The sequence below is a fragment of the Rhineura floridana genome, chromosome 10 (genome assembly GCF_030035675.1).
Source record: "Rhineura floridana isolate rRhiFlo1 chromosome 10, rRhiFlo1.hap2, whole genome shotgun sequence".
In the NCBI taxonomy this organism is placed as follows: Eukaryota; Metazoa; Chordata; class Lepidosauria; order Squamata; family Rhineuridae; genus Rhineura; species Rhineura floridana.
Window position 1 is genome coordinate 40033973 of NC_084489.1, and position 144179 is coordinate 40178151.

Consider the following 144179-nt stretch of genomic DNA (forward strand, 5'->3'; position numbering starts at 1 on the left):
TTAAAAGCAGTGGGCAAAAAAGATCGGACAGCAGGAATGGCTAGCTTTTGTCCCTCCACGTGTCGCTGGACTACAACTCCCATCATCCCTGTCCATTGGCCATGATGGCTAATACTGATGAAAGTCTGACTCCAACATTGGAGGACCACGTTAGTCACCATTGTGTGTGCTCTTTATTTAACACACACACACCCTAACTCAGAGCAGCCGGCATTCATCTGAACTTAAGCGCGGTTGTGCTCCATTTATTCGCAACGTAGACAAGCTGCACATTTTCCCCCCTTTAACATCCAGATCCCAAATTAAGCAGAAACCTGAGTACAGTAAATCCACCGTTTTCCTATGTCTGTGAAAGCAGGCGGGGCTACGCTCTTTCCCAGCCAGTCACAAATTAACCGAGCTGGGCCAGGGGTCGAGGACAAAAAAGAGAACTAGCAAAGGGCGTGGCCCCAGCAGCAGTGGGCGTTGCGGCCTGGAGTGACAGACAGACGCAAACAATGGGTTACAGTCCAGCTGCGCGGAAGGCGCCGTGAGAACGTCGGGTTCGCGAGAGTAGGCGCGTAGCCAACCCTGCCGGAGTTGTGTGAGTAACGGGAGATATAAATATCCTTCTGGGTGGAAGTCTGCAGAGCTGCCCCTTCGCATCCTTTCTTGGTCTCGTGAGCTGTGTCTCGCCTGTCCTCCCTTAACCTCTCCTTTTTCGGGTCCATGTACACCCTCAGTGGTACAGAGAGCTTTATTCTTACAGCACTTTTGACATTCGAAATCATTGCCAAACAAAACAAGGAAGACAAAGGGGAATGGTCACATGGCTGTGTCCCCTCTCGCTCCTTTATAATGTGCCCCCAAATCCGTTTCTCGCGCGCGCCTGCCTTTCTCCAGAGCCAAAGCGCCGGCTGTCGCGTTGTAAGAACGTAAGATCCCTGCTGCGTAAGAGCATGGCTCAGGCCGCAATTAAGTCATGTTTACTCAGAAGGTAAGTGGGGCTAAGATTGTAGCCTCAGCCCGTCTACTCCAGCATGCGGTTTCCCACAGTGGCTAGCCAGATGTCACCTCTTCAGGAAGCCGCAAGCAGGGATGAAGGCAGCAGGTCTCTCCAGCTGTTTGCTGTCCATCAACTGAAATGCAGAGGTACACTGCCTCTGAACCGGAAAGTTCAATTGAGTAATATTGTCCAATATATTGTTGTTGGTACATGTATATCCTGGCTGTTTTCTGTCTTGGAACCCCAAAGTGGCATACATGCTGTTCCCAAGCAATCACCCATCCAGAAACTGACCTACCCATACTGGTTTAGCTTCATCATGGTGGTGGCCTTGTATGCCTTCATACCATATGACAATAGCCAATGACAGACCTGCTTTGGGCCTTTCCATCATCCTCCAGTGGCCATCATTTCTTTATTTGGTAACAGATTCCAAACAATTATTATAATTATTGATTGAATTTATATCCTATTCTACCTCCCAAAGAAGCCCAATTATCAGTTGTCCAAATAGCTACTTTCGTTTGGATTTCCTGGATCTTTTGTGGATTAATATCATTGTGTGCTCTCTCTCTCCCCCCCCCAATTCAAATATTGAAAGAGGAAGGGAAAAAATCTATTGATTTTCTCTCCACCATACCTAATTCTATAAAGTTATGTCATGTCACGCCTAAACTAAATTACAAGCTTAAGTTTAAACAAGGTTAAAACTAGTTGTCTGTCCCCTACACACAGTATATAATATATCCCATAATGAGTTGCTTCCCCTTTTTCTCTCGCACACACTCATAAAATAGAATCGCTGTAAGAAACTTCACACACTTCCCTCTCCCAATCCACATGTTATGTACTAGTTATACTTTTGTGTGTGTTTTGTTTATACGCAGCCACACAAACTTTTCGGGCATGGTTTGTAGGCACTTGACTTTGGACTCTTTCCCACGCATAACCCTATACGTATGCGTAGCAGTGATGTAACAATTTTGGGGTGTGTGTGTAAATCTTGCATTTCTTTGAAGAAGCTCAAGGTGGTATACACAGTTCTATTTATTTAAATATTTGTAAGTTACCTTTCTGGACCAAGTCTTTTCACTTTTCAGTCTACATTTTTGCTTTACAACAACCCTGTGAGGTAGCTTAGTCTGAGAGATAGTGGCTAGCCCAAAGTCACCCAGTGAGTTTTATAGTTGAGTGAGGTTTCGAATGAAGATTTCATGACACTTACACAACAATACACTCTTTTCTGCTTGTTGTTTCCATCATCGTCTGCCATCCCATCATTTGGGTTGGATGGAACAGTTTATAGTTTATTGTAAATGTAACTGCAATAAGTATCTGTATGTTTCAAATACTCATTGTCACATTGTGATCACATGGGTCAGTTTGAACAGTTTGGTTGGCATTACTGGGACCAGTGTGTTTTATTATCCTATCCTATCCCAACTCCACAAGGTAGTGTTGTATCCTCCAGTACAATCCTCTTGTATTACTTAAAAGTAAGTCCCACTGAACTGAATGTAGCTTATTCCCAGGTAAATGGGAGGATTGTAGTCTTAATCTGTTGTATTTTTTCCTAGTTGCGCAAATTATTTTAAATGCATGTCTGTAAATTTTGGAACCAGTTCATACATTTCTTTTTGAGGCAGTACAGTTCATGTGATGTCTTGACTAGTTTATTTTCCCTTTTGAAAATAAGGAACACTTTTTGTGAAAAATAAACTGCTAAGAGCACCAGTGTGAAAATCATCTGTGTAAAAAAAACACAAAAAACCCTCAGTTGTTTCATTAAGGGCTACTGCTTTTTTACTTAAAAAAATATTATTATTTATTAAATTTTTATACCGCCCCACTAGCATAGCTCTCTGGGCGGTGAACAACAAATCAATACAAGTATATACAATAAAATCCAATAGAACATACAGCAAAGTACAGAGAATGAAAGATCTAAGAACAATTACAGCACACTTTAAAACTAAATTAAGTTAGATTAAAAGCCCTAGAAAAGAGGAAGGTTTTAACCTGGCGCCGAAAAGACAGCAGCGTCGGCGCCAGGCGCACCTCATTACTTAAAAAAGAACCCAAAAACTTCTGATGAAAAGTTGGAGGGAATTTTGCACAAATGGTGTGAGGCCATTGCACAAGAATATTGCAACTTTAAAATACATATGTGAATTGATCCTTGGAAGAACTTATCCAGCATGTTGCACTGCATTTCAGAATAAGGAGGTTGGCTGGCACACAGTTTACTGTGCTTGAATCTAAAAGGTATAATTTTAATGCAAAAATATCGGTACAACCCAGCCAAGGCGAACACTTTGGTTTAGGAGGAAATTTGCCTCCTGTTCATTTCTGTCATTGAAATAAGTGAGATGAAAAATATCTGACTTGAGTTGGTTTGTGCTTTGGAAGGCCTATGGCTCCATGACAGAGCACAACGCCCCCAGGTTCAATCCCTGGCATCTCCAATTTAAAAAACCGGAGAGCAAGTGAAGCGAAATACTCTCTGCTTGAGACCTTGGCCTGGCACATCAGAGTAGACCATACTAACCTAGATGGACAAATATAGTCTGCCCTGGGATAAGGTGGTGTGTCTGTTTAGATGTTTAATGTAAATTAGCATATATGTATATATTTTAGGAGAAGACAATATTTGTAAGTGAAAGTTGTATTTTCAGCCTTTCTTTGTTTGTTTAGTGCATGTTGGAATGATGTCAAAAGCCAAATGATTGTTGAGGGTGTGGCTGACTTTAACAACTTTCACTATAATTCCCACTCAGAAATATTCTAGTGCAGCAGCTTGCATTTTCATTCTTGCACACAAGGGTTACTCCACAAAACAGATGGTTGGCACTGGCAGCTTTGGCAGTGCTGATTAGACATTTGGGTGCGGGTGTATTTGGAATTAGTCTCCCGCCCAAAACAGATGATTAGAGTAGAGAGTGCCAACCATCTGGTGTAAAAAGTATCCTCCATTCCACAAGAGGTCTGTGTGCAGAGCCCCTAGCATAGATGCTGGATTCCCCCTCCCCTCTTACCACGGTCTTGTGTATACAGGCCCTGTTCTAGAAAGGCTATCCCTCTGCTGGTCTATATGTATTCCTGAATGAAGGTGATAGTGTTCACTTACATGTTATCTGAAGCTTTTGTTTTTAAAATGATTGAATTAGGTTCTAAACATGGCTTGGACAGTAAATCTTATGTGCTATCGTTATGTAAAGAATAACTGGTTCACACCTCATTGAAATTCAGAGGAGTACTGTGTTTTGGTTTACTGCAATTTAATTAACATTAATTTAATTACTGTTTGGCTAATAACATGCTTTTTAATAAATCTCATCTGTCAGAGCCGTACTTCAGGAACAAGCCTTGTTTTGTCATTAGTTTGTAGTTAGTATGCTGCAGTGGTTCAGTTAACTTTACAAAAGTTATTAGTCTAGCAAAATAAAAATAAAGGTCAATAGCCAGTCCACTGATGTATATGTGATTTCTGGAGGGGGATCTATAATCTCCAGCTTTAGAAAACACTAGTTAACAAACTAGTTCTGGGTATTACAAAACTTTTTTTAAAAGAGAAGGGGCTGAAAATAAAATTTGTGATTTTTTAAAAGTATTTTGATTTAACTTCAAAGGAATATATAGAAAATCATGACCGCAGTTTGAGAGGGAGCCTTTTATTGCTTGTTCCTCTTCAGCTGATCAGTTGCAGAACAAAATTGGTTTTTGCCTGAACTGTCACTGTAGAAGTGTCTGTAGTTCAGTGACAAGGCACATGCAAAATGTCCCAAGTTCAGTCCTTGGTATCTTCAAGTACACCTGGGATGGACTGTAGTCTGGAACCATGGAGAACCACTGCCAGTCAACAATAGACAGTACTGAGCTAGATGGATCAGTCATTTGACTTAGTGTAAGACGTCTTCCTACGTACAACAAAACTACCTAGGACTTTGTAGATGAACTTCTGTATCTCTAATTTGAGACAGTTTGCTGGAACTTGGGCCAGAGCTTGTTTTTACTGTCAGGGCTCAGCCCAAGAATATGTGAAGTACTGATTCCTGAACATTTCTAAAAGTGCCTTTTTAACCCATTGAGTAAGGGTTGGAAGTCCGTCAGACCCCCCAAGGAAGCTGTAAACAAACACAGTTCTTAGGCTATATTCTCAAGGCAGTTGAAGCTTTTGCAGCAAATGTATACAGCTAATTAAGTAGACTTCACAGTATAGTCAATTCAAAAATCTTTGATTTAAAAAATGCTACTCTCAATTAATTGGGCAGCAGACACTTTTCCTTTTTTTAAAGCTACTTAGCAACCAATCAGTCCTTTATTCCACACACAAGACGGAATGTCTGTTCTGAGATAGTGCCTATCTGACACATGCATGTGTCATCTAAAAATGATTTTTCTTCAGAACCAGGATTTTGAGCATAAACACACTTAATTGTTTAATCAACTGAAATGTATCTGATTAATTAGATATTTCTTTAAATCTTTTATCAGCTCTTCTAATAAGAGTTCACTCCACACCTTCCCCTATGACTCAGGGTAAGAAAAAAAGGTAAACAGAAGGAGATAAGAGCTCCTTTGAAAGGCCACAATCACCTTGAAGAGCACAGACAAACAGTCAGCCATCTCTGAAGCCATGTTCTTGGAGGTCAAATAAGATGTGATGGAAGTAGCCACAGAAGTCTGTTGCACCTATTTGAGGCCTGGTCTTAGACTCCGTGAAAACACCACACATTAAAGCAGATCAAAAGCACATTATTTTCCCAAAAGAATCCTGGGAACTGTAGTTTGTTGTGGGTGCTGGGAATTGTAGTGCTGTCAGAAATAAACTACAGTTCCTTTCAATCTGCTTTAAATGTGTGGTGTGTACTAATAGGTCTTTTCAGGTCTGTGCCAAATGGAACTTTCCAAAAGTCTAGGTGTGAGTTGTCTTCATGGTTCTCCAGGAAAAAAGAGGAATGAAACCAATATTGCCAAACAAGATCAAAGCTCCAAAGAATTCTGGGAGTCATAGTATGACACAACAGAGACCTGTCTTGAGCTGTAGCTGCTGCTGAAATTGAGAGAAGACAGAAGAGTCAAATGGGTCCATCATGTAGTGATTAATCCAGTGCTGCTGTCTGGCACTAGAATTGGGGTGGGGGAGAATTCTCATGAACTTTATGCCCTTGGCTTCATTTATATAATGATGTGTACCTCCCATTCACATGTTAAGCAGGAGGAGCTGTTTCTAACATTGAAAGTTGCATGGGTGAGGGAGGCTTCCCTGTGGGCTATTGCCTCAGGCACTTTCCTTCCAGCATAAATTATTTATGATATTGGAGCTGGTCTGGCAGATTAATGCCTGGGCAATGGACTGCAGGGGTGAGGGAGGGGTCAGTTCCACGTATACCTCTCAGTAACGGGAGACAAGCAGCACAGGGCAGATACCTTATTCAAAAAACATAGCTGCTGCCAGTAGTTAGACCTCAGTGAGATAACTATTGTCTGAGCAATACCACCTTGGACTGAAAGTGGGGGTTCACATGAAAAATGCTCTTCCATACACCAAAATTGTCTTGATGTCGGGGAGCAAGGCGAGCTATTTATGTGTAAGAAAGTTTATGCTTGTAGGAGAATTCGGTCATGTCAAACACATGCACACCCCAAACTAGTGTCAAGTGGTCCAGCCCAGGCATAGGTTTACCATTTCAGAACTAGGTTTGAGTTTTTTTTCTCTATTTACTGGGTGCAAAAATGATACAAACAGTAGAACTTTTTTGCAAAATAAAGGAGGAGATTTCTAGGCTTTTAAGAAGGAATTGACTGGTAAGACATCAATCAATACTTAACTGAGTACATTAAATATATGTTTTACTTTTACAGATGCTGCAAATCAGGGACTTTGACTCATTTACAGAGTGCCTGGGAGCAGTTTCTCGTAGCCAGTGTCACCCAGCAACATGTTGATGGCAAACCTGATATACTGTACGTACTGTAATCTCCTTATCCTTTTGATAGTATCTACAGGGGAAACTCCCAAGCACTTTATATCTGATGTCATTTCTAGTATAAGAAAAAACAAAAATAATTGGATGGCATTTCTTGCACCCTGAGTAAAATACAAAAATGCATTTTTTGCTACCCTCTCTAATATTTTGCTTGCTTATTATTACTGACCCCTCTAGGATGCACGTCTTAATGTGGTGATGGGGTTTGAGAGTGTTGAAGAAGCTGAGAGCAATGCCATCAGGTGTCTAGACTCCTAGCAGGGGCACCCAAGGTGGAATGGTCAAAGCTGAGACGCCAGACTAAGATGCATCCAGACTCAGAGGAAGGCAATGGCAAACCACCTCTGAATACCTCTTACCACAAAAACCCTATGAACAGAGTATCCAAAATGCAACACAAGATAGTGCTGGAAGATGAGACCCGCAAGTCAGAAGGCATTCACCAAGCTACTGGGGAAGAACAAAGGACAAGTATGAGTAGCGCTGTGACTAATGATGCAGCTAGGTCAAAGCCGAAAGGAAGCCCAGAGGGTGATGCACTCAGATGCGAAAGGAGAGTTCAGAGTTGTATGATGCACACAATAGGAACATGGAATGTGAGAAGCATGAACCAAGAAAAGTTAGAAATTGTCAAACAAGAAGTGGAACGTATCAACATTACAATACTTGGCGTGAGTGAATTAAAATGGATGGGAATGGGACATTTTCAATCGGCAACTACAAAATATTTTATGCAGGAAATGAGAAATTTAGAAGAAACGGGGTTGCTTTAATAGTGAGAAGTGATGTAGCAAAAGCAATTAGGAGCTACAATGCAAGGTCTGAGTGAGTGATATCAATGAGATTAAATGGGAAACCTATTAACATAACCATCATCCAAGTCTATGCTCCAATGGCAAACGCTGAAGAAGAGGAATTGGAGAGAATTTACACAGAAGTACAGGAAGAAATTGATCACACACCAAAGAAAGATGTGCTGATAATCATGGGGGACTAGAATGCAAAAGTAGGGGACAGAGAAGAACTAGGAATTGTAGGGAAATGGGGCTTAGGAGATAGAAATGAAGCAGGAGAAAGACTTACTGAATTCTGTGAAGCCAATAATTTGTTTCTTGCAAACACATTTTTTGAGCAACGGAAAAGACGACTGTACATGTGGACATCACCAAATGGTCAATGTAGGCAGGGCCGGTTCTAAAGGGTGCCAGGTTGGGCACTGGCCCGAGGGCCCCGAAGCTACAGGAGCCCCTGAGGGCGCCTCCGCTCCCCTTCCGCAATCCCCCCCCCACGCCCCCCACTTACCTGTCAGCCGGCTTTTTAGCATTGCCCCTAATGAAGATGGCGGCTGCAGCTTCCCTAAGGTACTGAAGCCGCTTCCGCCATCTTAGTTGATGGCAGAGATGTGTGCGCGTAGCATGCACGTGTGCCATCAACAAAGATGGTGGCGGAGGCTTCATTCCCCTTAGGGAAACCAGGGCCGCCATCTTCATTAAGGGCAATGGTAAAGACTAGACAGGTTGGGGGGTGAGTGGGGGGGCACGCGTGTATGCATGTGTGTGTGTATGCATGTGCGCGTGTATGCACGTGCGCGCACACCAACCCACCCACCAGGGGGCAAGGGCAAGCTGATGCCCAAGGGCCCCCGCATGCCTGGAGCTGGCCCTGAATATAGGAATCAAATTGATTATCTAATTGGTAACAGAAGATGGAGAAGTTCCATATTTTCTGCAAAAACAAGACCAGGAGCAGACTGTGGTACAGATCATGAACTGGTTGTATTGAAAATCAGAGTAAAGCTAAAGAAGAACAACAAAGCAATCATAATGCCAAAATACAATTTAAATAACATCGCAGAAGAATATAAAGATCAATAAGGAACAGGTTTGAGGCTTTAAACTTAGTTGACAGAGAACTAAAAGAACTATGGAGTGAAGTCAGAGACATTATCAGGGAAGAATACAAAAAGACAATACCTCGTTAAAAAGAGAGAAGGACCTCAATGGATGACTGACGAAACTCTTAAAATGGTTAAAGAGAGAAGGAAAGCAAAAAGCAAGAGGAGGTAGAAACACGGTCAGAACCCTAAATGCAACAACACAGCGACTAGTACATAGGGACAAAGAGCGCTATTAAAATAGTTACTGTATAGAAATAGAAGAGGACAACAAACAGGGTAGAACAAGAGCCCTATTCCAAAAGATTAGAAAAATGAAAGGCAAATTTAAACCAAGAGTAGGGATGTTGAATAATCAACAGGGGTACATACTGACTGACTGTGATGAAATAAAAGGAAGATGGAAGCAATACACTGAAGAACTCTGTAAAAGAGATGCCTGGATGACAGATTCATTCACAGGGGAACCGTATGATAAAGACCCAGAAATTTTAGAATGTGAGGTGAAAGCTGCTCTTAAAATACTTGGAAGAAACAAATCACCAGGAACAGATGGCATACCAATAGAGTTGCTACAAGCTACTGAGACTGAATCTGTCCAAATTTTGACAAAAATTTGTCAAGAAATATGGAAAACTAAACAGTGGCCCACAGGCTGGAAGTGTTCAATATACATCCCAATTCCAAAGAAAGGGGATCCCAGGGAATGCAGTAATTATATTGCCTTAATATCCCATGCAAGTAAAGTAATGCTCAACATTCTACAACAAAGGCTCTTACCATATATGGAGCGAGAAATGCCAGATGTCCAAGCTGGATTTAGAAAGGGAAGAGGCACCAGAGATCATATTGCAAATATAAGTTGGACAATGGAATGGACCAAGGAATTTCAGATTAAAATCTGCCTGTGCTTTATAGATTACAGCAAAACCTTTCACTGTGTAGATCATGAAAAACTATGTACTGTGGACGAGAGGCTACTGTAAGGACAGAATATGGAGAAACCAATTGGTTCCCCATCGGAAAGAGTGTGAGACAGGGGTGTACCTTATCACCCTATTTGTTTAATCTATACACAGAACATATCATACGGAAAGCGGGATTGGACCAAGATGGAGGTGTGAACATATCAATAATTTAAGATATGCCGATGATACCATACTACTAGCAGAAACCAGTAATGATTTGAAAGGAATACTGATGAAAGTTAAAGAGGAAAGCACAAAAGTAGGACTACAGCTGATGAACATCAAGAAGACTAAAGTATCGACAACAGAAGAGTTATGTAATTTTAAAGTTGACAATGAGGACATTGAACTTGTCAAGGATTATCAATATCTTGGCACAGTCATTAACCAAAATGGAGACAATAGTCAAGAAATCAGAAGAAGGCTAGGACTGGGAAGGGCAGCTATGAGAGAATTGGAAAAGGTCCTCAAATGCAAAGATGTATCACTGGACACTAAAGTCAGGATCATTCAGACCATGGTATTCCCGATCTCTATGGAAGGATGTGAAAGTTGGAAAGTAAAAAAGGCAGATAAGGGAAAAATCCACTCATCTGAAATGTGGTGTTGGAGGAGAGCTTTGCACATACCATGGGCCGCAGAAAAGACAAATAATTGGGTGTTAGAACAAATTAAACCAGAACTATCACTAGAAGCTAATGTGATGAAACTGAGGTTATCATACTTTGGACACATAATGAGAAGACAGGATTCATTAGAAAAGACCATAATGCTGGGAAAAACAAAATGGAGTAGAAAAAGAGGAAGACCAAACAAGAGATGGATTGATTCCATAAAGGAAGCCACAGACCTGAACTTGCAGAATCTGAACAGGGTGGTTCATGACAGATGCTATTGGAGGTCACTGATTCATAGGGTCACCATAAGTTGTAATTGACTTGAAGGCACGGAACAACAACATTATTACTGAACATAAAGGAGTGGAATTAAAGCTGGACCACTAGTCTGTCTAAGAGGTTTGCTACTTGCATTTGACTGTTTTTGTATTACAGAGACATGTGCCTTGTCTTTGGCAGAATGTTTACCACCCTCGGAAAAATTAATTATTAGCTCCAGTTTAAGGTTTGAATGTTGCCTGTTTTAATACTGTTATACTAATGCATACTGTCTTGTGGCTTAGTTAGTTCTGTATTTTGTTATATGTTCCAGTCAGTGTATGGTTGTATAAAAACAGTAGGTTCTCAATTAAACTTGAGTTGTGCACCATAAATTATAACTGGCAGATACATTAATGTGTGTTTACTTAAGAGACAACAAAATTCAGACTACTTTGCATTGTAGTATTATCTAAGCTATCACTTTCAGAACTGTATTTGCAAATGCTTTGCAGATGTTGGTGGTTTTGGTATCTCTGTTCTTTCTACTGAATTTTGCAAAATGTTTACCACATGGTCTTGCTTGTTGTGTGCTCTGTCATATGTGCAGCCCTTACTGAATCTAAGGAGTGCATCTTGAGTGAAAGTTCGTACTTGGTACTGGCTCCCAAGCATGCATCCCCTATTGGATATAAGAAGCGTCCATGGCTGAAATTGCCACTTTGCCTTTCAAATATGTTTAAGCAGGGGTTCCTTTTCTAGTCAGCATGTATTTTAAAGTAAAAGGCAGGAATTTACACGTGCACATATTTTTGTTAGTTTATTATGACCATTTATAGTCTGCCAGTCACCTGAAGATCCCAGGAAGGGAAATACATAAACATTTGAAAAGAAATAGCAATATAAAACTAAACAAACCCAATGCATGCCAATAAAATTTACAATACAATCGCAGTAAAACCACAGGCGGCAGCAGTAAAACATATGTCCTCACTAATGCAGTATGTCAAATACATCTTTGTTTTGTACTTTGATACTGGCAATGGAGATACAAAACATCACCTAGAGAAGCAACACTTTTCCTTGGTATCTTTATTTACTTTCTCATGTATTGCAGTATACCAGCATCCTGTTCCAAATGAATTTTCCCCAGGAAATTGCCTACCTAGATCTTCAGCAATTTTGTTTCATATCTTAATTTTGTTCCCTCAGGTATTTAAAAAAACAAAACCCAGGATGTTTGCAAAAGCAACGAAGAATTTTGTGAGAGAGATTGACTGTGGAGGAGACTTGATCCCTGTACCCCGCCTAAATAACTTAGACAAATTACAATTCCTAAACTTAATAACAAAAAAGAAGAAAACCTGGTGCTGGCAGAAGCCAAAGTACCATCTCTTGTCAGTCACGTTGAATGATGTGCTTGCTAAAGGTGAACCCATAAAACCAGGTAAAATTAGTTACATGTTGTTTCAGAAGATAAGAGTGCAAACTGCAACCATTAAATGAAAAATATTTCAAATCAGACTGTTGCAGATTTGCTTGCTTTATTTTTTAAAGAACTTTGAAATATTCAACACTTTTCAGAAAGCCAGATGCTGCCATGTTAATGGATTTTAACATGTCATTTTAATGTGTATATGATACTAGTTTTATGGAACTGATGTTATGCAGCACTTATTTTGAGTGGCTGTTGTACTTTCCTGTATTTCAGATACTTTCTTCAAGTTGGTAACTTTCAGAGGAGTAAATCTGTTTCAGCACAAACAAAATTTATGTATTTGTATATAAAAATGCTGATTTACTGCTAACTCATATAGTAAACCTCTAAGTGGTGTACAGAAAACACAAAATTATAAGAAAACTATAAAAGCAAAAACATGATAAGGGACTGGCTGGTCACATAAACTGAAAAGGCCTGTTGGCAGAAAAAGTCATCAAAATATGTCTTTAAAATAAGAAGTGAGGGTGCTTGATTAATTTCCATCGAAAGAGCATTCTACATTGTTGAACCGGCCATGCTAAATCTCAGTTTCTTCTAGGCAGCATTCCTCAAGCTCAGTGGTTCTCAATCTTTTTTGGTTCGCGGCGCACTGTAAAACATATAAATTTTTAATGGCACACTTCGTGTACAAAATTAAAAATATATTAATATATTTTAAACTATGAATAAAAATAACTTAATAATAATATGCTTTCATAATATTTGAGGCACACCTAGCCACCTCTTGTGGCGCACCAGTGTGCCATGGCGCACCGTTTGAGAATCACTGCTCTAGCTGATCTCAGTGATTGAGCTGGGATATAAGGCCTCAGCTGGTCTTGAAGGTATCCCAGCACCAAGTTGTTAATGGCTTTGTACATTAATACAAGGATCTTGAACCTCATTTGCTAGCATATAGGCAGTCAGTGCAGATGCTTTAATAATGGTTTTACATGTTATTGGCCATTGGCTCCCATTAGCATTCTGGATGTTGTATTCTGAGAATGCTGGATAGCACAAAGCAGTGAAGCAGTGTACATTGTTCCCAGAAGATTTGGTCGTATGCATAAGAAATGTCAATGTGCAACAATAACTGCTAGCATGTATTATGGTGTGCAAGCTCTTGCTTGAGTGGAGGAGTGACAGGTGGGTCTCAGGATCCAAATCAAGATACTTCTCAAAATAAAGACTTAGACATGGTTCTAGAGGGGGAAAAGCAGTGCAGTCAAAAAACCATGAACTTCATGAGATACAATCTGTGTTAATTTAATTAATACTTAAATGTTTGCAAAACAAGCACAGTGATCATTCACAGCAGCAGTAACTGGTGATAATACAATCCTTGTAGCACTACAAAGCTTATTAGCAAATGTAGTGTGACAGGAAACCATTGTCCTATTCATGTTTAAACAGATAGAGCTCATCAAAAAGTTCTTTTAAAAAAAGATAGAGCTCATCAAGAAATAAGATTCAATCAACTTAGAAAAAGCAAAGAATCTTATGGCACCTCAGAGGCTATCAAATTATGGCTGGAATCACATTTCTTGAGAAGTTCTGAAATGAAGCAGAAGAAAGACTTATTGAATTCTGTGAAGCCAATTTGTTTCTTGTGAACACATTTTTCGAGCAACCAAAAAGAAGACTGTACACGTAGACATCACCAAATGGTCAATATAGGAATCAAATTGATTATATAATTGGTAGCAGAAGATGGAGAAGTTCCATATTTTCTGCAAAAACAAGACCAGGAGCAGACTGCGGTACAGATCATGAACTGGTCGTATCAAAATCAGAGCAAAGCTAAAGAAGAACAACAAAGCAATCATAATGCCAAAATACAATTTAAATAACATCGCAGAAGAATATAAAGATCAAATAAGGAACAGGTTTGAGGCTTTAAACTTAGTTGACAGAGAACCAAAAGAACTATGGAGTGAAGTCAGAGACATTATCAGGGAAGAATGCAAAAAGACAATACCTCTGGTTAAAAAGAGAGAAAGACCTCAATGGATGACTAACGAAACTCTTAGAATGGTTAAAGAGAGAAGGAAAGCAAAAGCAAGAGGAGATAGAAACACGGTCAGAACCCTAAATGCAACAATACAGCGACTAGTACGTAGGGACAAAGAGCGCTATTAAAATCGTTATTGTATAGAAATAGAAGAGGACAACAAAAAGGGAAGAACAAGTGCCCTATTCCAAAAGATTAGAAAAATGAAAGGGAAATTGAATAATCAACAGGAGAACAACTGACTGACTGTGATGAAATAAAAGGAAGATGGAAGCAATACACTGAAGAACTCTGTAAAAGAGATGCAATTGACAGATTCATTCACGGGGGAACCGTACGATGAAGAACCAGAAATTTTAGAATGTGAGGTGAAAGCTGCTCTTAAAATACTTGGAAGAAACAAATCACCAGGAACAGATGGCATACCAGTAGAGTTGCTACAAGCTACTGAGACTGAATCTGTCCAAATTTTGGCAAAAATTTGTCAAGACATATGGAAAACTAAACAATGGCCTACAGGCTAGAAGTGTTCAGTGTATATCCCAATTCCAAAGAAAGGGGATCCCAAAAAACTATGGAATGCTTTAAAAGAAATGGGGGTACCTCAGCACCTGATTGTCCTGATGTGCAACCTATACTCTGGACAAGAGGCTACTGTAAGGACAGAATATGGAGAAACCGATTGGTTCCCAATCAGAAAGGATGTGAGACAGGGATGTATTTTATAACCCTATTTGTTTAATCTATACGCAGAACATATACGAAATGCAGGATTCGACCAAGATGAAGGAGGTGTGAAAATTGGAGGGAGAAATATCAATCATTTAAGATATGCAGACAATACCATACTACTAGCAGAAACCAGTAATGATTTGAAAGGAATGCTGATGAAAGTTAAAGAGGAAAGCACAAAAGCAGGACTACAGCTGAACATCAAAAAGACTAAAGTAATGACAACAGAAGAGTTATGTAACTTTAAAGTTGACAATGACGACATTGAACTTGTCAAGGATTATCAGTACCTCGGCACAGTCATTAACCAAAATGGAGACAATAGTCAAGAAATCAGAAGAAGGCTAGGACTAAAGAGGGCAGCTATGAGAGAATTGGAAAAGGTCCTCAAATGCAAAGATGTATCACTGAACACTAAAGTCAGGATCATTCAGACCATGGTATTCCCGATCTCTATGGAAGGATGGGAAAGTTGGACAGTGAAAAAAGCGGATAAGAGAAAAATCAACTCATTTAAAATGTGGTGTTGGAGGAGAGCTTTGCGGATACCATGGGCCGCGGAAAAGACAAATAATTGGGTGTTAGAACAAATTAAACCAGAACTATCACTAGAAGCTAAAATGATTAAACTGAGGTTATCATACTTTGGACACATAATGAGAAGACAGGATTCACTAGAAAAGACCATAATGCTGGGAAAAACAGAATGGAGTAGAAAAAGAGGAAGGACAAACAAGAGATGAGTTGATTCCATAAAGGAAGCCACTGACCTGAACTTACAAGATCTGAACAGGGTGGTTCATGACAGATGCTATTTGAGGTCGCTGATTCATAGGGCTGCCATAAGTCGTAATCGCCTTGAGGACACATAACAACTCATTATTTGTTAGTCTTTAAGATGCCACAAGACTATTTGTTTTTTTCTGAGTTGATAATGTACTCCACTCCATGTGGAATCTGGTTGGCACTCCCTCTAGCCGCCTTTTATACCCTAGGAAACATCCCATAAGCTGGGATCCAAAAGGGCCATGTCCAGTCTGTCAAATGTGCACGGGGGCTTTCTAGAAGCAAATCCCCCAAGTTTGGATTACTGTTCAGAGCACCTCTCCATGGCATGTGAAGGGTTAGTCCTGTAAACTGGTTTGCAACCATTGTCTTTGCACCCATGAGCCCAGAAGTGGGCCTTTCTGTGCATACCCACTCTTCGTAGATACACACACACGCACACACACATCCCAAAGGAAAACTAACTAAGCTTTATGTCTCAGTCACCTGCACCAGTGTCTTTGCTTTCAGTGCTGGTGGAACATGCTTGCAATGCTGGTCTGACGTTATTGGAGTGGTGTGCTGATTCCCTCCCAAGCATATGTTTTTGTACTAAGGTTTGGAATAGGTCATTTAATTTCTAGGCCAAACAATATAAATTGTATGTGTTTATTCTGTCTGCTTGGTTACTAGCCTTAATGAAAAAAATGTGAGCTTCAGAATGGATGCATTTTAAAGCACAGGGTTTGCAAACTGTACTCAGAGTGCCCAGAAGCCACATCCATTCTGTTTTTGAAAATATCTGTCCCAGAGAAATGGGTGATATAGTGCCTCCTCCTGTTTATAATTTGAGAGCTTTAGTCCACTGGTGTAGATGCGAACCAAAATATGGCTACTTCTGTAGGCAGGTGATTGCTCTGTATATGCAATGACAAGAGAGAGAGAGAGAGAGAGAGAGAGAGAGAGAGAGAGATGTCCCTGATGCAATTCTGTGTGTCAATGGGTGATCAAGGATTTCAACCCATTGTCAAAACTAGAGAATTACACGCTGAGAGAGAATGCCATTATGGCTATTATACAGTCTCCACCTCACCTTGCACACACAGAGAGGATGCAACCCCTTCAATGTGTTTATAAAATTTAGTGGCATATTGGTTGAGGCTGCCTTTCCCTTTATTGACAGGATCTTAAGAGCTCACAAATACAGGGGCTGGATGGAGCAATTTGAGCAAAGGATTTTAGATTAACAGTTGGTTTAATCTGAATTTAATGGATCACTCCTCTTCTTTCAGTTTTAAAAATGATTCCTGGTTGTGCTTTCTGTCTAAAGTTTTGAAGTCTAAGTTGCTTCTGTATTTTTGCCTGTTTTTCAAGTTGTTGTAGAGTCTGATTTTGTGAAGTATGAAGGAAAGTTTGAAGACTATGTCGGGGGAAGCATTGCAACTTCATTTGGCAAGATTAATTTAGGAGCTGGAGGAAGAGGCATTGTGGAAAGCCATTCATCTTTTGGTAATCTAAAGAAGCAAGAAGCTGACTTGCAGAAGCTTATGAAGGATATTGAGGGAAGGTAAGTATTTAGCTTGGTGTCTTTGTGAAGATTTTTTTTTAAAAAGCAGAATTTCTTGAAAAGTTTGGGAAATGCACAATTTGGAATGCATTTAATATTAAGACAGTGTAGCCTGACGCTGCACTTTATATAAAATTATTTCTGAAGCTAAGTACTTCCTTAAAAATTAATCTTCATATAATAACTGTGGACTTGTTATAACAAGGAGCAGGAGCTTGCGGCCAAGGCCAGCAGCCTGGAGTATGGCAGTGGCCTCAGTGTCAGGGCAGGGATACCGGGTGGCAGGTTTCTGCAGGGTGGCGGCAGCAGCCCACTCGGCAGCTATGTGGACAGGCTGGACCCCACTGTGGTCTACGGACGCCTAGGTGGGGGGGGCCCTCTGCGGCCCAGCCTGCGCCCATTGCTCATCAAGCAGGAACCCCATGAGGATGACAAGGTGGTGGCGCTGGCCGCCCTCTACCCACCGCCCTGGGGTGGCCAACTGCAGCCACCTGCAATATCAGGTGGCGCACTGCTCCTAGACGATGGTGCACCTGCAGCCCAGCAGGCAGCCCATGCTGCTGCCCATGCCAGCCCTCAGCCCGCATGCAGTTGCCACCCATCACCACCTCCATCAGCAGCACCACCACCAGCTCCATGCTGGGGCTGCACCGTCATCAGGCAAGAGCAAGAAGGCTCTGGACATTGCATTGTTTGTATGGTATTTTATGTTTTATTGTATATTTTATTGTATATTTTGTATGTTACTTTGATATTTTATATGAATTGCTATCTACCTTAGTGTTTATTCATAAAAACAAGCTTTAATTTTTTTTTTATGATGATGTAAGCGGTTGGGTTTTTTTATGATGATGTAAGCAGTTCCCAGGTCCCTTCTTTGTTGCGAGACTCTGGGGGGTGAGCTGTGTTTGTGTCCTGGTTGAGAGCCCCCTGAGTGGGTGTGTATATTAGAAGCAGAAGGGACTGATATGGGGTTTATTTAATAGCAATCTGTATTGGTGCTACACTTGTATATGTCTGCATATGTGTATGTCCTCCTTGTATATGTCCTTGTATATGTTCATATTATGGGGGATGCTCCTGGATCCGCCATTGGAGCTCAGATTGCCTCTGTGGCAGCAAAGTGCCTTCTGACTGGCTAGTGACCCAACTACATCCTTATAAGGATGGGGATAACTTAACTTTGGTTGTCTATGTTCTAGTAACCTTGCATTTAGACTACTGTAATATGTGAGGCTGCCTTTGAAGAAGTTTCAGAAACTTCAGCTGGTACAGAATTCAGTGACCAGACTAGTAACTGGGACCAGGAAGTCTAAACATATAATAGCACCAGTGCTGACCCTGTCTGCACTGGCTTCCAGGTGGTTTTCAGACCAAATTCAGAGTGCTGGATCTAACCTATAAAGTCTTATATGACTCGGGACCCCACTACCTTATGGAGTGTTTGTTCCTAAATTTTAATAATGTTTATTGTATTGTTGATTGTATTTTAATATTATTTTGTTATTCATTGTATTTTTATACTATTTTATGTTCACCGCCCAGAGAGCTATCGCTAGTCGGGCGGTATATAAATTTAATAAATAAATAAATAAATAAATAAATAAATGAACCTGCCTGGACTCGGAAGCCATTTTTAAGAGTACCACCTCCAAGGGAGGTGTAGAAGGTGGCTGTATGAGAAAGGGCCTCTCCTGCAGTGGTTCCCCATCTTTGGGGCTCTCCCTAGGAAGACGGGCCTCACTCCACATCTTAACAGCTTTTCGGCTGCAGGCTAAAACTTGTTTTAATACACCCGGGATATTTGAATGTTCATATCTGCATTTCCACTCACTCACTGGATGGTTTTTAGCTGCTTGCTGTTTTGTGGCAATCACTTGTGATAATTTTATGGCAGGAAATGCAAATTTATATGTGTGTGTGGGATTTTTAGTGTGATCATCTTTATATTTTTTTAATATTTGTTTGTTTACTATGTAAGTACCCTTGAGACCTTCAAGTATAAGGTAAAACATAAATAAATTTATTATAATAATGATAACAACATACCTATGGATCTCTGCCATGCTGTAAGTAACCACTGAACTGGATGGTTGTGGTGGGGAGGTTTGTGTGAATCCTCCCTAAGTATGTGGCTTTTAAATTGCTTTTTGTTGAGGAAGATACAGAATGAAGTACTGTCACAGGCTGGGAAGCTGTTCAGCCAAACTGTGAATCTTTGTAGTAGGGATTGTGTTTTCTAAGCGTGCCTGGAATTAATCCACTGGAAAGCTGAATTTTGAATTGGATTAACAGGTGAACCTAACATGGGACTTTGCTTGGTGGAATGTGACAGAGTATTAGATAGGTGATCTCTAGTCTAGTTAGTGCTGAGAAGTCTATGTGTCTGGACATAGCTCCCTTCTGAGGGATAAAGCGTGGCAGTTTACAACTGCAGCCAGTGTTTTGGAGAGAGGAAATGTGGTGACTGTTTAATCCTCTAGTACCCTCAGGAAAGCCAAGAGACAAGAGTTGGAGTTCCACGCCTTTTACGACGTCATAACTATATTCCATGGGGATTTTACACCAACATAATCCCTCCCCCACCCCCACTTTGTATATACTTGTGCTAGTCCTGATCCAACACACGTAGCAACCTAATACTACTTATGCAATGGAATGGTGGTAGAATGACTGCATGAATTAGCCTTGGTGTTGATTAATTGTATAGACTTATCTACTGATATATATTAAGTGAAGTAGAGAGGGGACAGTGAGGGTGCATACTACAGATTCTACATAGTATTTATATAATCTTTAAAAGAAAGCTAAAATGACAATGCATTTGGAATCCTGTGCAGAGAATGCTTTTTTGTAATCACACAGAGGAGACTAGTAGGTGGCAACAGAAAAGTAAGTGGGGAAAGGATTAAGCACTCCTTCTTGCCTCTGACATGCATACACATACTGCTGTTTTCCCACTTCAAATACAACCTCCTTTTTTTGGAAAGCCACCTGGGTTTTGTTACACATGCTTGCACGTAACCCATAATCCAGACATTGAGTCTCTTTTAAACAGTGGAACAAAATTACTCAACTGTAGAAAAGAAAGAATGTCATCTTAATTGTCTAGCCATCTTCTTAGATTTGCCTGCTAATTGATAAGATGCATTTTCTAGGCACCGTAGTAGCTAGTTTGCAAAAGTATGTTGTAATTGACCTTATTAGCTAACAGTGTGCCATTAACAAGTTTCTTTGACAATAATTAATCCTGTCTGGCAATTAATAATTAAGTCTACAATCTTCTTTTTAGAAAGATTCTTTTTTCATTCTCTTGACACAGTAGGACACGATCACACAATCATTAACACCATTCTGTACTCAGTTGGATTGCCTGCTCCCATGCAGACGTGCCTGGTTGTTAAGATATTCAGGGGAGATCCCGTGGCGGATGTCCCCTCTATCTCAGATGAGATGGTTGGCTAGCCGGCATAGGGTCATTTCTGTAGTGATACCCTGGCGGTGGAATTCAGTTCTCAGACTGATTTGCAAGACACTAATAAATTAGCAAGGAGTATCTACTTGGAAAGCTAGGGTGACATCTATTCTGTTTGTACCTAGTGTATTAAGTCTTGGGATTTGCCACTGAAGAATTAATACTTTATCAGCCCCTTACAGAACACTGCTCTGCATATAGTTTGTAAAGATCTGCTTTTCTTGGTAGCAAATTTTTACTTGTTTCATTCTCCTTTCTTCAGAACAATTAATCTACACAATACATTGCTGCAACAAATGCTTGAAAGAAAGCATGAAGTTCTTTGTGTTCTGACAAAAAGAATAGTGACAACTCAGAAATGTTTAATATCAGAACATATTCAGACAGAAGAAAAAATGGCAAGTATGGTGGGGATAAGTACAAAAATTATAAAGGTAAGAACCAAAAAGACAGAATGCTATTCTTTACAAATATGTATCTTCCCAAAATAACCATGACCTGCTCCATTTAATATTTAAGAGGAGCTGTGTTTGTTGTTGTAGCCCCCTCCAGCTTTCCTAATGCTGAACAGTCCTCTGCAAGTATGCAGCAATTCCTCTTTGATCCCCTTTGCATGCTGAGGTATTGCTCTCTGGGATCTTATCCTATGCAAGCTCAGTGGATGTGACTGAGTTTTGCAAGAATACAGCCCCTTCGATATAGCATGTAACCTTTCATGTAACAGTGTCAGCTTGGGGGCCTTTGAGCAAGATACCTTCAATAGGCTGCCCTCTCTGGTCCCATATCCTTCTGGCCACTATCACTGGTGCTTGCCTTCTCCCTCTGGGCCCAGTCTGTATGACCATCCAGAGGGAGAGGGCAAGGCAAGTGGAGAATATTGCTCCATCTTCTCAATGCTTGCAGGCTTGGGAAGGGCAGGCAGCGGCAGAAAGGAAGAGGAGCAGCAGGGCCAGGAAGCTCTGGAGGTCAGCAGTGGGCCTCTTGCAGGTTTATTCAGGCCTTGGCAGGTGCCCAATGATGCCGACCCCTGGCGCTGACTTTGCTCCAGGGTATAAAGGCTGCTCTTTGAAAACAGTGTGCTCTGTACAATTTGAGGGATGCTTGTCATGATGTTTTTTCTAATTATATTCTTAAGACAGTCCAAAAAATGTGCAGCATCTTATTATTATTAAAATATTCTGAAAGTTGTAAGCTCTCTTTTTCACTTCTCAAATCAGTTTTGAGGTGCTTTGCCAGACCCATGTCTTGAACACACACTATATGTAAAGCACTACTGAACTGAACTGAAGGCCCATGGAGCAAATTAAAAGCTCACAAGCGGTGTTATGGAGATAGCCATGCACTACCATGCCTCCGTTACCTGGTAATTGGAAAGTTCTGTACTGCCTGGGTTGCTGGAGGGTCAATTAGTAGCTGTTGAAACAAGGTTACATTCTATATTCCCATCATTCCCATTGGTAGACCTGTCCTCCATGATTTGTCTAATTCTAATAATATTTTTTAAAAGCCACCTAAGCTATTAGCCACAGCCAAGGCCAACCTTGTGGGGGGAAAATATATGTTCTGCACCCTGTGATGAAAATGTTTCCTTTTATTTGGCCTGAAGCTAAATGCATGCATTACAGAGATGTTAGTTCCTGGTGGTTTCCCCACATGCAGTATTGGACTAGGGAAATATAATGTAAGAAACTACCTTGAATTCTGTAGTCCAGTATTCTTCAACCTTAGGTCCCAAGATGTTGTTGGACTACAATGCCCATCATCCCCAGCGAGCTCAGCCAATTGTCAGGGATGATGGGAGTTGTAATCCAACAGCATCTGGGTACCCACAGTTGAAGAACACTGCTGTAGTCCAAAACATTGGAAAGACTGACCAAATGTTGCAGCAAACCATAGTTAATGGTTTAGTGTGAATGTGGAGATTGGTCCTGCTTTGCCCTTCTCTCTAGCAAGCAAGAGCCACAAGCTATGATCTCTGGCTTAGTGTTGCTTCCAAACTGGGGATTGGTAAGCGAAGAGCACACCTTGGCTTAACATCATGGTTGGTTTAGAGTGAAGCAAACTACAATACTTGGTTCAGACATAACACGAACCAGAGATCGTGGTTTGTTGCTCCCACTAGCTAGAGGTTTAGCATGGCATGGGAATGCTGCCTGGCTATTCTTGCTTCATTAACTTGTGTTAACGGGCTTAGAAATGATTGAGAGAGTCATTTATTTTTTGTAGTACTACATAACTAAGTATGTTGTTTATCTTGACATTCATTTTGTGTGCAAGTTACTGCTGTCTTGAATTAAACCAGGGTAAATTAAAGAGCAGATGAATATCTCTCTCAGGTATCAGTGAGTGAAAATGGGAATGTGATAAAGGATTCTAATGTGATCTTGGAGATCCCTGCTCCTGCAGCTATTGCTTATGGTGTAATAGAACTGTATATAAAGCGTGACGGTCAATTTGGTAAGTAATGTGCCCATTTTCTTCCCTGAGCAGCATTTCAAAGCGCTGTTAGCCGAGGAACAATGTCTTTTTGCCAGGATTAAAACATGATACAATCAATCAAGTTGTTCACTGTCTGATAAGTTTTGAATAAAGTTGGGGGGGAATTAAGGGGTTTTGCAAGTGTACACAGCTGCTTAAAGCTGTTTTTGCTTTTGCTGAATTTGAAAATGCACTTTGGCATTTAAAGGTGATTCTGTCAGCAGCATGTTGTCTTGGGTGTGTGTTACAAAAGCATCTCTTTATTATCATAAATGAGCAAATCTATTAGTGACACAAGAGCCTTACTCCCCAGCAGATCCATCTGTCAAGAGTCCATCTTATTCTTTTGCTAATTTGTTCAACAGCTATAATCCATTATTGCTTATACACCATCTGTTTTTACACTGGAGTTCCTTTGAGTCCTCGGTTCAACAGTTCCCCTTCCGCTGAATCTCTAAAGTACTTCATAAGCGCTCTAGGGTTTTGTGGGAGGAGGTTGGTAGTGTTTCTTTAGGAAGGTTTAGCACAAAAACTGCCACAAGGAAACAACTTCCGCTATGTTTGCTGTTGCCCCCACCTTCTGAGTTTGTGTAACTCCCTGCACCCTCCACCCCATCCCCCACCATGTGACTTCAAGTTTCATTGAATCTGAGGATTCAGTGAAAGAGTTCTTGAAAAGGAAATTCATAGATGGGGAAAGATATTGTCTGTTTGCATCTACCTGTGAGGGTTACCTAACTTAAAGGCAAAGGGTGAAATGGCTAGTGAGAGGAAGCAAAGGTTGCTTCATTGTGCCTCTACAGAGTTAGCAACCTGTAAGCCTCCTGATTGAGATTAAAACTCTTACACGTCTGTGCTGATATGGGAATAAGTTTTGAAGGACTTGATGGCTGAATTAGCCCATGGCTGCCAAGGATCCAGTATGCACTGATTACAAATATAATCTGTCAGTGCCTTTCCCCATTTGTGATTTTTTTCTGCTTGTGCATCCTTGGCAATGCAACAGTATCATATTGGTTTGCCTGGAACTCATTTGAAGGAAAGACATATAAATGTTCAGAGTCAGCCATTCAGAATGACATTGGCAAAAGCCAAGGAAAAGATACAGCTGAGGAGCAAGTTACATACAAAGCCTTCAAGCAGCTCACTTGGTTTCACGTTTATGGATGGTAGTGTACATGGAGAAGGTTCAGCTGGTCTTGTCTTATGAATCACAGGAGTTTTGTTTGACTGATATAAGATAGAGGAGCAGATATTGTTGCCCATAGTTGTCAATATACCATGATACATTCCCACACATCAACTTTTAAAATTATGGACATAATTTGATAGAGTGCTTGTCCATATTCCTAGATATAAGATGACAAATTACATATTATGTGCATTAATCTTAATGCATATAACATTAAGTTTTCCAGCCTCTGCCTTCTCCCTATTAGAATGCTTTGTTTGATTTTGGGCATGTACACACTGCTTGATAATGTGCATTTAGCACTTGCTGCAAGCACCTTTTTGGGGTGCTGTACACATGATGTCATCCCCATGTCACCCCTGTCCCACCCTATTTGTTGATCTAAAGTGCATTCTGCTGGAACTGTTATAATATGTTTTGTGCTGAGAATGCGTTTTTCAAGTGCTTGCTGCATGCGTGTGCACACAGAGAGTGCTTTTTCAGATCACCTCCTATTGGGGCAGACCTACTGACATTGCAGGGCTGTGCCACTCCCCCTCAATGTGTTTAACTTGTCTGTGAATGAAATAGGCAGCAGTTCAGTAACTTGGCCACCTACATATACTGATATATACAGTGCCTTGCAAAAGTAATCAGGCCCCTGACCAAAGTTCTCGTATTACTGAATTACAAATGGTACGTTGTAATTTCATTCTGTATGATACCTTATTTTGAAACGCCGAAACTCAAAATCAATTATTATAAAGTGACATTGGTTTTATGTTGGGGAATGTTTGTAAGAAACATAAAAAACTGAAACATGTTGCTTGCATAAGTATTCAACCCCTGTGCTGTGGAAGCTCCCAGTTTACACAGATGAAAGAAATTGCCCTATCGAGTACACAGTTACCATTGGCCTCCACCTGTGAACCATTAAAGTTGCTGTCACATTGTCAGGATAAACCCCCCACTATTGAAGGATCATTGGTCAGGCTGTGGATCTGAAAGGAAATGAAGACCAAAGAGCATTCTACAGAAGTGAGAGATAATGTAATACAAATTCATAGATTAGGAAAAGGGTACAAAATAATATCCAAGTATTTGGATATTCCAGTGAGCACAGCTGGATCAATAATCAGGAAGTGGAAGCTGTATCACACCACCCAGGCACTGCCAAGAAAAGGCCGTCCCTCAAAACTCAGCGCTTGAACAAGAAGGAGGCTTGTGGGAGAAGCCACAGAGAGGCAAATAATCACTTTGAAGGAGCTACAGAGTTCAGTGGCTGGGAGTGAAGTAATGGAGCCCCAGTCAACCATATCAAGAGCTCTGCATAACACTGGCCTGTATGGGAGGGTGGCAAGAAAGAAGCCATTACTCAAAAAGTATCATCTGAAAGCATGTCTGGATTTTGCCATAAAGCAAGAGAGTACCCCAGCTGCAATGTCGAAAAAGGTTTTGTGGTCAGATGAGACCAAGATAGAGCTTTTTGGCCAAAACTCTAAGGACTATGTGTGACCTAAACCTAACACTGCCCATGCCTCAAGACACACCATCCCTACAGTGAAGTATGGTGGTGATAGCATCGTGCTGTGGGGATGCTTCTCATCAGCAGGGACTGGGCATCTTGTTAAAATTGAAGGAAGAACAGATGGAGCGAAATACAGGGAAATACTGCAAGAGAACATGCTTCAGTCCACTAAAAAACTGAACTTGAGAGGAAATTCACTTTTCAGCAGGACAACGATCCGAAGCACAAGGCAAAATTACAAGGCACTGTATGTATACCTGTATATCAGTATATATCAACACACCAGTTTTTAGCCCCTCTTTTTTGAGACAGCGGAAAAGAAATTTAAAAATGTCTGAGGAAACACTGATTGAAGAAAGGAGAGTATATATATGTATATAGCCCTAGATAATAAGTGCAACATGCTCGGGTTCATTAACTTCTGTCCTTGTTTGTTTTTGCCCTTCCCTATTTTATATTTGGTTATCTTATCTCTTAGGCCTCATAAAAGATGAATGTTTCTGTTATCTCAGTTTAGCCCTCTGTGTTGCTTTGATGGGGGTGATGGTGGGTGGGAAGCTAGTGGGGCCTCTTGCACAATGGCCCACAAATGGAGTGTGTCGCCAAGCCAATGATGTTTCTCCCAATACCCAGGTGGTCAGCCACAGTAGCTAGTGACAACATGTTTAGGTGTTTAGGAGGAGTCTTAGTAAGGAGGGACGTCGGTGATGCTACCCCAATTTCAGTGATCATGGGTAGAGGGAGGTGTAGCCATGGGGAGGTGGTGAGCTACCACAGAAGTCGAAGGCAAGGTTATCTACACCTTGTTCCTTGCTCTTGCTCCTCCCTTGGATGGGTTCCTCGTTGCTCATCTGCTGTACCTCCTGGCCTGGTTGTGTTGTTGTTTAACACCAGATCAGTACACAATAAGACCACACTCATCCATGATTTGATTGTGGATGAAGGTGCTGATTTGGTGTGCATGACCAGGACTTGGGTGGGTGAGCTGGGAGGAGTTGATCTGACCCAGCTTTGCCCACCTGGCTACTCGTGCAACACCAGCATAGGCTGCAGGGATGGCGGGAGGAGTTGCTGTGTTTATAGAACTTCCATGTCTGTCATCGGGAAACTATGACAAACCACTCTGTCTTGGAGCTGGCTGTGAGGGCCTGCACCTGGTGTTGGGCCAAGGAGACAGGAAACTAGGGTTGCTGCTGGTGTACCGTCCACCTTGCTGCCCAGCAGCTTCTTTGACTGAGCTAGTGGCCATCTTGGCTGTGGTATTGCAGGAGCCCAGAACGATAGTCCTGGCAGATTTCAATGTCCATGCTGAGGCTGCCTCTAGTTTTCCGACTTGGGACTTCATGGCACACCCTTGACTTGGTTTTTGCTCCAGATGGAGGAAGGGATGATCTGGAGATAGAGGGGGTGGATGTCACCCCATTGTCATGGTCAGATCACTTCCTGGTGAAGTTTAGATTTACAGTTCTGATCCTCCCCTGCAAGGATGGTGGACAGATTAAGATGGTCTGCCCCTGAAGACTAATGGAATCCATAGGATTCCTGAATGCCCTGGGGGAGTTCCCAGTAGATAGAGCAAGTGACCCTGTTGAAGCCCTTGCCATGCTGTGGAGCAACAAGATGCATCGGGCTCTTGATATGGTTGCTCCTGAGCGCGCGCTCTGGCATTGTAGAGCCTGGTTTGCACCTTGGTACTCCAGTGAGCTACAGGCAATGAAATAGGCTGGGTGATGGCTAGAGTGCAAGTGGCAAAAGACGTCCTGTGAGGCTGATCAGGCATGAGTAAAACATTATAACCATGCCTATTGTGTGGCGGTGAGGGCAGCAAAGAAGGCCTACTTCTCTGCCACTATAGTATCCTCAAGTAGCCATCCAGTGAAGCGTTTCCGTATTGTCAGAAGTCTGTTGACATCAGCTCTGGAAAACAGAGTATTAGACCCTCTGGAGGCCCACTGTGAATTGTTTGCAAGGCACTTTGAGGGTAAAGTTGCTCGCCTCTGTAGGAGTCTTGATGCCCCATCCACATCTAGTGTAGTCCCCACTGACTACAGTCAGTGTCCAGTGCAATGTCTGCTGCAACTTCTTGGGATCAATTTCAGTTGATGCGGCCTGATAACTCAGACAAGGTGCTTGTGACGATTCAGCCAGCAATGTGTCCTCTCGACCCTTGCACTTCTTGGCTTATTAAAGTTTGCCGAGAGGGTTTGACTGAGTGGATCCAAGGCACACATCGTTGCAATAAGGAGTGGTTCTAGCTGCCCTGAAAGAGGCAGTGATCCAACTGCTCCTGAAAAAGTCCACCCTGGACCCACTGGTTTGTGACAACTACTGCCCAGTCACAAAACCCCACTTTTTAGGGAAAGTGATTGAGAGGGTTGTGGTGCAGCAATCACAAGTACTCTTGGGTGAAACAGATTATCTTGATCCATTCCAGTCTGGTTTCAGACCTGGTTATAGGATTGAATCGGCCTTTGTTGCCTTGATGGATGACCTTTATCGGAAGAAGGACAGAGGGAGTGCGACCCTGTTATTCTTACTTGATCTCTCAGTGGCTTTTGATACTATTGACCATGGTATCCTCCTGGGCCGACTTGGTGAAATGGGTATCGGAGGCACTGTTTTACAGTGGTTCCAATCCTACCTCCAGGGTCATTTTCAGAGAATAGCATTGGGAGATTGTCTTTTGGCCCCCTGGCAGTTGTGCTGTGAATGCTGCAGGGTACTATCTTGTCCCCCATGCTGTTTAACATATATATGAAGCCCTTGGGAGCAGTCATCAGGTCATGTGGCGTGAGATGTCAGCTGTATGCTAATGATACCCAGCTCTATTTCTCTGTAACATCTGGATCTGGAGAGGCCGTGCAAGCCCTGGATTGGTGCCTTGACTCTGGTGGGCTGGATGAGGGCCAATAAACTGAGTCTGAATCTGAGTAAGACGGAGGTGCTGTTCGTTGGTGGCTTCCAAGTTCGGATAATTGGTCAGTTGCCTGCTTTGGATGGGGTTGTTACCTAATGGGCTGAGTTCAAGATTTTAGTTTTGGTGTACAAAGTGTTACACAGCTTGGGACTAGGATACCTGAAAGATCGTCTTACCCTTTATATACCCTGATAATTTTGCTCTGTAGGTGAGGGCTTCTGCAGATACCATTTTATTTTATCAGGAGGTCCGTTCTGCACATCATAGGAAACAGACCTTTCGTGTAGTGTCATCTACCCTTTGGAATTCTCTCTTAAATATTAGACAGGCGCCATCTCTGTTACCTTTTTGGCAGCTACTGAAGACCTTCCTCTTTCAACAAGCCTTTTAAGTAGAGACCTTATACCAGTCTGCTTCTGTGTTGGAATTGCTTTTTAAGATGTTTTTAAAGCATTCTTTAAAAAAAGATGTTTTTAAAGTTGTTTTAAGACTTTTGTTTTTATGATGTTTTAGAGTGTTTTAGTGTGTTTGTTTGCCTCCCTGGTCTCCTCCTGGGAGGAAGAGCATACAAAGAAACAAACAAAACATGTCTGTTTGGGAAAACAAATGTTGCAAAGGAAGCTGTTTCTGCTATTTGGGGAGAATGTCCTATAGCAGAAAGGCATTCCTGATCTCTTTCCTTGGTATCCAAGATCTTGAGTCAAAAATAACTGATGTCAGACCGGGCTCAAACAAGTTTCATTGACTTGTGCAGTAATGTTTTATGACAGCAAATCGCAAGGGATTATCGCATTTGTCATGCTTTATCGATTTTCATTATTCAGCAGTTTATCTTCCTATTTTATTACCAAAAAATCAATTGTAGATTAACTCTTTCTGTACCATGATATATCAACGCCATGCTGCTGTTTTAATACTCTATCCACTTTTTAAAAAATTTCACAATAATTTTGCCTTTATAGTCCTGCTAGTTAGATACCCTCCAAATGGCTAGAATGTGTATGAAGACTGTCTCAGCTCACTTTTGGTTGACTGCTCACATCCTGCATGTTTTGCATCCACACTGAGCGTCTAATTTCATGGTCGCTCATGTTTGCTAGCAAGGCAGTCCTGTAGCCAGCCCAAAAGTTCGGGGGTGGGGGGGAAATTAAGTCATAAATTGAATTATTTATTTTTGTAAAAAAAAAAAAAAAGTGGGGCAGAAAAATGTTAGGGGTAGTGAGCTCCCTTAGCGCTCCCCAGCCCCGGCTTAACCAGCCTATAGCAAGGAAGCCATGCTTATACTCATGTGCATTTTGCTTAATTCCCAGTGTACTTTCTGGGGATACTTCTGCCTCTCAGTATTGGTAGCACAGGACCTATGTTCCCTGAGTGCTCTATAACTTTTACAAACCAAGGTCCATATGACTTATGGCCTTATCAGCATGAAATGTACAGTGCCTTCTTGCCAGTGAGAACTAGGGAGTTGTAATCATGTCCTGGACTCCTCCTCAGAGGAAGGGTGGGATATGAATAAGCAAATAAATAGGTTTTAGGAAGAGTGTGGAAGAGGGTGATCTAATGGCTGCTGCTGTCACAAAAGTACTGAACCTTGCGATGCTGTGGTTTACCCCTCTTGATGTGTTTTGGGAGGATAGGCCCTTTGGAAGGCTTTCTGTCAGTTGAAGGCCACAGGTCCAAAGGCAACTTGTTTCTTACTGCTTCCTCTCTGCCTTCTGAAGGTACCTCTTTCTCTCGCCTGGACTCATGCAAGAGTTCAGAAGGCAAATTCAGACAGATTTACTAACTCGGAACATTATTAGATAAGATTGCTCTGGGGACAGAAGTTAATTGAACGGTGCTGTCAATACGTTCTCTTTCTGGTGTTCACACACAACTCTTAGCTTTAACAGAGGCAACAGAAGTGCCCCGGGCAGAGCCCCATTGCTCTTGGGAAAGCTTTCATTTGAATGACTCTTTTTCTCCTGCTGTGTAGCTGGCCTAGGTCTGTAAGGGTTTTTAATATGCTAACAGCTCCATGAACAATGGTTTTCTTCATTCTCATTCTGTAGGACACAGGCTTGTGTGGCTACAACCATTTATCTTGTTGGAAATGCTTCTTTCCTGATGTTCTGTTTGTGCTTCCCTTTTATAGACGCCCTCAATTCAGTGAGAATGGATATGCATGTGGAACAGTTATATTTATATTCTGAACATTGGCTGTGAACTTGGCAGCTAACATTTCTCCTTCCATCTCACATTTATTCTTAAATGATCTGTTGTTCTCTCAATGTAGGTTTTGTTAACAGTTTTGCAAGAGTGTATAAGGAGACTGAAATACCTTCTTTTTCTCATAGATTGAGCATTGCGGAAATTGCAAACACTAGCATTGTTATGCTAGCTCTAATGAGAATTTGTTTTCTATGCAATTACCATGGATCAATTACCTTGGGGGGTGGGCTCTCCCTTGCTTGAACTCTTCAAGCAGAAGCTAGAAAGCGATCTGTTGGGGGTGCTTCTGCTATATAGATTTCCAGCGGGTTGGTCACAATAGCCTACAACCGCCCCCTCCAACTCTTTCTTTCTGTGATAAAGACAAAGCATCTAATCTTCTTTGTTTTTCCTTCTGCAAAACGAGCACTACAACCTGACTGCTGTTAGCGTTTTCTAAAAGAATGTAAAGCCTATAGATTGAATTGAAGATGGTACTAAACAGCCCTCCCCCCAATTTCTTTTCTTTCACAAACATGCTTCTGTAGATCACTGAGATCACACTCTGCCCTGAATGGGTGGGTCATTTAGCAGCTGTCTCTTCACGATTCTTCAAGAGTTCTATGAAAAGTCAGGACAAACCCCCTTGACTCCCAAGTCCTTTCCAAGCTGGGCTGTATATGTGGCCTCATGTCCACAAGGGGGAGTGGTGGAGCCAGAGCCAAATCATAACTAGTTTGATCCTTGTAAAAGGGAAATCGCTACATATTTCTAGATGGGCAGACACAGGCTGTTACACAGAGCAAATTTAACACGAAAGTGTGTAGTGAAACAGCCCATCCATCCTGGGGAAATTGTACTTATCTGTACAAGCCTCACAATAGTTAGGATTTGATTCTAGTACCTTTACATAGAGATGAGACAAAAAAGGGGTATAAATCCTGAATCACTGGAACCAGTCCCCTTGGTGGCAGTGGACAATAACTTGGGATTCACCTGGATAGTGTGATTCTATGAACAAATGTGTATTTCCATGAATGGACAACAGAGTAAATGGATAATTAGCTCTGATCATTTCACATATCTTGTGAGTCTTGTGGTGAGATTGGGTATTTACCATAACATTACACGGAATGTTATGTTATGCTTGGACCCAATTTTCATTTGTATCTTTGGGAAACAGTAAACTGAAAATACGTTTTCGCTAGCTTGCTAGTTAGCCTCAATTTTATAGCCTTCCTTTTCAATCAGTAAAATACACTCCAGGTGGCTTATACTGATTAAATATTGAGCAGTAATTTGTTTGGAAGAGCCAGTGTGGCGTAGAGGTTAGAGTGTTGGACTACGACCTGGGAGACCAGGGTTCTAATCCCTACACAGCCATGAAGCTCACTGGGCGACCTTGGGCCAGTCACTACCTCTCAGCCTCAGAGGAAGGCAATGGTAAACCCCCTCTGAATACCACTTACCTTAAAAACCCTATTCATAGGGTTGCCATAAATTGGGATTGACTTGAAGGCAGTCCATTTCCATTTCAGTTTGTTTGGATCAGTCGCCACATTTATTTCTCTAAATGTTCATGTGCACAGCAAAAAGTTAAATGTGTGTTGTTTTTGGCAGGCTAACATGTAATCAAAAGGCATCTGTAAGTATTTTTGGTTCTGGAGGATTTTTTTCTGGATAACTTAATCAAAACCCTTCTAATTGACAGAATTCTGCCTGCTTCACGAGCAACAGGGTGGTTTTGAAAGAGAGAACACAGAAGGGTCATCTTACCATGCTTCAGCTTTCAGAGATGCTATCTTCCCCCATCTTCTGGATGCTGTGGATAACGAGAAGCTGTCTGGCCCTGAAAGCCCTGTCCCCAGTGGTGTTTCATTAAGCATTTTGAGCAAAGGTAGGGCTGAGGGGAAAGTGTTAAATATAGAAGAAAATATGGTTCATAATAATAACCAAATTAGAAATTAACCTGTTCTCAGTTTAAATGTGTATTTTGAAAAGCCTTAGAAATCAGGGTACACAAAGATTGAGGTGTGTGTGTGTGGTCATAGCCTACCAACCTGATTGGTGTAGCATGGAGAGGTGGGTTTAAAACTCCTCTCTCAATCTGTATTGCCAGCTCTTGAACCTCAGAGTTACAACCCTCTACATTTAGAGGTGAGAAGGTTCTGCTGTTGCCTGAACAGCAGACTTCACAGACAGCTCTCAACCTGAGAAAAACAGTGTTGTGTAGTTTAGTGTTAAATGGTAGGAGAAACACGGGCATCACCTGCTGGTCCATAAGATTCTCATTTGGAGGGGAGCTGTTTATATTTTCCCCTTCTTTGTCCACCTCCAAGTCACTGTATTTGATTACATCCATATTTCTGAAGTGTCTGCCTACATACACGGTTTCTCAAGGTGTGACTGCTTTTACAAGCCATGCTATTGACCTCCTGGAAAACTGTGAAGGTGTATGAAGGTTCCCAATATCAAAATGTGGTTCTTTGGAATGTGTACTTTCTCTTCTGCATGGAAGATACATTGTTCCTTGTCGTGAACTTAATTATGAACTATTTTAGTTATAGTGTGTCCCTGCCAAACTGTTCTAAATGAATAATGTTTTAGAAAGCATGCATGGAAAGCAATTCTTGAGAGCATTTGTTAAACAGCATGGAAATATTTTCTTAATTAAATTCCCCAGCAGATGCTTACTTAGCATCTTGATCTACAGAATTTTATTTTTTCAGTGAGCACCTCCTTATTATGAGAAACCGTGTGAGAGATAACAGAAGGTGTGTATGAGGGTCAAATTAAGAGACTGATAGAAACATACTCACTGTTCTGCCAGTTCCAATGCATCTCTGCCTCTCTTCTGAAAACAGGGGCCCACAATGCTTGTAAAACCCTGCCCTTTTGTCTTGAAAAACCTGGTGGGAGCAACCAGAGTGCATTTAAAAAAAAAAAAAAGCTTCACAGAGATTTCACAGCTGATCAGCAGATCAACCCATTCCCCTTCCAGGTGTGGTAAAATGTTGGGAGTTGTAGTTCAACAACTTCTGGAGGGTCACAGATTTCCCAGCCCTGCTTTAAATAAAGTGCTTCACAAATAAATAACTTGAGTCATCATTAACATTGATTAATTATCTTTTGACTTTTTTTTGTCCCTTCAAATATCTGTCAGTATGGTTTCTAACAGTTTGTGCTTGCTTAACATGTCCCTTTTTTGTCTCTGAAAGATGCCTTGCAATTAAGCACCTATTTCCAGCCTTTTATGAAGTTATCGGAGGGAAAGCAGAGAGCTTTATACCACATACTCTGTGAGCTTCTGCTTCATGAAGAAATGGTGACTCAGCTGGAGGATGTGGTAATCTATCTATTTTTCTTTCTTGCTTTCCTTTTAAATACACAAACTTTCTATTTTTTTTATAAGCCAGGAAAACTGCTTTTGAGTTTTTGAAGACCTGGTGTGTGTGTTTATTTTAATTATTATTTATTTATTTATTAAGTTTATATTCTGCCTTCCTCCCAGTAGGAGTGTCTAGTTCCATAATTAGCATCCTATTAACACTGTGTCTGTTCTTTTTTGTTTATAGCTGGACAGAGTATGTACAGAAGACAACCCAGAATTCCTAGTAATGATGGAGTTAAAGCGACCAGAACAACAAAATATAGAGAATTTCTTACAGCTTGTTGGAATTCATTTACAGAACAAACAGTTGATGCAGAAAGACCCGCTTTGCAACAAGGAGCTCTTGCTAGCTGCTCACATTCTCCTCAGTGCTGCAGCAGGTACAGTAAGGAAAAGGGAATTAGCAGCTTTCTCACCGAGATCTGCCTTTACACATAGCTTGTTTGGTTCTGGAAATATAACTTGACCCCAATTTCCATTGAGTGCAGGCTTTTTAATTCATATTTACCAGGTGATTAATATTCTCACTGTGTGTCAAGCTCCCTTGCAGATACTGGCAGAAAAACACATAAAAGGTACAGGGTTTCCTACAATGCTGGAGTGGAAATGTGGTCTTTAAAAAAAAATGTGACAAGAAGTTAGGTCATTGAACTACCAAAGGAAAAGGATGATGGTTAGAAATGTCAAGCAGATGCCACTTCCTTCATTGAAGTTTGTCTCAAATCATTAGTAGAAAGCTACTTAGAAACTCGGGTCTCTTTTCATTATAAGAAGAAACAAAGTTCTCATTGTGCAGAATGAAATTTCCCCAGAGGTTCCTGGAGGGCAGTCTTCACACTTGGGATGGCTCCTCCCTCTGACTGTACAGGGCCTACTTCTGAAGACCTCACCCAGATGGGAGAGGCCATCCCACTCTCCAGACTGACCTTGCCTTTTGCTGAGAATGGTCAGGTGTGGCTGAGCTACTTAACAGAATACAGAAATGACCCGGGCCGTGGACACGATCGCTCCTGCGCGCCCTATCCCATGCAGAGCTCATGCAGCCCCGTGGTATACCCCGGAGCTGAGAGCGATGAAGCAAGAGAGGAGAAGGCTTGAGTGCAGATGGAGGCGTACTCCTGATGGATGCAATTATGCCTTGGTAAGTGCCTCCACTAAGTTGTATACAGAAACGGTGAGGGCAGCGAAAAAGCGATACTTCGCTGCCACCATTAAATCATCTCTCAACCGTCCAGCGGAGCTCTTTAAAATTGTCCGAGGGCTTTTACATTCTAGTCCTCAGGATATTATAGAACCTTCAGAAACCCGCTGTAACGAGTTCACTGGGCACTTCCAAGATAAAATCTCATGCATCTGCCGGGACTTAGACTCCAGTATTATGGCAGTTAAACCTAATGAGGTATCCGGAGCACGGTCTTGTCCTCATTTATTGGATGAGTTTCAGTTGGTACAGCTTGAGGACGTTGACAAGGTGCTTGGACTGGTGCGTGCAACCACCTCTGTACTGGATCCTTGCCCCTCTTGGCTAGTGAAAGCTGGCAGGGTTGGAACAGCCGGCTGGACCAGGGAAGTGATAAATGCCTCCTTGAGAGATGGAGTGGTCCCTAGTTGCTTAAAAGAGGCAGTAGTGAGACCACTCCTGAAGAAACCTTCCCTGGACCCAGATAATTTGAACAACTATAGACCGGTAGCGAATGTTCCATTCCTGGGCAAGGTCTTAGAACGGGTGGTCACCAGCCAGCTCCAGGTGCTCTTGGATGAAACCGATTATCTAGATCCGTTTCAATCCGGTTTTAGGCCCGGTTTTGGCACTGAAACAGCCTTGGTCGCCCTGTACGATGACCTATGTCGGGAGAGGGACAGAGGGAGTGTTACTCTGTTGATTCTCCTTGATCTCTCAGCTGCTTTTGATACCATCGACCATGGTATCCTTCTGGGGAGACTCACGGAGTTGGGAGTTGGAGGTACTGCTTGGCAGTGGCTCCGCTCCTACTTGGTGGACCGTCTCCAGAGGGTAGGGCTTGGGGAGCATTGCTCGACACCCTGGACTCTCCATTGTGGAGTCCCGCAGGGATCGGTCCTGTCCCCTATGCTTTTTAACACCTACATGAAGCCGCTGGGTGCGGTCATCAGGAGCTTTGGAGTGCGTTGTCACCAGTATGCTGGCTAGTGCAAAACGCAGCAGCTAGACTGTTGACAAGGACTAGGCGGTCCGCACATATAACACCTGTTCTGGCTCGTTTGCACTGGCTACCTATCTGTTTCCGGTCCAAATTCAAAGTGCTGGTTTTGACTTATAAAGCCTTACACGGTGCGGGACCACAATACCTAGTGGAACACCTCTCCCGATATGAACCTACCCGTTCACTACGTTCAACATCTAAGGCCCTCCTCCGAGTTCCGACTCACAGAGAAGCTCGGAGGGTCGTAACAAGATCTAGGGCCTTTTCGGTGGTTGCCCCCGAATTATGGAACAGTCTCTTTGATGAGGTGCACCTGGCGCCTACACTTTTATCTTTTCAGCACCAGGTTAAAACCTTTTTATTCTCCCAGGCATTTTAATTCTATCTTTTAGCTTTTAATGTATATCAGGTCGTTTAATTGTTTAATACGTATGCTTGTACTGTTTTTGTGATTCTGTTGTATTTTATCCTATGTTGTGCACTGCCCTGAGAGCCTTCGGGCTGTGGCGGTATAGAAATCAAATAAAATAAAATAAATAAAAATAAATAATGCGGCAAGGTCAGGCCCCATGGCTCTGCAGGCAGCCGTAGCCTGTATCGGTCCCCCCCCCCCCCCTTAGGGTCAGCAGGGACTATCACAACTGGTGGCATAGCGTCCAGCAGGGCTACCACACTTCAGGAAGGCAGCTCTTCCAAAGAACAGGCACCCTCTGGAGCCAGTGACCAGGAAGGGGGATGCTCATCCAACCACTCTTCCAGATCAGAACCAAGCGCCAGATGTGCATTTAGGAGGTAGGTGAAAATTATTCCTCTGTTCCCAGCCCCAGGAGAGGAGGAGTTCCCCAAGTTCTTTCAATGGATTGAGAGGATTGTAATGCAGGAAGATAACGATCCTTCAGGCCCATCTAAGACTCCTACATCCTCTCCGCCCATAAAGGGACAGGGAACGGAAAAGGAATGGAAAAAGGAGAAAAGAGAAAGCAGGTCCAGAAATCCCGTCACAAGAAGAGGAGGTGCACTAGGTCCCCACACTCTCCTCCACATCATCTCCAGAGTCATCCCTCTCACACTCGTCCTCTTCCCAGTTATCCCCCAAATCCGGCAGGGGTTGTTACACAAGGCGCAACAGAGGGAGGAGGGCAAGCTCCCCGAGGAAGATCTGGAGACTCCACCCCATAAAGGGAGGCTTATCCAGTCTTAAATTTTTTCCAGCACTATTATCTAAAGCCAGGCAAATCCTGGAACTTCCAGAAGAACAGGCTAAGGGAAATGAAAGGAGTCAAGACAGCCTTTCCAGACAGAAGGCGGTCACACTTCCCTTCCTTGACTCTTTTCATGACTTATGGAAGTCAGAATGGGCTCCCAACAAGCACAAACCCATGCACAAGGTTGTCAAACAAGCACTGCTACTCCCCGCAATGGGTGATGGAACAGTTGAGGACTCTGGCAGTGAATTTCTCCGTGGCTGCAGTATCCTTCTCTGCAGCTATTTCAGGGGAAGGGGGAGGGATGCCTGTAACAAGCATGTGGAAACGGCACCATGCGGGGATTTTGAGGCAGTCGGCAGCTTTCAGGGCCTCGACAGCAACCTCGGTCATGGTATGGGCCAGTATGCCGAGGGCACAAAAATGCCAACAGAGATGACATACTGAAGCCTGTCAAGGATGGTCTGACAAAGCTCCCCATTGCCACTGCCTTCCAGGTGGATGTAGCTTGGGTCACCATGCATTTAATGCCAGAGCAATGGCAGCTAGCATGGTAGCACAACACAGTGTCTGGTTACCCAGTTGGGACGTTGATCGTGGTTCTCAAAACTGTCTGGCTAGCTATCCATTTGGTGGAAGCAAGCTACCAGGGGAACTCCTGGAAAAGGTGCTGGTTGAGACATGGGACAAACAGAAGGTGCTTCTGGGTGCAAAGGATGAATACCAGGAAAAACAAGATTCAGTCCTTTTGGACCTCAAAACCCTACCAGTGGCGATGTTTTTCAGGGAGCTACGCGCCACACTAGAGTAGGCCTGACAGATCAGAGGGGTCACAGCCCATATCTTCCTATTCTTCCAACTTCTAGAAGGGATCCAAAAAGAGACAGTCCGTATGAAGCCAGGGCCCTGGCTCCACAGGGAGCCATGGGGTCAGACTCATGCAGTTTGCAAATGAATGGACACAAACTACAACAGACAAGTGGATCTGCGAAACTGTTTCCTCTGGATACTCCTTGGAGTTGTCCAGGCAGCCAAGAAAGAAATGCATAGCTACTCTATGATCCAAGAGGCCGGACATACACCGGCCATTCTGCAAGGCCATTGGTCACTTCCTGGCCATTCGAGCCATGGAACCAGCCCAGTCTGGCACTAGAAGTGTAGGATGTATTCCATTTTCTTTCTGGTCTTGAAGATGAATGGGGATATCTGAGCCATTCTTGACCTCAAATGGCTGAACAGGATAGCTTACAAACAGTTCAAGGAGATCCTGAAGTCAGTCTTGCAGGCCATCACCTGGGACAACTGGATGGCATCCATAGACGTTTTGGAGGCCTACCTCCGCATACAGGAAGCACAGAAACATATTTATTTTGCTTCAGTCACCAGCATAATCAATACAGGGTCCTTCTGTTCAGCCTCACCTCTGCTCCCAGGGTCTTTCCCAAGGTCCTAGTGGCCTTGGTCGCTCATCTGAGGACCTTGGGAAATACAGGTGCACTCATACCTCATTTACATCATTGTCTGTGTGCCACTGAAAGAACAGAGCAGGAGGGTTGTGGAAACCACTCTATTATACCTGTGGCAGCATGGTTTCATTAAGAATCTTGAGAAGAGTGCCCTGGAACCCACACATTTGGGTGTGTGGATAGATTCACAGCAGTATTAAGTAGTGTTCTGGGTTGTAAAGGTGATTTTTCATTAGCACATCCTTTGTTCCGGCGCTTCAATCAAGAGGATAGGTCAGCAGAATCCCCCAGTTGTACACCATTTCCCCACATGAAATATGAATCTGTTGCCTGCACTTATGGGACTACTGTTTGAATGTTGGGCCACATGTGAATGGTAATTTCTCAAGACTGTATTCCTGGTAGCCATTACTTTGGCCTGTTGTGTCTGAGATTGGGGCCTTGTCTTCAGACAGCTAACTAGGCATTTTTTTTCCAGGATAAGGTGGTCCTTTGCCCAGACCTGTTATTTGTCCCCAATATTAACTCATTAATTCACAGGTCCCAAGAGGTGGTCCTTCCATTTTTTTGCCCAAATCTTTTCTATGGAAAAGTCATGCACACACTGGACACCTGTAAGGCATTCTGTTTTTATCTTCATAGAACTTCTACCTTCTGGAAGTTGGAGGCCCTACAAAATGGACTCTTGGGTGTCTACTGATTTGGATGAAAGGTGCTGAAAAGAGTAGTTAATGAATGACAGTCTGTCTGGAATCCTGCTCTGGAAGCACATGCTTTGCATGCGGAAGGGCCTACGGCCAATCTTGGACATTGCCAGTTTAAAACTGCTAACAGGCCTGGGAAGATCTCTCTCTGTCTGTCTCTCTGCAAAAGACTTTGGCTAGTTGTCGAATTGTCTGCAGTCCTGGGCTAGATTGGATCAATAGTCTAATTTTGTATAAAGTCATTGTCTTCCCTGGACAACATTAACTTCCTCCTCTTCTAGTTCTTTCTCTACTGGACTCAAACATGCCATTGTTTCATCCATTCTCAAAACACTGTATCTTGAACCACCCTGCCCCTCTAACTAAACTTTGATTTTTTTCTCCCCTTCTATCATTTATTTGTCTTTGAATGCCAGTGTTAAGGGACCAGGGGGCCACTTTCATTTACAGCAATTTTGCTTTTTCCCATGGTAGAAGTGAATGGCAGACAGTCTGAATATGGTAGCATTTTGAGTGCAAAATCCAGTTGCGTGGTTCAGAAAGCCAGGTTTTGCTACATTTTGTGAAATTGATAGAAGATAAATTTGGGGGGCAATGTTCCTTTCCACTAGAAAACCTCTTAAGCTGTGGCTGGTTTCTTAAGAATAGCAATTTTTTTTAAAGGGCCTTTGAAGATTCTCTTCCCTCCCCTTCTACATATGAGTTACATCAAGGTTTCCAAATATGCTTGCTTCACTGATAAGTAAAAATTATATATTTTATACTTCTGAAAGTTTTAGTTTGCCTCTTTACTTTTTACAGAACTGTCAGATTATGCACTTGTCCTGCTGTGTGCCTGCTGTGAACTCCAGGTTGTCCCTGCTCTGTGTTGCTTGGTAAGTCCTGAAATCACAAGCCTGCAAGGTGATGCGAGCAGCATGATTCTGTCGCCACTTCCATTGTCCACAGCCAGCAAAGCCAGTGCTCAAGGATGATGAGAACTGTAGCCCTCCCCGTGCCAGGCAAATACGGTGCTTCTTCCCTCTGCTCCATTTTATCCTCACAACCACCCTAGGATAGGCAGAGAGATACTGCCTAACAAGGTCTCTAGTTAGTTTCAGGCCTGAATGGGGATCCGCACTTGGGCATCCCTAGTATTAGTTTAGCACTAACCACTACACCATATGGGTATTCTAAATATTTTAAGTTCACCCTCACTACTGAAAGGGTTCACATAAAACTTCGTTGTAAATACCCCTAATCTTTCTTTGTGTCTCTGAACAGCCTAATATGACCTCAACGGATGGCATATTAACACTTGCAGATCCAGCACTGGCTCTGCTTGCTGACACACCAAGGTTTCAGATCGTGCAAAGGCTGTTCGCTTTATCAAACATTAACCTTGAAATGAAAGAGTCTTCCATAAAAGCTGTGACCATGAAGAAACCCAGTTTTTCCCCAATCATTCTCTATATAGCATTATATGGACTTTGTGCATTAGGCCGTAAAACAGCTCAGGCCTGAAGTAGTGGCCTGGATGGTTTAATAGCAGAACCAACTGCACCATTTAATGTCTGTCATAATAGAGATGAACCTGGCTGATTTGGATCAGTGAAACTGAAACATGAGCAAATTGGCTGTGTCACTGGAGCATGGGGAAAGTTGAAACAGAATGGAGAAATAAAAATATTAAAAAGCTATGCAACAGTGCGCTCTCTCTCACACACACAGTATGTATGTATGTTTGGGTCCTTAGATATTGGTGGTCTCTCCAAAAACATTTATTCCCTCTATAAGCAGCCTTTATTTTGATTGCTTTGTGTTTATATACACCAGTTTTACTATCCAGAGGACCTTTGTGAAAACACAGTACACTGGAGAAGAGATTGTAGCTCAGAGCTAGTGTATGTGCTTTCACTGGAAAAGGTCCTTGGTTTAATCTGACATCTTTAAGTAGGGTGAGTGGAGATTTCTGCCTGAACCCTAGAGAGCTTCCACCAGTCACTGTTGATCTAAATGGGCCAGTGGGCTGACTTAGTATGACAGCATGCTATATTCCTCTTGATCATCTGTGTTGCACCCCATCATCTGTAACAGCTACTGTGGTACCCTCCAGATATTGTTGGACTCAACTGTCAGTCACCAATGGGAATTGTAGTCCAATACCATTTGGAGGGCATCACATTAGGTGTCTTGTCTGTGAGAAAATGAAAAAGTACATGCTGGCAAGTTAAATGCTTATGAATTTTTCTCAAAAGGATTGAGCTAGCCCACTGATAAGAACTTCTCCTTTTGGGAAGAAGGACAAGATAGAAATTTAATAAATATTAACACTAACTTACCTCAAAGAAGCATTGTGTGTGCTCTTAGCATTATGAGGGGCGTTTCTCACATCTCAAAACTATGGAGACTGTCAGTATGTACCATTGTTACACGCTAATGGCTTACAGCAATTCTCTTCTAGCAGTTAGCTGGTGAGCTGTAACAAAACCTCTGACCCCAACAACAAAATATATGGGCATAGGCCTCACCCACCACTGGCATATGGCCCCTGGAAGGTTTCCCAGGTTGAAAAAAGCTCCCCAGTCCTTGATATAGTACTATTTGAAGTGTTTTATTTATAACCTACAAGGGCTAAAGTTGCCACTGTACAACATCTCTGACTTCAAGGGCTGTAAGAGAAATGAGGCCCAGGCTGGTTATTGCCTAGCTTGCTGCCTCTGATGTGCCCCAAAGAAAGTTGTATGACTTCATGGGACAACACAGCAAAGCCCAGTAGGGATGGAAAGATCTGCCAATTTCGGTTATCTCTGTTTCTCATGTTTCCAATCTTAAATTTAGTTCTCTATATTTCTGCAGCGATTTGTAGGGTTTTTAAAAAAAAAAAAAAATTCTTAAGAAAATTCTCCAGCATTTTAGTGTAAATTTCTGTTAATAAGCACTTTTTGTTGGCAGTTTTGACTAATGAGCTTACATTTTTGTAAGCAATTTCTTGTCATATAATGCATTTTTGTATGTTTTTTCACATATATTTGTTTTTATGCACTTTCCCTACACTGCATTTTTGTAAATTTTGCTGTGCAAATAAGAAGTGCAAATTTCAAAGGATGGCTGTTTTTTTTATATTGTTTCAAAAAGTACAAATTCGATTCAGCTTGAAATGTGAACTGAACGGAGTTATTTGCTCATCCCTAAAGCTGAGCAACTGCTTTAGGCCCTGCCACTTCTTTTTGATGTGCTGAGAGCTGTTAATCTATTTTGGAGTTAGGAATTGAGATTTTACCATTCTTTGTTTGGGGGGGGGGGGAGAAGCCCTCTCCCGTTCTTCAGGTTTGTGCCACCACCAGCTAGTGCTTCTACAGCCCCCTTTTTTCATAATGGGCTTACTATTCTGCATTCCTTTACCCTATCTGGCTAGCACTGCTGCTTCTGTACTTGGTGTGGAGAGCTACATGCAGTCCTCTGGACTCTTTCCCAGACCATACCCCTCCGCAGCCCCTGATCTGCATCCTTGAGGTTTTTTTTGCCTGGATGGAGGGCACAAAGTGGGTTTGTGTATGTAGAAACCTGACTGTTATGTAGCTGAAATGTAGCCATCTGGATTAAGACAACAGGTACTTCTTTCTACTGGCATCAGCAACCATTTCATCAGACTATAGGGAAGATAGTACCTTAGGACACTGGTTGGCTGTATTAAAAAATAGCAACTTTTGGCTGTTTTCATTCTTGATATTCACTGCAAGATCCCTCTTAGCATTAGTGCCTGAGCTTGTCCCCACACTCCACTCCCTCCCCCGTTCATAGGTTTTATCTTGTGTCTCGGTCCCTGCCTTCAGACTCGCAATCCATCTTTTCATTGATATTTGTAAGCTACTCTGCGAGCTCAAGTTTTCAGCTGACTAGCAGGATAAAAACACTAACGACAACCTATTGCAATAGCCACTTTTGTCCCTAGAAGGTTGCCCATGAGAAAATGTGGTCAGCACATTGAAAAGGGTTCCCCCAAGCCTTAAGGGTTTTTCTTGGGCCAATCTGGATCATTGCGGACATTCCATGATTCATATGAACAGTAGCATTGTTGTTGCTGTTATGTGCCTTCAAGTCGACTACGACTTATGGCGACCCTATGAATCAGCGATCTCCAACAGCATCTGTCGTGAACCACCCTGTTCAGATCTTGTAAGTTCAGGCCTGTGGCTTCCTTTGTGGAATCAATTCATCTCATTTGGCCTTCCTCTTTTTCTGCTCTCTTGTTTTTCCCAGCATTATTGTCTTTTCTAGTGAATCAGGTCTTTTTATTATGTGTCCAACATATGATAACCTCAGTTTCATCATTTTTGCTTCTAATGGTAGCTGTGGTTTAATTTGTTCTAATACCCAATTATTTGTCTTTTTCGCAGTCCATGGAATCTGCAAAGCTCTCCTCCAACACCACAGCTGATTTTTCTCTTACCCACTTTTTTCACTGTCCAACTTTCATATCCATACATATATTTTGGCTGTGCGTACATCTTGGTTCTTCCGCCTCGGCTTCTTTGAGAACTTCCCTGTTAGTTTCATTTTTGAGGGGTCTGTTTACCCTTCCCTTCTCCCTGTGGGAGCTGCCGGACACTAAGATCAAGAGGAGATGTAGCCTTTGATCTTGCAAACGGACTATCACCCACATTGGCTTTTAGTGGGAAGACTTATATCAGGAGCTTCTATTTGAAATTACATCTTTCGTCCTATACAGGCGAGAAGCCCTATTAGTGAAATCTAGTTGCCTCTACCTTATTGTTTAGTCTTTATTGTTTAGCTTTGATGTTTTGATGTTCTGATGCTCTTGCTTTTGATGCTCTGATGTTTTATATGTTTTTGCTTTGTACATCGCTCAGTATTCCAACCAGATGGGCGACTAATAAATCGAATAAATAAATAAAATAGAGATCAGGAATACCATGGTCTGAATGATCCTGCCTTTAGTGTTCAGTGATACATCTTTGCATTTGAGGACCTTTTCTAGTTCTCTCACAGCTGCCCTCCTCAGTCCTAGCCTTCTTCTGATTTCTGGACTATTGTCCCCATATTGGCTAATGACTGTGCCAAGGTATTGATAATCTTTGACAAGTTCAATGTCCTCATTGTCAACTTTAAAGTTGCATAAATCTTCTGTTGACATTAGTCTTTTTGACGTTCAGGTGTAGTCCTGCTTTTGTGCTTCCCTCTTTAACTTTCATCAGCATTCATTTCAAATTATTACTGGTTTCTGCTAGTAGTATGGTATCGTCTGCATATCTTAAATTATCGCTATTTCTCCCTCCAATTTTCACACCTCCTTCATCTTAGTCCGATCCCGCTTTCTGTATGATATGTTCTGTGTATAATTAAATAAATAGGGTGATAAAATACACCCGTCTTACACCCTTTCCGATGGGGAACCAATCGGTTTCGCCATACTCTGTCCTTACAGTAGCCTCTTGTCCACAGTATAGGTTGTACATCGGGACAATCAGATGCTGTGGCACCCTCGTTTGTTTTACAGCATTCCATAGTTTTTCATGATCTACACAGTAAAAGGCTTTGCTGTAATCTATAATGCACAGGGTGATTTTCTTACGAAATTCCTTGCTCCGTTCCATTATCCAACATATGTTTGCGATATGATCTCTAGTGCCTCTTTTTCTAAATCCAGCTTGGACATCTGTCATTTCTCGCTCTATATACAGTAAGAGACTTTGTTGTAGAATCTTGAGCATTAGTTGTATGAGATATTAAGGCAACAGTTCGATAATTACTGCATTCCCTGGGATCCCCTTTCTTTGGAATTGGGATGTATATGGAATACTTCCAGTCCGTAGGCCATTGTTTCGTTTTCCATAATTATTGACAGATTTTTGTCAAAATTTGGACAGATTCAGTCTCAGTAGATTGTAGCAACTATTGGTATGTCATCTGTTCCTGCTGATTTGTTTCTTCGAAGTATTTTAAGAGCAGCTTTCACCTCACATTCTAAAATTTCTGGGTCTTCATCATACAGTTCCCCCGTGAATGAATCTGTCATCCTGGCATCCCTTTTATAGAATTCTTCAGTGTATTGCTTCCATCTTCCTTTTATTTTATCTCGGTCAGTCAGTGTGTTCCCGTTGATTATTCAACATCCCTACCCTTGGTTTAAATTTGCCTTTCATTTTTCTAATCTTTTGGAATAGGGCTCTTGTTCTACCCTGTTAGTTGTCCTTTTCTATTTCTATACAGTAACTATTGTAATAGTTCTTTGTCCCTACGTACTAGTCGCTGTATTGTTGCATTTAAGGTTCTGACCATGCTTCTATCTCCTTTTGCTTTTGCTTTCCTTCTCTCTTTAACCATTTTAAGAGTTTCTTCAATCATCCATTGAGGTCTTTCTCTCTTTTTAACTAGAGGTATTGTTTTTTTACATTCTTCCCTGGTAATGTCTGACTTCATTCCATAGTTCTTCTGGTTCTCTGTCAACTAAAGCCTCAAACCTGTTCCTTATTTGATCTTTACATTCTTCTGCGATGTTATTTAAATTGTATTTTGGCGTTATGATTGCTGTGTTGTTCTTCTTTAGCTTTACTCTAATTTTTGATACGACCAGTTCGTGATCTGTACGGCAGTCTGCTCCTGGTCTTGTTTCTGCAGAAAATATGGAACTTCTCCATCTTCTGCTACCAATTATATAATCAATTTGATTCCTATATTGACCATTTGGTGATGTCCACGCATACAGTCGTCTTTTCGGTTGCTCGATAAATGTGTTTGCGAGAAGCAAATTATTGGCTTCACAAAATTCAGTAAGTCTTTCTCCTGCTTCATTTCTCCTAAGCCCCATTTCCCCACGATTCCTAGTTTTTCTGTTCCCTACTTTTGCATTCGTCTTCCATGATTATCAGCACATCTTGTTTTGGTATGTGGTCAATTTCTTCCTGTACTTCTGCGTAAAAACTCTCCAGTTCTTCTTCTTCAGCATTTGCTGTTGGAGCATAGACTTGGATGATGGTTATGTTAACAGGTTTCTCATTTAATCTCATTGATATCACTCACTCAGACCTTGCATTGTAGCTCCTAATCGCTTTTGCTACATCACTTCTCACTATTAAAACAATCCCATTTCTTCTTAATTTGTTATTTCTTGCATAAAATATTTTGTAGTTGCTACAAAAATATTTTGATTGAAAATGCCCCATTCCCATCCATTTTAATTCACTAACGTCAAGTATTGTAATGTTGATTTCTTGCTTGACAATTTCTAACTTTCCCTGGTTCATGCTTCTCACATTCTATGTTCCTATTGTGTGCGTCATGCAACTCCGGACTCTCCTTTCGCATCTATGTGCATCAGCCTTTGGGCTTCCTTTTGGCTTTGACCCAGCTGCATCATTAGTCACAATGCTACTCGTACTTGTCCTTTGTTCTTCCCCAGTAGCTCGGTGAATGCCTTCTGACCTGGGGGTCTCATCTTCCAGCACTATCTCATGTTGCATTTTGGATACTCCGTTCATAGGGTTTTCGTGGTAAGAGATATTCAGAGATGGTTTACCATTGCCTTCCTCTGAGTTTGAATGCACCTTAGTGTGGTATCTCAGTTTTGACCATGAAGCGTTGGGTGCCTCTGCTAGGAGTCTAGCCTCTTGGTCTAGACTCCTGACGGCATTGCTCTCAGCTTCTTCAACACACTCAAACCCCCTCACCACGTGAAGATGTGCATCCTAGAGGGGGACAGTAGTGTTACCATCACAATAAAACTACACTGGGATAGCTTGTAAAGTCCATTTGCATTTACGTTTATTGGCTTATAGTGGGCAAAACCCGGCAGTTGCTAAAGCTTTTTCTCATATTTTCACCTTTAATTGGGGCAACTACATTTTAAAAACATTTTGTAATAACAAATAATTTGCTTAATTTGATAGTACATTTGTGTATTTACATTTGTAATACTTGCAGTGAAACTTTCAGCACTTGCATACAAACTGTTTAGCTGCCAACTTTTTTCATTTTCCCATTATGGCAACTACAGGCTTGTATCTTCTGAGTGCTTCCTAAAGTAGGTATAGACAACTTTTATGGAAAAAAGTAGGTTGTTTTTAACTGTTGTAACCCACCAGGAGATCTTAAAATGAAGGGTGGTTAATAAATTTAATAATATTAATCCCTCCATTGAAGCCTAACAGAACTATTAAAAAGCAGGCTTCCTCTAGTGTTCCAGTAAAAGACACAAGTCACCTTCCTCTAGAGGATAGGAATGGTGCATATTTCAGAAGAGAGCCAGGGCTCCTTTAGTAGTAATCTGCAAGGGACTACATGCCAGGAGACAGAGCAGAAGCCAGCAGTGACCGGTGACACTCCCTTTTCCTGTCTCCTCCCTACCTTCTGAAGCAACAAGGGTCTGAGGAAGAGATTTTTTTCCCCAGAGGCTTGAAGTCAGGACATGTTTCAGAAGTCCTATGTTAAAAGCAGGGTTGGATATACAGTGTTTTAATAAATAAGAGGGAAATAGTTCTTATGGCTAGTATATTCAGATCTACTACACTTCTGCTCCGTTACAGCTGTCTTTCCATTTGCAAATTCCTTCATGTTTACTCTTCTTTGCAATATACAGTCTCTTCTAGCTCTAGAACTTGGTGGTAACTTTTGTTTCACCCTTCCACTGCTGTTGCCCCCATTCTCTGAGAAAATCCATTATTCAGAGTATGACTTAACATTCCTTCACGGGCTAGGATTGACTTATGAGAGACAAATTTTTCCAATATTAAATTTATTTCATATATACAAAAATACTTTGTTAAGAGTTAACAGGATTTCACAGCTTTGTACATTTCAACAATTATACAGAACAACATATGACTTAAGTGTGAAAACATTCTGGGGAGATTTTTTTTTAAAGGTTTAGTCAAGTAGCACTTAACCTTGTTCTACGCAACTACTTTAGCAGTTACTCAATAATTGCATGGTCCTTCATTAGAATATTCTAAACTGATCACTGTAGCATATAAGGTTTTTCTGAGATTAGCCATGCAGAAGGGACATTTTAGATTTCATACCAGCTGAAGTCCTCTTCAGCTGTTATAGCAATAAGAGGCAACGTGAGTGGATCCGTGGGACTGTGCATTTAGTTCTACCTACTGAAGCCAGGCAATTCCTTCCAGACCCTTGCATAATTAAATTTCTGCAACAGGGAGGGAGACTTGTTTTATCCATTGAACCTCCCATTGAGATTGAAAATGCTGATCTTCCAGAGTTCTCAATCATGTAACAAACCTCTATGCATGTAAAAGTGTCTCCACCACAGAGGTTTACTTTCATCACATACAGCACTGTTGTCTCTTAAGGCAATAACACCTGAAGTGGACTCTGGTCTGAGCTTTAATCAAAGGATGCACAAATAAAGCATATCAACATTAGTGTACATATAGAAAGCAAATAGGTGAGATGTTTAATAGAAATCTAAAAGGTTTAAGCAACTAAAATGATGAATTGTATAACCTTGACAGAATATACGATTTTGTAATCTCTCCAATAATGGTTTTGCCATCTATCTTTAAAATACACAGTAGCGTAGGACTTATAATGCATGTCAGTGGCAGCTGATATACCACTTAGCTTGAATACTGATGCCCATACAAAGGTTTGTTTCCCTGATCAGTGCACTGCCTATTCAGTAAAGCCTAACTTTTTAGTAGTATGTCAGAATGGAAGTTTTAGGTCAGCCTTGATCAGATATTTCTCATCATTAAACTGCAAGAAGCAACAGTTAGAAACTAATTCCTGGAAGACTGATCATGGTTCTCTGCCACAGTGCTACCAAAACAACAATTCCAACTTATTCCTAAATTTCACTCATAAGAGTAGATAGACTGTACTATAAGAAGCTTACAAAATGTTCTGCAACGTAAACTCATAAGAGGCAAAGCCCTTTTGTTAGATGTTTTAATACCAAATAAGTCTTATAACAGGAGTTGCTAGATGATAACTTCATTGTGGCCTGCTGTTTTGTCTTCTTCATAGGTGCTATTTACTGAATCTTTAGAATGACAAACTTCTTTTAGCTGCTATAGTTATACTGGAATCACTGATTTATAATTTAAGATAATCCAAACTAGTTTACAGCAAAGACAAAATCTACACATTTAAATACAATATGGTAGGAGTGGAGTGGGGTGGAGAGAAAAATACCCCTAGGCCCTGTTTGGACAGAGCTTCTGAAATAATTCAAGGGATTCTCATTTCCTTTCACTGTTTCCATAAACAATTGAGACATTTCCCCAAACCCAGTCAGGCCATGGGAAAACAACTTCTTTATAACCTATGTAAGGCTGTACTTTGCTCTGAAAATACTCAAGATCCCAAATCCAGGAGGTTTCTGCTATATCACTACATCAAGTAAGGCTGCAATCCAATACACACTTACCTAAGAGTAATTCCCAGTGAACCAAATGGGGCTTATTTCTGAGCAGGCATGTATTGGATTGCAACCTAATTCTTTTTTGCCTTTAGGTATGTGTCTTCAGAGAGAGCCAGTGTGGTGTAGTGGTTAAGGTGATGGACTACAACCTGGGAGACCAGGGTTTGAATCCCCACATGGCCATGAAGATCACTGGGTGACCTTGGGCTAGTCACTGCCTCTTACCCTCAGAGAAAGACAATGGCAAACCCCCTCTGAATACCGCTTACCATGAAAACACTATTCATAGGGTCGCCATAAGTCGAGATAGACTTGATGGCAGTCCATTTATATGTGTCTTCAGATTCCTGTCTAGTATCATTCAGAGGGCGTAATAAACAACTGAACTACCTAGTTGCTACCCAACTTTGTGCACATTTGGGTATTTGTAGAACTGAACAAGACCTTCTTTCTCCCAGACTGAGACCTTCCACTAGAGTTCTCAAAAGCTGCTGTTACCATCTCAAAGATTCTACAGCCTATATTAAATACTGAAGCTGACACAATTTCTTCTGAATCTGTCAGTAATAGGTAGCAGAAAACAACACAACATTGAATCGTTGCCCACAACTACCTCATGTTCATTTGAGATTTCTACTCTATTCATTGCACTCAAAGTGTTAAGTTTTCTGTGAAGTCTTAAGGGCTAGATTAAAAAAAAAGTTGTCAGGAGGTTCAAGCCTTGAGATCCTGTGACCATATGGCAAAATTTAGCAACCTTCTCTTAGATTATCTCCTAGATTAAATTGCTTCAGTTTATTTTAAGAGTATTTACTGTTATTTTTTAAAAAATCACTATAACTTTAGCAAAGTTATTAACACAAGGCAAATAGTGTTTCACACTTTTAAGCAAAGGGATCAATGCTTTTGACATGCATTCCTGGTAAATCCACAGGTCATGTGTGGAATTAGTGTGATGGCATGGAGAAGTGTTCCTAAGGCATAATCACATGATCTCAAGCAAAAAGGGAAACTGCTGCCTACCAGCCTCCAGTCTCAATTTTCCCTGCCTGTGTCCTGCTCAGACTCTTGCTAATTTCACCCTGTAAATTTTTTATATCGCTACCTTATACTTTGTGATAAAGTAGATATATCCTACTCATTAGGTAAATGGACTGGTCCATTACCCTATTACATTGTATCTACAAATTGCTTGCGAGAAAATTGAAACACAATAGCAGCTCTGTTCTTCCAAAGATCAAGTAATTGGATACATACAAATCAACTGTATATAAAGAGTAGGTCTTAATCAGCCCCCTTCATATAGTCTACAATCCTCAGCATTTTGGTATAAATCAGTATTTCAAGTGAAAATTTGCAAGCAAAATTCCAATATTATCATTCTAAGCCTATGTACAAGTATCAAACTCTACATCACTGCATAGTACCCAAAGAATTAAAAATATGACATTTTAAAAAAAAATACCTCAGACATTTAAGTTGGCTATGATCTATTAACCACTTTTAGAAGATTGCCAGTTTTTTATCCCATGATAAAAGTTAACTCCAAAGGCATTGAGCACATCTATCTTTGATAGTGGAAATTTCAATTATGGGCTTTTAAAGATTTCTTCCTCCCAAGTTCTTTTCTACCAGACTTTTCCATTATTGTGAAACATTTTCACCAATATTTCTAATATTTCTGCTGTGTGTCTTTAACACTGTGTCCAGTAGAGGCAGTCACATAAGCCAATATTATTTTTATTATATAGGTACACATGAACAGCTGATCGTGTATATTTCAGTACACAAGACAAATAATTGCATACCTTAAAAATAGCAAGCAACTGTACTTTGGTAGAAGTGACATGTGGCTTTGTTGGGCAATTAAAATATATGGTGCAACCATATACATATCTAATCAGACGTCTTACTGAGTTCATTGGTGCCTACTCCCATGTAAGTGGGTATAGGATTGCAGTGCAGCTTAAGTACGTTTTTTTCTGTCCATACATGGTATACTGGCTTCTCATCCCATGTGCTTACTTAAGTGCACGCAAACTCACAAACCTCCATAAAGGAAAATACATGTGAAGTCATTCCCATTCTTCTCACTTCATTAGTGAAAAGGAGGGAACCATACTTAATTTTTTTTGAACTTGAGCCCCTAAAAGTGCTCATTCCCAGTATATTTTGGATTCACCACTCACAAGAAGCTGCTTTATAGCAAGTCACACAAATGGCCCATCTACCTCTGACTGGCAGCGGCTCTCCAAGACTTCTGGCACAAATCTTTTCCTACACTTTTCCTGGAGATGCCAGTGATTGAACCTGGTACATTTTGCATGCAAAGCTGGTGCTCTACCACTGAGCTAAAGCCCCTCCCTTAATCCAGTTCTCGCCTTATGACACTGTCCTCAGCTATCTCCGCCTCTTCCCTTCCCACCAAACATATCATAACAAGGGTGGGAATGCATGAGTACAACATTTCAAATGCTGCATGGTCAACATTCTAACGTACACAAGCAGCAAAAATTGAATTAGTGGCACTATGGTGTGGAAAGTAAAATCACTTTTTGATTAATTCGGGAGGAGCTAGCTCAACCCTCCTTTGACATCACAGTTCAAAAAGTCAGTTCTTCTGCCAACTAGTGAAAAGGCATTTTATATTAAACACAGTTATTCCTAGATCCAATGACAATGATGCTAATGGTTTTAAACACGTGTTAACTTTAATACCATGAATGAATTCAAAGAATCAATAGCTGGTTTGGCCATTGCTGCTGCTAATGCTGCAATTCAATCAGTTCTTTGAAATCTCCAGAGCAGCAGCATGAAAATTGCATGTCTAGAGAGCTCTCTCTAGATGTGCTTCCCAGCTTTAATGAGCTCTTCAGGCAGCAGTTAAGACAGAACTAGTGTTTCCTATTCTTTCTGTCTACCGTCCCCCGGCAACACTATCTGGAGCCTGTGGAACGTATAACCAACATCACATTCCGATTAATTATTCATGAAACTCTGACCTATTTGCTATTAGCTCCTCTTACCAAACACCATCCACTGTGCTACAAGCAAAACAGGACCCCAAGAGGATATAGAACAGATTATGTGACTATTCAGTCTTAGGATTCTTTCTCTCAAAGAGAGCTCAGTTGAAATCTGAGGAAGAGAGGAGCCCCAGTCCAGGATACCTAGATTCAACTTGAGCCTTCCTCCCATGCTGGCCCAAAAGCAGCAGCACCAAACCTGGAATGCTCCCCAGTTGAGCACCAGAAAGCAAAGGAATGGGAGTTAACATCTGAAATTAGGGTTCACTAACATCTTGCACTCAAATTTCTGTTCAATTCAAACAATTTTATCCAATAATAGTAATCATTACTTTGTACCTCATCCCCTAATCCTACAATGGCATCGAAATGGCAGACACATTTTTAAAGCATCATTCTGGGTACCATACATGAAAATAACCTTTCCACAGTTTCAGTGGAATACATTTTTCAAACATTTAGCCTATCTATAGATTTAATGTAACAGAAGCTCTTAAAAATACATTATATTGTTAAAAGCTAAAATCTAAGTACCAACAGCAATTAAAACAAATATATGCAAGAATTTGCATTACATTTACAAAATATACTGAAGTATTAAAAAATACCTTAACGTTTTTAATCTATAATACCTTTTTGATGTCTCATCATTTCTCTGTATAAAGTAAAAACCACCCAAACCCTGTTTTCTTGTGCAGAATCAAAAAATAAAAACAAAACCACCATTTTAAGAACTTATTTGCACTGTCTCAGCCTTTTTCAAGATTCTCCTTTGTTGGCATCCTGTGTATGAAACTTTGGTGTTGAAAATAAATTCTGAAGCCAATACTTGCCCTCACATGGAAAAATAAATGAAATGGGCTGTTGACCAACCAATTCAGGCACCTAGCATGTTAGTGATGAAAGGGTGTATTTACAATAGTAAGCATAATATAAAATATGGTCACCAAACTAGTCTGTCTTAGTGACAATCTGCATTTATATTCATTAAACAGAATATACATCAGCAATAGTATTAAAGTGTTCAGTGGATATGAACCTAAGTTAGTAGACAAATTATTTTGTCTAAAGGGACAAGAAATTATGAACACAGTAAAAAAAATCATGATTGTAAAACATAAATAAACCCACTTATAAATATAACATTGACTTTTAGCATTTGACAGTAACTTCAGTTACACAAGCTATTTGGTGAATAAAGCAGTTTAACACAACATGAAGCTCAGAAGTCCCATCACATCATTTCATAACACACATAATCACTTCGAATAATCTGGTGTAAAATAAAAGCCCATCACAGAATAATATACAAATACAGAGCAAGATCATCATAAACAGGTTCTGTTCTTTTAAGTAATGATTTTTCACAAGTGAGAACAAACATCTTACATGCGGAGCCTCACTGTAAGGTTGTGAATTATAAGGCTCTCTCAGGCTATTTCACCATGATCCCAAACACAATGAATTACATTACATAACTCAGACAGTAATACTTGTTCTAATGGGTTGAAATGTTGGCTCATCAAGAGCAGGCTCTTAGGGAAAGTTCAAGGTATTGCTTTCACTTTCAGTAAAAAGATAACATTTACAGGAAAGTCTACAGTACATCTGTCTAAGACAAGACAACTGCAAAAATGTGTCAGTAACATGGCTCAGTGCTGGTTGCTTCTTAAGTATTTAAAATTCTGATCAAGTCAAGAAGAGATACATGTTTATTAGGATAAGGATTAGTGTTTTCTTCTAACTACGAAAGAATGACTAGATGAAACACTTGATTTAAACAGTTTTACAAAAAACTTTTTTCAAGTATTTTTTCCTTATCACAGTGAAAATGTAAGACCAAATGTATAAGTGAATGACTGGAAAGTTCATTAGATGAGTAAAGGCAAAGTTGTAAATCAAAACATTCGTAAAAAAATGCTTCAACGCATTTCCTTCATGTGGTATGAATAGAAAGATTTGTAAAAAGTTAGAAAAATTAAAATAAATTACATATTTAAGTACACTTTCCCTTCAACATCTTGTATAAAAACTTGGAATAGTATACCATTATCTAAATATACACAGAATAAAATGTATCAGGTGCTGTTAGCATCTGGCACTTCTGTACAATGTTTTCTTGGTATAACATTTATTGTTTGCAGACAGCTTAGTTTGGTGCTTAAATCCATCTTCAAAAAGAACTGTCAGTATACCCAACTAATTGGAACCCACTGTGATTCTGTCCTCAGTTTCTCTGTAGCTGTTTGCAGCTTTTCAAAGGCTTTGTCTAGATTGTCATTCACAATGATCAGATCAAAATAGTGGCTGTAAGCTCGCTGGATCCGTGCACTCTCATCAACTGTTTTCTTTAGATCAGTGTCCTGTTAAAAGATTTAAACGCAATTAAAACCATGATAGAAAAAGCAAAGGAAACGATAAATGCTGGATTTTTGCCTTCAGTTAAGGTTTAACTGACAGTCAGATCTTAAACAGAATTTACTCAGAAGACTTTCCTAATGAGCTAGGTAGGGATTGCAAAATGAGGTAGGGACAGAAATGCAGTATCTGAAAGAGTGCAAATTTTATTAAATGCATCAAAGATGTTCCTTACTAGGTTAAGGGCCATATCTGCCAAACTAATCTTATCTCATTTTTTGATCGGGTAACCTCCCTTGTAGACTGTGGGAATGCTGTGGACATAATATACCTCAACTTCAGCAAAGCTTTTGACAAAGTGCCCCATGATATTCTGATTAGCAAGCTAGCTAAATGTGGGCTGGATGGAACAACTATCAGGTGGATCCACAGTTGGCTCCAGAACCGTACTCAAAGAGTGCTTATTAATGGCTCCTCCTCAAACTGGGCAGAAGTAACAAGTGGGGTACCATAGGGCTTGGTCCTGGGCCCAGTGCTCTTTAACATTTTTATTAATGACTTGGATAAGGAGGTACAGAGCATGCTTATCAAATTTGCAGATGATACAAAATTGGGTGGGCATAGCTAATGCCATGGAAGACAGAAACAAAATTCAAAGGGACCTTGATAGGCTGGAGCATTGGGCTGTAAACAACAGAATGAAATTCAACAGGGATAAATGCAAAGTTCTACACTTAGGAAAAAGAAACCAAGTGCACAGTTATAAGATGGGGGATACTTGGCTCAGCAATATGACATGTGAGAAGGATCTTGGAATTGTCATTGATCACAAGCTGAATATGAGCCAACAGTGTGATGTGGCTGCAAAAAAGGCAAATGCTATCTTAGGCTCCATTAACAGAAGTATAATTTCCAAATCGCGTGAAGTATTAGTTCCTCTCTATTCAGCACTGGTTAGGCCTCATCTTGAATACTGCATCCAGTTCTGGTCTCCGCACTTCAAGAAGGATGCTGACAAACTGGAACAGGTTGAGAGGAGGGCAACAAGGATGATCAGGGGACTGGAAACAAAGCCCTATGAGGAGAGACTGAAAGAACTGGGCATGTTTAGCCTGGAGAAGAGAAGACTGAGGGGAGATATGATAGCACTCTTCAAGTACATGAAAGGTGGTCACATGGAAGAGGGCCGGGATCTCTTCTTGATCATCCCAGAGTGCAGGACACAGACTAATGGGCTCAAGCTGCAGGAAGCCAGATCTCGACTGGACATCAGGAAAAACTTTCTAACTGTTAGAGCCATGCGACAATGGAATCAATTACCTAGAGAGGTAGTGGGCTCTCCGACACTGGAGGCATTCTTGGCAGCTGGACAGCCATCTGTCGGGAATGCTTTGATTTGGATTCCTGCATTGAGCAGGGGGTTGGACTTGATGGCCTTATAGGCCCCTTCCAACTCTACTATGATTCTATGATCTTCATGATGCCGGGAATGTCTATGATCACATATAAACATTCCAAAAATAACATTTACACACAAACAACTAGAGCTCTGAGTCAACAAGCCTTGAAATATTTCTTTTAGGTAGCAGAATTGCCTCCAGATTAGATTACAGCAATGCACACTGTATCTGGCACTACATTTGAAAACTTTCCAGAAACGTTCATTAGTAACATAGCAGCTGCATTTTATGCTAACTGGGACAGGCAATATGGACCATATCCCACCAATTCTTAAACTACAAAAGCTGCCAGTCTGTTTCCAGAAACATTTCAAAGTGATGGTCATTTTCTGTAAAGCTCTCAAAAGCTTGGGACCACGTTCTGTCACACAAATCTGCTGTTACTCAGGGGTCATCATCCAAGGCCCTCCTCCATTTGAGGTTAGTTGAGTGGTGATCAGGAAGATGACCTTTTAGGTCATTGTGCCCCATTTGTGGAATAGGTTTCCCAGAGAGGGTTTCCTGGTAAAGATCTTTATGCTATTTCAGCACCAAGGAAATGTCTTTTCATTTGCTTGGCTATTTTTAGCATGTAAGTCACTTTGATTATTATTTTAGTTTATGGGTTTTAATTGCTCCTCCTGCTGTGTTTTTTTTTTGTACTGTTTCATCTACTTCATTTATTGTTTTAATGCCTGTCACCCCATGTGAAAGGATGGCACGAAAGGAGATCCCAGAAAAACCCAGGTATCTTCTTACGATCAATTGGTAACAGAATGCATCTTTAAGATCACATCCCTTCACAGAAACAAAGTGTATGCGCACCTTTCAATTAAACAACCACATTTCTTGGAAATGTCATTTTAATTAAAATGGCTGTTTCCCAGGTTACTTGCTGCATTAACCATATCCATACATTTTAAAAATATATTAGAGATTTTTAAAAAGCATCATCAGCATCACTTAGGAAAGCCACCAGCCTACCCAGAACTTCTAGAAGACTGAAGACAGTTATAAGGGGTAAAATATAATAATACCACCTACAGCAGTGTGTGAAAAATTTAGAAAAAGTGCAAGTATAAAAACCCAGGAAAGGTACGGAAAACAGTGACTGAAGGTGGTTACTTACTGTACCCATGTTAGTGTGATGAAATGGGTCAGGTTTTCTACATATTTTTAAAAGTCAGATTAGTCTTACTGTTAGAAGTTTGGTTGTAATTCCCGCATCCACCACAGCTTTGTGCATGGCACGCAGTGTCTCAAGTTCTGGAGCAGCAATGAACACTACATAGGGCATAAACTCTGATGTCCGCAATATTTTAAGTGCCTAGAGAAAAAGTATTAGATTAATTAGAAACCAGCATTAGTACAAACAATTTCATACACTAAAAGTAGAACATCTTGATAGGATGGCAGTGCACAAAAGTGCTCTCTTACTAATATATATTTCCTCCCATTTCAAATACTTAAATTCTTGCACTACTCAAGTAGCAAATAATAAGAAGTTATATAACATAACTGAGTGTTATGCATTCCTTTACTTAGTTCTGTAATTTTGGTCAAGGGTTGCAGCCCTAAAATCTCTTTTATCTCCACTTCTAACGAGAAGGATTTTTGCTATGCATTGGCACCTGCAATTCAGATATTCTCTTCACTATTCAATTAATGGGACCATAGTCTATCCGTAATGTAGAGGCTCTTACCATTAATTTGCCTTCATAAGGTCACCTATACAATCTTTTCCCTTGTTGCTTCTATCTGGCTATGGTATTACTCCAGCATACCTGTGGATTCACATCCAAGATGCATGTTCTTCCAGTCTGAACCACTTCAAGGATGGAATCTATTTTGGTGCCATAAAGATTTCCTTCATATTCCCCATGTTCTAAGTATCTTCCAGCTTTAATATCTGCCTCCATTTCAGCTCGTGACACAAATCTGTATGCTTGCCCATCTTTTTCATCGTCCCTTGGCTTCCGTGATGTAACTAGACAAGTTTGATAAACACGTAACACATAAAAAAGACTGGCATTGTATGCAATCACAAGTCATAAGGCTTGGACTCAAAATGTGCCCTGCATGAGTGGAATGGCATTTCATATAATGATGGGTTCCTTAACTTCCACCAATTTGTATTGCAGTACATCCCACACTGTTCTGGAGTGTCTCCCAACCCTCAGGAGTAGACTTTCAGGGGCTATAATGGGCTGCAGCAGGAAGGTGTATATTAGCACACTCAATGATATTAAAAGTACCTTACCTGTAGAAGTTAGCCTCCAAGCTAGAATTTACTGGGTTTTTTATACATATCTGCAGCATTTTCTTCACATGGATTAGCTACATTCCTGTCCTTTGGGTCATTTAGAAGGTTCAGAGCAACACCATTTAAGGGAACAGGTCATCACTGGAATCTAAAAGTTATTGTACTTTGCCAATCCTACTCTTATCCTACACCTATATTTTTTGCCATCAATCCCTTCTTCATACCACTACAAAAAGAGTGGAAACTGTTCTCAGAAACCAGCGTGTGAACAGGAATTGAGATAGATTGTTTTGAAGTTTGGGAACAAGACAAAGATAACAGGAGGGGCAGCAAATCCGTGGTAGTGCTGCTGTGAAAACAAATTAAATGATATAAAATCTCAAGTTGAGGTTTCTAAACCCAACAGTGAATACTATTACATCACATCATTCTCAAGTTTTGATACACCAAAAACCCGAAAAGCATTTTTTTCCTGAATAGGCGCATCAAATATGTCAGAAGATAATTGTAAACTGGAACTGCAGAAATTCTTACATAATATACTGCTCTGTGTTTAATCAGCAGTAAATCATACTTCAATGGGGCTTACTGTTCCCAAGCAAGCGTGTTTTGGTATGGAGCTGCCCATGTGTTTGCTGGCCCTCTTTACTGCTAAACAGACAAAAACCACACATACACACCCTCCTCAAACATTAGAAAAATGTTTAATTACGAAGTATCAGGCAAGCTTATTTCTGGTGTTTTCACCTGCACTTACTCTAGCTTTCTTCTTGCACCACAATATACAACCCAAACTTCACATTATCAGAGCAAAGGGAGGGGAAGATCAGAATCAAGGGAAGAAGTACATGCAACTTACATGGTACTGTGGTTCCAAACTTCGCAGGATTCAGCACAATAAATCTGTTTTTCAAACTTCGCCGCCCCACTCCCTGGGCTCCTATTAACACTAATGTTTTTCTTTGAAATGGAGGCATTTTGGCTACTTCCTCATATATCTGAATTTCATGGCGATCAAATTCTAGGCACATCAACATAACATAGTAAGACCAAGACAATGCAAACATTATACACAATTGCAACATTGTGCAGTACCTTGCTATATTTATAGGATACAGAATATTCCTCTGTGACAGAACTTCCCTGAGGAAGCTAACATTTTTGCTAGGCTTTTGGGAGTATGCAGATGTTCTCTATATGCACATGTTGAATCATGACATCCATACATTCAATGTCTGTGTGAAGGAGTGAACCCCTTTCACACTAATTGGGAACAACAATGACTCAATGGTTCCTGACAGCATGGAGAAGCCTATGTACACAGGACCCTTTGCTCACTAGTGCTGAATGCACATGGGAGAGCAGAGCCAGGGGATACAGCACTGGTCCATCCTCATGTTTCATACAAATAGGAGGAGATGCCTACACACTGCAGTAGTAAGCAATATGGACACATTAATTTGGTGTTTTATGATTTTTGTTATTGGTTTTCTAACTACACTCTTATTGTTCTGTATTCTATTACTGTATAGAAGTCATCTTGGAATAGTCATCATAAAAGGCAGCAATAAATGCTTTAAATTAAAGAATTACATACAATATTCCACATTTTTATTAGAACACATGGTAGATTTAAGAAAAGGTGGATTTCATCTGGAGTAATTTCTTGGATTGGTATATTGAAAAATATAAATTAAGACAAAATACAAGTAAGGCACAATTCAAAGTATTTCTGCTGAACTGTTCTGTTGTGATGCAGCATTTAATGATAAAAAAGCATATACCTGCATTTCTAGTTGTGAGATACATCATCTTTTTCTTCTTTTTACTACTTAATGTTCCACAAAAAGGACCTGAAATAAATTAAAAAATCTTAAATATTCCATGGCAATTCATCAATATTGATTCAGAATGAAGTCTTCATTTATGCTACAAAAGATTGGAATAATCTTTAAAAGGCAAAAGCTGTATCATACTTAACTGAATTTGGTTTATGCAGCTGAAGACAAAGAATAATGTAACCTTATGTTTATAAAGTCATGGATAATAAAGTATTATTAGATATGTTTCTTAAGCCAAAAGCCAAAAACAATCTACTTCAGAATTTGTTTTTCAGTTAATATTGCTTATTTACCAGCAGGTGGCAGAAAGACCTCAACTTTGTAAGGGAGTTAATGTTTTAGTTCTTACTTTTTTATCTTGGGTCAAGTACTTGGTAATTGCTAACACTATTGAAACCATGGATGTACTTCCATTATTCATACTTTCATGATCTTGCAAATGCAGATGCAATGGAGAGAACTATGTAGCTGAATCCCTTACCTGAACTGTCCCAGTCCCGTCTAACAAATGCTTTCCTCTTCTCCTCCAAGAACTGGCTAGGAATAAGTCCTGCACTTCCTCCTTCCTTGACATGGCTAGCCTGGAAACAAATTAAATGTTTTGGCACCAACCCATAGTAAAGAAAAACCCTAAATGTAGCCAAAGCTTTATTTAACATGTTCCAGTCTGGTTACATCAGCATGTTTGGATTTAAAGCACTACCACAAACTACTATTAGACAAATATTGGAACATTTAAATCAGTGTGTTAGAATAGTTGGTGATTTGTTATCCCCACCCCCAAACAACTACAACTCACTCTTCAGTGGCATCCCCAAAGTGTAGTTTTGCTGGTCTGTTATCAGTTAAATGCTTAAACATTCGTTTCATAGGCTTATTTCTAGTATGATAGATGCATAAGTTGACTCAAGAGGTTCATAAACAGTTTCACAAATGTTATAGCCAGACAGGGCCATTGCCAGAAGGCGGCCAGGTTGGGCCCTGGCCGAGGGCCCCTAGGTACCAAGAGGCCCCTGAAGGACCCCTCTCTAGGGTGGGTGGCAGTAGCAGTAGCTTCTGTGGTGCAGATTGCGGGAGAGAGTTCCGAGGCACCCCCTCACTGCCGTGCAGACCCGCAAAGGCCACCTGCAACATGCTCTGCCTACCTCTCAAAGTAAATGCTGGTCGCCAGGGTGGCACCAGACATGCCGGGGCCCATTGCACTGCGGGCACAAGTCTGCCATCAACCAAGATGGCGGCCAAGGTTTACCTGAGGGCGTGATGCTACCACTACCCACCCACCCTAAGGAGGGGCCCTTCAGGGAGAGATAGGTGGGACTGGTGTGCAGGCGGTGCTGGGGCTCAAGGCAGGCTGGGGCGCAAGGGCCCCACCATGCCTGATGCCGGCTCTATAGCCAAATATATATTTAGTTTGAGTTCTACATAGATAAGAATTCTGATCACTGCATAAATCCTTCAACTGAGAAGAATTCCAAAATACATCCTCCTCAAGAACTGCATTTGTGGTTATTTTGCAAACTAAAATGCCATCCCAACACAACAAAAGAAGAGCTCTACTGAATCAGACCAATGGTCCATCTAGTTCAGCATCCTGCTTTTCACAAGAGATGCATCTGGAAGCCCACAAGCAAGAAATGAAGACAATGAAGAACTTGTAGACATTCAAGGAAGCTGAATGTTGGAGGATTCAGGACAGACAAAAGGAAGTACTTCTTTACTCAGCGCATAGTTAAACTATGGAATTTGCTCCCACAAGATGCAGTAATGGCCACCAGCTTGGATGGCTTTAAAAGAAGATTAGACAAATTCATGGAGGACAGGGCTATCAATGGCTACTAGCCGTGATGGCTGTGCTCTGCCACCCTAGTCAGAGGCAGCATGCTTCTGAAAACCAGTTGCCGGAAGCCTCAGGAGGGGAGAGTGTTCTTGCACTCGGGTCCTGCTTGCGGGCTTCCCCCAGGCACCTGGTTGGCCACTGTGAGAACAGGATGCTGGACTAGATGGGCCACTGGCCTGATCCAGCAGGCTCTTCTTATGTTCTAATAGCCTGCTGCTGTCATGTTCAGCAGCTGGTATTCACATGCATACATATTCTCTTGTTAAATCCATCTGACCTAGAGACCATCACCAGAATTAATTAAATTCACTCTTACGACATAGCTAAGTACTGTATGAAGTACCTCTTATTTTGTCTGCCCTGTATCTCCTTTCAGTCAGCTTTACTGAATTACTTTTGAGTTCTACTATTATAGGAGAGGAGAAAACTGACTATTTTCTCCACCTTATACATAATTTTACCTTGATTATGTCCTTCCTTACCTTTTCTCTAAACTAAAAAAGCACCAAATGATGTAGTTTTTCCTTGCAGGAAAAGTGCATCAGATCCATGTTCATTCTGATTGCTTTTCCCCATACCTTTTCCAGGTCTATGGGCTCCTTTTTCACGTCAGACCTCAATGTATATATTTGAAGTTAGAATTTTCTACATCATGTGCCTTACCCACAAAGCACAGAGCCCTGCAGAACCAAGCGGTGCTGAAACTGCCTTGGTCATCCTGGTTGATGGCATGTGTTGAGAGAGAGATGGGGGAGTGTAACCCTACTCATTCTTGGTATCTCTGTGGCTTTTGATCATAGAATAGTAGAGATGAAAGGGGCCTATAAGCCCATCAAGCCCAACCCCCTGCTCAATGCAGGAATCCAACTTGTAGCATACCCGACAAATGGATGTCCAGCTGCCTCTTGAGTGCCTCCAGTGCCAGAGAGCCCATCACCTCCTTAGGTAATTGGTTACACTATCATACTGTTCTAACAGTTGGGACGTTTTTCCTGATGTTCAGCTGAAATCTGGCTTCCTGTAACTTGAGCCCATTATTCCGCGTCCTGTATTCTGGGATGATTGAGAAGAGATCCTGGCTCTCTTCTGTGTGATAACCTTTCAAGTACTTGAAGAGTGCTATCGTATCTCCCCTCAGTCTTCTATTCTCATGGCTAAACATGGCCAGCTCTTTCAGTCTCATAGAGCTTTGCTTCGAGTCCCGATTACCCTTGCAGCTCTCCTCTGAACCTGTTTGACTTTGTCTGCATCCTTCTTAAAGTGTGGTGTCCAGAACTGGATGCAGTGCTCAAGATGAGACCTAACCAGTGCTGAATAGAGGGGAACTAGTATTTCACACAATTTGGAAACTATACTTCTGTTAATGCAGGCTAAAATAGCATTTGCCTCTTTTGCAGCCACATCGCACTGTTGGCTCATATTCAGCTTGAGATAAGCAACAATTCCAAGACCCTTCTCAGATGTCGTATTGCTGAGCCAAGTATCCCCCAACTTATAACTGTGCATTTGATTTCTTCTTCCTAGCACTTATCCCTGTTAAAATTTCATTCTGTTGTTTTCAGCCCAATGCTTCAGCTATTAAGATCAGTTTGAATTTTGTTTCTGTCTTCCAGAGTATTAGCTATCCCTCCCAATTTTGTATCATCTGCAAATCTGATAAGCATTCCCTGCACCTCCTCATCCACGTTATTAATAAAAATGTTGAAGAACACTGGGCCCAGGACCGAGCCCTGTGGTACCCCTCCAGTCTGAGAAGGAACAATTGATAAGTGCTCTTGGAGTACGATTCTGTAGCCAACTGTAGAATCATCTGATAGTTGTTCCATCCAGCCCACATTCAACTAGTTTGCTAATCAGAATATCATGGGGCACTTTGTCAAAAGCAGTTTACCAGGGAAGTTACCCAATCAAATAACGAGATAAGATAAACCTGGCAGGACTTGGTCTTGATAAATCCATGTTGGCTTCTAGTAATCACTGCATTGTTTCAAGGTGCTTACAGATTGACCGCTTTATCATCTGCTCAGAATTTTCCCAGGCATTGATGTCAGACTGACTGGTCTGTAGTTTCCAGGTTTCTCCTTTTTGAAGATTGGGACAACATTAGCCCTCCCCTTGTCATCCGGCACTTTACTCATCCTTCATGATTTCGCAAAGATAATAGGCAATGGTTCAGAGAGTTCTTCAGCCAATTCCTTCATTATTCTAGGATGCAGTTTATCCCTGATGCCAACCCTGCAATTCTGTGCTGCTTGTTTGCACTTTTTGTTTGTGGCCTGGCTTTCCTTCGACTTCCTATGTGTCCTTTAATTTTCAGGTCATCTCTAAGCTTTTTGTGGAGACACATTGGCTTCTTCTGCTATCTTCCACCTTTTTTCCTTGTTGGGATTGTTTGCAATTGTGCCTTTAGAATTTCCAAACTCCCACCCATCCCGGACTCCTCTTCTCATTAAGGTTGCCTGCCATGGGACCTTACTTATCATTGTTCTGCGTTTATTAAAATCGTCTTTGACCACAGTATCCTTTTTGGAGAGGCTCAGGGAGATTGGGATTGGGGGCACTGTGGTTCAGTGGTTCTGCTCCTATCTCCAGGGACTTTTCCAGAAAGTAGTTATGGGAGGCTTCTATTCAATCCATGGGAGCTTTCCCATGGAGTTCCATCTTGTCCCCCCTGCTGTTCAACATTTATATGAAGCCGCTGGGCATGGTCATCAGGGGTTTTGGAGTGAAGTGTCACCAATATGTGAGCTCTATCTCTACTCCATCTGAACTGTGAGAGGAGGTGGAGGTGCTAGTCTGGTTTCTGCAGGTAGTGATGGGCTGGATGTGAGCCAGCAAACTGAAACTGAATCCTGAAAAGACAAAGCTGTTACACATTCCATGTCAGGTGATGGGAAGGTGGCTTTTCTGGATGGGGTTGCACTCTCCTGGAAGGAGCAGGTTTGTAGCTTAGGGGTATTCCTAGATCCAACACTGCCACTGGAAGCTCAGGTGGCCTCAGCGGCTAGGACTGCCTATTTCCAGCTACAGCTGATTCACTAGCTACAGCCCCTTTTGGACAGAGATGACTTGGCAATAGTACTCCATGCTCTGTTAACTTCCAGACTGGATTACTGCAATGCTCTTTATGTAGGGCTGCCCCTGAAGATGACTGGGAAACTTCAACTGGTCCAACATGCAGCAGCCAGATTACTAGCTGGAGTTCTTTTTAGAACTCATATAATCCACATTCTAAAATAGTTGCATTGGTTAACAGTTAACTTCCAGGCCCAATTCAAGGTGCTCATGGGAAAGTTTAAAGCCCTAAATGTCTGAGGCCCAAAATATCTCAGAGACAGTTTCCTTCCCCTCTTGGGTGTTAAGATATGCAGAGGTGCCTTCTTGGTAGTTCTGCCACCCTCAGAAGCTTGGGGGATGGTGGCCTGGGAGAGGGTTTTCTTTGTGGCAGCCCCTAAATTGTGGAATTCCCTCCCTTGTACAGTTTTTGGCAAATGCTAAAGATGCATCTCTTTACCCTGGACTTTGGCACTTAAGAGGTATGTCTTCAGGACCCACTCTATTTGGGAATGTAATGTGTTTTAAAGATTTCTAATAACGTATTTTAAATTTCTGTAACCTACCCTGGGACCTTCTAGTGAAGGGTGGGTGATGATGATAAGACAGAGTCAAGCAGTAATTGTCCCAAATCCCAATCTAGAATCATTTGTTCAGGTAGAAATTGAACCACTGTAGCACCCTTTAATTCCTACCCCAGACAGCCTATGCAAAAGGATATCATGATCAGCACTTGTTAAAAGCCAGTGAGAGGTTAAGGAGAATAAATAGATTCTGTTTTTCTCCCACCATGAAAAAACCAAAGCAGTCTCAAACAGCCTGAACCTTGAGTGAAATGGATCTAGAAATCATGTCTTAGCTATGTGCCTGGAGTTGTATAGCAACCACTCATCTGAATATCCTGCCCAAAAAGAGAATATTAGCAACCATCCAACAATTAACAACTTCTGGATCCAGAGTAGGTTTCTTCAAAACAATCAAAATGCTTTGACTCTTAAGGAAGCATTTATCATCTTAGACACAGCTGGTCGATCCCTTGCTGTTTGATATGACCTAAGAGTGTCAAGTGTTGGGCACAAAGTGGGTCATAATTGTCTACGCACCTTGCCCACGTTCCTCAAGCCTCAAAACTTTGAAAGCCAACCAACACCACAGAAACAGATCAAGCTCTGATCGCTTCCACAGATTGGCATGATTCAAACTGTTGCATCCAATACACAGCAGATGCATGTAATTTTATTTTAAATCCTCTGTGACTTGCTTGCAAAGCACTTTCGAGGATAAAATCACTTGCATCTGCTGCTTATTAGATGCAACAATTTGAACCACTATATAGGCAAAATTGTAGGAGGCTTATTCATGTGAATAGCACTGTGCAGATGCAATGGTGTCAGAAAAGAGCTGTTTATTTGCTGACATCACAGCCATAGAGTATAATGAACCAATTAGTATTTGATCAGATTCATTGCAAGTCTTCCATCCCTTTCACTTCATAAATGCTCCTACTTGCTGCCTCAGACTAATCGAGTAGAAAAAGGGTACTTAGGAACAATTATGTCAACTGGCTCTGCATTCCACAAAGAGACCAAAGTATGGGCAGAAGCACCAAATATGCCAACTAGAAACTCTTGAAGGGTTCTCTAGAATCCTGTAGAATCCTTCAGTCTCCTTTGGTTTTTACCATGCAAAATAATTTGGTGTCATTTCCTACCGCAGTGTTCACCTCTAACTCCAGATCACTTATGAACAAATTAAAAAGCATCAGCCCCAACACTGATCCTGGGAGGGCCCACTTTTTATCTTTCCACTGTAAAAACTACTTATTCATTTCTACTCTGTTTCCCGTTTTTAACAAGTTATGAATCTATTATTCCATAAGTGATGAAGTTTACATATAAGTGATGAAGTCCACAATTACTCAGGAGCCATTGATGAAGGACTAAATCAAAGATATTTTGGAAGCCATATACACAGTATCTACCTGAACACCCCTATCAACATATTTGACACTAAGAATTCTTAAATTTTAGTGGATGACTTTGCAAAAAACCATTTTGATTCTTCTTTAGCGAGATTTGTTTTCATGTATGCTTGACAAAATTCTATTTAATACTTTCTACCAATTTACTCATAACAGAAGCAACACAGAGAACGACCACTTTCTCTAATTTCAGTAGACTGTGCTCTAAGATCATAAGCTTGATTTTTGTAACCCAGATGTAAAATTTCAAGATAGTAGGTTTCATCCTTTTTCCTTATACTAGTGGCATAATTTGCAATCCAATTCAAATTCAGAAACTTCTGTATGTTGCCAGAACACCATCAATAATGTCAAAAAATGGAAATTACTGTATTCCAAGAAGCTTGAATAAAACCACAATATTCCAATGAAATTAATTTTCTTGGTATATTCTGGTGTGTGTGTGCGTGAAGTGAGGAGAAATAAAGCTAAGGGGCATATATTACTAAGCTATATACAAAAAAGGAGCATAATTCTATAGCAAGTGTCTCCTCCACCTCCATTTCTCCTGAAACAGAGGGCTGATATTCCCTCACATAGCAGGATCCCCAATCATGCTCTGGAGAGAAAGCTAGAACAAAGCTGGAATGTACTGAGCAGAATGCTAGGAAGGTAGGTATAGATGTGCCTAAATAAGGAATTTAACCATTTGAACCTGTAGAAATGGAATGTTTTGTATCACTGGAAACAAAGTTCTGTGACTATATAATCCATGGATCCTTTTTTATTCATGAAGATCCACAAAATCTGCCAACGCCACTAGCCTAAAGTTCTATAATAAATATACCACCTCACACATTTGTTCTCCACTAGGTTTTCTATAAAATGTTAGTCCTACATTCTGATTGAATATAGCAGCCTCAGGTAACCTGGGACCAGCAACGATAAACTGTGGACAAACTTATAGCATTCTTGTATCTTTCATTCTGTTATTTCTCTTGATTTAAAAGTTCACTACAACCATTTGGAATGGACGGACTAACAATTTGATCTAGTATGTCAATCAGAGTTTTATGTAACAGTTCTGAATACAGTAGGGCCTCACTTTTCGGCGTTCCGCTAATACGGCGCCGCCAGCAGGGCGATCAGCTGTAATGTGTGGAGCTCCAGCTGACAGCGATCAGCTATAGCGCACCAGCTCCCTGCGCTACAGCTGATCGCTGTCAGCTGGAGCGCGGTGGCTGGAGCTTTCCACGCTACAGCTGATCGCTGTCAGCTGGACAGCAGCAGCTGAAATACAGTAGGGTCCCATTTTCCGGTGGTTTTCGCTTTTTGGCGGGGGCCTGGAATGTAACTTGCTGTATGAGTGGGGCCCTACTGTACTCAGGGATGTCCATGAAAAATAGCTGCCTACAACTGAAGTTTGAGAACAATCCCTTATTACACCAAAACACAGGCAGATAAATTTTTAAAAGTGTTGCAATGTATATTTTAATAGAAAGACTCTGCACGATGAGAAAACATGCAATAAATAAAGCTTAGAAACTTAGGAACTGTCAGGTCAATGCAGCTTCTGAAAATGTCTACAGCAGGTTACATTAATTAAATTTATCATTTTCTAACCTGCCACCAGTTTGGGTCTTCCCGATTCACAATTTGAAGAATTTCTCCTTTAGAAAACTTGAGCCCTGCTTCTTTGCATGGAATCAGGTTGTCATTATATGGATTATAATCAAAGTGACACTTCACAAATACCTGAAACAAGTAATAAAAAGGTAAGATACAAGGATTGCAATAGTCTAACAAATGCTTAGCAAGTTTAAAAGATGCTTACAGATTGACTTGAGTAATATACAGACAATGGAATTTTTTAAAAGACAATTAAGTTTCTAGCAAATATAAAAGCAGTGAACACAAATTACTTGCATTGGGCTGGTTTTCATGTCATGCTAAGCCAAACCATGGCTTAGCTCAAATAAGCGAATGTGCGGGCTCAGACAGGAGGTTGCAGCCACTTGGTCCTCCCTGATCATATTGTTGCTTTGCTCTGCTGAGCTAAGCCAACGTTTGGCCTAGCGTGTTGTCTGAACCCAGGCTTGTGATTTAGCTCTCTCCAGACAAACCACAAACTATACAACATAGGGCAAACCTTGGTTACAGCTCATGATTTGTCCAGGGAGAGCTGAACCACAAGCTCAGGTTCAAACACCCTAAGCCAAACCATGGGCATAGCCCAGCAAAGCACAGCAGCAGAACAATGAGCAAAGCAACTGCAATTTCCCCTCTGAGACAACTACACATTTGTTCAATTATTCTAAGCTATGGTATGGCTTACCCAATGTGTGAACAAAGGCATTAAAAGTTCAGCAGTGGTATATGAGTACTATCACAATGTTTAAAATTTATTTCCAAATATTCAGATGCCTATTTTCTGGAGATGGGAGTAATGGTTAATTTTTTAATTAAGACAATACCAGGACTGAGACTTGCATGGGAGTCCATGCTCCTTCCATGGAAAGAAACCTGCTCCCTAGTTCTAAGTGGGGAAGGAAAGGCTGCAGCTGATCCATGGTATGAGGAAATGTACTCTTTAGATGCTCAGCTAAGATGATCTTCCACCCCTTGCTCCCCCTGCTAAAATAGCCTCACTCATTAATAGAACAGTGAGCCCTAAGATGTTGATACTTAGGTTTATACAATTTGGTTTATTCCAGTTTTTCTGCAGGTTACCAAAACATATTGGGTAGTTCTCTAGTTTATACTGCGTATTGCATAGTTTTTATAAAATGGAAGCTGCCAAGAAGCTTTTGGGATAAGATATTAGGGAGAAATTAGAACAAAATGTTAAAACAGTAGTCAGACACACATTACTGAAAAATTGTTAGTATTGCAATTGTTCCCAACAACTTACATTTGCTTTAAACATGATGACAAAGCTAACACTTTTTGAACATTTCATCAGAATAGTTTGTTCTGTATGTTTCAGAAGAAAAATGTTCCTTCTGACAAAACAAGTTGATCCAGCAAATCCTCTTTCTGTAAAGACAGGCTCGCCTTTTATCCATTGGGGTTTTCTTTTCTACTCTGCATGTTTGGGAACTGGACCAAAGCCCAGCCAACTGCACACAGCCTCCAAATGTGTTGCTATTGCACAGACATGTTTTTGTACACCATAAACTTATAAAACTATAACCCTAGCCCAAAACAAAACACTAACTCAAGAATTTATAAGCAAATTAATGTAGATCATTTTTGTTTTAACTATAAATTATACATGGTTTAAGTATATATTAGGCAAAAAGGTATTCACTAGATACCAGAAAACATTCTAATTTAAGAGGAATTTGCAAAAATTTTAGGAACTTAAATGTAAAAAGCTTTTGTAGACAGTAATGTGCCACTTCAGAGGTGTGTTTCCTACTCTGTTCATACACTGAGGAGTTGTGGCAACGTGAATTCTGAGCGAAATAAAACCCTGTGTGACTGTGGTATATTAATTCATATGAATCCTTCATGATATACACTCTACATAGGGATTTTATAATCTGTTAAGTGGCTTTGGTGATCCATTGATAGACAAGTGTTTTACTACAGGTATGAACATAGTTGGATGTAATTAACATTAGAGCAAGGGAAAGGAAACAAATGAACATTTAAGTTTCTAAATAACTTCAAGTCAAGCACAGTACTACTGACCTGTTGGGGAATAATATTATCTCTGTAGCTAGGAAGAATCTTCAGAGTGACACTACCACTAATATTCTTCAGAAGTTCTTGCAACTCTTTTGGATTGTTTCCAACTTCATGACCATTAACCTCTTTAATAATATCACCCACATGTAGAAGCCCTTGTCGATCTATCATTCCTCCATGAAGGATTCTTGCAATTACCAGATCATTATTCTCCACCCTAAATGTCACGCCCTAAATGCAGATTGGAAGGGCCATCAGAATTTACCTCGGCAACAAATATCCACATTTCAAAATGAAGATCTTAATACTGTGATTTCTTATTCTTATCTGTTGACACCACATAGGAACTGTTAAAATGTATACATTGTATTCCTCAAATCCAAAAAAGAAAAGCACTTCAAATGAACTGACCACAATAATTCCAGTCAATCCTGAGTTAAGGTTTATTCATCTATCCAAAAGTGTAGGTATAACAGAAGTGCAGAGAAGTGCCAATTATATATTTTCACTACTATGGCCCAACATTTATTTTAAAAATTATAATGCCCAGTTAACATTTAAAATTAGCCTTGCAGTTACTGAGGCCCTGGGGAATATTAACAAGTGTTTCTGGCAAATGACATTCTTTATCCCATACAGGTAAAGGTTTCAACTCCTCTGAAAGCTCTGGATTGCTCAGCTACTCCAATACTCCAAGAGGTTTTTCCTTCCCTACTTCTGCTCCTTCTTAGGTTGCAGCTTCAATTCAGAATGCATTGACTTTCTTATAACTTTGGTTAAGAGAAGCAACAAAGCCAGTATACACAAACATGCCAAGTGTCCCTCTCTCTGTATTTAGAGGTGGTGGAAAAACGTTTGTTTTTCACAAAATACTTACCAGTGGCTCCCCTGCTTTTTTGTGAATGCCAAGTATACGAATGGCATCTACTGGTACTATTTGATTGTTGACTGAAGAATTATTCATTTCTGGGCTGGAGGGAGGAGACTCATAGCACTTTGATGCCACAATATCATGGGCTTCCAAGAGTGACTGCAAATAAATATTTTTACACACGCACACACATATAAAATTGAGAGTAGTGATATAGTTACTAACGTGACATTTGTTTGTACATAAGCTAGGATAGTCCCAATAGTCAGATGCCCCAATAGTCAGAATTGGAGAAATATTTCAACACCTCCCCTCAAAAATCCAGAGTCGTTCACTAGTACTTAGAAGGGGAGATAACTTAAACGTTTCTGTGAACAAGTGGGGACTGCAAAATTTCACAAACTCAATTCACATTCAAAAGATCAACACAGTGAGCTTCTAATTTATCCTTCTTAATAGCTTTCATTTTAAGCTTATTTTTTCTGTATATGCTCCAATTCAGAGAAAGTCATGCTTTTCTCCCAGGCATTCTAGCATGTGTTTTTAAATTGCTTTTTTAAAAAATGTGTTCTTAAATTTGTATATTTGTTTTTAATTGTAAACTGCTGAGAGCTTCGGCTATGGGGCGGTATACAAATGCAATAAATAAATAAATAAATAAATATTTACACTTGAGAAACAAATTGTTCACGACTAACTCAATATTCATTTATTTGAGTATGACTTAAAGCATAATCAACTCTCTCTAGATCAAGCCCAGTGTTTCATCTTTAGGCAGGCGAAAATTGATTTTGATATAATCAGAGTTAAATGAACAGATTTTTTTCATTGTTAAGACTGAAGTATTATTACCAGGAAGTGTGGCTCCTTCAGTATATCAACCAACTCTGCAATGTTTTCATCTTTGTTTATTAATGGACTGATATCTTCAAGAATCTCATTTACCAATTCCAGATTGTTGTCACTTACAGCTTCAAGTTTAGAATCTTCCAGTCGTTCATGAGCCTATAAAGATTACAAAATAAATCTTATACTAACAGGAAAGTGCCTTTGATTTACCATTTACATTACAAGGCTCTCTTAGTGTTTTGATTAACAACTCTGCTTTTCCAACTGTATCATCTCTGTTGCAAGTTGCTCTTTTAGATAGTCTAGGATTTGTGTTTTAGCTACAGAACATTTTGAAGTGACAGCTCAGGTGAATAAAGCATGCAACTGTATATTCTGAATCAGGGGTGGGGAACCTTTGGCCAGGGGTCCAAATTGGCCTGCAAGGGCATTTTCCCCAAATCATGCCCACCTACCAACTATTACTTGTGGCATCATCTGATAGGTGGGAGGGCAGGATTAAGTTTTGTGCCACCTGCATGTGCCTGTTCGCAGCAGAGAACAGGGGAGCACAGCCCAAACAGCAGGATTTAAGCCCCACATGTAAGACGAGCACGGGTTAAATCCTGCTAATTTTGGCGCACATGCACACAGCCAAACTGAGCAGGAATTAACCCCCATCCATCAATTAAGGAGCTTGTTAGCAGGATTCCAATTCAGGAAGGACTATGTATCAGAATCCTCTGCTAAAAAAAGGAAAAACCTTCATTTTAGCAGTGCCCTGCAAGTTGCTTTGAAGACTCACCTTTGGAACTTCAAACTGCCTTGCAGTTGATTCATTGTAAGCTGGCCCCACCCATCTGTCAAATTTTGCCTGTCAGGACAATTCTGAAAGCAATCTGGCCATGGAGCCAAAAAGGTTCCCCAACCCTGTTCTATATAGTTATTTGCTTCCCCTACCTCTTAGCAGTATGAGCAAGGTACTATAGCTAGCATACAACTCTGTGGAAGTAATAAGATCTATGCACAAAAACAAGTTTAACATTTTTTTCCGCACCATGGCAACTATAATGGTGGCTAGCAATTGCTTACAAAAAGTTCTATGCACCATCACCCAACATGTTAAACTAGTGTAAAACTGGGTTTTTCTAAAAAGCACAGATAGGCAAATAAGTCAAGCTTGTTTTACATTTATTACAACTTTCATGTCCCACTATAAAAGTCAGGACACTTCTGCTTTAAAAAAAAATACTGCACAGTCCTGTTCGCTTAAATGAAACACTGCTCTATACCAGAGTTCTATCTAGAGGACACCAGCAGACATTAAAGATGCCTGTTATCGACCCTTTGGGGTAATTCTGTTGGGTAGGCATAAGAGCAAGGGCTTGGGATGGTTTTTCTTTGGCCCTCCTATGTTGCAATTTTGCTACCTTATATTGTTTTGCTTGCCAAACAATTTATGGCATTTTATTGTATATTTTGTTTTAATATTCTGTTCACTGTTTGGGGCTCCTTTGGGGCAAAAAATTATATACAAATAAATTGTAATCACAACCCCTGAGATCTTGATGCAAGGAAAGTACTGCTAGCGAAGTGTGAAACATGCACATCCATGTTTCTAGCATGTACACATTTTCTCTTTTAAAAAGCCTTTAACCTTCATCCACTGTTTTTTAAAAAAATCAAACTAGCTTGACTTGGGGGTTTATTTAGACCCCAATGAGATTTCCAATGGAAGGATGGGGTCACTTAATACCCCAGAGGACCCCCCCCCATTTTTGTCACCACAAGTATGCTCGACACAAATCAAAGCACCTTGAGCCACAGAATACTTATTCAGAGGAGTCAGAACTTTTCTGAGCCATATACATTCGCTGCTTCTCTTGAGTAAACTGGGGTATTTTTCAGACCCCAGAGGGTTTTTTGGGTTCCAAAAGGAAAATGGTAAATGGTAACTGGCTAAAATTAGGGGACACTGTATGGGTGACAGTTTGTGACAATGTCCTAGAACAATCCTGCAGGTCTATTCATGTATAAATTATACAATGAAAAGTGCACCTGGGATTCAAATGTATCCCAGAAGTCAGGATGAATGCTACCAGTGAATTCAAGAATTCTGATATGAAAACTTTATTTTCATATATTCAGTTTCCTTCATTAAGCACCTATAAGATGTTGTCAATTTATTAGTTTGCACAAAGTGCAGATTTCCCATTTCTCCTCAACCATTACAATTTTGGAATGCTTTTCTTCAGCACTATGAGCAATGAAGCAGACTAGACGGCTAGAAAGGAAGTGACACAAGCTTGTGTGAAGTTGATCAATAGCAGTTAGAAAGCACAACCACACCATTGCTTAGTAATGATAGCAGCAAAAAAGGCCCACATTGTTGCCTCCATTACATCCTCAATTAGCCACTCAGAACAGCACTTCTGAGTAGTGAAAAAGCTTGGGCTACTTGCTCCAGTTAATGGATCACCATCTGCTGTGATTAAGTTGGCCGGGCACTTCAACGACAGCATTTTCCTCATTCATACTGATCTTGATGCCACTGCAAATGCAGTATCTGGCGAGACACCCAGCTCACAGTTTTATCCAATTCTACCAGTTCAGTTCTAGCTATTGAGGCCCAAGGATGTGTACAAAATGCTTCTGGCTGTCCATCCCACCATTTGCCCTCTTGACCCTTGCCATTCTGGTTTACTCATGCAAGTCAGGAAGGTTTGACTGGGTGGGTCCTGGGGGGGAGGGGTTGCATGAGGAGGTCTGCCCCGACTGCCTTGAAGGAGGCGGTAATATGCCTGCTCCTAAGATAGCCCTCCCTGGACACTGAGGTATTTTAACAACTACCGTCAACTGTCTAAGAACCCCTTTTGAGGTAAGGTGTTTGAGAGGGTGGCAACAGTTCAGCTGCAGGTGCTTTTGGAGGAAACAGAGTATCTGGACACATTCCACTCTGGTTTCAGGCCTGGGTTTGGCACAGTCACCTTGACAGATGACCTCTTTTGAGGGAAAAATGGGGGGAGTGAAACGCTACTGTTGCTGTTGGATCCCTCAGAGACCTTTATACCACTGACCATTATATCCTCCTGGATTGTCTCTGTGGGTTGGGAGTTAGAGACACTGTTTTATGGTGGTTCTGCTCCTACCTGCATGAGCAGTACCAGAGAATACCATTAAGGAACTACAAGTCTACACCTTGGCAGTTATTTTGTCCCCAGTGATATTAAACATCTATATGACTGCTGGGAGCAATCATCAGGAGGTTTGGAGTATAGTGTCATCAGTATGCTGATTACGCTCGGCTCTACTTTTCTATTAAATCTGAGTCAGGAGAGGCTGTGCATAAGCCAAGCCAGTGCCTGGATGCAGTCGTGGAATAGATGAGGGTCAAAAGACTGAAGACAGACACTGTGGGTAAGCGGTTTAGGGGTGCTCTTGGATGCATCTTTGTCCAAGGAAGCCCAGATGGCCTCTGTGGCAAAGAGTGCCTATCACCAGCTTTGGTGTATCAACTGTGCTAGTTTCTGGACAGGGATAATTTGGCCAATGTGACATATGCGTTGGCAGCCTCACATCTGGACTATTGCAATGCGCTCTGTGTGGGGCTTCCCCTTGAAGCCGGTCCGGCGCCTGCAACTAGTGCTGAATGCTGCAGCCCGTGTGGTGAGTGGTGGTTCTTATCAGGCACATATCACACCGGTGCTGAGGGATATGCACTGGCTGCCTAAAAGCCACCAAGAGAGTTTTAAGGTTCTCCTACTAATATACAAAGCCCTAAATAACTCTGGACCAGACTATCTCCCTAAAATGCTGAGGCCTTCTGAAAGGCTCATAATCTCCTTTGCATGCTAGATGGCATTACTGTGTACACAGGGACTAGAAGCATCTTCAGCTACTAGTGTGAGGAAAGTCCTTCCCAGCCAGTGCCCCCTCAGAATCTTGCTAGGAGCTGAATACACAATCCATACCAAGAGGAGTACAGACACAGACATCTAGACCCTACTGCATACCTGGTGAAGTCCAGCAACTCCCAATATACTAATCGAGCTCTCCTCAGCCCCACCTTCATGCTACATTCTGAAGTTAATATTCACTAACAAAAAACTTGTCACCTTAGCAAGCGATCTTACAATAGGATTCTCCATAATTCCTTTCAGGAAAATAAGGTCTATTTCTTCAGCTCCTGTCGATGGAGACAAATCCGTAAGGTTATCCAAAACTTGCTGCATTGCTGCTGAAAACAAAGATGAACAGGAAGAAGTTGAACAACAGCTCAGTTTTAAAAAGTCAGGTTTAATTTAGTAAATTTAGTGTGCCCATTTTTCCTTTAAAATAATCATGCAACTAGTTAAGAGCCAAACACACTGTTCTCACCTCACTCAATTATCTAGCTTTCAAGAAACATTTCCAGTTTATATGTGTGTAAAAAACAAAGTCATCATTAATGCTAATAGCACAGTTCAAACAGTTATTGTGTATGTTCGTTTAAGTGGTACAATTGTATAATTGATTTATATGTACAGAACAGAGACCCCCATCAGTAGCACTGAACAGAAATGGAATTACTGGCCCACAATAGTATTTGAAAGCACAAGTATATACTCATATTTGCATTAAAATTTGAACTATGACCAAAATAATCCCACTACCACTAAACTAAGCTGAAGAACAGAACAGCATAATATTGAGGAAAAGAGGTATACCTAGGACCGCAGTGTTCAGAAGTAAGCTGAGGGAAAAGGCAGCTTTCAAAAGGCCATGCACACCAGAAAGAAGTCTGTTAAAAGTGCAAATCTCCTTTGAGAAAACTGTAAGGTTCTGCACTGTTGTAATCCCAAAGCATGAAGCTTTGGGATGCCATGAATAATTTAATCTTATATAATGAAAGCAACTGTGAAGAACACAGTAAAAGAAGACATTCTTAATACCACCTCCTCAAAAAATCCAATTTATTTTTCTGGCCATTCTTACTAACTTTTTTAACCATGTAGTGTCATTCTCAAAATGAAGTAAGAGTTGGGTTTTTTAAAAAAAAGTTGCTACAACTACACTTTCTAATAAATGCACTCAATTTCTTCCTAGCAAACATGTTTGCCTTGAAAGCATGTGTAGGAGGCTAATGACAGTTACATTATGCTTTCAGAAATTCTGACAGCTATATTTTTTTTCCTATAGTGGATAAACCAAGGTTGCTGTCAACCACTTTAGGGTTTCTGGAAAATAATGCAATTATGCTAGTAAACACAAAGGCTAAGGAAGCAATGCACACGTGGCAGAAAATTTACATTAATAATCTAGAAAAAAATTAAAAGGACACAGCTAAAAAGATTCCAGGCGGTTCTGGCACTTGAAGAAAAAGATACTTGCATCTAGGAATCAGAAATATTTTTCCATCTCTGCCTAGAGAAACCAAGACAACCAGTGTAAGTTGCCACCATGTTTAAACTCAATGATTTAGAAAGGTGCACATGAAAAGTTTCGCACATTTTGTCTTTGTGACACCAACAAGTTTTCCTACAGGTTGGAGGCAACAGGCAAATGTGTAGTCACACTGCGTTCATTTCTCAGAAAGAATATTTTATAGCTGGAAAAGGTTAAAAAAGGGCAACCAAAATGTTCAAGGTGCTGGAGCAACTGTCCTGTGAGTAAAGTTCACAATATCTGGGGCTTTTTAGTTTAGAAAAAAGTGAGGGAGACATGATAAAAATACATAAAATTACTCATGGTGAAAAGTGGACAGAGAGAATTTTTTCTTCCTCTCTCATACTATTAACTTAGGCCATCCAAAGAAGTTATGAGTGTTGCAAGATTCAGGACACAAACTGCGGAATTCACTCCCACAAGATGTAGTGATGGCAACCAACTTAGAAGGCTTTGAAAGAGAATTAGTTTGGCAGCAGTTAAGATAATGGTAGTTCCAAAGACCTTTCTTATTGCAAATTTTATCTGTGTGGATTCCCAAGCATCAACTGGCATGCTGACAAAAACAGCTAAATATTATTATTTTTGGAACCAAGGCTGCAGAATCCATCAAACATTTCTGTATGCCTCCTCATTGGAGGGAGGGTGGGGAGCACCAAATGCTGCAAATTTGAAACAAAGCTGTCTATGGTCATAAGATAAAAGTCTAGGTTGCAACAGGTAGAAATTTTATTCAGATGCAAAAGTTTTCAATCCATGCTATGACAAGTATGTACCGTTCAAGCCAAACAAATAATAACTATCTAAATCTCCACAGGATTATGCATACAAACACAGTAACTGGAAAATATATCCCCAAACTCTAGTTGGACATCAGCAACCATCTGCTCCTTCTGCCATAAACCATCTAAACAAAAACAGTATACATGCACATCCAAAAGCAGAACATGCAGCAGCCTGGCCATGCTATTTCTACAGTAATCCTGGATTAGTGCTGCAATACTCCAGCTTTCTGCAATAACTGGATCATATTGGCCACATCCTTGATCTCATCCTTACCTTCCAAAACTCCTCTTAATAGGTGATCTACGTTCCCTCACCCCATAGTTTCTTGCTCAGGTAGCCTACTTACAATCAACAATCATTTCACCAGTTATATTTTAAGTTCTGTGATGTTTATCAAGTAACTGAAGTTGCCATTCTCTTAAGAGTACAGTGGTAGAGATGAAGGTTTTATAATATCACTAGAACCAATTTTTTCTAAGAACTGAGAGGGTAAAGAAGATACTTCTCCTCCTCCCCAGCATACCAGGAAGTAAACAAATCCCACAAAATTCTATTTAACAAAAGGCTTACATTGCAATAACAATATATATAGAAAGCAGCTCTTGAAAACATATGTTGTGCTGATTATACAAAAATAATTAGTTCTGCTATTTTAATTTTCATCTGATAGGGTCCATTTCAGGTACACATCTTGCAACATGAGCCAATGTAATAGCTGTTATAAAAACAAAAAATGCTAATGGGATAGATCCAGATTTAAGTTAGTTGAACTTAGATCCAATATAAACCAATGGGACAGGTTAGTCATGCCTGAAGTCCCATTACCTATGAATAAGGTTTTCATGGTAAGTGGTATTCAGAGGTGGTTTACCATTGTCTTCCACTGAGGCTGAGAGGCAGTGACTGGCAATCAAAGGAGGCTTAAATACAACTAACCTAAGCTGTAATACTACCTACACTTACCTTGGAGTAAAATACCATTACATTCAACAGGACTTGCTTCTGAGTAAACATATATAGGATTGTGCTCTTAGTAAGGTTCAGGCCCAATCCATTATGTTCATCGCTACCATTCTAAAAAATAACTTCATATCACATATTTATTTAAGTTGTTCACATAAAGCTCCTCATATAGGCAATTAAGACTGCCTCAAACATTTTAAAGCAGTGGCAGTATATCCAGCAATATCAATCTTGTGTAAGTGCTACTAATATATACCATTAAATGCAGCAGCTGATGTTTATCTTAGTGAGGAAGCAGGGCCTTCCATAGTAGGATATAAATGATCCTTACATGTTAGGCTGATGGCTATGAAGCTCAGCATCTAATCTTCAGTTGTGATGACAAGTATAATTTCTTTCCAAGGGCATGCATAACAGGAAAAATTATATAGAATTGTTATTCACGCTAAGCTTTAGAAAGTTGTTTTAATGGCATGTTACAAATGAGTTTGGCCACAGACTATCAGTTTAAATATGTCTAATGCTTTTCTCAACCCAGCCACGCTACTGGTCTTGACAATAACCTTCCACAATTAATCAATTGCTCATTGTGGATCATACAGGAAGTTTTGTAGGGGGGGTTTAAACACACAAGTTGCACAGTTCCCTTGAAAACTACAAGTATCTTTAGAGAATCTATTCCACCTGAACTCCAGTCTGTTTGTCAAGGTTATACCCCTTACATTTGATTGTAGTATCCAATCTAGAATCTACACAATCCATAGGATAATAGGAAGCTATCTCAGACTGAGTCAGACCCCTGTATCAGTGCTGTCTATACCAGATGTGGGGAATCTTTGGTCCTCCAGATATTGCTGAACTACAACTTTTATCACCCCCAGCAAGCATGGCCAATGGCCAAAGATAATGAGAGTTGCAGTCCAGCAACATCTGCAGAGCCAAAGGTTCCCCACACCTGGTCTATACTGACTGGCAGCTGACCTGGAACTTTCTGCATTCAAAGCAGATAATAATAATAATAATAATAATAATAATAATAATAATAATAATAATAATAATAATAATAATAATTTTTAATTTTTGTGTCGCCTATCTGGCCGAAGCCACTCTAGGCGACGTACAAACTAAAATTCAGTAAAATACAATACAATACAGATAAAATACAATAAAGTCAGTACTATCATTAATCACAGCAGCATGAGATCAGTTAGGGCAATCAATAGATAATAAAATATCCCAAAAAAGTTAGCCCTCCCCAGAATTCCTGAAGGCCTGTCCAAAGAGCCAAGTTTTTAATGCCCGGCGAAATGTATCCAGGGAAGGGGCATGGCGAAGATCGAATGGGAGGGAGTTCCAGAGAGTGGGGGCCACCACTGAAAATGCCCTCTCTCTAGTCCCTACCAACCTAGCTGTTTTCATTGGTGGGACTGAGAGAAGGCCCTGTGTGGCTGATCTGGTTGGGCGGCTTAATTTGTGGTACTGGAGGCGCTCCTTCAGGTAAACTGGGCCGAGACCGTATAGGGATTTAAAGGTTAATACCAACACCTTGAATTGGGCCCGGAAAACAACTGGAAGCCAATGTAGGTGAAATAATACTGGCGTGATGTGATTATGGCGGCGGCTGTTTGTAAGCAACCGAGCCGCCGCATTCTGCACCAGTTGTAGTTTCCGGACCGTTTTCAAGGGTAACCCCACGTAGAGCGCATTGCAGTAGTCTAATCGAGAGGTGACCAGGGCGTGTACCACCAGTGGGAGCTGATGAATAGGGAGGTAGGGTTGCAGCCTCCGTATAAGATGTAATTGGTACCAAGCTGCCCGGCTCACTGCCGAAATCTGTGCCTCCATGGACAGCTTGGAATCAAGAACCACCCCGAGGCTGCGGACCTGATCTTTCAGGGGTAAACTTACCCCATTAAACTGTAGGTCAATAGCACCCAACCTCCCTCTGTCACCCACAAGTAGCACCTCGGTCTTATCAGGATTGAGCTTCAGTCTGTTCCTTCCCATCCACCCACTCACGGATTCCAGGCACTTGGACACGGTCTCCACAGCCATCTCTGGTGAAGATTTAAAGGAGAGATACAGCTGCGTGTCATCTGCATATTGGTGACATCGCAGCCCAAAACTCCTGATGATAGCTCCCAGCGGTTTTACATAGATGGTAAATAGCATGGGAGAGAGGATAGAACCCTGTGGCACTCCGCATGTGAGGGGCCAAGGGTCTGAAACCTCATCCCCTAATGCTACCTGTTGATGCCTGTCAGAGAGAAAGGAACGGAACCACTGCAAAACAGTGCCTCCTATTCCCAATCCTTCCAGGCAATCTAACAAGATACCGTGGTCGACGGTATCAAAAGCCGCCGAGAGATCCAGGAGGACAAGAAAGGTGGATTCTCCCCTATCTAATGCCCTCCTCATATCATCCACCAGAGCGATCAAGGCTGTTTCAGTACCATGTCCAGTCCTGAAACCCGATTGGTATGGATCCAAATAATCCATTTCATCCAAGTGTGCTGACAATGTTTTTATCATCAAGCTATGGCCCTTGAACTTTAAAAAAAACATAGATTGTTTAAGACCAACAGGCAAGATTCTGACATCTAGAGAAGAGGACAATTCTTCATATGCGCTACACTGTTTCTTAAGCTAACTGGGTTGTTCCAAAAAACTGTGGATCTAACTAAACTTCTGAGAACTTACAACAAACCTGAAGTGGCACAGATGACTAGGTGTCTCTAAACCTGGAAAGATAATGTGACAAAGTAAGTGAAAGTGGTCAACATATTGCATGTCTCAATAAATAGCAAATAAGGTACATTTAGATGTCCATATACTAAGACCACTTTTATGTATTACCAAAGCAGTATAATAGCTGACAAACTCCTACGCTAGTATTCCTTCAAAGGTAGCCATTTCCACCCACCTTTCCCATCAATGATGCTGGTATGGCAAGAACAACAAAAGGAAGACCTCACTGACTCAAGTTTTCATACACCAATAAAGTAATGTAAAAACAGACCATAAAGAAACAGTTTTGTAGCATCTACCATGCTGCCCCAGCAATGTATAAAAATTCCATCTGTCAAGGCTTAGCTGTGAATCTTAAGATTTAGGCCACATTTGTATCATCAGATCTCAGCTTAGTAAGCAGAGATATGTAAGAGCTTCAGGCACCAACTTTGCGCCTCCCTTCACATAAGCAGTGAAATTGAAAATCTATGCTTAATGGCTTCCAAGCAAGCCAGAATATGAAGCCAAGGTTTAATGTCTGTTTATGTATTCTGGTTTGCTTGAAGGCCATTAACTGTAATTCCCAGTTCGGAAGTAATGGGAAGCTATGGTTAACTGTGGCTTCCTGGTTTGCTTTGCTGTTCATGCAAAAGGAAAAGCAAAGCAGTTGCATGTGGATGCTTGAAACTTGAATATTATCTCAGCTCATTAAGCCAAAAATTGGTAACCCAAAGGCAGCCATTTTGAAGTATAATACATCTTTCAACTGTAACCTGGCAGCAACTGTCAATTCATGCAAGTGATATGTAAGCTTAAAGGCAACTGAATAAAACAGGTTGACTACAGCCTTCCAGTCCCTAATGTTCAATGAATGACCTCAGGCAAGTAATTTCATATTACACATACCCACATAGTGTTTGAGGATACCTTGAGTTGTATTTCAACTAGGTGCTACTCAGAGTAGACCAGGGCTGTGGAGTCAGAGTCAGAAGCAATTTGGGTGGAGTCGGAAGCAATTTTGGGTGGAGTCGGTAGAAATGTACTGACTCAGACTTCAAAATAAAATTAATATTTTAATATTAGTATTAATATTATTAATACACATTTGCCATTTATGAAGGAGTCAGAGTCGGAGTCAGACAGTAGAAAAATTAATATACATTTGCCATTTATGAAGGAGTCAGAGAGTAGAAAAATAGAGCAGTCGGAGTCGGACAGTAGAAAAATAGAGAAGTCGGAGTCGAAGGTTTGACATACCGACTCTACAGCCCTGGAGTAGACCCACCAGAATTAATGAGCCTAAGTGAGTCATGTCTACGGTCTTCTCTGAATAGAGCTACCACTGAATAATACCCCTTCCTGTTATCGGCATATATATCATTCTGAGCTGTTATATAGGAAGCTGCCTTATGCAGAGTCAGACCATTGGCCCAACAAGTTCAATATTTTGCACACTGACTGGTAGTATTTTTCCAGGATTTCAGGCAGGGGAATTTCCAGTCCCACAATGAAGTGCCAGGAACTGGACCTTCTGCATGAAAAGCAGATGCCCTATCACTGAATTGTGACTCTTGCCCACACATTTTAGAGGAAAAGTAAAATACAAGATATTTAAAACATCCCACATTTTAAGGTACTAGATATCATGTTGAAGGGAACTGTTTCTCATTTCAGAGTCTCTCTTACATAGAATTCTATTACTCTACAATTTTAAAGGTGCATTTTTGAGATGCACTGAAATGAACATCTTTCCAGCAAGAGTGGCATCAATTCAATCATCACAGTAGAATAGTGTACACAGGAACATAAGAAGAGCCTGCTGGATCAGGCCAGTGACCCATCTAATCCAGTATCTTTTCCCAGTGGCCAATTAGATGCCCATGGGAAGCCCACAAGCAAGACCTGAGTGCAAGAGTACTCTCCCCTCTTACAGTTTCCAGCAACTGGTATTTGTAAATAACTGTGGACAGATTACAGGTATTAAATATTATGTCTTCGGGATTAATACAAGTCTGCCCACTAAATGCTCATGCACTGCTATTTTTAAATTTTCCAAAATTAGACAACTCCTTTGCTTATTCCAGGCTTGCATAGTTACTTATTCATAATCCACAGAAGTGATGTGTTTTCAAAGACACTCCTAGTGCCATTCCAACCATGCCTACTTAAAATCCCACAGAATTTAATGAGACTTGCTTCTTAGTAGGCACACTTAGGAATGAAGTTTTAAACAGATACATCTTTCCACTTTCCTGCCCCAGCTACACAACTATGTTGTATAAAGATTAGGACTCAGTGGTATTTAGAATATGATTGTCATTAGTATTCTGCAAGTATTATTTATCATGTATATAGTTCTCCCAAGCTGAACAGTTGTTATCACAGCCACAGTTCTACAGTAATTCTGACATCTATGGCCTTTGTAGGCTGCTGGAGAAAACTGAATGTCTGTGAAGGATGGAAGATGTTCCTATAATTCAACACAAGCAATTACTATCGTTAGAGAAGTTATATAGAAGGGGTAATATTATTTGCTGTTGATCATACACCACCTGTAGAGTAATTTAAACTATGTACACACAGTCATGAGAGTACCAATGGCTTCTTAAATAGTGTTGTTTACCCTCTGAGTCCCTGCTATATTTCAGACAGAACAGCAGTTTCTCAACCAGAACAGGACTCCACAGCAAATTTCCTCTTATTCTGCTGTAAAACATTTGTGCTTCTGTGAACCAGTCTAGAACAGAGTTCCCTGCATGCTCTGATCTTCTTTGAGGCACTGTAACAGGATTTGAAGAGCAGTCTAAATGAAATATTGGCCTAAACAGAGAATTAGTCCATGAGAAGTGGGCTGAAAAGGAGTTAAAAACAAGGGCAACCCCTTGATTTAAAGACTGAAGCATGCGGAAAGACTCTCTAGCTTATTAGTCATTAAATGGTGGGTTACAAAAACTCCAGTACCACCACAAGTCCTCAGTTTTAAAATGTTGAATTTGTTAACATGGTCTTCCAGCCTTGCGTTCCTCAGTTTCAGGATAGTTCACACATTAGTCTGAAGTGCAAATGTATGAATGTGCCAGATGAAGTCTAACAAATAGGAGATAACAAGTGGGGTAGGCATATGTACATTCTACATTTGGGGAGTAGGGCACATCTAAGCCAAGACTTGCTCCGGCAACCCACTGTGTACATAGTCTACAAGCTGGGCCACAGTGTGAGCCAGCCCTTAGTCTAGACACAAGATTCACAATTTATAAATTATTCAGAGCCAGAGCTTTAGTCTAAGTGGCATCAAGTAACACAGTTTTGTAGTTTCATTCAGGTTAAGGAGAAAATATAAAGCTGCCTTATAGCAAGTCAGACCACTGGAGAAACTAGCTCATGTTTGCACCGACTGGCAGCAGCTCTCCAAGATTTCAGACTTATCTTTCCTATAGATAGGTCTTTCCCAGCCCTACCTATAACACTGGAGTGCTATTGCACTCATGCCTGTTTGTGGGCTTCCCATAAGCATTTAGTTGGATACTGTGGGAACAGAATACTAGATTAAATAGGCCTTTGGTCTGATCTAACAGTTCTCTTCTTATGTTACCTAGAGATGCCAAGGTCATACCAAGGACCTTTTCATGCAAAGCATGTGCTCTAGTAAGCTACATTCATGCCCCTAAATCAGGGGTTGCCAATGCAGTGCCTGCAGGGTCCCCTCCCCACACTGTAATAAGACTTGAAAAAAGCAATCTATTGTAGCCAATAATTTTGTGGTTGCATAAGGTTTCATGGATTAGAGCTTACTTTGTCAAATGCATGCCATGAAGTGTTCTCAGTAGGCAGATGTATGTGCACACATGGGTACAGAGAGCAAAAAATGTAAATTGTAGAGCGGAAAGGACCTGACATGGAAGACTTTTGAAAATCTTCAAAGGCAGTAATGATCTGATACAGAATGCAAACATCCTCCCTGAGCAAGCTGCTCACTGGCTATAATACCCCTCACACAACATCATTGTGAAAGGCTCTGGTATAAAGTGTGTGTTCAACTAAGCACATATTTAAGTATTCCTTATTTGGCTCATTCACAAGTTGAGCAATTGTTAAAAATCCCTGACAACCTTTTATAGATTTGTGAATTGCCCTCAGAGGAGGGATACACAAAAAGATTTAAATCTTGCTTTCAGTTTTTAAATTGTTATTTTCCCAATTTAACTTGCCTTCATCTACCACTATCATTTTTCTTCCCTCTTAGTCCTCACTATTGATTTAAAGCATACTCCAATAATACATTTTTAAAACTGCCTGAAGCTGTAAAAGCTGCTCTATGACTTGCAAAGTGGGAGGAGTATGATTATAAAGTCACAGTAAGAGCAGCAAACTAAGGGCTGTAAGAAATTTCTATCACTTAAAATATTTTTTAAAAAACAGAAAAAACAAAGCCTGAATAAGATGCAAGGACCAGAAAAAACCTGCACTGCAATCAGAACACTACCTTTAGCCACGTGAAGCCAAATCGACTGAAGATTGTTAAAAAGGTTTCAAAGCTGTACCACTATTCCAAAAGAAATCTAACACAGCACCAAGTTAAACCAGTTTTAAATAATTCAACATACATAACTAGAAAATATTAGTTTGCACTCTAGTTGCAGGTTGCATGTATGTGACTTATTACCAATGGATATGATACATGCAGTTCAAGTAGAAGGAGAGGAAATACAACTGCATCTGGCCATCTTGAATGTTTTGCTCCCATGAGTAAAATGCCTACACATAGTTTCAGAATCTCTAGTATATACACCACATAAAGGTGGTTATTATGGATGGAAAAGGAGGAGAGAGAAAGGAACACAAAATGGCCATGGAAGCCGTGTCCTGTTTCTGAGTTTAATTGTTGCGATGGTGATGGTGGAGTTACCAATCATGCAATCAGTTCAGACTTATTGAAAATTCATGCTGATAAACAGAGAGAAGATCCTAACTACAAAGAAACCAATAGGTACAGCAGAAAAATAAAGGAAATGAAATATTACAAGGGCTTGAAAACAAACATCAACCTCAAGAGTTGATGTTGGTCCCAGGCTATGGTCTAAAGGCACATGAGGTCACCACCTTCCTGAAGCTAAGCAGTTCTGGGTATGGCCAGTGCCTGGATGGGAAACCGCCTGGGAACTATACGTATGCCACTTTGAGTTTCTATGATGAAAGAAAGGGGGTATAACTGTAATAAATAAATAAATAAGAGTTTGTTACCCTGCTAAGAGTACTCCTGAAGATTGACACTTGATTTGTCCGTCCCAGAAGCTTTACAGAACATGATGCAATTTACACACAAGTCCCTCCTTCCTACAGTAAACATCAAATAATGGTAAGCCAAGGTGCCTGGATGCTTGCATCCTGTGGCAACCGGTTGCGTTTCTTATTCATATTTGCTTCTAACTATTGTATTCTTGTTCAGCAATGATACAGCACATGGTCTGTAGGAGCAACATGCCATCTAGTTCAACTGACTGGGGAGAAGTTATCTGAAGAGAAGTGAAGGGCAGGTGTGCCTGTTCCCAAATAAGGAATGTCCATCCCAACTCCTGAAGGGCACAAAGCAAGAGGCCCGTATTTCTGACATTTCTAACATGTGAATGCAAGAAAAAAGCACAGGTTGCCACATAAAGAAGAGCATTCTTGACTTCATGGACTACAGTAGCCAATATTGCTGGGGTTAAAAAGCTTGACAATTGATCTATGCTGGACTTGTACACAAAATATCCAAATCAAATCTGTACTCATCTACACATTTATTACATTGCCCTGGTCCAGCTACACAACCTGTGTTTGGTTAACTCAGTCTTCCCCAATCTGATGTCCTTCAGATGTTAGCGTGATAGCTGGGGGTAATGAGAATTTTAGTCCAAAACATCAGAAGAACATCAGGTTGGGGAAGGCTAGGTTAATAGATGTTTCTGCACGATTTGGGCCATAAAAGGAACAGAACCAATTAATCTCAATTTCTGTCAAACAACACAACTTGACTTATAGAGAAGTAACTGGTCAGAACCAGAACATATGAAATACAGAAAAGGAAAGCCTAGAATCCTAGAAAATACCTATAATGGAACACAAATATTAGAAGCACATGAGATTTAGATGCGTTTTTTTCAGGTCTATGTACTTTGCCACACACAAATCTAGATCTTTCCCCTATAAACTATGAGTTCTGTACCCAGAATGACAGTGAGGTCATGTTTGCTTTGGGGGTTTATTTTCCCAGATTTTGATTTCCAAATAATTAATCATTCTTTGGCAATCTTAGTGACTAGTGAGGCAAGGAAGCAAGAGATAGGTACAATGAAAGAGGGATCAGGAGTTGTGCAAGAAGTACAAGGGGTTTTATTCAAAGAAGGCTGCAATCCAATCTGTGTTTACTCAGAAGTAAGCTCCAATGGGTTCAATGGGACTCACTCCCAGGTAAGTGTGTGCTGGATTGCAGCCCAAGTCCTACTCAGAATAAACCCATTTAAATTAATGAACCTAAATTAGTCATGTCTATTAACTTCAATGAGTCTACTCTGAGTAGGACTAGTATTGAATACCACCTAAGATTATCAGTTTAAGGATTGCAAGAGACAAAAAAGAAATTAAAACTGGAGCACCTGGATACACTCTAGTGAAAATCAGCTGCAGTCTCCTCCTGATTCATGCATGCTCTTTCTCTGTGCATCCGGACTTATGAAATATTTTCATAATTTCTACATGTCCACAATAGTTAAAAAGCCTCACTTAAATAAAATTGTCTTCACTGCCAGCATTTAGTTGGACAGTGATGGGGCCAGCTGGGCTTCTCTAGAGAGGTTATTCAGACTGTGAAAAGGCCCCGCCCCAAGTGCCTATCCAGCACATGTCCAACAGCAGAGAGACCTGAAACAGGTAGAATGAAGTTCTTGGGCAAAGCGAATCTTGACAGTCTGGTTCCAAATGATTTACAGATGGGATAGGGAACCTGTGGATCTCAAGATGATGTTTGACTCCAACTCCCACCAGCCCCAGCAACAATGGCCAATAGTCAGGATCAGGAATGAGGGGAGTTGGAGTCTAATATAATCTAAAATGGTTCCCCATTCCTGCTTCTTGAATTGACCCAGGAAGCAAATTAGTAAAGGTAGTACAAGATCAGTGTAATGTGATCTGGTCTACTGGGTCTAGTAAAAAAAAATCCAGTGGCTACATTTTGTACCAACTTAAACTTTCAGACTTTCTTTTAAAAAAAAGATATGCAAAGCACATTAAACCTATTAGTGACCAGAGCATGAATTACGGTGATCAGGTAAGTCTGGTGTCTCCAAGAAAGGATGCAGTTGGCAGTCTTGGCTGCAACTGCTACTACGGCATCCAGAAGCTGCCACTAATCTAGGCGTATTCTCAACATTACAAACCTGCTTACTTCAGTGGATGTATACCCTCATCCAAAACAGGCTGTACACTAACAATGCTTCAAACTTATCTGGATTAAGCTTCAGTTTGTTCACCCTCATCCAACCCAAAATTACTACCAAACAGTTCAGGACTTTTACTGCTTCCCCAGGATAAGATAGAACTAGATATCAATCACTTATTGAGAATCCCCTAACCCAAATCTCCTGGTGAAGTCCTCCAGCAGTTTCATATAGATGTTAAACAGCATGGGAGCCAAGATACAGTAGTATCCTACAGGGTGGACCAACAGTGTCCCAGCATCACCTTCTAGGGCTTATCTACCAGGAAGAATCAGAGCCATTTCTATTATAAAGAGTACTTATATTATCATCCCAGTTAGGTTATCCAGAAAAATACCATGCTGACAGGTAAAATAAATAAACAGGCCATATTCCTACTGCCTATCTCCTGGCACTGATCATCTACAAGGACAACCAAAGCAATATCAGTTCCAAAAGCAGGCCAAACAGCAGATTAGACAGGATCTAGATAATCAGTTTCCTCCAAAAACACATGGAGCTAGTTTTTTGCCACTGAAATGCACTCTTCCAGTGCTAAACCTGAAAAATGGAACAGTAACGGTTCCTATGACAGCAGAGGGGTCATCTATTGTTCAGAATCACCCACTTTCAGTTCACCAGATCCTCTATTAACACCCAGTTACTTATCATGCTAATTGCTTTACTATTGAATGGCATGCCATGTCCAAGACTCATGTGGCATAACCATTCTTGTTGAAAACACCAAAAATATTCTAAAATGCGTTTGAACATTATCCAGAAGATTATAAGCCCTTTGCTAGGAGTGACAAGGACTAAGAAATGATTTTTGACAAAAATGTTACCACCCATCAAGAATAAATCAAGATCTGTAAAAGACTGCACCAATGTATTCTAGAAGATAAGCCTCATTTCAGCAACCCTGCCAAAAACCTTCGAACACTATATATTATTTTAATTAGTAATTTCTAATCAGATTGGATAGCTGCATAGTAGAAAGGAAGTACAAAAAAGCAAATTACAGTGAAATTAGGCATCTTCCAATAGTACCTTGCTCAGTCTTACTACATCAACACCTACATAAACACAGAAAACAGAACACACCTCGGTGTGTTTGTTGCCATGCTCTCTAATTTAATCAGCAGCCTCACCAAAACGTTGACAATATTCCTGCTTATGTTGTGTGTGAAAAAGTAACATAGCTTCTGAAGGAAAAGATGGCTTTGCCTACGAACCAAGCATTGACTATGAACTTTCAGCACAACAGATTTTCAATCTGTACAGATATAAGTGCTATATCACAATCAATAGCTAAACTTAGCCAAGTATTTAGACATAAGATCTATGTCCTTTTTCAGGGAAAAGGTTTTTTTTAAAAAACTCCAAACTGAAGGCTGCAAGCACACATATTTGTTTAGCTTATTATGAAAGAAGTTAAAATGAAAATAATAAAGCTCTTGCAGTGCTTGCTTCCGAGAGGCAGTCAACTGAGGAAGCGAACATACTGAAGAAAACTGAAGTATTTCTAAAAAGGAAGACATCTTGACAGTCTGTTTATAAATCCACATTCCTTTATATAATTTAGCCATCTCAGTCTACCACTATAAGAAGTGAGGTCAGCATAGTTTGACGCCAAGATGACACACATAGCTGGATATCAGACATGACTCTTTAAAAACATGCTGTTTTGTGCATTTAGCCACATCAACTAACTTGCAAATCTTGAAAAATTCCGATAAGGGGAGTGGTGTAAAGTTCAATGTGCAACTCAAACTTTTATTTTTTGGTATAAAATCTCTGATTATACATTTATGTAGTAAGACTGAGCAAGGTACTACTGGAAAATCTAAACAAAATTGATTAAGATAACAGCTTAAAGTGCAATCCTACACATGTCTACTCAGAAGTAAGTCCTACTCAGTCGAGTGAAATTTAATTTCAGGTAAGTGTATAGATTGCAGATGTTTACTTAAGTGTCACTAAGTTCAATGGGACTTACTCTCTAGTAAGTTTGCACAGGATGTACCTTAAGCTTCCACGTGCTGGAAAATGGAGCTTGTTAACATTTTCTGAAATGCAGATTTGATTATGCCAGCCAATTTCTTCAGTTAATTTATATAAAATCCAGACATCTCAAGCAGTGGGATGAAGCCAGCATTATGCAGCATGCATAGTGATCAGTTTAGATGTGGGAATCCCAAATTTGAACCCTTGTTCAGCTATGAACCTCAGTGAATACCCTGAACAAGCTCCTACTGGTAGGAAGGGCGGGATATAAATCAAATAATAAATAAACAAACATTGTTGTGAGCTCCTCGGTGGAAAGAATCTAGCAAGAGTTACAGCTAAGGCTTGTGTCACCCAGCGTAGGCTGGCTTTTCTGCCAAACCTTGCCCACACAGGTTTATGAGCCTGTGTCATGTGGAAAATGTTAACACAAACTTATATACAAGGCTGATTAGCACCATCCTGATTTGTATTTATTCATAGTCTTACATATTTTCATCTTTCTTTTCCAATTACGTTAAAAGCAATCTAAAGCTGCAATCCTAACCCCAAATACCTGAGAGTAATCTCCATTAATTAAATAGGACTTACTTCTGAGTAGACATGGTTAGGATTGCACTGTAAGGTTGAGATTTTTAGAATTCCACGGAAACAGCGAGACTTAACTTCCACTGCTTCATTTAGAATTGGAGTGAAAGCCATTCATACAAAACCATTCAATAAGTTTGAGCACTTAGTTGCTTTCCTTTATTCTTCCTAGGTTTGTGTTAGGCTGTCTTTACTCTAAGAGAGGGATTCCCAAACTGTGGTCTGTGGCAGGTCTGCATTAAACAATCATATTGATTTTTAATTGTATATTTATTACTTCTTCCATTTCATATATTGTATTTTGTTGTATTACAGTTCTATAGAATGTAAACTATAATACAATAAAATACAATACAAGAAATAAAAGAAGCAATAAAATACAATTAAAAATCATACAGCCACTAGCACAGCATGTTAAAATTGCTACAACAGGCAGGAAAATCAATATATGGTCCACCAAGACCATCAGCGATTTTCAAGTAGTCCATGGGGAGGAAAGTTTGGGAACCACTGCTCTAGAAATTAGTCTGCTTACTTAAATCATTTGCCCTTCAAGCATTTAGATAACTGGCATCTTGTTCACTTGGCTTGTTGGCAACTAGTGATTGCTGCCCTGGGCTCCTGCTGGGAGGAAGGGTGGGATATAAATCAAATAATAAATAAATAAAATCTAGATCAACCTTTTTGACAAGAATACCTGAAGTAACAGATGTCTGAACAAGGAGCACACCATACATATATAGCACTTCTTGTACCTTCAGGTTGTTTTGGCTCTCATTTACCAAGCTAAGGCGGCAGCAGCAGAGTAAAAGTCTGCCCTGCAGCTCTTCTGTTTCTGTCCCAAATGGTACAAACACCTGTTGCCTATGCCACTTGTACCACAGATTGGACACCCATGACAAAGAAGATCGTATGAATTGAGAAAACTGAATTGGGTCGAATTATGCGTTCATGTGTAGAGGATCCTGCCTTAAGGTAGATTTTAGAGAAGATCTTCTTGACATACTGCAAGAAGGAAGGTATGCTAGTGTAGAAGTGTAAAGTTAAGGGAATTTCAGAGGCTAAGTAATTTGGGACAGGGAGGCAGGGCAGACAATTGCACACTCCATTTAACTAACCAGAAAGATCTGGCTACAATTTTCTAACCAGAGATATACTTTTAGTCACACGAATTAATTGATTATAGTGATCTGAAATGGAAGAAATCAGAAAAGCAGCAAAAACAGAGAATGAGACAACAAATTTCAGATGGATTTAGGTGGCAACTCAGGCCATGACAGACACAATAATGAAGTCAACCAAAAATAGAAGTAACTCAAGTAGTGTTGAAGATCTGCTAAATGGCTACGTCTAACTGTCCAATCCTAATCATGTTTACTCAGAAATATTTCAGTGATACTTACTTCAAAGGAAGAAAGCAAGTTTAGGATTGCAGTTTAAGTCTCCTAGCAACAACAATAATACTATTTAGTTCAACACATACGTGGGCAGGGCATCAGTCATTTAATTTCAAAGAGAATTGCACCAGAAAGTGAGAGGAGAGGAAGGAAAAGGAAACTACATACACACAGCTGAGAATCAGATTACTGCAGGTAACATGGAAGCTATTTCAATATACTACCAAAGGATGAAATAGAAGATTGATGCAAAGCAAAATAAATATATGTGCCCAATCCAGCTACAGAGATTTATATTCAGAAGCAGGCTTCCATACTTATCACTTATCAGATGAGGTAGCCCAGACAAACCTGCATCTATCTCTAGGCTGGTGCAAATATAATGCATTTTAAAAAAATTAAAACTTGAGTTGGATCAGGACAAAATGTTAAAAAATACCAATATGATTAAACTATAGAGCCAAGGAGGATCTGCAAAGCAAAAAAGATTTATGGAAGCAAAAGTCATGTCCAAATTGATGAAACAGAACAGCACAATTCTAACAAATTAATTATATAATGAAAGCAGCCAAGAAATCAGTTTAGGAAGAATCAGTTGTAGCACTAATTCAAGACACAGAAGAATTCTATTAATCTTCACCACAGACAATACCAGAGAAAAATACCCAAACTAAATTTTGGTCAAAGATTCTAAAGCTATCTTTCAAATAGAAGGAAAAAGGAAAAAGTTTCAGAACAATAAGAACTCATAGGGATGAGATGTTTTTTAAAAGCTGAAATTGCAACACTATTAACCTTTAATAAAATATTAGCCCCAATGGAAGGTAGCTAGCACAAAACTGATTTTTCCAAAAAGGATCCAGGAAGTTATCAGTACACAGGACATCATCCAAACCATCTGACAAACTTGCTGATGGAAGGCACCATGAAGGCACCAGAAGTCAACAAAAAACAATCAGTTTAAACAAGGATGAACACGCCATGAACAGAAGTTCCAACATAGCTTCAGCAAGGTGAAGTTACATCTCACCACCTTATATGAATTCTCTGAGGTTTCAGCACCCAGCATTCTGGGATTTTCACAATATCTTTATGCAAAACCCTCAATAAATGATTTCCAACTCAATCTCACTGAAACCAAATTCATGTTCATTACAACCCTTACCATTTTCCTCTTAACTTTTTCCCCCTTGTCCTCATGCAGCATGTTTTGGATATTTATGCAGTTAATACATGTATGCCTCCTTCTGATTTTGACTGGGTTATTCTTTGCATTTGGAGAATATGAGAGCCCCATTAGATAGCGTTTTCTGCTTGGTGTGCTAAATAATTAAGAGAAAAGAGAAAATTAAAAGAGAGACCAAGAGCCAAAGGTCATTTATGGGTGTAGTTTTCTAACATTCATCTTCCCACTGCATATATTTCACCTCAAATGTTGTTCCTAAAGGTTGGGTATCCTCTAGAGCACAACTGAACATGATGAAAGGGGAAACTAGATTCCTCATCACCGCCAAAGTGTGGAAAATAAGTGTAATAAAGTTCTTTCAACCAATGCAATGTAGAGCAAAGGTCATCACCCTTGCTTCTAACAGCAGTTCCTATGTCATTGTGCTATTCAATTAGTCTGTTTCCGATAACAAAGACCTTCTGTAAAACAACTCAATGTGTTTGATTTTCCATGATATAAATTTTGTCCAAACTTCCCTTTGTCATATAAGATTGGTACCATGATACCATCCACTGAATAAAGATGTAAAATTTCCAGAAATTTTGAAGCCATGGAAAAAAACCTGTTTTTTCTGTGTGTTTTTCAGAAAAAAACACATTTTTGGAAAAATTGAAAAATGCAATATTAGCACTTTTTACAGATTGAAAGTTACTTTGTTACTTCAGGAATATCAAATGTAATTATGTACAATTTGGTTTGGCATAAAATTATCACATTTGGTATATTAAAAGTACATTTTATTCAAGCAATTATTACAAATTGAAATTACTATTTTATCATTATTTTTTTGTAACAAATAAATCTACAAGATCTTGTACTGTAAGGAACACTGGAACTGTAAGGAACCTCTTTCGTTTTGGCAGTTTATGAGGAGCAGACAAAAAACAAATTTAAAAAACAGAAGAAACCACCAACATTAATAACAAAGAAAATTATTTATGTCTCCGCTAGTCCTCCACAGTGTCAAGCAGACATAAAGCATCCATTTCCATAAAAAGAACTGGAAAAAAAGGGGGGGACCAAGATTCAATGAAACATTTTATTCATCATGCTAAAATAAAATATTCCATAATCCATTTTCATTTTTTTTTCAATTTTCCCAATTTTTCAGAAAAAACAAAAAAGGCTTTGGGAAAAAACAGGAAAAACAGGTTTTTCCAAATTTTTCCAGGCCTTCACATTTCTACCACTGAATAAGGTTGGTCTTCTACACCAGCTTTATTGCCAGGCTTTAAATCAAAAGGTCTCTCAGATAAACTGTTCCTTGCTAACATTTGATGTATTTATTCATGGAAACAGCCTTTCACAAAACAACTAGTAGCTATCTGACATTTATATGCATATCTGAGCCAGTCATATCTACTGGCGGGTTCTGTTTATATGGCAGGTTCTGTTCCGGACTGCCGCCGTAAAGCAGAAATCGCCGTAAAATGGAACCTATTGAGTATAATGGGGCGCACTGCGCAAAAATGACGCAAAAATGCCGCAAAAGTGCAAAGCTGGCTTTAAAACGGGGAATTTCCTGCTGCCGCATTAGCGGAACGCCGGAAAGCAAAGCGCTGGTAAGTGGGGCCCTACTGTATATAAATCCAGCCTAATAATTAAATGCAGGTCCTAAATAGGTTACCTGCTCTTTCTTGCATCATTTGGACTGACTGGCTGACTATATGGATTGCCTTAAATTAACCACATTTAGGCTGATAGAACATTTGTTATTCTCAGTGACCAGTGCCTGGGTAACCCCAAAGTTGTAACCTAAACTTCTCCAACCTGATGACCTCCAGCAAAATCTGGAGGAACACAGGTTCCCCATGCCTGTTTTACAGATAAGGGGAGGGGAAAGAGAAAGAGAGAGATTATGAATAACTAGTTCACTTGTACAGTAATAAGAGGATGGGTATTTCCATCATGCCTTTTTCAACTTTCTAATGGCAGGAAATGCTTGAGATAGGTTTGGAGGCAGGAAAAGTTTGAGATGGGATTTTTGATCTGTTTTAAGTAAGGTAGGTAGAGGGCCCAATAGGATGGTTCGCCCCAGGCATCTGATGGATCCAGATGGATTCCTGAATGTGCTTGGGGATTCTCTGGAGCAGGCACACGGCCACTCGGTTGAGACCCTGGTGGAGGAGTGGAATGCTGCAATCACTGGGGCATTAGACTGGGTGGCTCCGAAACACCCTCTCCCCCTGAATAGAGCTCAGACGGCACCATGGTATACTCCACGGTTGCGAATCTGAGCAGGGAGGTGAGACGGCTAGAGCACTGGTGGCGGAAATCTTGCTCTGATGATCCGACACGGGTTACAGTGGCTGCAGCAGCCTACCATGTGGCGATAAGGGCAGCAAAGAAGGATTTTTATGCTGCCTCTATTGCATCCACAGAGGGTTGTCCCAGGAGGCTGTTCCCAAGTGGTCCGGAGCCTGGTCGGTCCAGTTGCCCCAGAACCGATGGAACATGTTAAGGCCTCCTGTTATGAGTTTGCAAAGCACTTTGCGGATAAAATCAATCGGATTAAGAGTGCTATTCCGTGCACTGTGGACACAGTGAGCGAGCCAGAGGCGGCTGGTGGTGCTCTGGTGGTGTGGGATCGGTTTCGGCTTCTTCCTTCTGATGGACAAGGTGCTTTCAACTTTAAAACCAACCACTTGCTTACTCAATCCTTGCCTGTCGTGGCTCATTATGAGCTGCAAGGATAAACTGGGCGAGGGGATCAAGGCGGTGGTAAATACGTCCCTGGAAGAGGGAATAATACCATCAGCCCTCAAGGAGGCAGTAATAAAAACAATTCTAAAGAAGCCCTCCTTGGTTCCCCAAGATTTGAACAACTTTCGCCCAGTCTCAAATCTGCCATTCTTTGGCAAGGCAGTTGAGCAGGTGGTGGCGCAACAGCTGCAAGCGCACTTGGAGGAAGCGGATTATCTGGATCCATTTCAATCAGGCTTCAGGCCTGGACATGGGACTGAAACGGCCTTGGTCGCCTTGGTGGATGATATGAGGAGGGCGCTGGATAGGGGTGAATGCACCTTCCTTGTCCTCCTTGATCTCTCAGAGGCTTTTGGTACCGTTGACCATGGTATCCTTCTGGACCGTCTGGAGTGTTTAGGTATAAGGGGCACTGTATTGCAGTGGTTCCGTTCCTTCCTCTCTGGTAGGTACCAGAGAGTGGCATTGGGGGATGAGGTTTCGGATCCTTGGCCTCTCACTGGCGGGGTGCCACAGGGTTCTATCCTCTCCACAATGCTGTTCAACATCTATATAAAGCCACTGGGGGCTATCATCAGAGGATTTGGGCTGCAGTGTCACCGGTATGCGGATGACACACAGCTCTACCTCTCATTCAAGTCCTCACCGAGGTTGGCTGTGGAAATCATGTCCAAGTGCCTGGAGTTGGTGAGTGGCTGAATGGGAAGGAATAAGCTGAAGCTGAACCCTGACAAAACCGAAGTACTGTTCATGGGAGACAAGGGAAGGTTGGGGGATGTGGACCTGGTCCTCAATGGTGTACAGTTGCCCCTGAAAGACCAGGTCCGAAACCTGGGGGTCATTCTCAACTCCCAGCTGTCCATGGAGGCTCAGGTCTCGGCTGTGAGCCGGGCGGCGCTGTATCAACTCCATCTGATACGGAGGCTGCACCCCTACCTTCCCAACCATCTGCTCCCATCGGTGGTACATGCTCTGGTCTCCTCTCGCCTAGACTACTGTAATGCGCTCTACATGGGGTTACCCTTAAAACGGTCTGGAAGCTGCAACTGGTACAGAATGCGGCGGCTCGCCTGATCAAAGGCAGCCGCTGGCGAGATCACATCACTCCAGTGTTGAAGGAGTTGCACTTGTTGCCAGTTATTTTCTGCGCCCAATTCAAGGTGTTCGTTTTGACCTTTAAAACCCTATACGGTCTCGGCCCTGTTTATCTGAAAGAGCGCCTCCAGCTTCATCAAGGATGCCGCACAACAAGATCAGCCTCAAAAGGCCTCCTCTCTACCCCACCAGTTAAAACAGCTAGACTGGTAAGGACTAGGGAGAGGGCTTTTTCTATTGTGGCTCCCACTCTCTGGAATTCCCTCCCAAACGATCTCTGTCATGCCCCCGCTATGATGAGCTTCCGCCAGGCCTTCAAGACCTGGCTCTTCAGACAGGCTTTTGGGGTGGGTTAGGTTTATTACTACTGTTGAGATTTTAATGTTTTAATGTATTTGTATGTTGTTATTCTGTACATCCCTCAGAGTGGCTGGACAGCCAGCCAGATGGGTGACTAATAAATCTAATAAATAAATAAAAATGTTCTTCTTAGAGTCCTATTGAGGTAGCTAAGGCCACATTTTAGTTTCCTTTACTGTTTGGAAGGCAGAACTCTTTTACTGCAGAATCTACTCCCATGTTACAGTACCTGCCATTATAACAGGAGCAGCTGTAAAACTAGCAGTTACTGCAATCTATTTATTTATTAAATTTATATTCTGCCCTTCCTCCCAAAAGGAGCCCAGGGCAGCAAACAAAAACACTACAAACATTTTTAAAATATTAAAAACAAAAGACTTTAAAACATGTTAAAACAAAACATCTGTGAAAAAACAACTTCAAAAACATCTTAAAAAGCAATTCCAACACAGACTGGGATAAGGTCTCTACTTAAACGGCTTATTGCAAGAGGAAAGTTTTCAACTGGCATCGAAGAGATAACAGAGATAGTGCGCCTGTCTCATATTTAAGGGGAGGCAATTCCAAAGTGTCAGCGCCACAACACTAAAGGTCCACTTCATACGTTGTGCAGAATGGACCTCCTGGTAAGATAGTATCTGCAGGAGGCCCTCAATTGCCAAGTGAAGTGATCGACTGAGTATATAAGGGATAAGATGATCTTTCAGGTATCCTAGTCTCAAGCCGTAGGGCTTTGTACACCAAAACTAGAACCTTGAACCTGGCCCAGAAGCTAATGGGCAGCCAGTACAATTCTTTCAGCAGCAGGGTAACATGCTGCCGATACGCTGCCCCAGTAAGCAGACCTGCCGCCTCATTCTGCACCAGCTGCAGCTTCTGGACTAACCTCAAAGGCAGCCCCGCATAGGGGCATTACAGTAATTCAGCCTGGAGGTTACCAGAGCACGAACAACAGTGGTCAGGCTATCCTGGTCCAGAAATGCTTTACAGATATAGTTACTTCTCATGACTTTGAAAACTATTTCTAGTATAACCCATTGCAGATCGCCAATGTCAAGTTACAGCAGCCTTCTCCAACCCTCCAAAAGTTTTCAGTTACAACTCTCATCATCACTGACTGTTGGTCATGCTCAGTGGCGCTAATGGAAGCTGTGGTCCAACAACATCTGGAGATCAACAGCTTCTCCATCCCTACTTTAAACTGACAATTAACACACAGAGAATGTTAACCTATCTAAGAATATGCACCTAATTATGCATATTAGAAATACTACTGAAATAAAAGCTTTATTTAAAGTAAATTATTTGACGTTAATGTATTATAAATTGATACAAACCTTTTGGTAAGATTTTGTGACTTTTTAAAACCCTGCTTACTGCATTCATCCTTCATTTATTAACAGCAACATTCTAATGAAATGCTTTTCAAAGAGTCATATTGACTTCTCTACTATGTATAGATTTATGCCTTCATAATACTGTATCTGTACAAAACTCACAAGTGTATGACATCCAGAATAACTTATTTAAAAGGATGTTGTGTGGCCAAAAATTCAGAGGAATCAGAGGAACACATCACACTGAAGATCTGCATATTTGACAAAGCGATAAGACAGGCAAATTCATCACTGAGCATTATATATTCCTTGTAGTGTCAATGAGTAGTTCTACATATTAGTAAAGGCTAGTGCCTCTGTAGATAACAGCCACCTTCATAAGCAGAATAGTGCACTATGACTAGACTCTAACTTTCAAGTTTAAGATAGGAAAACTATCATGAGACAATGATTCTTGGGACAGCAACATGTTATTCCAGCGTTTCAGTTTCCACCACAATACCTTATTGCCACACAAGTCACTTTACCAATACCTAATTTGTTCTTACCTTTTGAGAACCCCACCGGATCCTATGTCAAGCTTTATTCTCAAAACTCAAACTATGACACCAAAAAAGAAACCATATTTCATATTCACCTGTTTCCACATGTAACATGTACATGGAAAACTCTTCCCAAGTACAGACAGTGTACAAGAAGTCCACATTCTAATATCAGCTGATCTATAGGCCCACTGGATAATGCAAACTCCACATTCACCATCTGCTTACTTTCTTTTCAAAAATAACTTTCCCTTGCCCTTTTTGTATCCACCAACAGCTGCATACTAACAATGTGCTGGGATCTACAAGTTGTTCTGATAATTTAAACCTTGTCCAAATGAACCAGAGAATACAGTGAACTCTAGATATCATGGTGAAAAGCAAACTCTTATCCTTTTCTATGCACAGCATGCCACTGAGAACAATTATTTATTTCATTTAACAAGATTTATATACCACTTAATAAAAAACCCTCTAAGTGGTTTACATAAAATCTCTTCCTATTGTCCAAATTTTCTTTGAAGGAATTATTTCCGACCACTTAAATAATAACAAACAAGATATGTAAACATACATATCTAACACTGCAATCCATTAACAAAACTTCCAACACACCTACTTAAGACATGTCTTCATCAGGCTTTAGGCTAATATGCGAGACATCATTTTTGCTTCCACACAGCCATTCCCTTTAATGAAAGGGAATAGGAAGTTAATTAATACATGATACTAATTCATTGCCATTTGTAAATACAGCTGCTTCATTTATACTGTACAAATTTTACAACAGCTATGCAGTCATTTTATAAAGCATGCAAAAATTTGTCCCAGTACAGCAAGAGAACATACAACACGAAGTCACTCCTTCAGTCTCCATGCTATAATTGATAGCATCAATACAGTCACACAAACAATCCCAGAGCAAATCTCCAGATATGTCAAAGATCAAGGCTCAAATGAGCTGATGTTCAGTGAAATACTGAGATGTCACTATAATATTAATACAAAACACAGCTATTAAGGGGAACATTTAACAAAATAAACTGACATATATATCCAAAAATGATCTCCATTATCATTCAAGGCACAATGCCCTGCTGCTACAAACATCCAGCAAAAAATAATAATTTTCAAGTAGTGCATGAGCTGTAAACAAATTTTAAGAAAAACACAGATGATTGAACACTGTACAGTTTTGTCAGTTTATGATTATTAAAATTAATGAAGTTGCAGTCAATAGCTCCCAATTTTGTCAACACTTGATTCAGTTTAAAAGCTTCTTCTCTGTGGCATTTTCATACAAAAAAATGATACCTAGCCCTTTATAAACCACTTATACAGACACAATAAAAGCCATCAGCCATAATAAGAACATTATGACTGTCATCCAACCAGTCTGAACAGACACTAGCAGTTCAAATACAATATACCAGAATTTGCTCAAAGCTTCCTCCAGTCCAAAGGTCTATTTATAGTTACCCTGCCTCTTTTCAGTTTCCAAAGGCCCCTCCTCTTCCCAAAGCCAATAATATGAAGTTTAATGGATGGATATAATCCCGGGTTCTGTGCAGCAGAATTGGGAAGAATCTCTGCAGCAGCAGTCATCCAGATCCCTGCACCTACCTAAAAAAGGTTAAAGGAGGATGGAATAACATAATCAAATTATCACCACCAGATTTACCATGAGCCAAACATGATTATGTTATACTGCTGTGTCGTCAGCAATAATTTAAACGGCTCCCGCCCCTCCTGCTGTCAGCAATAGCCACAACCAATTGGCTGAATGCCAGAAAGAAGTCCACTCCAATTCAGAGCCCAGCCCAACTTACAACAAATGACATTCATGCAGTTTTTCTATTCACATTTTGTGCTTAAGTAAACTGTTGTGACTGTTCTGGAGACATTTTGAGGAGTTTAAATCCAAAAATAAAAAAAGGTATGCTTCACAGTTTCATAAGGGGGACCGCGAATACACCGAGAATGCATAATGCCAAAAAACTGCTGGTGCTTTCTCCCTCTCCCTGGTAGCAACACCCTGAACACAGAAGAATTACTACCGTGGGAGAGGCGGTACGTCGTCCCTTGCATCTGGCAGACTGCCACACTCACCTACCTTTTCCCCTAGCTAATATACCTTCCCACGGCCAATCCGTGCGCCTGTCCCACCTCCCGCCCTGCCAGCTCCAAATCTAGCGAGGTGACAGCACCACCGTGGCAATTACAATCCACCCACCTCCTCGATCAGCACCCGCCACCCTTTCTTCTCTCCATTCTCTCAGTTCAATGCGGATTGCAGCCAGGGGCATTTTTTTAAATTGAAACAACCCAACAAGATATGTGCTTTTTATCTGATAAAGGAGCGACCGATTTGGGAGGGGAAACAGAACGCGCGCAACAGTCCCTGAAGGGGAAAGGGTGGGTGGGATTTGTTCCCACACCGCCCCTAAAATTTGGGGGAGGAGGTGGGGTGAGTCAAGAGGGGGACCGGATAATCCTGCAGAGGGCGGGGAGATAATCTAGGACTGGAGGAAAAAGATTATCTTCCTTCCCTTCCGCGAGTCTTTTATCTTCCTCAGGAGATAATCCAGGGGCAGCGATAGACCCTGGCCAAGGAGTTGGAAGCAGAAAGAGCCACAAGGAGCCACAAAGAGGCGGGAGGGGAGGAGCGCAGGCAGAATTCCCATTACTTGCTGGGCACACAAGGCGCCCCCCCCCGAAAAATACTTGCAGGAGCCCCTCTCAGTCTCCGCTAGTATAAGCAAGGCACCTAAGAAGGCCGCCTTCGGCTTCCTTCGCGCTAAACCGAGGGTCACGGGGCAGGCGCCTCTTCCTCCTCGCCGGCAAACCAGCCGCCGTCCCACGTGAACCTCTCTTTTCCTCTCCCCACATAAAAGACAGAGGAGCGGCGAGGCTCTAACTCCTGACTCCCCACACGGGGCGGCGGGCCAGCAAGAGCAACAGGACCTCCTGGCCCCTCCGCGTGGAGAGACGCGGACACCCGCCTGGACCCGACACCCCTCACGCCAGGAGTAAGCAGGCTGTGGCAGTTACCGGCAAGGCGACCGTCGGTTGGTCGGCTGGCTGACCTCGTCTCTCACACGCACACCCACCGCCTTCTCCTCAGTGGGCGCCGCTGTTCCTCAGCCCCATCCAACGATCTCGAAGTCTCCGAGAAGCTCCCGAAGCTGCTGCCGCTACCGACAGCAGCGCGCGCATGGAGCGCTCTCTGCCTGTAGAGACGCGTGCACACACGTAGGAACGACGGACAGCCGCTCTCGTTTTTTGGGGTTTTTTTTGTGCGCACGCGCGCAGCTGCTACTAGTAAACTAGGCGCGCGCGAAAGCATTCGGCTTGCCAGTTGATCCGGTAGGAGCGCGCGCGCGCGCGCGACAACAGGGAAAGAGGCAGGGAGATCGCCTCCTCTTTTCTCCGAAGGCCCCGCCCTTTTTAACTCTTTCTCGGTCTTCCAAGACTGAGTTCGGTGTCGGATCCCGCCTCGCTCGCTTGAGAACTAAGGTTTCGCCATGAATTCCTATGCTAAGGAAAGAAAGCGCACGTGCGCCTTCCTTGTATGCCCCGGAAATGTTTGTTCCTCTGCATTTCTCTGGGCGTATTAATAATAACGAGAAGGGTAAAAAAACGAGAGTAAAACTGTAATCCTGAGGCATTTACTTCTGAGTAGACATGTATAGGATTACACTGTTAGACTGACTGAAGAAGTAAACCCTATTGAACACAGTGCAACTTTAATTTCTAAGTAAGCACCGCAATAACGTCAATTGTAAAATGTCTTTTCCTTCCTTATCACAGGCCTTTGCCCAGTACAGGGCGTGATATAGGCAAAAGGTAGCTCGGATTTATTTATGTATTAGAAGAGTGTACAAATCGCTTAACAATTAAAAAAACAAACCCAAGTACAGTGGATATAAAACAATATATACCAATGTGGTGTAGGGTTACAGTGTTGTCAGGCTAGTGAGCTGGAGTTCAAAGCCCCACTCAACCATGAAACTCATTGGGTGACCTTGGGCCAGCCTAACCTATCTCACAGGGTTGTTGTGAGGATAAAATGGGGAGGGGGAGAACCACCCTGAGCCCTTTAGAGGAAGGGTGGGAGAAATGCTGTAATATTTATTTATTTATTTATATCCCGCCCTACCTCCCAGTAGGAGCCCAGGGTGGCATCATCATATCATCATCACTATTAACTACAACATAATAATAATAAAAAAGGTAAAGATGTTCCCACACTTATAGCGCGAGTCATTTCCGAGTCTTAGGGGGACATCTTGCGATGTTTACTAGGCAGACCGTATATATGGGGTGGGATTGCCAGTTCCTTCCCCAGCCTTTCTTTACCCCCCAGCATATGCCGGGTACTCATTTTACCGACCACGGATGGACGGAAGGCTGAGTGGACCTCGACCCCTTTTACGGAGATTTGACTTCCTCCTTCCATTGGAATCGAACTCCAGGCATGAGCAGAGCTTCGGCTGCGTTACCGCTGCTTACGAAACAGCAATTTACACTGAGTAAACACTCATAACCCATGCTCAATTGTGTTTTAAATTTTGCTGATTTTATTTGTATACTATTATTATATTAGTATTATTATAACATAATAATAATAATAATAATAATAATATACAAATAAAATCAGCAAAATTTAAAACACAATTGAGCATGGGTTATGAGTGTTTACTCAGTGTAAATTGCTGTTTCTTCTTTTTCTCTGGGCTAAAATGAAAACTTGCTCCTCTTGCTTGCAGAGTAATTTTTTTACACCCCAGCCCCACATTTACCCCCTTGGGCCTTGGCAATAAGCTCTATTGATTTCCATGGAGCTGAACTTCAAATGGATTCCTTCCCATTCATAATGTGTGTGGATGGATATTTCAAGACTTCTATCCATAATATGTAGACAGAGTTTGTCCATTTTTTAAAACAATAAGTAAATCATGTGTTGACTTATAATAAACAAAATCCAAATGGAAAAGGGTAGCTTTGCATGAGTGATGAATAACAAATTATTGGAGCATTTGTTTCCCAGAAGCAGTATTTGCAGATCAAGGAGAATTTCTGTGAGCTAGGAACATGTTATTGAACACAGGGAAGGAGGCAGTTTTTATAACCAGGAAATAGCCAGGGTAGCAGCATACTTTTGTCATTTTCAGTATAGCTGTACTTCCTGTTCCCATAACATTGTCTACTACAGTCTGCCTCCAACATATTTTCTGGGTGAAGCAAAGGCTATATATGGTTACAGTGCACTGTTCTCCCCTTTTCTCTTGCTTAGTGAAGCCCACATCTCAAACTGACACTTCTACAAGGTTGAACACTGGACAGGTGTGCTTAGTTATTGATCTGTGGTCCTTTTTGGGACCAGTGTGTATCTGTTTAGTGCATAACTTATCCTGATAACCTCAACATAAGTCTGGAGGGAAATAGAGTTAAGGACTTGGAGGGAAATTTAATGAAGAAAAGCTACATGTTTTTATGCCATGAGCCTCTGTGCATTGGCCCTGGATTAAAGAAAGGATTCAGCAGCCCACACCCACTGATTACAGTGTGGCTTATTCCTGAGTGTGCATAGCACTGTAGTATAAAACTCATGCACAAGCAGAATTTATTTATTTATGACATGTATGTAGCTACCCATCAATAAATATTCCCTGAGCAGCCAACAAAGGCAATGTTAAAAATACAATATATAATTCCTGACCAGCAATAAAAACAACAAAATGTTCCTTGTAACAGATACAGCACAGTTTGCAGCACAGATTTAAAACAAATGATAGTGTAGCCACTGTATACTGTCCAAAATAATTAGCTTACAATGACCATTGCTCATTAATGACGTGTTTCCTCATCTCTGTAGTTATTAACTGCAGAATGACTCATGATCCTACTGCAGTCACCATAATCCCTTTGATGCCTAGTTAGGGTTTGCCTTAATTACCCAGGCAAGCCACTTGACTGCTTGGCATGGCAATACTCAAGGGTCACCAGTGAAATTGCATGCAGCGCAAGAGATGAACTCAAACATCCTCTCTGAAATGGAAGTGGATCCTGTTGCCCACTTCTTAAATGATTTACTACAGCCAATGAGGTTAGCAAAATATCTTGAGCCAGCCAGCACTAATCCTACTTTTCTTATTCAACTGATGCATCTTTGTCTCTGTGGGTGTTGAATGGCTGCCTGGCTGCCTATGGTGAGACTTGGGGATGACAATGAATCATACACAGTAGCTGCAGCACATTTCCTGTGACTAGATGCTCATTAGAGATTGGCTGAGAAAAGGTGTGGTCGTCTAGGTGCTTTTCCATGTCCCATACCTCACTTTAGTTCTTCAGTCTCCCCATTGGTAGTGTCCCAATATCTTCATTTAGGGATTCACCTACTGGGGGAGATTCTTTATTCATTTATTTATTATTGTATTTATATACCACTTTTTCTCCAAGGATTTTCCTCCATTTTTATTCTCACAACAAACCTGTGAGGTAGAGACATGGACTGGATCAAGGTGAGCCACTGAATTTCATGGCTGAGTGAGGATTTGAACCCTAGTCTTCCAAGTCCTAATCTGACACTCTAATCACTATGTCATACTGGCTCCATACTGAAAATGTAGCCATCAAAACAATACCTGTTCATCCACTGCAGAGAGTAGCTCTGGTAACTCTGTCCCCATTTTCTGTTTGTCTTGACTTATGTGCCCTAGTTTTTATCCTTCAAGGGAACAAAAGTAATGCATGGTTGACCAGCAGTGGCAATAGATGGAGTGTGTTTGCCAGCAGAGTTGGCTTTGCCCCTGACTGTCTTCACCAGTGCATGAAGGAAGCTTACCTCCATTTGGAGGTTCATTTGGCACCTACAAAACTTCAAACCTATTCAGTGTCCTCTTGGAGGTCATGCTTCAACCTGTCAAGTTAGGGAAGATCATTTCAGCTGTAGGAAAGATATACCCTGCAGCCTTGGATTTTTAAGTGTTCTGTCTTTTCCTGGGACTTATGGAAGGGCTTGAAAATTTGAAAATGTTCTACTCTGAAACATGATCTCCCCTTGCTTGGTGAGTCTCCTCTCATGCTTACCAAAATGTATCATCTTCTGGGGGACTCCTGTGGTTCCAGATGAGTGTTGGTGTTGGTATCTAGACTGGAGCCCTGAGGCAGAGTACCTCTATGAATTCTCAGAAATAGTCTCTCTCAGCCATCACTAGAGTTCCTGTTTGTGTGCCTTAGTTCTCTATGCATGGGGGCAGAATGAAGTAGCCCCAAACTATGCCCATTTATATATGTGAATTGTGCTTCTTGGGGCTTATATACTCCTGGGGAAATCTGTGAAAGGGTCCTGAGTTGGTCAGCATCTGATCATCTGTCGTGGCTGTTTCAGCAAAGGGAGAAACGGTGGGAGAGCAAAATTTCAATTGACTTCAGTGAGAGAGCAGTGCATACACCTTTTTTTCCAGGCATAATTTTATGCTGTCATTGGGGACGGCACCAACCCCTAAGTGAGGATTAGAGTCTTGCCAACTCCTCCTCCATGCCCCTAACTCTCCCCCTCCCGCCTTGCAAAAGTGGAATGTGGACTCTTGCCAGCCTAAGGGTTATGTCAGCAGTAGTACTATGCCAGTGCAGAGAGAAGCTCAATGGAAGAGTGTTTCCTCAGCATGCAAAATGTCCCAGGTTCAGTCCCCAACATCTCCAGGTAGGGCTGGCAGAGACCTTTGGAAAGCCGCTGCCAGTCAGTGTAGACCAGTGTTCTTCACTTTTGGGACCCAATGTGGTTGGATTGCAACCCCCATCCTTCCCAGCCAGTTTAGCCAGTGGTGATGGATGATGGGAGTTATAGTACAACATTAGCGGACCCAAAGTTGAAGAACACTGGTGCAGACAATACTGAGCTAGATGGCCCAATGGTCTAAGGCACCTTTGTTCTGAAGTGTACTGTTACTACACCTGTGTGCATTTTTTTTCCCTGCTTGCATACGCGGTGCCTTACTGACACAGATTTGGAGTCTAATCCCACCCAGCAGGCACAAATTAGGTAGGATGATGTTTACCTTTACTGAAATTAACTAAACTGGTATTCCCTATTTTTCCATGTGGTAATAAAAATACTGCTATCATTTGTGTCATTTATATAATATTTTAGCAAAATATTTTGATACTCGCATCCCCATTACATATAAGGTTTTGAAAATAGCTGAGAATCAAGAGCCTCTTTATTGTGCACTTGCTTGGGTAATCATTATGTTTGTCTTAATAGGGTTACTCTGGAGTAATTAGATTATGGACTGTAGCCATATGCTCTCATTTGCCTTTTTACTCCCTCACATTTCTCTAAGAAATTTGGCAGCAAATGAGAATAGCCAAGCATGAATGTGTGCCTAGCACATAGTTTACACTGACACTAAAAGCAGTACTGGAGAAGAGGCAGAACAGCAGTGGCAGCTGGTGGGTGCTTGTCAGTGGGGCAGTGGAATCCACTCCGGGTTTTAGTCTGAGCTTTCAGGGAGCTGTTCAAGGTACTTAATCTAAACTATTAAGCGAGAAAAAAAATACAATCAGATTATGTTTAATGTGTTTCTTTCCATGCCAAAATGCTGCTGTTGTTGGCTCCTGTGACAGTGTTTAAGAACACATATACACATGGCAATAAACTTTTTTGAAAAAACAAGTTCATGATGAACATATGGACTCAGTTTACCACCAAAATGTAAGCAATTTTAACAACTCTCCATTAATTTTAATGGCTGAGTTAATAAAAAATATAGTAGTATGTTCTCCCATGGGAATCTATGGGACTGAGGCGGCAATCCTCACCCCATTTATCTGGGAGTAAGCCCCACTGAATTCAATAGGACTTACTTCTGAGTATACATGGCTACACTGTTATGGCTGTGTACATGCAACACTTTATTCTAGAATCAGTGGAGACTGAGTTCTTGTTTTTTCTACCTAGTCCACACACAATCTTCTAGACCTATTGCATATTTTTTTTGCCCCTGAAAAGTGCTTCTTGACAAACTGGTTTCATTCTGAAAACAAAAGCTCATTGCAGTTTGATTCTGCATTACCCTGCAGTGTGTCAATTTGAAAACCATAATGGGTGTGTGTGTGTCCACATCTGCCCAATCATATCAACTAACCATACCCACCAGTCTGGACAGCAGGATCTACAATCAGGGCCAGCTCCAGGCATGCGGGGGCCCTTGGGCATCAGCTTGCCCTGCCCCCCAGTCGGTGTGTGCGTGTGCGCGTAAGCACACGTGTGTGGCCCCTGAATGCCCCCCCACGGCCCCCCACCTGTCTAGTCTTTACCATTGCCCTTAATGAAGATGGCGGCCACGGTTTCCCTAAGGGGAATGAAGCCTCCGCCACAATCTTTGTTGATGGCACACGTGCGTGCTACGCGCGCACATCTCTGCCATCACCTAAGATGGCGGCAGCAGCTTCAGTACCTTAGGGAAGCTGCGGCCGCCATCTTCCTTAAGGGCAATGCTAAAAAGCTGGCTGACAGGTAAGTGGGGGGCGTGGGAGGGGCGCGGATCACAGAAGGGGAGTGGAGAGCCCCTCAGGGGGCTCTCAGGGGCTCCTGTAGCTCCCGGGCCCTCGGGCCAGTGCCCAACCTGGCCGCCCTTTAGAACCAGCCCTGTCTACAATCAATCTAGATTGAAAGTAGCATGTTGAGGATGAGCGTGAATGATTCCATATTGAGAAAAACTACATTTTTTTGTGTTACAAACAGGTAAGAGCTGAATTTCAGCAATACCGTATCCATGGTTAGCTTTCATATTGCAGTCAAAGAGGATGCTACATAATAACAGACTGGAACTCACGAGGAGGAATAATGAGGTGCAGACTCAGAGCCATTTGGGATTAAAGTTCAATTGTGTAGGAAATTTATTATATATTGATTTTCATTTGCTAGGCAGCAGTAGCCCTTTTCACCTGACAACAAACAAGTTGAATTTAACATATCTGGAAGGTCAAAATATGAAGATTTGCATTTGATCTACCAGAATAAATTGATACAGTAACCAAGCTTTAACAGCCTTTTTTTTAATTTAAAAACTACATGCACTAGAAAAACAAAACCTTGTTGCACATGAGGCCTGTCTTAAGGGACCAAAATATTAGCTGCCTTGTGTGGTGATTGTTTGAATTACAGTAGCAGCTGTAGCACTGCAATCTATGCTTTGAGTGAAATTGTAACTGTGTGCCAAATCTATCAGAAGGCTCTGGCTGCATTCAGACATGGGGTTTATTGCCTTAGGTTTACTAGTTATAATGCTAGTGTTTCTATCCTGATTTCTAGCATTCCTTTTTCACTGCAGTACCTGTTGCATCATGGAACTGTGGCTTTTTGATCTTTTTGATACTGACATGTCATGCTGAATTCGCATTTATACCATGACAGACCTCATCAGACATGTCGCCATTATACCACCATTTCCAAACATGCATGTTTCTGTTCCCCCTATTGGAGTTTGTTGTATATAGCAGCAGAATGCAAAAATGAATAGTATGGTAAGACTGGTGGTTGAAAGAAATTTGCAGTGACGGTGGGCGGCTGGCGGTACGGCCTTAAATGGCCGTCTGCCGCCCCGCCCCCTAGCTGCGTGCTACGTCAGCACGCTAGCGCGCTGCGTGCACGCCCCCTCAACAAGATGGCGGCTCGGCTGCGGCCGCAAAACTCGTCCCTTCGACCGGTAAGTCCCGGGCGCGGAACGGGGGTTGCGGCCTATTGCCGAAATAAACACAGACACCATTCATTGGGTTAAATAATGGGCCACTTTATTAAAAAACAGAGTCAATTATAACCAATGAACCTGCAGAGGGACAATCCAGTGCGGGGGAATTCGGCTGATCCAGGCAAAGCCTGCTTGCAGCTATAGGGCAACCAAACCTTGCCAGAGCCTGGGGCTGCCCTGTGCCAGGCCCCAGCTCCAGCCACACCCTGAAGATGTGTAGGGGGTCCAACCCGCATCACCGCCCCCCGGAGCCATGAAACTCCGAGCGGATGAGGCACGTTGGCCCCAGAAGCGGCCCGTGTTCTGCTCCCCCGGGCCGTATAGCCCAGAGCTCCTCCTGTTGGCATGGGGATAACACAATCAGGCGACTCTTCTGGTGTTGGTCCGTCTTTGACTGCCTGAGTCGCAGGCGGACCCCCTCTGCCTCCCAGCTGAGATCAGAAACCAGGAGGGCCCGGAGGGAGCTATCCGACTTAGAACCTGCCACCACCTCCCTATTCGGAAGGCCCCAAAGAACAAGGTGAGGGCTGCAGCATGGTATAGCAGTGCCTCAAAATGGGAAGAACATAGCACCCTCCACTGTCCCCGCAGACCCAACAGTAGCTCTGGGGAAAAGGGGGAGCGTGCATCAGGTGCGTGCGGGTGCTCACGGGACCACCCTTCTAGCATCCGGCGGACCCTAAAGTCACCGGAGTAGTCCTGAAAGCCCCGTGCTTTCCCTAGGAAGGATAGACCTGAGAGCTTACCTCTGATGGTCCTGACTGAAAGCCCCCTCCGCTTCCCTTCCACGCAGAACTCCATAAGATGCTCCACGGGGATGGGCCACTCCTGGGTGTAGCCTCTGGACTCCCTGAAGGTTGCCAGGTCCCTACCTGCCCCCTGGTAGCTGGCCAACGTGCTGGGTGCCACAGAAAGGCTTATGGCCCATTCTGATTCGGTCCTCCAATCTCCCATAGCGCTGGGGGTACCACGTCCGGCTGAGCCCTTGCCCACGGCACCAGCTGGTGAAATCTCTCCATCTGGTTCTGTGATAGAGCATCAGCAATGCTATTATCAATACCCGGGACATGGCGCGCAAGGAACTGTATATTATAGCGAAGACATTGGAGCACAAACACTCGAACCAGACGCATAACATTGGGGTTTCTAGAGGACAGGGTGTTGATGACATGCACCGTGGGGAGGTTGTCACACCAAAAATGGACTGAGGAATTGCCCAGTTTGTCCGGCCAAAGATGTACGGCCACGACAATGGGGAAGAACTCCAGAAGGGTCAGGTCTCTGGTTAGGCCAGCCTGCACCCAGTTCTGTGGCCAGCTGCCATGACACCATGAGTCATGGAAAATGACCCCAAAACCGCAGGAACCTGAGGCATCGGAGCTCACCTATAGCTCCGCTTCCAGCAGGCGATCCTTTCTCCATAAGGAGACCCCATTGAATTCCCGCAGGAAGGTGGACCAAACTGCCAGGTCCTCCCGGAGAGCGGCTGTAACGCGCGCGTGGTGGTGAGGGCGTGATAGGCCCACCATGGCATCGTACACGCGGCGCAGGAATGCGCGCCCGGGTGCTACCACCCTGCATGCAAAGTTCATATGTCCTGCCAGCTGTTGAAGTGTGGCCAATGTCACCTTCTTCGCCCCAACCACCTCTGAGATTTTCCCCTTAAGGGCCACCAGCTTATCCAGCGGGAGTCTGCAGCATTGGGCCACTGTATCGATCTCTATGCCCAGGAAAGTGAGGGTAGTGGACGGGCCCTCGGTTTTCTCAGCCATGAGGGGAACACCCACTTCCCCCGCCATCCCTGCGAACTGCTCCATAAATGCCTGACAGGCGCCCGAGTCTGCAGGGCCTGCAAACAGGAAGTCGTCCAGATAGTGCACCACTGATTGCCGGCCTGCCCGTCTCCTGACTGCCCACTCCAAGAAAGAACTGAAGCGCTTAAAAACCGAGCATGAGATGGAGCAGCCCATAGGCAATGCCCTATCCACATAGTATTTGCCCATGAAGGCAAAACCTAACAGCTCAAAATCCCATGGGTGCACAGGGAGGAGACGGAAGGCTGATTTGATGTCACACTTTCCCATGAGGGCGGCCATCCCGCAGTCCTTAACCATACGAACCGCGCAGTCGAATGACGTGTAGCGGACAGAGCAGAGGTCTGATGGGATGAAGTCATTTACTGACCCACCCTGGGGAAAGGACAGGTGGTGTATAAGGCGAAATTCGCCTGGTGCCTTCTTTGGAACAAGGCCCAGCGGGGAAACTCTGAGTGAAGGGATGGGTGGTGCCGCAAAGGGGCCCAGCACGCGGCCTGCCATGACCTCCTTTCTAATTTTTCCCCCCATGACCGATTCCATGCCCGCCACTGATTTTAGGTTGTGGGACATGAAGGGGTACCTGGGACCCAAATAGGGAATCCGGAAACCCTCTGTAAAGCCCTGTAGCAAAAAGTGGGCGTCTTGGACTTGGGGGTAACAGCAGAGCAAGCGCTGGAGTTCGGAGAGTTTAACTGGACTGGGGCCCCTTTCCTTGAGCTGCGCTAGCAGCTCCTGGTCTCCTTGCGCCAGGTGAGTCCCTGTTTCCACCTCTGAAGGGGCGGCCCCTGAGGCAGGCAGCGCAGGAATGCGGACCCCCACATATTGCACACTCGTGTCGGAACCTGCAGGGGTTACGGCCACAGTGGCCTTGGGAGCTGAACTCCCAGCAGAGCAGGCGGGGTTGAACCCCCTGCCCCGCAGGCCCGCGGGAAGGAGCTGCTGCTGCCTGGCGGACCAGGAGGTGGCCGCTGTCTGTTCTATCCCCGGCTATGGGCTTGGAGTGTGACATAAACTGTAGCCACAGGTCTGCCTCCTTTTTGTCCAAGGGAAGGGAGGTATCAAAGGCCGCCCTCATACGAAACGCTTTGTCGTAGGCGAGCCATGCTGCCCCCTGGAACTCGGAGTAGCCCCGATATACGATATCGAGGTATTTAATCAGAATAGGGCCCCTCTGTGGCTGTTTCTGCATCACCACCCCCATGTATGTCAGAAATGCAGGCAACCAATTAGCCCAAGTGCGTTCAATGCGCCGCCTCTTGGGCTTGTCAGGTTCTGCCTCTTCACCCTTGTCCTTCTCCCTCCTCACTGGTTCCCTGTACAGAAGTGAGAATAAGTCAACGTACTCCCCTTTCCAAATTTTTTCTTTCGTAGCGGGCAGCAGGTGAAAGCCCAGTGGGGCTGATGTCTCCCTGAAAGGTATAGCCCCTTCCCTCACTGAGCCCAGAGGGTCAGTGTCCTCTGCTGGGGGGGGTACCGACCAGGAGGGCTGAGCCTCCACTCCCATCCCTGTTCCGGCAGTGGCCTGCCAGACCTGCTCGCAGGCCACCCCTAGGGGAGGCAGCTGTTGTGGTGTGCCATGCCCCGTCCCCATGGTGATCCCCGCTTGCCCATACCGCTCGGTTTCAGCTGGTGGGGAAAAGGGCCAGTATGGAAACCCCCACGGGGGCCAGCCCCACTGGGGCTGCCCCTGTTGTTGTGCTGCCCAGGGAGACTCACCCCCTATGTTGTCCGCTGAAGGCCGATGCATGGGCTGTGGTCCTGGGGCTGCATGCGAAGACAACGCTGTTCCTGCTTCTGCTCCGGGCGCTCTTGCTGCGGCCCCACTAGGCCCTGCCTCCAGCGCGTCCAGTCATGCTAAGATAGAAGTAATAGCCGCAGCGTTAGCCCCGCCAACTGGACGCTGCACTTTCTCCCGGGGCCGCTTGCGGGGTGGTTCCCTTGTCCTCCCCGTTGCCGGCTGGGCAGGGCCCCTCTCCAGGGCTTCTAACCTAGCCAGTATAGTGGTCCATGGTATGCCTGCCCCGTCCCCCATCCTCTGCAGCAGGGGGTGGGCGTCTATCCTCTGCCCTGGGGGCCCTTCCCTTTTGGCCCACCTTGACCTTTTTTGGGTGGCATCCTGAGCTAGCGTGTAGGGGGACGATGCCTTCTGCAGTAATGAGAGGTGATCAGCCTGGGGATACCTAAGGGGGGACCCCGCACCCTCACTGTCCAGGTGGACCGTGTCCCCTACTCAAACCAGTCCCCTGCCCTGGGCCCCTTTATCTCACCCCCACAATCCTGGACCCTGGGCTGCTAAGCGACCAATGGGGTGGTGTGCAAGATGGGTCTGGGAACCACTCCCTTGCTATGGGCTGAGAACCTTCCCACAGGGGTCCCCTGGATAGTAATTTAAAGTAATTTAAAGATAGTAATTTAAAGATAGTAATTTAAAGATAGTAATTTAAAGAGTAATTTAAAGATAAAAGAACGCGGCCACAAGGCCGCCTTGCCTGAATTCCGCCGCTGCCGCTAGGCCGTGCTGCCGTTGCCGTCGCTGGAGGGCATCCAGGGGCCTAGGGCTCTCTCCGTCGCTGGATGGCCGCTGCCGCCACACCTCCACCGCTGGATGGCCTAGGGCTCCCTCCGCTGCCCCACCGGGCCCGCCGATGCCTCCTGCAGGCCACACCTCCGCGGCTGGATGGCCGCTGGATGGCCGCTGCCGCCACCTCAGCCGCTGGGTGGCCTAGAGCTGTCCCCGCTGCCCCACCGGGACTGCTCCTGCAGGCCGCTCCTCCGTAGCTGGAAGGCCTCCGAGGCCTAGGCTCACCGCTGCCTCAGCCCGGAGCCAGGGGCTCTTCGCCGTGCCGCAGCCGCGCCGTGATTGAGCCGCGCCGACCGCTCCTCGCCGCCGGCCCCGCGCCAAGGCCTGGCCTGTAGGCCTGGAGAAGCCGCGTGCGTCGGTGGGCGATCTGAGCCGCGTCGTGCCTCCGATGCAGGAGGGCCTCCCGACCGTTTAAATTTGCCGCCAGAAATTTGCAGTGAGGGTGGGCGGCTGGCGGTACGGCCTTAAATGGCCGTCTGCTGCCCCACCCCCTAGCTGCGTGCTACGTCAGCGCGCCAGCACGCTGCGTGCACGCCCCCTCAACAAGATGGCGGCTCGGCTGTGGCCGCAAAACTCGTCCCTTCGACCGGTAAGTCCTGGGCACGGAACGGGGGTAGTATGGTAAGACTGGTGGTTGAAAGAATAAGGAAATTTCAGATTTATTACTCCTAGGAAATAATAAAGCCATTCTGAGTACAGACATACATGTGGCCATTATGGAGTCAAGAGGTTAACCCGAACTATAACAAGATGGAGGAAGGAAGTAAAGCCTGAGAAAAACAATACATGTCAACAAGTAATTACTAAAGAAGGAATCAGCGAGGGAAGAATAGGTTGCCCTGTCTATGGCCTCCCACTAATTCAGGTTACTTGTTACAAGCATTTACTCCCAGCACCTTCATGCCAAAATATTGCCCAAACATTCATTAAGTAAGAGGTGGGGGCATCACCCATTAAAACTGGGGGAAATTTACAACACAAAACATGCCCAATACCCTGGGTTTCCAGAGTTGCAAATGGATTTTTTCTGGAAACAATTAACATGGAAATGAGTGCCAAACTTCTGTTAGATTTCACTAGATCTCCAGACGTGGATTTTACTTGTTAGAAAAATCACATAAAACATAAAAATAGATAAGGAAATGCAAGGAAAACAGAATAAAGTGCCGTCTGAATGCAGTCAGCAGGATAAAACATCAGAATAACCAAGTAACATGGACACGTGCAAGAAAAATAATGATCACCACATCAGACAAGTATGGCATTTTCTTTTAAGAATATTTTTGTAAAAATAAATCAAGTGTGAACCACTTTTTGAACACTTATAAAACAACTTTTCAAATATCAATTATTTAGGTAAGTAGGTTTAATGTTGTAACCACAGGTCATAACACAGCAAATCAAAACATACATAAGAACACTAATACATCATACATCTAATAGAATTTAAAGCATCAATACATCATATATTATATCCAAAAATTAATAAAATAAAAACTGTGAATTCATAATGTCAAATAACAATACAAATGATCCAGATTTTACGGCAAGTCCTAAAACTACAATTTAGCCAACTTAGTAGGATTTGCAGATGCAGATCTCTTTCTGATTTTAACAGAAAAGAGTAAAAATGACCAGGCCTGGGAACCAAGAGGTCTTCTGTATCTTTAAATGTTGAGCAGGGGGAAGGGAGAATTCCACCTTGTGGTTTTTCCCATTACAATGTTGCAAGAACACCTGCACTTGGCTGACTTTCTCTTATCCTAAAGATACAGGATCAGTCTCAGGCCCTGAACCTGGCAACCCTATTATCATGTGACTCTTTAACTTGGAAACTTGTACATTTACAGTTCCTGGTGGTAACACGGCATGTTCAGAGATTAATAGTTTGTCCCTAGAAAGGCCCTTTTTAAAGTCCTTCATACAAAGTGCAATATTAGTAGTAATAATTGCATTATATCTCCATCAGTGCTGTGCGTTTATTCTGCACTAGACATCAAAGGTGATTCCTCTTACAGCATTAGACATTTTTATGAGGTTTTCTGATGGACTGAGCATGCTGAAGTATTGTGTTGCATCTGCATTTATATGGATCTACAGTATCTGAAAGTTTCTCTGCATGTAAGCCCTGTGATGTGGAAGTGTTCTTTAATGTCATTTTTGTGCACTATACACACTTCTTAACCAATAGGTGAATTGTAGCTGAATTAGTGTGAATGCCTTTTTTTTTGAAAGAGAGAGAGATCGAATTTTAACTTTAAAAAAACAGTATTTGTTTAAAAGGGCAGCCTTTCATCTACTGTTCTGTCATTGGCTTGTCCTGGTGCTCTGATATAACAGTACCGTGTGGCGATATGGGGTTCTAAGATGAATTCTATAACGCCTCCTAATATCTCAGCATAGTTGAGTAAGTTGTGAGTGCAGGGAAAGGGCCATTGCAGCATCTGCCTTGCATGCAGAAGGTCCCTCATGTTCACTCACCAATGGCATCTCCAGGTAGGAGAGATGCCATTATGGACTGAACCTGAGAGACTTTCTGGGAGAGACTCTTGCCTGAAACTCTGGAGAGCTGCTGTCACTCAGTGTATACAGCACTGGGCTAGATGGACCAATGATCTGACTCAGTATAAGGCAGCTTCCTATGTGACTAGAAAATCCTGGTGGAGAATTTAAATGTTTATTTGAAGAGCTTTTTTCAAAGATTTTTGCAAATTACAGGAAAAGATGGATTCAATCCCCCCACACACTTTTTTGTCTGTGAAAACATTAAAGTAGAGAAGCTAACAGAAACATTAAAAAATGAGAATTATTTCTCAGTACATTTTGTGGAAGATTCCAGGCTCTGATAATATTCATATAATTTACCTATCATTAACATGGTAAAACAGAATAAATTCTTAGGAGCTGAGGCCTACAAAATAGACAAATTTATCCCAACAGATTAAAATAAATCAAAATTTTATATTTTTATTTTATGAGGGGGTTGCAATATTGGCGAAGATTTGTTTTCTTTGAAAGGGGTGGGGCCACAAGGGAGGAGGAATGTGGTTTGAGAAGGAAAGGAAGAGGACAAGGGCCCACTGATACCCTGGACCTGAGGGTCGTCAGAAACCAGGAGCTGGCCCTGAGCTCTGCTTCCCCTTTCTCCCTCTGTGGAATGGATCCTAACAGTGCACCCTAGAAGAGTGCACCTATTTTAAACATGGACTCTAAGTATATGCATGTAACTTTAGCTCACATTTCATTACCTTTCATAAATGCCTAGGTTGGTATTCAGTATTAGTCCTACTCAGAGAAGACCCACTGAAGTTAACAGACGTTACTAATATGTTCATCACTGTCAATAGGTCTATTCTGGGCAGGACTTAGTTAAACACAACCCCTGATCTTATGCGTGACTGCTTCTGAAACTAGGACATTAAAGAGGGAAAACGACATTTAGAACAAGTCCGACGTACATAAACTCCACTGGACATCATGAAACATGCACAGGATTTTGTTGTAAAAGTTGATAGTGTGATTCCATGTAAATAAATGTAATGTGATGCACACTGGGGCAAAAAAAATTCCTAACATTACATTAAGTGAGTGACTGACCAGGAATGAGATCTTGGAGTCATAATGGATAGCTCAATTAAGGTGTTGAGCCAATGTGTGGCAGCTGTGAAAAAGGTGAACTCTGAGTTTGGGATCATTAAGAAAAGGTTTGAAAATAAAACTGCCAATACTATATAATGCTGTTATTTGAATCTACAGTGCAAGACAATACTGTGTACAATTCTGGTCACCTCTCTTCAAAAAGGGTATTGCAGAGTTGGAAAAGGTTCTGATAAGAGCAACCAAAATGATCAAGGGACTGGAGCAACTCCCCTTTGAGGAAAGCTTACAAAACTTGGGGCTTTTTAGCAGGGCTGGCCCCAGGCATGCTGGGGCCCTTGGGCATAAGCGTCCCTGGGCCCTGGTGTGTGTGTGCACACATGCGTGCATGTGTGTGGCCCCCCATGCCCCCCACCTACCTGTCGCCTGTCTTTTAGCATTGCCAGTAACAAGATGGCGGCCACGGTTTCCCTAAGGGGATGAAGCCTCTGCCACCATCTTGGTTGATGGCATGCGTGCATGGTTCAGATTTTATTGTTTTAATATATCTGTATGCTTTGTGTGTATGTCGCTCAGAGTGACTGGACAACCAGCCAGATGGGCGACTAACAAATCTAATAAATAAATAAATGAATGAATGAATGCTACGCGCATGCATCTCTGCCATCAACCAAGATGGCTGCAGGGGCTTCAACACCTTAAGGAAACCTCAGCCGCCATCTTCATTAAGGGCAATGCTAAAAGGCAGGAGACAGGTAGGCGGGGCGAGGGAATGGCAGGCAGGTGGAAGCTCCTGCCCTGCGATCTGCGGCTGCTGCTGCGGATCACAGAAGGTGACCAGAGGGACCCCTCAGGGCCCCCTGTAGCTCCAGGGGCCCTCGGACCAGTGCCCCACCTGGTCACCCTTTAGAACTGGCCCTGCTTTTTAGTTTTGGAAAAAATCAAGGGAGGACATTATAAGATTATGCATGGAGTAGGGAAAGTGGATAAAGAAGTTTTTCTCTTTCCTTAATAGTATAGAACCCAGGGAAAATTCAGGATTGACAAAAGAAAATACTTCACACAACAACACGTAGTTAAGCTATGGAATTCATTCCCACAAAATGTAGTTATAGCCACCAGATTGGATGGTTTTAAACATATCCATGGAGGAAACATCTTTCATTGACTACTAACCATGATGACTTTACTACCTCCAATGTTTAAGTACCATGCCTCTGAATACTGTTTGCTGGGTATCACAAGTGGGGAGAGTGCTGTTGTGCTCATGCCTTGCTTGCAGGCTTTTCATAGACATCTGGTTGGCCACCGTGGGTAATAGGATGCTGGACTAGACAGGAGTTTGGTCTGATCCAGCAGGGCCCTACTTATGTTGTTACGCACCAGCAAATATGAATAGGACGGAGCTTGGAAAAGTTACTTTTTTAACCTACAACTCCCATCAGCCCCAGCCAGCATGGCCATTGGATTGGGCTGATGGGAGTTGTAGTTCAAAAAAGTAACTTTTCCAAGCTCTGGAATAAGATTAAGTTTATGAATATCATAAAACACCTTGGTTACATCTCTTATATAAGGTTCCAAAGCAGCTTTGCATCCAGGCCAAGACCTGTTTGGTTTCAGCAAGGCTAATGCACCAGCTGTCTTCAGATCATGCTAATATTCCAGTACCAAAAGTTTAGGACCAGTCTGATAAAGGCATTGGGAATTGCGATAAAGTTGCAACACTTAGTATTTCACAGTACAGTCCTTCACAACCTACTCAGAAATAAGCCCCATTGAGTTCAATGGAACTTACTTCTAAGTACATCTGTACAGGATTCCAGACTCTTATCTCTTTAACACCCCCTTTTTCCCCTTCAAGATGTTACTTACCTTTGGTTTGTCTTTCCTGGTTGATTCTCTCTTATATACTCTGCATAGCATATTGATGTGTTTTTCCTTTCTGCTTGTACTATTATCAAACATTGAAAGTTGTATTTGTTTTGTTAATAAATTGTTAATTAATTATTTTTTAAAAAAAGAACAGATCAAAAGGAAGCTCAATAATTTCATAAAGATCAGTTCATAAAATCCACACCAGAGTCCCTTGCTAAGATCTAAATCTGAATAAACTCAAATGAAAATTAAACAAGTTTTACAAGCCATCAAGAATGTGTCTACACCGAAACCCATGCCAATACCAAAGAAAGCTTTCACAAACCCTTCTATTCATCATTTTATAACTGTGTGGCAAGCTGGACTCCTTCCATTCAGTGGGTGTGAGTCACAGATACTGCCACACACATCCCAAAATCATTTTTTAATCCATTGAACAGCCTGTACCAAGGGCAGATGCAAACATAAGAGGCCTTTAACAAGAACAAAAATGTCTGTAATAGACATTTTTGTAGGCACCATGCCAAGCATTCATGTTTCATATGTCTCAAAATAAAAGCACACAAACCAGGTTCTTCTTTCAGACCTAGGCATTAAAATCCCGGTACTTTGGTTTGATTTGGTTATTTGACATTCTGTCTATAGTACAAAGGCCAGGGAAATATGCATTTCAGAAACATTCATTTCTGTGAAAAGATTTATACAAGTGTTTGCTTCTCAAAATGGCACAAGGACAGAGATTGGTTTGAGCCAGAAACCAGCCCTACAGCCTAATGTAGAAGTGATTTTTAATCATGTACAGCATGGGTAACCATTAAAATGCTCTCAATTCCTGGCTGTTGGACATGCTGGCTGGGGCTGATGGGAATTGTAGCCCAAAACATCTGGAGAGCACTTTGACTAGGCCTGATATACAGAATGCATTCCCCTTCACTGCAGAGGGAGTAGCACCAGCTCCCATACATTGGATCAACGACTTAAGGCAGGCTTATACTTGTTGGGCGATCCACTGATTTTGGATGGATGAGCCTGTCCATTTCAGTTTCTCATTTTTCCAATCTTGAATTCAACTGTCCACATTTCCGCAGCAATTTGCAATTTAAAAAACCCACAGGAAAATTCATCAGCAATGTAGTGTTTTCTCCCAATCAACACATTTTTGTATGTAGTTTTGATTAATATACACATTTTTGCAAGCAATTTCCCTGATACAATGCATTTTGATATTGCTTTCAAGAATATATGCATTTTCACGCACGCTTTGCCTTAATATATGCATTTTTGTACACATTCTTTGGTTAAAGAACTGCACCACCAAATTCAGAAAAGTGCAAATTTAGGAGGATACTGTATGTTCAGTTTGCATATTGGTCTGAGAAGTGTAAATTAGGCAGTTCCCCATTAAGAATACAAACAAAATTGAATCCCCCCCATCCCTACCACCATTCCAAATGTAACACTGCAGCCACACCCAGCAAATTGGTAAGCCTTCTAGTATTTGTTGCCTTCATGGGACTGCTGAAAGGGAGGGGGTTGTTGAACACTTGCCATACATGGCTGAAAGGCTGTGTGTTGGTGGACAATCAGTTATGCCAAGCCTCATATAAGGTTTCTTAGTCCGTGTGTGCAACTTTGAGAAAGCTCAGCACATCACTCTTTAGATGAGGAGTAGGGAAACGTCTTCAGCCTGAGGGCCACATTCCCTCCTGGGCAACCTCCCAGGGCTCATGCCAGGGCAGTAGGCTAGTTTCTACACCCTCTCACACCCCTCTCTATCCATCATCCAGGCACCACTGAAGATCAAGGACATATTCAAGCCAGGCAAAAACACTCAAGGAGGGTGCAAAGCAGGGCAGATGAGAGATGCGGCATGGGGAGGAGGGCAACCCCGAACATTTTGGACTCAGGCCATGTTAAAGATCATAGAATCACAGCGTTTGAAGGGACTTCAAAGGCTATTTAATCCAATTCCCTGCTCATGCAGGAAGTGTGCTACTACAGCATCCCTGAAAGAGGTGGCCACCTAGCTTCTGCCTAAAAACCTCTACGGAATGAGAGTCTACCACCTTCCAAGGCAGTCTGTTCCACTTAGGGATGGGGGAGAAATTTCATTCAGTTCACATTTAAAGGCAAACTTACCTCATTCACACTTTCCAAAACGCTATGTGAATTGAAACACACCCCAGTTTTCCAGACAAGTAATGTGTACAAAAATGCATATATGAGAGTAAAGTGGCATAAGAATTAGCCCTTATATCCCAGCCTGATCACTGAGATCATCCAGAGGGAAGCTGTTAGTTGTTGCCTGTGTTACAAAGGCCCAACTGGTCTCAGCTAGAAGTCAAGCATTTAGTGTCACTGGTCCCATGCTGTGGAACACTCTTCCAGCAAAGATTCAGCAGGCATCCTCACTTTTGACTTTCCAGTGTCTCTTGAGAACTTTTTTTATGCTGACAGACCTATGTGGTTGTTTATTTTTTTTCTTGAGAAGCCAATCATTTCAATGATTGTTCTGTATTGCTTTCAAAGTTTTTTTTATGTTGTGGTGCACCATCCTTATGTCTTGTGTGAAAGGGCAATATAGAAATACTTGTCTAAATCTCTATAATAATGTAAGCTTTCACGCTGTCATGATGTCACAATGTGACAGTGGGGGCAGGGTGAGCTAGCGAGCTATTCTGCAGCCATGGCCTGGGCTGTGGTGGCTGCAGCCTGGCCAAAAACATAGGAGGGAGGCTGAGCAGAAGACTGGTGGTGGCAGTGGTGGCTACAGCTGCAGCCTGGGTGGGAGGCCAGGCAGGAGGCTGGTGGTGGCGGCGGCGGCCAGTTTGGCAACCTGTGTGTGTGTGTGAGCTTTGGTAACCTGTGAGGAGACGGAGTGTTTCATTGACCTGTGGAGGGAGAGGGAGCTTCAGCGACCTGTGGGGTGGAAGGGGGAGAGCTTCAGTGACAGTAGGTGGGGTTGGCAAGCGAAGTGATCAGGGGTGGAGCCCCTAGTAAATTGTATGAGTGAACAAAACATACAAAAATGCATTACATTAGGAAAAATTGCTTTGCAAAAATATGTATATTGGGCAAAATTACAAACAAAATGTGTACATCTGGAGAAATTCACACTAAAATGCTGATGAATTTTCATGAAGACTTAAAAAAATTGCAAACCAGTGTGGAGGTGGAGAACTGAATTCAAGACTGGAAATGAGAAACTGAGAAACTGAAGCTGACATATTCACCATCCTAGTTCCACTGCCAAACAGCTTGTACTGTCAGGAGGTTCTTCCCAGTGTTTGGTTTGTGGTTAATACCCTACCCTCCGGAAAACAAAAACTAAATTTGCTCTATTATCTATGTGTCAGCCCTTCAAATATTTGAAGATGGCTATCATATCTTCTCCAGGCTAGAAGTACCTACCTCCTTCAACTTTTCTTCACAGGGCTTTGTCTCAAGGCCCATGTGACTAATTTCCTATACAGAGACCATTTCCACACAGGAAATTCCATACAAGTCATAACGTGTGTTGTAGGATAAATGAGTGTATGGAAGAGGTGGATGGGATGGGATTATATCTGCTGATTCTGCCTCTGTGCACATAGGTTCAGAAGATCAGATGAATGTATAGTGCTTAGGGCCAGAGGGTGCAATCCTGGCATACTCACACCCTCCATTCATGCATACCTACATTCACCCAAATTGTTGTCTGCACTGGGTTACAGTGGATAGCCACAGCCACTCCCCACATGAGAAAATACAACCAAACAGGCTTGTGTGAGAATATACTGATCCAGCCAGTTTTATTTATATTCTATAATGCAGGGATGGGGAGCCTGTGGCCCTCAAGCTATTGTTGGATTCTATCTCCCATCACCCTCAGCCAGCATGACCAACATTTTTAGCTTACTTACAAAGGATGGTGCAGGTCATATTGGGCTCAATCCATTTGGAAATTCTCCTGCACACAGACCCTCTTGAGATAAATGGGACTGATTGCACCTTTTGGCTGTCTATTAGTGTTTACATTAAGTGGTATAACACAATGTATCACACTGTCAAATTAAACGGCCTTAATGTATTATAGGCTTTTAAAAAATGTATTATAGTTTTGTCTGGACAGGGATAGAGTAATTTCTTTTGTCTTTGCTCTGGTAACATCTAGGTTAGATTACTGCAATGTGTTATACGGACAGCTGCCTTTAAAGATGGTTCAGAAACTGCAGCCAGTACAGAATTCAGCACTCGGACTGCTGAATGGGGCAAGACAGCTGGAACACACACCACCAATTCTAGCACAGCTGTGTTGGCTATCAATTAGTTTCCAGGCCAACTTCAAAGTGCTGGCTTTGACCTATAGAGCCTTATGCAGCTCAGGGCCCCATTACTTCAAGGACTGTCTGTTCACACTTGAACCAATCCGGACCCTGCATTCATCATCTGAGGCTTTTTTCGTGTGTGCCCCCTCCAAGGGACATGCATAGGGTAATGATACAAAATGGGCTGCCTCAGTAGTGGCTCCCCATTTGTGGAATGCTCTCCCCAGGGAGGCATGCCTGGCATCATCACTGTTTTTTTTATTCACCCAGGTCTTGGGAGCTTAATTCTCTTTTTATTTTTAGTCAGGTGAGGATGAGTTGGATTTTGCTTTTTATGCATTTTCTGAGTATTTTCATTTGTTTTTATTATTATTTTTAATCTGTTTTTTTATATTTGTAAGACACTTTGAGTTCATTTTTGAAGAAAAGCTACTAATAAATGTAATAAATAATAATAATAATAATTCAATGAGAAAGTATAATTTTGAAGTTTGAAGAGCTTCAGGTTTCGTAAAATGTTCTCTGTGGGGTATTTTATTTATTTAGTTTTGAAAATACTCTGCCCTTCAATCAACTGATTCTCAAGGTGGCTTACAAGAAACAGATAATAATGCAACCCCACTCCCCAAATTCTCACACACAACCCAACAGCCCTTAGATAAGGGATGGGTCCTGTGACCCTCTTGTAGTTGGACTACAGTTCCCATCAGCCCTACCTAGGGATGGGTGAATCTGTCAATTTTTATTCCTCTCAGTTTCTCATTTTTCTAACCTTAGGTTCAGTTTGTGATTTTTTTTAAAAAAAGTAATCATGAATATTCATCAGCATTTTAGTGTGAATTTTCCCTAATATACACATTTTTGTATGCAATCTTTCATGGCACACACATTTTTGCAGAGTAATTTTCCATAATATAATGGATTTCTGTATGTTGTTTTCACTAATATACTCACATTATGCACATTTCACTCTAGACCACTATTGGGATAACACCGAAGGTGCATGTTCTCTTTGGGATTGCCGTGAGGACAAGGATACCAGCCCCTTTAACTTGGTATTGTTGAATTTATTATCCACTAGGAGAAAGCTATTTCCGGGGTGAGAGGTTGGAGGTGGTCTGGAGTGGTATCTGTTAGTAGAAAGGAGCTTCATGACCCTGGAGGAAACTGTGCCCTTCCTCAGTGGGAGACAAGGGAGAATGCTGACACACACTGGGTCAACATCTTCATTGGACTATCTACTACAACCCCAAGGTCTTGTTCATGATGAGTCACAACCAGTCACAGGAGGAAATAAATCTAGGAGCTTGTACTAGCCGCCGCCGTTGGGGCCCTGTGCTTCTCCGCTGTGGTTCGTGTTCCTCTGTCGCTGTTCCAGCTTTTGCGTTGCGGCTTGCGCTTCTTCGTTGCTGCCGTTGTTGCTGCATCTTGGGCGTCTCCGGCTTTGCTTCGGATCAAGAGAGACATGAGTAACTTGTGGGGGAGCCTGGTTCCTGATGATGGCGGCGCTACTGCGCCAAAGAGGCTAGCTGACACAGCTGATACATCTGACACACCTTTAATCATCTTTAGTGTTGTCTGACGACGAGGCCCTTTCGTTCGAAGAAGAAGGGCTTTGGCATCAGTATCTGTTGTACTGTGTGTGGGAGTGTGTGGATGTGCTTGGCTATGAATGAAGTTTGAATGTATATATGTATGTTTGGTCCTTGATATGTATATGTAAGTGCGTTTGATGTGTATGAGAGCATGTGTTTGTACATAGTTTCATTTTATTGTTTATAAGTTTATGGTATTTAAGTTTTATCATGTGCCTAGGAAAGAGGTTTTCTCGCCCATCGGGGGGACTGGAGGGGGCCCCAATTAGTGTAGTGACGGGCAGAGGGAGGTACGGCGTTGTGAGAAGGACGTGCCAGGTAAGGGGAATGCGACCCAGACATGTAATGGCTGTGCCTTGTTCCGGTCCTTCTCACACCTGCAGGGTTGTTGGTTGTCCTATCAGCCAACTCTCGGATCTCCAGTTGCTGCTTTTAAATGCCAGATCGGTACAAAATAAATCCTCCCTCGTCCATGATTTGATTGTGGATGAGGCGGCCGATCTGGCATGCATAACTGAGACCTGGGTGGGTGAGCAGGGAGGAGTTAGTCTTTCTCATCTTTGCCCACCAGGGTACTTGGTTCAGCATCATGGTAGATCCGAGGGTCGGGGAGGTGGGGTCGCTGTGGTCTATAAGAGTTCCATCTCACTCATCAAGCACCATGTCCATGCAGTTACTGGCCTGAAGTGTTTGCACCTAGTGTTGGGTCAGAGGGACAGATTGGGAATCTTGTTGGTGTACCGCCCACCTTGCTGCCCAACGGCTTCCCTAGCTGACGGAAGTGGTCTCGGAGGTGCTGTTGAGATCCCCCAGACTACTGGTACTGGGGGATCTCAACATCCACGCTGAGGCTACTTTATCCGGGGCGGCTCAGGACTTCATGGCTTCCATGACAACCATGGGGCTGTCCCAATATGTCAGCGGCCCAACACATGTGTCGGGGCATACTCTAGATCTCGTCTTTGCAACTGGACATGGGGATGGGGATCTGGATGTGGGGAGTTTTACATCTCTCCTGTTGTCATGGTCAGATCACCGCTTGCTGAAGTTTAGACTTACAGTGGCTTTTCCCCTCTGCAAGGTTGGGGGACCTATTAAAATGGTCCGCCCCCGGAGACTAATGAATCCTGAAGGTTTTCAAAGGGCTCTGGGGGATTTTCCGGCTGATAAGACTGGCACTCCTGTCGAAGCCCTGGTTGAACTGTGGAATGCGGAGATGACTCGGGCTGTTGATACGATCGCTCCTGCGCGCCCTCTCCTGTGTAGAGCTCATATAGCTCCGTGGTATACCCCTGAGCTGAGAGTGATGAAACAAGATAGGAGACGGATTGAGCGGAAGTGGAGACGAACTCCCAATGGATGCAACCATGCGCTGGTAAGTGTTTCCACTAAGCAGTATTTAGAAGTGGTGAGGGTGGCGAAAAAACAATATTTCGCTGCCACTATTAGGTCATCTCTTTCCCGCCCAGTGGAGCTGTTCAGAGTTGTCCGAGGGTTACTCTATACTAGCCCTCAGGACATGGTAGGGTCATCGATGGTCTGCTGCAATGAGTTCGCTGGACACTTCCAGAATAAGATCTTATGCATCCGCCGGGACTTAGACTCCCAGTTTATAGCAGATGATTCGAATGAGGCGTCCGGAGTGCAGTCTTGTCATGTTTTATTGGATGAGTTTCAGTTGGTTCAGCTCGAGGACGTGGACAAGGTGCTTGGACAGGTACGTGCAACCACATCGGTACTAGATCCTTGCCCCTCTTGGCTAATAAAAGCTAGCAGGGATGGAACATCTGGCTGGGCCAGGGAAGTGATAAATGCCTCTTTACGAGAGGGAGTGGTCCCTGGCTGTCTGAAGGAGGTGGCAGTAAGACCACTCCTGAAAAAACCTTCCTTGGACCCGGAAAATTTCAACAGCTACAGACCAGTAGCAAATGTTCCATTCCTGGGCAAGATCTTGGAACGAGTGGTTGCTGGCCAGCTCCAGGCGCTATTGGATGAAACTGATTATCTAGATCCGTTTCAATCGGGGTTTAGGCCCGGTTTCGGCACTGAGACAGCCTTGGTCGCCCTGTATGTTGACCTATGTCGGGAGAAGGACGGAGGGAGTGTAACTCTGTTGATCCTCCTTGATCTCTTGGTGGCTTTTGATACCATCGACCATGGTATCCTTCTGGAGAGGCTTGGGGAGCTGGGAGTTGGGGGTACTGTTTGGCAGTGGTTCCGCTCCTACTTAGCGGGTCGTCTCCAGAGGGTTGTGCTTGGGGAACATTGCTCGACACCGTGGGCTCTGCAATGTGGAGTCCTGCAGGGTTCGGTTCTGTCTCCCATGCTTTTCAACATCTATATGAAGCCGTTGAGTGCGGTCATCAGGAGCTATGGAGTGCGTTGCCACCAGTACACTGATGACACGCAGCTCTATTTCTCCTTTTCATCCTCTTCAGGTGAGGCTGTCAATGTGCTGAACTGTTGCCTGGCTGCGATAATGGACTGAATGAGAGCTAACAAACTGAAGCTCAATCCAGACAAGACTGAGATGCTGCTGGTGAATGGCTTCCCTGATCGGATGGTAGATATACACCCTGTCCTGGATGGGGTTACACTCCCCCTAAAGGACCGGGTTCGTAGTCTGGGAGTCTTTTTAGATCCTTCCTTGTCACTTGAGGCCCAAGTGGCATCGGTGGCACGGAATGCTTTCTACCTATCTGAGCAGGGAGGACCTAACATCAGTCGTACATGCTCTGGTAACCTCGCGACTGGATTACTGCAATGCGCTCTACGTAGGGCTGCCTTTGAAGACAGTTCAGAAGCTACAGCTTGTCCAAAATGTGGCGGCCAGATTAATAACGGGGACCAGGCGGTCGGAACACATAACACCTGTTCTGGCTCGCTTGCACTGGCTGCCAATATGCTTCCGGGCTAAATTCAATGTGTTGGTTCTAACCTATAAAGCCCTATACGGCGCAGGACCACAATACTTGTCGGAACGCCTCTCCCGATATGAACCTGCCCGTACACTACGCTCTACATCGAAGGCCCTCCTCCGAGTTCCGTCTCATAGGGAGGCTCGGAGGGTGGTGACAAGATCTAGGGCCTTCTCAGTGGTGGCCCCTGAATTGTGGAACAGTCTCCCCGAAGAGGTGCGTATGGCGCCAACATTGTTGTCCTTTTGGCGCCAGGTTAAGACCTCCCTCTTTGCTATGGCGTTTTAATATGTAACTTATTTTAGTTTTAAATTTTGTTGTAATTGTTTCTGATTTCTTGTTTTTACATATGTTTATGCTGTATTTTATTATGAGATTTTGAGATGTTTTTGTATTTTTATATTTTGTTGTACACCGCCCAGAGAGCTAATGCTAGTCAGGCGATATAAAAATCTAATAAAATAAATAAATAAATAAATAAATAGATAGATAGTATATGCATTTTTGTGCACATTACTTGGCCGGAGAACTGCTCTGCAAAATTCAAAGAATTCCAAATTTCAAAGGATGACAGTGTTTCAGTTCTTGTATTATTTCAGAAAGTGCAAATTAGGTAGGCACACTTTAAAAGCAAACTGAATAGAATTTATTCCCTGTCCTAAGCCCCAACCAACATGGCCAGTGCTCAGGGATGATGGGAGTGATGATCCAGAAACATCTGGATGGCCCCAGGTTCTCCAACTCTGCTTTAGACGTTTGAGTGGGACCTAAGTATGCTTTCTTTCGGTTCTTCAGTTCCAGCAAGGAGGAAGCAAACTTCTTGCAGCAGTTGCTTCATCCCTGCCTAATCTTCTTCCTGGGAAGCCAAGCACAACCTGTCAGTGGTTCTTTGATCTCCTAGCTGGTGGGTCAGGCCAAAATATTCTTCCTTCTGTTCTCCAGTCTCAGAGCAATTTTGTTAAGAACATTGAACATTCTTTTAAATGATTAGAGCAAAATGAGATTATACTTTTTTGAATGTTCATATCTTCTTTTTCTTTGCCCTATCATATGTTTTATTTTACTTATTTTCCCCTTTCCCCAGTAATGGGGAAAGAGGTGAAAACGCATTTATTTTACCAACAACAGAGCCACTTTTAAAGCTTTTGGTGAAACATAAAAGACAACTTGTGGGAGGTGTTTAAAGCAGAAGGGTTTGATTTCTTTTTTAAAAAATAAAAAGGTAGAAAAGTCAAGGTAGGGGAATTTTTCTGAAAGCCACAGTTGACCTAATGCCTTCAAAAGGTAGGATAAAGGTCTTTCAAAAGAGAAAAGAGAAAAGAAATAGAGACTACCGGTGGCTTTTTAGTTGTGTTTCATTTATCAATGGCTGTGTCAAGTAGGATTTTTATTCTCATTAGAGATGAACCTCCATAAATCCAAATAATTAAACACTAATTTAATTTAATTTAATATAAGGGTTTCCCAAAATAAATTGGAAGTTAACAGCAGAGTCCTCTTATAAGCAGCCCAAAAGCAAAGCTTGATAATGTTGATAATAACTTACAACAGTCTAACAACTTTCTATCTAAAATATTCCAAAGCATTTGGCAGTAAGTGTGTATTCTGTGGAGAAATGCATGATTTACACCATTCTTAGAAGTGCAGGGATAGGTGTGCATGTGATGTGTGAAACTATCCACATACTGTGATCCCCAAACTTTTCCCCAGTTATGCATATTTCTATCAATGGTGTTTTCAGGGCAAGATTTTGGGATAGACGTCTAGGGCCCCACTCAGCAGAATGAATAAGAGGGGCCACAAAATCAGGGATTTACATTTCACTCTAATGAGCCACCATCACCACCCTGAAACATTAAGTTCAGAATCGATAATTGTATAGCCACACCACTGATTTTTGCACACTGGCAAATAGGTTTTGGTGGAGGTATTTTTAAACAGGAGAGGCTAGATTGACAAAGTTGGAGGTGACATAAGTTATTGTAGAAAACTCTTGTGACTTTGAGATACCTGAGCAATCTCCACGAATATGTGCCTCACCATTTAGTTGAACAGAGGAAGCAGCTCTGCATAAGCAAGGGTGTTTGCATGCAGACCTGCCCTCTCCGTTAAAATGAATGTGGAAGGCATTCAATGTGTGTATCTTAGTAGACAAGGACCTCTGGATCAGGGCAAATATATACATAAAAACCTAAGAAGATCTCTGCTGGATCATAACAAACTGCTATCTAGTCTATTTTCCCACAGTGGCCAGCCAGATGCCTATGGGAAACCCACAAACAGGACATGAGCACAATAGCACTCTCCACACTTGTGATTCCCAGCAAATAGTATTCAGAGGTATGGTGCCTCCAACACCAGAGGTAGTACAGCCATGATGGCTAGTAGTCACTGATATCCTTTTCCTCCATTAATTTGTCCACTCCTCCTCTGAAGCCATTCAAGTTGGTGGCTATCACTACATCTTGTCGGAGCAAATTCCATAGTTTAACTATGCGCTGGGTGGCCATTTTTTTGGTCTGTCCTGAATCTTGCAACATTCAGCTTCATTCAATAGCCCCGGGTTCTAGTCAGGGGGGTAGCAACGGAAGAGGGGTAAATGAGGGCATTGCCTCCCCAAATGATACTTCTGCCCCCCCCAAATGAAATTTTCCTTCAGTCCCCAAATTTCTAGCATTGCAGTAACTTAAAACTCCAGTTGAGTTTTTAGAAATACAGTTTAGGCATCGAAAGAGAATGGCAACGCAAAGTTACCAAGGGAATGCAAACACAGTGTTGTGTTCTGTTAATAATAAATTTGAGTTTAAGTAGTTTGTCTTGAGCATGACCCAGTAGTTGAGGGGAGGAGCTGGGAGGAGAGGGAAAAGGGGCAGGAGGAATTAAGCCCAGAATGTGACTGGATGCAATCAATAAAGTTCTCCTCAAGAATCCATAGTACCTTTGCCTCATGGATAAAAGGGGGTAGATACCAAACACAGCAAACACAAATCTTGAGGTATGGAAGAGGGAGTTTGTAAACCTAAGGGCTAGCAATTGGAGGAAGGCAAGGCAGGAAGGACAGTATTGGTCTGCACTACAGAGCACCTCCCCCATTGTTGCCAATTTAATGATTTCCCCACTAAAATCTAGTGTATTTAGGCACATTTCTGGTGGCAATTTTTCCTTTCTAGTGGATGTCAAACATTTTGTGGTCAGAATCAGGTGGTTTTTACAAATATTTCAATTTCATTCTCCCCCCTCCACTAGTATGTATTTCATGAAACTGTCTAGCCCAAATCTAGCCTTTAAAAAAACACCTACTTTTGGATATTTCCGTGTATTTTTCATTGTTTGCATTTATGTTCCTATGTACACTCTCTAAAGTGCTACTTGACTATTGTTTCATTTCTGCTATAAGCCATGGCTTGTTGGCTACCCCTCTGATTAAAAGGATACCAGAGAAATTTACCCAACACAACACAATGAGCCAGTGACAAAGAGAATGATTTTTAAGTCAAGTCTCCAGATTCTCTGGTGTGCTTGTTTTTAAAGGTATAATTGGCTGACTGAGAAGGAAAATGTGCAGGCAATATTCTACCCAATCAAAGTGTGAAGCAGCCTAAGTACCACCAAAGGAGTCATGATGATTAGGAGCTACAAGCCTCAGAAATAAATGGCATGAACGTGCACAGAGTGCATCTGCCTCACCAATGAGAAATAGGGTTGCCAGGTCAGAAGCATCCCAAATCCTAGTGATGTCGGGGTGGTGGTGGACCCTAGTGATGTTATTAAGCATGATACACTAAGCATCAACCACAGTTGCTTGGAGCATACCATTCAAACAACATTTGAAAAACATTTCTCTGATCGGAAATTAAGATAGAAATCTTAGCTGAAAGATGGAGCCTGTGTAGGGAACATTTAATCTAGCCTATTTGCTTCTGGCAAGTAGGGTTTAAGTGCCCTCAGGCCAGGCCAGTCACCAGAAGGCCATTGTAGGAAGAAAGGAGACTAGTGTTGTGGATGTTAGATGGGAGCACTCAGGAGTAAAGATAGATGCCCCTGAAGGAAGCAATTTAAACACACTAAGGGACTAAGCCCCATAGAACTCAATAGGACTTACCTCTGAGTAGTTATAGTTTGGATTGTGCTGTTGGTAAAGCTTGACTAGGGATCCTCTGCAAAGATATCCATATCTAAGCAGGGTTGGCAAACCCCTGCATGGAATGCCTTGCCTCTACATTTTAACATAGCTGCTCCAAATGTCTTTACAGATTTGACCCTTCACTTCAGAAAGAGGTCTGAGAAATGAGTAAGGGTAAGAAGATTCTCTACCCTTTTCTGCCTACCCTGTGGGCTGCTATAAACTCACTTTGACAGCCAACCCAATTCCAGTGAGTAATAATTAACAGAGAGAAAACACACATAGTTTGGTCTACCTTCACAGGCAGCAGCTTAGGAACAACAATTGCAGCCATGCTGCCCGGCATGTAAATTCTCCTTTACCACTATTGGACAAAAAACAAACCATCATGCAACCAACAAGGTCCATTATCAGTGGGCTTAATGGGTTGAGCTGAGTGCATGGAACCACTGTTGTTGATTCTATGGATGTAAGGGAGTGAGGTTAAAGGTAAATGAAGCCTGGAGAAGACTGAGGGGAGATATGATAGCACTCTTCAAGTACATGAAAGGTTGTCACATAGAGGAGGGCCAGGATCTCTTCTCGATTGTCCGAGAGTGCAGGACACAGAATAATGGGCTCAAGTTGCAGGAAGCCAGATTTCGGCTGGACATCAGGAAAAACTTCCTAACTGTTAGAGCCATATGACAATGGAATCAATTACCTAGAGAGGTAGTGGGCTCTCCGACACTGGAGGCATTCTTGGCAGCTAGACAGCCATCTGTCGGGAATGCTTTGATTTGGATTCCTGCATTGAGCAGGGGGTTGGACTCGATGGCCTTGTAGGCCCCTTCCAACTTTACTATTCTATGATTCTATGATTCTATGAAATGCAAACAGAAAAACAAAAACAAAAGACAGTGATTATTTCATAAATGCAATACCATACCAACCACAAGAAGATTCCTGTGAGCAACACAGAAAACTCAGCATCCCACAACCAGTCAGGATTCCTAACCAAAACTAAAAAATCCTGGCAGCCAGTCAGCCAAAGTCACAGAAATCTCCATGCAGCACAACCTGACCTGGGGGGTGCAGTTAATGCAGAATGCTGTCTACGATTGCTGACATGAGTGGGACCCTGTCAGCACATAATACCTCTGCTCTGAAATCTGGTAGCTGATTTACTACCAGGCCAAATTCAAGGCGTGCTTTCCGTGTTACGGGTGCCACATAGTACTTGTTCTGTTCTTGTAAGAAATCAGTCCTTTAGTGTGGCAGTAATGATGCTTTGGAACTCCCTGCCTATTGACATTAGGCAGACACCTTCATTGTACTCTTTTCAGCACCTGCTAAAAACATTTCTGTTTAGGCAAGCCTACCGAGGCATGTAGAACCTATTGTGTTTTTTTAATCTCTTTTTAACTCATTGTTGGTTTTATTACTTCCAAGAGGTCTTCTGTATCTTTAAAAGTTGTGCAGGGGGAAGGGAGAATTCCACCTTGTGGCTTTTTCCATTACAATGTTGCAAGAACACCTGCACTTGGCTGACTTTCTCTTTTCCTAAAGATACAGGATCAGTCTTAGCACCTGAGCCTGGCAACCCTAGAAGCAATGTTAGCTGACTTACCAGGGCCTTTCTGTAGAACAGAGATTGTGTGCTGGTACAGTTGATTCTAGCACCTGTAGTTCAAAGAGATGTATAGTTACTATGTGACATGCTGTCAAGCATTTCCTTATGAAAAGTTATGCTTATAGGTATTAATTTAATTTTTAAAGTGAAACTTCTCTTAATTGCTTTCCTGGCATGGCAAAGTAAATCAGGGTAGTCAATTCTGGGAAGTAGCTGCCTCAGGAGAACTGAACTCACAGTTCATGAGCTTTCTAAAACATTGTACCTGTACAAGGAAGCCTTTCCACCTATGTATACTTTGTATGCTGCAGGTCTCACCTTTGGTGTATCTACAACTATGTGTGAAAATTCATTCTTAACTTTGACATGTGTTGACACGATACAGGTGTTCAGTTGTTCATCAGAGAAAAACAAACTTAGTAATCTTGTAACATATTTGTAGTAACACATTTGAAGGCATTTCAACAATTTAAATCAAAGTATTTCAATCATTTCCATAAAATAATTTATTTATTTTATTTATTTATTGTACTTTTAGACCGCCCTTTAGCGACAAGCTCTCAGGGCGGTGTACAACAGAATAAAACCACATTAAAATACAGGTGAATGTGGGTACAATACAACTATAAAAACATTTTAAAAACAAGGTGAAGACAAAGATTAAAATAGGATTACAATTACAATTAAAATTAAGATTAAAATGCCTGGGCAAAGAGGTAGGTCTTTACCTGGCGCCGAAAAGATAACAAAGAAGGCGCCAGGCATATCTCGTCAGGGAGGGCGTTCCATAATTCGTGGGCCACCACTGAGAAGGCCCTAGATCTAGTTATTGCTCTCCGGGCCTCCCTATGAGTTGGAACCCGGAGAAGGGCCTTTGACGTCGATAGTCCAACTGGTCCATTTCAGATTTATACAGAATAAAATTTAAAAGTGGCATAATTATTTGTTGTCTCGATTGATGATAAAATGGACATCGTAACAATACATGTGCATTAGTCTCAACCTCACCCTTTCCACAAGGACATAAACAGTCTGCATAAGGTATTTTATTAAAACGACCCTCAAGCAAAGCAGAAGGAAGAACATTCAGTCTAATAAGGGTAAACGCTTTTCTATGTTTATAAAAAGAAAATTGGAATAATACGGCATTGAATCAAAAAATCTTGGATTATGTCTATATTTCCTCGCTTGAGTTAAATGTATTTGGAAATCTATGTCCTTAATACGCTGACGAATATTCAACTGGGCAGTTTTTCCAGCTCTGCAGTATCTGTTTTGAGGTGCAGCAATCAGAACTGTACAGTACACAGTATTCCGAGTTCACCTTAATAACAGTTGGAGACTGTGCATTCATCTTCTCTTAGCCCTCTAGAGTGTTCTAAATGTATGAGAAACTTGTTCTGAACGAGCACTATATCATCTAACACAAGTGATCCACAGAGAGTGCTTCTGCATTAGGAAGTGAGCATGGATCGTTCTGAACTAGCTGCTTTTTTTTCTATGTGGGCTCAAATTTATGTGTAAAGAATCTGACTGCAGACATGTGAGCCACAGAAACTTTAAGCTTACAAATAACAAATGCCATGCACTCCATTCATATTATATTTACTTGTGATGGGCAGCTGCTATGAGTGAAAAAAAATGGGTACAGTACTCTTTCCTACCATTGGGACACAGTTAGCTATGGCTGCACCTTTTATATCTGCCACTCTGGTGTGGCAGGAAACAGAAGCAACAGTTATAAGTTACTGACAAGCACCGTGGCATGGTAGTCTAGTATTTAAATAACAACTGCTGGCATGCAGTCAGCCCCCTGTAGTGGGATCAGACTTATCAGAATTCCTAGAGTGGTTTAACAAGCATTCCCTCTTCCAGGGAACTCTGGGAATTTTAGCTCTGTGAAGGGAATAGTGGGTCTCCTAACAACTTTCAGCACTCTTCACAAACTACTGTTTCAGGATGCTCTAGAGGATGCCATGATTGTTTAAAGCGGTATGATACCACTTTAAGTGTATAGTGCTGTTGGGACCAATAACAAACTGCAGAACACACCCACAAAAAGAGCCTACCATTCTAGAGGGGCTTCTACTCTGTGAAATTCACACAAATCATAGCACAGAGCCAAGCAGAAGCAGTACATTGTAATCACTGGTCTCATCCCACTGCAAGGGGCTGCATGCCTAGAGTTGTTATTTAAATACTAGACTACCCCATGCCACATAACAGTGCATTACTGGGGGAATTATACTGAACCATCCACATATCATTCTGCTGTATTTTTTGTTCTGTGAAGTTTCCCCAATGTTATTGCATTATTGCCATCTAGAGGGGCACTTTTGTGCTATAGCACTACAAAAGTGGGACAAAAAAAATTAAACCGTAATATTTGTGGTATAAAATATTACGGGATTTTTAGCAGGAAAGTGTGGGACATGCATTGATGGGAAACTAAGAAGTATTTCTTCCCCCTAAACTTTTGCAGGTGCAAACAGTATTGAAAATGGGATAGCCACCCTATACCAACATGAACACAAATCATCATGGATGCACAATAAAATGGACAACTGGAAGGTCTCTAGTTGTGGATCAGTTTGAAACTGATGTATGTTATGCCATGTATTTGGTGTGGATTTATCCCAAGACTGCTACAAATATCTTCTACATTCACCAGGCTAATCAAGTATGTGTCAGTACTGCTGGGTTTATTTATTTATAAAAGTATTTATATACCGCCCTCTAAGAAAACATCAGGGCTGTGTACAAGAAGGTACAAAGACCTTTGAAAACAGCACAGAACAATCACTCAAATGACAGTGCTCAAAAAAAGTGTATCTCTCATTTACAAAAACAAACATGTTTTTAAAGTACTGAAACTCTCTCCTCTTTTGACCCCAGACATACACACCCAAGCATTTCTTTCTGCAACACCAAGACCCCACAAATGTTGGTGGCTGCAGCAAAAAATAGAGGGGGGAAAGTAAAAGTAGACACAGCATTGAGGAAGGTGGAGAGGTTAAAACTTCTCCACCCAGCATGGCACCCTGATGGGGATGCAACCCACGCCTCACTAACAATCAGATTGATCATTTGATGAGCAGGGTGGAGCTATAGCCCACCTCCTCAGCTGATCTGCACAAATCAGATGGGGGAGCTTTGTGCCTAAGTGTGTGTGTGTCCTGTGTGTGAGAGAGAATGTGCATGTGAGAATGTGGGCAGCCATCCCCCACTTTTGGCCACCCCCAAAACTGGCATACAATGCCCAGAGCATCGGCCAAGGATAGATATGGCCCACAGTCTGGCCCCCAAAAGGTAGGCAATTGTTATCTTAATCTGCAAAGGGTAATGAAAATGCTGATACAGTCAAATAAATAAATGATGGAGCAAACTAGTATTGTGAAAGCGAGCCAGAACATAGTGTGCCGTTTTGTCTGAATTAGAGGACTGGGAGCTCAATGTATTCTGCTTTGAGGTTTCTAATTCTTACACAGGAGGAAGTCTGAGAGGGCCTGGATGCAAAAAAATAAATAAAAATCAGTCGATATCCAGAGTGGTCAATGGAGATACCTGTCGTCTATAATGCACAGCAAGCAAAATCAGTTGTTGTCCTCCTGCGATGTCCTTGAAACCCTTCTTAGGAGAGATGGGATGTCACTTCACTAAAGTGAAGCTGGCATAAATTAATGCTGACAGTGTTGGAAAGGTGCACCTGTAACATTTAGAAAATGAGCTATACGTGTTGGCATCCTTTCCTCATGCTCCCCTCCCTCAGCCTGACAGCATCCATTCTCCTGCCTGGATCAGCAGTTTACTCTCTTCCATTTTCAGTAGCTAAGAAGAGCACATGGCTTGACACATCCATATATTCCTCAGCTGTCCTTTCTCCATTGTCAGTGACAAAATTATCAGTAGCCTGAGCTAGTGTTAAAAACTCTTGCCATCTTCAGTTTGCTTTGCACTGCTCTGAGAATATGTATCCACTTTGAGGATTTGTTTGAATACTGAGCCAGCAAGCTGGCATCATTCAGAATGATGTGCAACACTGTGTAAAATTCTCCTGCTGTATAAAATTCTTACTGTATAAAATGGGCTCCCGCTGGGAGGAAAAGCAGGATTTAAATAAAAAAATAAAATTCTACTTCTTAACATGGATTAATCATACTGAAAAGGCCATCAAAGGACATGAACTATTTGTTAAAGCCAGTACTGGATGTAAAAAGTTCTGAATTTTATAGCACAGCTGGACATATGCAAATAGGCTATTAGTACACCACTCGGAGGGCTGAAGCTATGTGTTCTGTGCACAGAAGGCACATGTAGGCCATTAATGTATGTCCTGTTGAGCCTCATGGCTGAATTAATGTACTGCAAAACAGGAGTTGTGCTGAGTCCAGTTAGGGAGTAAACCAAGTGATACCAAAAGCTTTACCCTACATAAACAGAAATGGGTGCTATAGTTTCCAAGTGTAGGGATTCCACAATGTGAGTTTTTGTACCAGGATAACTAACAAACGTTGGTGCACAAAGCTTTGAGTAGCCATCAGAAATGTTGTGTTGACACAGAGTTGCTACAAATGATGAAGCAGCACACTGGTCAGACCATGCAGAAAGGGCTAATGATTATCACTTTACGCAGCATCGGATAAGTGTTTGGATCCTTTAAAACTGTCAGGGGTGGTCAACATGATGCCATTCAGATATTGTTGGACTCCACTTCCTATAAACCCCAACCATCATGGCCAACGGTCAGGGATGATGGAAATTGTAGCTCAACAACACCAGGAGGGTATCACATTGGCTACCCTGCTTTAGAACTACAAAGGCACCCATACAAGTGCCACATAACGTTAGTTCTGTACGTGTAAGAAATCAGACTTTTATTGTGGCAGCACCTATTCTCCGGAACTCCCTACCCATTGGTATTAGGCAGGTGCCTTGGCTGTATTGTTTTTGGCACTAGCTAAAGACCTTTTTCTTAAGGCAAGCCTACCAAGACGTTTAATTTTATTATATACATTTGTTTTTAAAAACTGTTAATTCTGTTGAAATATTGATAACTTTTATTATGTCTACTATTTTTAAAGACTGTTTTTATTGCTATTTTAATGAATATTTTATACCATTTTATGTAAACTGCGTAGAGATTATTTTATTAAGTGGTATATACTTTTTGTTATGTAAATAAATAATCTAGTGGTCGCCTCAACCAAGCATAGGTTTTTTTATGAGATTGCGAGATGCTGCACCTACTGTGGCTCCAGAGGATTCAGCTGTAAATGGAAATTGCTTTTCCCTTTAGAGTTTGCAAAGTCTTGAGTGGTTTTCAGAAAATCGGGGTTTTTTGGGGGGAGTTGGATGGGCCTTTCTGCCTCTGTAAAATGGGATTTAAAAAAGGCAGAGGGACACGAGGTTTTAGCAGTGAACGCTCTCAGTGAAAAAATAAAAAAGGATGGATTATACACATTGCCCCACTTCTGTAAGCAGTGAGAAGCTGCAGGAGGAGTGTTACAACACTTAGTTTCCTCTGGATAAAAAGAACTGAAAACTTAAAGTATTTTTTGTTATTTTCATTTGATTTACAAATATACATGCAGAATCCATTGGAAGCAAACGGACTGTTAAAAATAGGCAGCAGATCCTCAGAGAGCAATTTGTGCAACCTCCCAAAGGTTGCTAGAAACTCACAGCTCTTTCTGTCTCTGGGCCAACGATCTCTGGATGTGACAATGATGGAGATACATGAATGCATCTCTGGGCCCTTCCAGACCGGTATTTTAATGCGGGCTTATTCTGCAAAATGCTCTTGACATAATAATAATAATGTATTAGTGGTGGCTTTATTCTGCTTTACTTTGTTCTGCAATGCTTCCCCAAGTCTACATTATTGTTGTCCGGAGGGGCTAAAGCACAAAAAAGGCAGGACAAAAATAAGCCAGAACATTTATGGTATAAAAAGTTAATGGGATTTCAGCAGGAAGCTACAGGCTATGCAGTGAGTGGAAATGAAGCAGTGTGACGAACCCAAACATTTTACAGGAGCAAACAGTACTGAAAATGTGATAGTGTATGACCACCCCAACAGCATCACATGAACAAATAATCATAAATGCTTAATTCAAAGGATGATTGGAGGAGTCCTCTGTCTCTTAACTTTTTTTTGTACATACCAGCCACACGTGGAGGGAATCCAGACTCAGATTGTGGAGCAAGGTAGGGAGATGAAATCTTCCATCACATAAATGCACAATTTTTCTATTGGAAACAGTCTCTCCTCTGAATAATCTCCCCTCTGAATAAATGTGGGCATATATAGGAACATAAAAACTGCCTTATGCAAGTCAGACCATTGGTCCATCTAGCCTACTGTGGGGAAGAGGCCTTTTTAGTCTAAAAGCCTCATTTCCTCATGGGCAACCCCCTGGGGCCGTATACAAGTGGTGCTGGGGGCCAAAGACAAAAGTGGAGAGGGCAATGGATGTGACTCTTAACTTTTGTACAGTAGGCTGCATTCCAACCATGCAAAACTCTTTCACACACACCTCTCTCCAGCTGCTATCCAGGGCAAGCTGGAGACATTATCACAGTTCAAGGACATTTTTCAGTCTGGCAAAAGTATTCAAGGAGGGTGTGGAACAGGGCTCATAAGAGGGGTGGCCTGGGGAGAGAGAGAGTCCTGAGAACTAGCTAGAGAAGCCCAGAGAGCCGCATTCAGTCCCTGGCCATGAGTTTCCCTATCTCTGAGCTATGCTGACTAGCAACAACTCTTCAGGGCTTCACACTGAAGTCTTGCTCAGTTCTGCCTGGAGATGCCAGGGACTGAATAGGGGAGGCTTTGTGCACCAAAGCAGGTACTATATCAC

At 42.0% G+C, this 144179-nt stretch overlaps 2 protein-coding genes across 17 annotated transcripts; one reads left to right on the plus strand and one right to left on the minus strand.

Moving 5' to 3' along the window:
- Nucleotides 1-398: 398 nt before the first annotated feature.
- GSDME (gasdermin E) lies at nucleotides 399-73246 on the plus strand. 4 transcript variants are annotated; one of them, XM_061587440.1, is made up of 11 exons: nucleotides 399-583; nucleotides 6851-6952; nucleotides 11925-12159; nucleotides 17075-17267; nucleotides 21005-21176; nucleotides 23079-23199; nucleotides 32738-32923; nucleotides 34245-34372; nucleotides 34602-34797; nucleotides 40777-40850; nucleotides 72467-73246. In XM_061587440.1, exons 3-11 carry the CDS (start codon nucleotides 11949-11951, stop codon nucleotides 72584-72586), a joined length of 1401 nt encoding a protein of 466 aa, XP_061443424.1. In that variant the 5' UTR covers nucleotides 399-583; nucleotides 6851-6952; nucleotides 11925-11948; the 3' UTR covers nucleotides 72587-73246. The 4 variants fall into 4 exon arrangements, with proteins under 4 accessions (XP_061443424.1, XP_061443423.1, XP_061443421.1 ...); XM_061587437.1 differs by lacking the exon at nucleotides 72467-73246 and adding an exon at nucleotides 41239-42728 and having other exon boundaries at nucleotides 403-583; XM_061587438.1 differs by lacking the exons at nucleotides 399-583; nucleotides 72467-73246 and adding exons at nucleotides 629-976; nucleotides 41239-42728.
- On the minus strand, nucleotides 48693-105562 carry PALS2 (protein associated with LIN7 2, MAGUK p55 family member). 13 transcript variants are annotated; one of them, XM_061587423.1, is made up of 15 exons: nucleotides 105192-105562; nucleotides 103620-103763; nucleotides 102760-102829; nucleotides 96041-96197; nucleotides 77642-77763; nucleotides 73551-73703; nucleotides 72705-72857; nucleotides 71831-72058; nucleotides 69758-69889; nucleotides 61765-61864; nucleotides 61227-61295; nucleotides 60302-60463; nucleotides 58964-59166; nucleotides 58378-58506; nucleotides 48693-55745 (listed from the first exon to the last, which is right to left on the minus strand). In XM_061587423.1, the coding sequence occupies exons 5-15, from the start codon at nucleotides 77756-77758 to the stop codon at nucleotides 55569-55571; spliced, it is 1623 nt and encodes a 540-aa protein (XP_061443407.1). In that variant the 5' UTR covers nucleotides 77759-77763; nucleotides 96041-96197; nucleotides 102760-102829; nucleotides 103620-103763; nucleotides 105192-105562; the 3' UTR covers nucleotides 48693-55568. The 13 variants fall into 13 exon arrangements, with proteins under 13 accessions (XP_061443407.1, XP_061443409.1, XP_061443419.1 ...); XM_061587425.1 differs by having other exon boundaries at nucleotides 77642-77760; nucleotides 102756-102829; XM_061587435.1 differs by having other exon boundaries at nucleotides 77660-77763; nucleotides 102756-102829.
- Between the last annotated feature and the right edge of the window lie 38617 nt (nucleotides 105563-144179).

Excerpts from the sequence above, each read along its gene's own strand:
- GSDME (XM_061587439.1), top strand. The coding sequence starts at position 11,949 with ATGTTTGCAAAAGCAACGAAGAATTTTGTGAGAGAGATTGACTGTGGA. Across the intron at positions 21,177-23,078 it reads TAAGTACAAAAATTATAAAG|GTATCAGTGAGTGAAAATGG; the intron begins GTAAGAACCAAA and ends TATCTCTCTCAG. Across the intron at positions 23,200-32,737 it reads AAAGCGTGACGGTCAATTTG|AATTCTGCCTGCTTCACGAG; the intron begins GTAAGTAATGTG and ends TCTAATTGACAG.
- PALS2 (XM_061587434.1), bottom strand. The coding sequence starts at position 77,758 with ATGCAGCAAGTTTTGGATAACCTTACGGATTTGTCTCCATCGACAGGA. Across the intron at positions 73,704-77,641 it reads TTGTAAGATCGCTTGCTAAG|GCTCATGAACGACTGGAAGA; the intron begins GTGACAAGTTTT and ends TAATCTTTATAG. Across the intron at positions 72,059-72,704 it reads AAAAAGCAGGGGAGCCACTG|GGCGTGACATTTAGGGTGGA; the intron begins GTAAGTATTTTG and ends ATCTGCATTTAG.